Here is a 142160-nt window from a genome sequence, read left to right as displayed (position 1 = left end):
AGTCCAGGGGTAAATTTACTCCCTGTCTCTGGGTGAAATTACCCATGAGTCTCGGGGTAAAGTTACCCTCTGTCTAGGGGTAAAATACCTCTCTGTCTAGGCCAAAATTATTGTCTGTCTAGGGTAAAATTATTGTCTGTCTAGGGGTAAAATTATTCTCTGTCTCGGGGTAAAATTATTCCCTGTCTAGGGGTAAAATTATTCTCTGTCTAGGGGTAAAATTATTCTCTGTCTCGGGGTAAAATTATTCTCTGTCTAGAGGTAAAATTATTCCCTGTCTAGGTGTAAAATTATTCTCTATCTAGGAGTAAAATTATTCTCTGTCTAGGGTAAAATTATTCCCTGTCTCGGTGGAAAATTATTCTCTGTCTCGGGGTAAAATTATTCTCTGTCTAGGGGTAAAATTATTCTCTGTCTAGGGGTAAAATTATTCCCTGTCTGGGGGTAAAATTATTCTCTGTCTGGGGGTAAAATTATTCTCTGTCTCGGGGTAAAATTATTCTCTGGGGATAAAATTATTCCCTGTCTAGGGGTAAAATTATTCTCTGTCTAGAGGTAAAATTATTCTCTGTCTAGGGGTAAAATTATTCTGTCTAGGGGTAAAATTATTCCCTGTCTAGAGGTAAAATTATTCTCTGTCTAGGGGTAAAATTATGATCTGTCTAGGTGTAAAATTATTCACTGTCTAGGGGTGAAATTATTCTCTGTCTAGGGGTAAAATTATTCTCTGTCTAGAGGTAAAATTATTCTCTGTCTAGGGGTAAAATTATTCCCTGTCTGGGTGTAAAATTATTCTCTGTCTAGAGGTAAAATTATTCTCTGTCTAGGGGCAAAATTATTCTCTGTTTAGGGGTAAAATTATGCTCTGTCTAGGGGTAAAATTATTCTCTGTCTATAGGTAAAAGTATTCCCTGTCAAGGGGTAAAATTATTCTCTGTCTAGGGGTAAAATTATTCTCTGTCTCGAGGTAAAATTATTCCCTGTCTCGGGGTAAAATTATTCTCTGTCTAGGGGTAAAATTATTCCCTGTCTGGTAGTAAAATTATTCCCTGTCTCGGGGTTACATTATTCCCTGTCTGGTGGTAAAATTATTCTCTGTCTAGGGGCAAAATTATTCTCTGTCTAGGGGTAAAATTATTCTCTATCTAGGGGTAAAATTATTCTCTGTCTAGGGGTAAAATTATTCCCTGTCTAGGGGTAAAATTATTCACTGTCCAGAGGTAAAATTATTCCCTGTCTAGGGGTAAAATTATTCCCTGTCTAGGGGTAAAATTATTCTCTGTCTCGGGGTAAAATTATTCCCTGTCTCGGGGTAAAATTATTCCCTGTCTAGAGGTAAAATTATACTCTGTCTAGGCGTAAAATTATTCTTTGTCTGGGGGCAAAATTATTCTCTGTCTAGGGGTAAAATTATTCTCTGTCTCGGGGTAAAATTATTCTCTGGTGGTAAAAGTATTTCCTGTCTGGGGGTAAAATTATTCCCTGTCTAGGGGTAAAATTATTCTCTGTCTAGGGGTAAAATTATTCTCTGTCTAGGGGTAAAATTATTCTCTGTCTGGAGGTAAAATTATTCCCTGTCTCGGGGTAAAATTATTCTCTGTCTCGGGGTAAAATTATTCTCTGTCTACGGGTAAAATTATTCCATGTCCAAGGGTAAAATTATTCTCTGTCTTGGGGTAAAATTATTCTCTGTCTAGGGGTAAAATTATTCACTGTCTAGGGGTAAAATTATTCTCTGTCTCGGGGTAAAATTATTTTCTGGGGGTAAATGTATTCCCTGTCTCGAGGAAAAATTATTCTCTGTCTCGGGGTAAAATTATTCCATGTCCAAGGGTAAAATTATTCTCTGGGGATAAAATTATTCCCTGTCTAGGGGTAAAATTATTCTCTGTCTAGAGGTAAAATTATTCTCTGTCTAGAGGTAAAATTATTCCCTGTCGAGTTGTAAAATTATTCTCTATCTAGGGGTAAAATTATTCTCTGTCTAGAGGTAAAATTATTCCCTATCTCGGGGCAAAATTATTCTCTGTCTTGGGGTAAAATTATTCTCTGTCTAGAGGTAAAATTATTCCCTGTCGAGGTGTAAAATTATTCTCTATCTAGGGGTAAAATTATTCTCTGTCTCGAGGTAAAATTATTCCCTGTCTAGGGGTAAAATTATTCTCTGTCTCGGGGTAAAATTATTCTCTGTCTAGGGGTGAAATTATTCTGTCTAGAGGTAAAATTATTCTCTGTCTAGGGGTAAAATTATTCTCTGTCTTGGGGTAAAATTATTCACTGTCTAGGGGTAAAATTATTCTCCGTCTAGAGGTAAAATTATTCTCTGTCTCGGGGTAAAATTATTCTCTGTCTAGGGGTAAAATTATTCTCTGTCTAGGGGTAAAATTATTCTCTGTCTCGGGGTAAAATTATTCCCTGTCTAAGGGTAAAATTATTCCATGTCGAGGGGTAAAATTATTCCCTGTCTAGGGGTAAAATTATGATCTGTCTAGGTGTAAAATTACTCCCTGTCTTGGGTTCAAATTATTCTCTGTCGAGGGTCGAAATTATTCTCTGTCTCGGGGTAAAATTATTCTCTGTCTCGAGGTAAAATTATTCCCTGTCTGAGGGTAAAATTATTCTCTGTTTTGGGGTAAAATTATTCTCTGGGGATAAAATTATTCCCTGTCTAGGGGTAAAATTATTCTCTGTCTAGAGGTAAAATTATTCCCTGTCTAGGGGCAAAATTATTCCCTGTCTAGGGGTAAAATTATTCTCTGTCTAGGGGTAAAATTATTCCCTGTCTGAGGGTAAAATTATTCTCTGTCTCGGGGTAAAATTATTCTCTGTCTAGGGGTAAAATTATTCCCTGTCTAGGGGCAAAATTATTCTCTGTCTATGGGTAAAATTATTCTCTGTCTAGGGGTAAAATTATTCTGTCTAGGGGTAAAATTATTCCCTGTCTAGGGGTGAAATTATTCTGTCTAGAGGTAAAATTATTCCCTGTCTAGAGGTAAAATTATTCTCTGTCTAGGGGTAAAATTATGATCTGTCTAGGTGTAAAATTATTCACTGTCTAGGGTTCAAATTATTCTCCGTCTAGGGGTGAAATTATTCTCTGTCTAGGGGTAAAATTATTCTCTGTCTAGAGGTAAAATTATTCTCTGTCTAGGGGTAAAATTATTCCCTGTCTGGGTGTAAAATTATTCCCTGTCTTGGGGTAAAATTATTCTCTGTCTAGAGGTAAAATTATTCTCTGTCTAGGGGCAAAATTATTCTCTGTTTAGGGGTAAAATTATGCTCTGTCTAGGGGTAAATTTATTCTCTGTCTAGAGGTAAAATTATTCCCTGTCAAGGGGTAAAATTATTCTCTGTCTAGGGGTAAAATTATTCTCTGTCTCGAGGTAAAATTATTCCCTGTCTCGGGGTAAAATTATTCCCTGTCTGGTAGTAAAATTATTCCCTGTCTCGGGGTTAAATTATTCCCTGTCTAGTGGTAAAATTATTCTCTGTCTCGGGGCAAAATTATTCTCTGTCTAGGGGTAAAATTATTCCCTGTCTGGGGGTAAAATTATTCCCTGTCTAGGGGTAAAATTATTCCCTGTCTAGGGGTAAAATTTATTCTCTGTCTAGGGGTAAAATTATTCTCTGTCTAGGGGTAAAATTACTCTGTCGAGGGGTAAAACTACTCTCTGTCAAGGGGTAAAAATACCCTCTGTCCAGGGGTAAAATTTCCCTCTGTGTAGGGGTAAAATTACTCCAAGTCTAGGTGTAAAATTACTCTCTGTCTAGGGTTAAAATTGCTCTCCCTCAAGGGCTAAATGTTCTCTCTGTCTCGAGGTAAAATTACTCTCTGAGTAGGGGTAAAATTACCACTGAGTCTAGGGGTAAAATTACTCTTGGTCAAGGGGTAAAATTGATCTCTGTCTAGGGGTTAAATTACCCCGAGTCTAGGGGTAAAATTACACTCTGTCTAGGGGTAAAGGTACTCTCTGTCTAGGGGTAAAATTACTCTCTCTCTATGGGTAAAATTACTCTATGTCTAGCGATAAAATAACTCTCTGTCTAGGGATAAAATTACTCTCTGGCTAGGAGTAAAATTACTCTCTGTCTAGGGGTAAAATTACTCTCTGCCTAAGAGTAAAATTACTCTCTGTCTAGGGGTAAAATTACTCACTGTCGATGGGTAAAATTGCTCTCCCTCAAGGGCTAAATGTTCTCTCTGTCCAGGTGTAAAATTCCCCTCCGACTAGGGGTAAAATTACTCTCAGTCCAGGGGTAAATTTACTCCCTGTCTCGGGGTGAAATTACCCATGAGTCTCGGGGTAAAGTTACCCTCTGTCTAGGGGTAAAATACCTCTCTGTCTAGGCCAAAATTATTGTCTGTCTAGGGTAAAATTATTGTCTGTCTAGGGGTAAAATTATTCTCTGTCTCGGGGTAAAATTATTCCCTGTCTAGGGGTAAAATTATTCTCTGTCTAGGGGTAAAATTATTCTCTGTCTCGGGGTAAAATTATTCTCTGTCTAGAGGTAAAATTATTCCCTGTCTAGGTGTAAAATTATTCTCTATCTAGGAGTAAAATTATTCTCTGTCTAGGGTAAAATTATTCCCTGTCTCGGTGGAAAATTATTCTCTGTCTCGGGGTAAAATTATTCTCTGTCTAGGGGTAAAATTATTCTCTGTCTAGGGGTAAAATTATTCCCTGTCTGGGGGTAAAATTATTCTCTGTCTGGGGGTAAAATTATTCTCTGTCTCGGGGTAAAATTATTCTCTGGGGATAAAATTATTCCCTGTCTAGGGGTAAAATTATTCTCTGTCTAGAGGTAAAATTATTCTCTGTCTAGGGGTAAAATTATTCTGTCTAGGGGTAAAATTATTCCCTGTCTAGAGGTAAAATTATTCTCTGTCTAGGGGTAAAATTATGATCTGTCTAGGTGTAAAATTATTCACTGTCTAGGGGTGAAATTATTCTCTGTCTAGGGGTAAAATTATTCTCTGTCTAGAGGTAAAATTATTCTCTGTCTAGGGGTAAAATTATTCCCTGTCTGGGTGTAAAATTATTCTCTGTCTAGAGGTAAAATTATTCTCTGTCTAGGGGCAAAATTATTCTCTGTTTAGGGGTAAAATTATGCTCTGTCTAGGGGTAAAATTATTCTCTGTCTATAGGTAAAAGTATTCCCTGTCAAGGGGTAAAATTATTCTCTGTCTAGGGGTAAAATTATTCTCTGTCTCGAGGTAAAATTATTCCCTGTCTCGGGGTAAAATTATTCTCTGTCTAGGGGTAAAATTATTCCCTGTCTGGTAGTAAAATTATACCCTGTCTCGGGGTTACATTATTCCCTGTCTGGTGGTAAAATTATTCTCTGTCTAGGGGCAAAATTATTCTCTGTCTAGGGGTAAAATTATTCTCTATCTAGGGGTAAAATTATTCTCTGTCTAGGGGTAAAATTATTCCCTGTCTAGGGGTAAAATTATTCTCTGTCCAGAGGTAAAATTATTCCCTGTCTAGGGGTAAAATTATTCCCTGTCTAGGGGTAAAATTATTCTCTGTCTCGGGGTAAAATTATTCCCTGTCTCGGGGTAAAATTATTCCCTGTCTAGAGGTAAAATTATACTCTGTCTAGGCGTAAAATTATTCTTTGTCTGGGGGCAAAATTATTCTCTGTCTAGGGGTAAAATTATTCTCTGGTGGTAAAAGTATTTCCTGTCTGGGGGTAAAATTATTCCCTGTCTAGGGGTAAAATTATTCTCTGTCTAGGGGTAAAATTATTCTCTGTCTAGGGGTAAAATTATTCTCTGTCTGGAGGTAAAATTATTCCCTGTCTCGGGGTAAAATTATTCTCTGTCTCGGGGTAAAATTATTCTCTGTCTACGGGTAAAATTATTCCATGTCCAAGGGTAAAATTATTCTCTGTCTTGGGGTAAAATTATTCTCTGTCTAGGGGTAAAATTATTCACTGTCTAGGGGTAAAATTATTCTCTGTCTCGGGGTAAAATTATTTTCTGGGGGTAAATGTATTCCCTGTCTCGAGGAAAAATTATTCTCTGTCTCGGGGTAAAATTATTCCATGTCCAAGAGTAAAATTATTCTCTGGGGATAAAATTATTCCCTGTCTAGGGGTAAAATTATTCTCTGTCTAGAGGTAAAATTATTCTCTGTCTAGAGGTAAAATTATTCCCTGTCGAGGTGTAAAATTATTCTCTATCTAGGGGTAAAATTATTCTCTGTCTAGAGGTAAAATTATTCCCTATCTCGAGGTAAAATTATTCCCTGTCTAGGGGTAAAATTATTCTCTGTCTCGGGGTAAAATTATTCTCTGTCTAGGGGTGAAATTATTCTGTCTAGAGGTAAAATTATTCTCTGTCTAGGGGTAAAATTATTCTCTGTCTTGGGGTAAAATTATTCACTGTCTAGGGGTAAAATTATTCTCCGTCTAGAGGTAAAATTATTCTCTGTCTCGGGGTAAAATTATTCTCTGTCTAGGGGTAAAATTATTCTCTGTCTAGGGGTAAAATTATTCTCTGTCTCGGGGTAAAATTATTCCCTGTCTAAGGGTAAAATTATTCCATGTCGAGGGGTAAAATTATTCCCTGTCTAGGGGTAAAATTATGATCTGTCTAGGTGTAAAATTACTCCCTGTCTTGGGTTCAAATTATTCTCTGTCGAGGGTCGAAATTATTCTCTGTCTCGGGGTAAAATTATTCTCTGTCTCGAGGTAAAATTATTCCCTGTCTGAGGGTAAAATTATTCTCTGTTTTGGGGTAAAATTATTCTCTGGGGATAAAATTATTCCCTGTCTAGGGGTAAAATTATTCTCTGTCTAGAGGTAAAATTATTCCCTGTCTAGGGGCAAAATTATTCCCTGTCTAGGGGTAAAATTATTCTCTGTCTAGGGGTAAAATTATTCCCTGTCTGAGGGTAAAATTATTCTCTGTCTCGGGGTAAAATTATTCTCTGTCTAGGGGTAAAATTATTCCCTGTCTAGGGGCAAAATTATTCTCTGTCTATGGGTAAAATTATTCTCTGTCTAGGGGTAAAATTATTCTGTCTAGGGGTAAAATTATTCCCTGTCTAGGGGTAAAATTATTCCCTGTCTAGGGGTAAAATTATTCCCTGTCTAGAGGTAAAATTATTCTCTGTCTAGGGGTAAAATTATGATCTGTCTAGGTGTAAAATTATTCACTGTCTAGGGTTCAAATTATTCTCCGTCTAGGGGTGAAATTATTCTCTGTCTAGGGGTAAAATTATTCTCTGTCTAGAGGTAAAATTATTCTCTGTCTAGGGGTAAAATTATTCCCTGTCTGGCTGTAAAATTATTCCCTGTCTTGGGGTAAAATTATTCTCTGTCTAGAGGTAAAATTATTCTCTGTCTAGGGGCAAAATTATTCTCTGTTTAGGGGTAAAATTATGCTCTGTCTAGGGGTAAATTTATTCTCTGTCTAGAGGTAAAATTATTCCCTGTCTAGAGGTAAAATTATTCTCTGTCTAGGGGTAAAATTATGATCTGTCTAGGTGTAAAATTATTCACTGTCTAGGGTTCAAATTATTCTCCGTCTAGGGGTGAAATTATTCTCTGTCTAGGGGTAAAATTATTCTCTGTCTAGAGGTAAAATTATTCTCTGTCTAGGGGTAAAATTATTCCCTGTCTGGCTGTAAAATTATTCCCTGTCTTGGGGTAAAATTATTCTCTGTCTAGAGGTAAAATTATTCTCTGTCTAGGGGCAAAATTATTCTCTGTTTAGGGGTAAAATTATGCTCTGTCTAGGGGTAAATTTATTCTCTGTCTAGAGGTAAAATTATTCCCTGTCAAGGGGTAAAATTATTCTCTGTCTAGGGGTAAAATTATTCTCTGTCTCGAGGTAAAATTATTCCCTGTCTCGGGGTAAAATTATTCCCTGTCTGGTAGTAAAATTATTCCCTGTCTCGGGGTTAAATTATTCCCTGTCTAGTGGTAAAATTATTCTCTGTCTCGGGGCAAAATTATTCTCTGTCTAGGGGTAAAATTATTCCCTGTCTGGGGGTAAAATTATTCCCTGTCTGGGGGTAAAATTATTCCCTGTCTAGGGGTAAAATTTATTCTCTGTCTAGGGGTAAAATTATTCTCTGTCTAGGGGTAAAATTATTCCCTGTCTAGGGGTAAAATTTATTCTCTGTCTAGGGGTAAAATTATTCCCTGTCTAGGGGTAAAATTATTCCCTGTCTAGGGGTAAAATTATTCACTGTCTCGGGGTAAAATGATTCTCTGTCTAGGCGTAAAATTATTCTCTGTCTTGAGGTAAAATGATTCCCTGTCTAGAGGTAAAATTATACTCTGTCTAGGCGTAAAATTATTCTCTGTCTTGAGGTAAAATGATTCCCTGTCTAGGGGTAAAATTATTCACTGTCTTGAGGTAAAATTATTCTCTGTCTAGGGGTAAAATTATTCTCTGTCTACGGGTAAAATTATTCCATGTCCAAGGGTAAAATTATTCTCTGTCTAGGGGTAAAATTATTCTCTGTCTAGGGGTAAAATTATTCTCTGTCTAGGGGTAAAATTATTCACTGTCTCGAGGTCCGGGGCTAGCGTCGGCGGCAGTCGGGAGCAGCGTCGAGGAGGTGCGTGGAGAGGCCTATAAAAGGCACAGCAGGGAGTCCGGGGCTTGTGTCGGCGGCAGTCGGGAGCAGCGTCGAGGAGGTCCATTGGAGAGGCCTATAAAAGGCACAGCAGGGAATCCTGGCTAGCGTCGGCGGCAGTCGGGAGCAGCGTCGAGGAGGTCCATTGGAGAGGCCTATAAAAGTCACAGCAGGGAGTCGGGAGCAGCGTCGAGGAGGTGCGTGGAGAGGCCTATAAAAGGCACAGCAGGGAGTCGGGAGCAGCGTCGAGGAGGAGCGTGGTGAGGCCGATAAAAGGCGTACTTGTGCAGCTACAGGGAGAAGGCAAAAAAGAAGTAGAAAGAAATCAAAAGGTGACTTCACAGCCAAGAGGGTAAGTGATTGGCTGGTGATTGGTGAGTAGTTTTTCTTTTTTCTCTTCTATGTCAGTGAGTAACTTTTAGCATTGTTGCCAATTTAAGTGTATCTAAGGGTTAAGTCATGGCAGGAGAGCTCGGTTGGGTGTTATGCTCCTCCTGTACCATGTGGGAACTCGGGGACGACACCAGTGTCCCTGACGACTACATCTGCGGGAAGTGTATCCACCTCAAGCTCCTGACGGTCCGCGTTGCGGAGTTGGAGCTGAGGGTGGATTCACTCTGGAGCATCCACGATGCTGAGAATGACGTGAGTATCACGTGTCGCGAGTTGGTCGTACCGCAGGGAAAGGGTCCACAGCCAGATAGGGAATGGAAGACCAACAGGAAGAGCAGTGCAAGGAAGGTAGTGCAGGAGTCCCCTGTGGTCATCCCCCTGCAAAACAGATACACTGCTTTGGGTACTGTTGAGGGGGATGACTCATCAGGGGAGGGCAGCAGCAGCCAAGTTCATGGTACCATGGCTGGCTCTGCTGCACAGGAGGGCAGGAAAAAGAGTGGGAGAGCAATAGTGATTGGGGATTCAATGGTGAGGGGAATAGATAGGCGTTTCTGCGGCCGCAACCGAGACTCCCTGGTGCAAGGGTCAAGGATGTCTCGGAGCGGGTGCAGGACATTCTAAAAAGGGAGGGAGAACAGCCAGTTGTCGTGGTGCACATTGGTACCAACGACAAAGGTAAAAAAAGGGATGAGGTCCTACGAAACGAATTTAAGGAGCTAGGAGCTAAATTAAATAGAAGGACCTCAAAAGTAGTAATCTCGGGATTGCTACCAGTGCCATGTGATAGTCAGAGTAGGAATCGCAGGATAGCGCAGATGAATACGTGGCTTGAGCAGTGGTGCAACAGGGAGGGATTCAAATTCCTGGGGCATTGGAACCGGTTCTGGGTGAGGTGGGACCAGTACAAACCGGATGGTCTGCACCTGGGCAGGACCGGAACCAATGTCCTAGGGGGAGTGTTTGCTAGTGCTGTTGGGGAGGATTTAAACTGATACGGCAGGGGGATGGGAACCAATGCAGGGAGACAGAGGGAAACAAAAAGGAGGCAAAAGCAAAAGACAGAAAGGAGATGAGGAAAAGTGGAGGGCAGAGAAACCCAAGGCAAAGAACAAAAAGGGCCACTGTACAGCAAAATTCTAAAAGGACAAAGGGTGTTAAAAGAACAAGCCTGAAGGCTTTGTGTCTTAATACAAGGAGTATCCGCAATAAAGTGGATGAATTAACTGTGCAAATAGATGTTAACAAATATGTTGTGATTGGGATTACGGAGACGTGGCTCCAGGATGATCAGGGCTGGAAATTCAACATTCAGGAAAGATGGAATAAAAGGAAAAGGAGGTGGGGTAGCATTGCTGGTTAAGGAGCAAATTAAGGCAATAGTTCGGAAGGACATGAGCTTGGATGATGTGGAATCTATATGGGTAGAGCTGCAGAATACCAAAGGACAAAAAACGTTAGTGGGAGTTGTGTACAGACCTCCAAACAGTAGTAGTGATGTTGGGGAGGGCATCAAACATGAAATTAGGGGTGCGTGCAATAAAGGTGCAGCAGTTATAATGGGTGACTTTAATATGCACATAGATTGGGTTAACCAAACTGGAAGCAATACGGTAGAGGAGGATTTCCTGGAGTGCATAAGGGATGGTTTTTTAGACCAATATGTCGAGGAACCAACTAGGGGGGAGGCCATCTTAGACTGGGTGTTGTGTAATGAGAGAGGATTAATTAGCAATCTCGTTGTGCGAGGCCCCTTGGGTAAGAGTGACCATAATATGGTGGAATTCTGCATTAGGATGGAGAATGAAATAGTTAATTCAGAGACCATGGTCCAGAACTTAAAGAAGGGTAACTTTGAAGGTATGAGGCGTGAATTGGCTAGGATAGATTGGCGAATGATACTGAAGGGGTTGACTGTGGATGGGCAATGGCAGACATTTAGAGACCGCATGGATGAACTACAACAATTGTACATTCCTGTCTGTCGTAAAAATAAAAAAGGGAAGGTGGCTCAACCGTGGCTATCAAGGGAAATCAGGGATAGCATTAAAGCCAAGGAAGTGGCATACAAATTGGCCAGAAATAGCAGCGAACCCGGGGACTGGGAGAAATTTAGAACTCAGCAGAGGAGGACAAAGGGTTTGATTAGGGCAGGGAAAATGGAGTACGAGAAGAAGCTTGCAGGGAACATTAAAACGGATTGCAAAAGTTTCTATAGATATGTAAAGAGAAAAAGGTTAGTAAAGACAAACGTAGGTCCCCTGCAGTCAGAATCAGGGGAAGTCATAACGGGGAACAAAGAAATGGCGGACCAATTGAACAAGTACTTTGGTTCGGTATTCACTGAGGAGGACACAAACAACCTTCCGGATATAAAAGGGGTCGGAGGGTCTAGTAAGGAGGAGGAACTGAGGGAAATCCTTATTAGTCGGGAAATTGTGTTGGGGAAATTGATGGGATTGAAGGCCGATAAATCCCCAGGGCCTGATGGACTGCATCCCAGAGTACTTAAGGAGGTGGCCTTGGAAATAGCAGATGCATTGACAGTCATTTTCCAACATTCCATTGACTCTGGATCAGTTCCTATGGAGTGGAGGGTAGCCAATGTAACCCCACTTTTTAAAAAAGGAGGGAGAGAGAAAACAGGGAATTACAGACCGGTCAGCCTGACATCGGTAGTGGGTAAAATGATGGAATCAATTATTAAGGATGTCATAGCAGTGCATTTGGAAAGAGGTAATATGATAGGTCCAAGTCAGCATGGATTTGTGAAAGGGAAATCATGCTTGACAAATCTTCTGGAATTTTTTGAGGATGTTTCCAGTAGAGTGGACAAGGGAGAACCAGTTGATGTGGTATATTTGGACTTTCAGAAGGCTTTCGACAAGGTCCCACACAAGAGATTAATGTGCAAAGTTAAAGCACGTGGGATTGGGGGTAGTGTGCTGACATGGATTGAGAACTGGTTGTCAGACAGGAAGCAAAGAGTAGGAGTAAATGGGGACTTTTCAGAATGGCAGGCAGTGACTAGTGGGGCACCGCAAGGTTCTGTGCTGGGGCCCCAGCTGTTTACACTGTACATTAATGATTTAGACAAGGGGATTAAATGTAGTATCTCCAAATTTGCGGATGACACTAAGTTGGGTGGCAGTGTGAGCTGCAAGGAGGATTCTATGAGGCTGCAGAGCAACTTGGATAGGTTAGGTGAGTGGGCAAATGCATGGCAGATGAAGTATAATGTGGATAAATGTGAGGTTATCCACTTTGGTGGTAAAAACAGAGAGACAGACTATTATCTGAATGGTGACAGATTAGGAAAAGGGCAGGTGCAAAGAGACCTGGGTGTCATGGTACATCAGTCATTGAAGGTTGGCATGCAGGTACAGCAGGCGGTTAAGAAAGCAAATGGCATGTTGGCCTTCATAGCGAGGGGATTTGAGTACAAGGGCAGGGAGGTGTTGCTACAATTGTACAGGGCCTTGGTGAGGCCACACCTGGAGTATTGTGTACAGTTTTGGTCTCCTAACCTGAGGAAGGACATTCTTGCTATTGAGGGAGTGCAGCGAAGGTTCACCAGACTGATTCCCGGGATGGCGGGACTGACCTATCAAGAAAGACTGGATCAACTGGGCTTGTATTCACTGGAGTTCAGAAGAATGAGAGGGGACCTCATAGAAACGTTTAAAATTCTGACGGGGTTAGACAGGTTAGATGCAGGAAGAATGTTCCCAATGTTGGGGAAGTCCAGAACCAGGGGACACAGTCTAAGGATAAGGGGGAAGCCATTTAGGACCGAGATGAGTAGGAATTTCTTTACCCAGAGAGTGGCGAACCTGTGGAATTCTCTACCACAGAAAGTTGTTGAGGCCAATTCACTAAATATATTCAAAAAGGAGTTAGATGAAGTCCTTACTACTAGGGGAATCAAGGGGTATGGTGAGAAAGCAGGAATGGGGTGCTGAAGTTGCATGTTCAGCCATGAACTCATTGAATGGCGGTGCAGGCTAGAAGGGCCGAATGGCCTACTCCTGCACCTATTTTCTATGTTTCTAAAATTATTCTCTGTCTAGGGGTAAAATTATTCTCTGTCTAGGGGTAAAATTATTCTCTGTCTCGGGGTAAAATTATTCTCTGGGGGTAAAAGTATTCCCTGTCTGGGGATAAAATTATTCCCGATCGAGGGTAAAATTATTCCCTGTCTAGAGGTAAAAGTATTCCCGATCTAGGGTAAAATTATTCTCTGTCTCGGGGTAAAATTATTCTCTGTCTGGGGGTAAAAATATTCCCTGTCTCGGGGTAAAATTATTCTCTGTCTCGGGGTAAAATTATTCCCTGTGTAGGGGTAAAATTATTCCCTGTGTAGGGGTAAAATTATTCCCTGTGTAGGGGTAAAATTATTCTCTGTCTCGGGGTAAAATTATTCTCTGTCTAGGGGTAAAATTATTCTCTGTCTAGGGGTAAAATTATTCACTGTCGAGGGTTAAAATTATTCTCTGGGGGTAAAAGTATTCCCTGTCTGGGGGTAAAATTATTCCCGATCGAGGGTAAAATTATTCTCTGTCTAGGGGTAAAATTATTCCCTGTCTAGAGGTAAAATTATTCCCTGTCTAGGGGCAAAATTATTCTTCGTCTAGAGGTAAAATTATTCTCTGTCTAGGGGTAAAATTATTCCCTGTCTAGGGGTAAAATTATTCTCTGTCCAAGGGTAAAATTATTCTCTGTCCAGGGGTAAAATTATTCTCTGTCTAGGGGTAAAATTATTCTCTGGGGGTAAAAGTATTCCCTGTCTGGGGGTAAATTATTCCCGATCGAGGGTAAAATTATTCTCTGTCTAGGGGTAAAATTATTCACTGTCTAGGGGTAAAATTATTCTCTGGGGGTAAAAGTATTCCCGGTCTAGGGTAAAATTATTCTCTGTCTAGGGGTAAAATTATTCTCTGTCTAGAGGTAAAATTATTCTCCGTCTAGGGGTAAATTTATTCTCCGTCTAGGGGTAAAATTATTCCCTGTCTCGGGGTAAAATTATTCCCTGTCTAGGGGTAAAATTATTCCCTGTCTAGGGGTAAAATTATTCCCTGTCTAGGGGCAAAATTATTCCCTGTCTCGGGGTAAAATTATTCCCTGTCTAGGGGTAAAATTATTCCCTGTCTAGGGGTAAAATTATTCCCTGTCTAGGGGTAAAATTATTCTCTGTCTAGGGGCAAAATTATTCTCTGTCTCGGGGTAAAATTATTCACTGTCCAGAGGTAAAATTATTCTCTGTCTCGGGGTAAAATTATTCTCTGTCTAGGGGTAAAATTATTCTCTGTCTAGGGGTAAAATTATTCTCTGTCTAGGGGTAAAATTATTCACTGTCGAGGGTTAAAATTATTCTCTGGGGGTAAAAGTATTCCCTGTCTGGGGGTAAAATTATTCCCGATCGAGGGTAAAATTATTCTCTGTCTAGGGGTAAAATTATTCCCTGTCTAGAGGTAAAATTATTCCCTGTCTAGGGGCAAAATTATTCTTCGTCTAGAGGTAAAATTATTCTCTGTCTAGGGGTAAAATTATTCCCTGTCTAGGGGTAAAATTATTCTCTGTCCAAGGGTAAAATTATTCTCTGTCCAGGGGTAAAATTATTCTCTGTCTCGGGGTAAAATTATTCTCTGGGGGTAAAAGTATTCCCTGTCTGGGGGTAAATTATTCCCGATCGAGGGTAAAATTATTCTCTGTCTAGGGGTAAAATTATTCACTGTCTAGGGGTAAAATTATTCTCTGGGGGTAAAAGTATTCCCGGTCTAGGGTAAAATTATTCTCTGTCTAGGGGTAAAATTATTCTCTGTCTAGAGGTAAAATTATTCTCCGTCTAGGGGTAAATGTATTCTCCGTCTAGGGGTAAAATTATTCCCTGTCTAGGGGCAAAATTATTCCCTGTCTCGGGGTAAAATTATTCCCTGTCTAGGGGTAAAATTATTCCCTGTCTAGGGGTAAAATTATTCCCTGTCTAGGGGTAAAATTATTCCCTGTCTAGGGGCAAAATTATTCTCTGTCTCGGGGTAAAATTATTCACTGTCCAGAGGTAAAATTATTCTCTGTCGAGGGGTAAAATTATTCCATGTCCAAGGGTAAAATTATTCCCTGTCCAGGGGTGAAATTATTCCCTGTCCAGGGGTAAAATTATTCACTGTCTAGGGGTAAAATTATTCTCTGGGGGTAAAAGTATTCTCTGTCTCGGGGTAAAATTATTCTCTGTCTCGGGTAAAATTATTCCTTGTCTAGGGGTAAAATTATTCACTGTCTAGGAGTAAAATTATTCTCTGTCGAGGGGTAAAATTATTCGCTGGGGGTAAAAGTATTCTGTGTCTGGGGGTAAAATTATTCCCGGACTAGGGTAAAATTATTCCCTGTCTAGGGGTAAAATTATTCTCTGTCTGGGGGTAAAATTATTCCCTGTGTAGGGGTAAAATTATTCCCTGTGTAGGGGTAAAATTATTCCCTGTGTAGGGGTAAAATTATTCCCTGTGTAGGGGTAAAATTATTCCCTGTGTAGGGGTAAAATTATTCTCTGTCTCGGGGTAAAATTATTCTCTGTCTCGGGGTAAAATTATTCTCTGGGGGTAAAAGTATTCCCTGTCTGGAGGTAAAATTATTCCCTGTCTGGGGGTAAAATTATTCTCTGTCTCGGGGTAAAATTATTCTCTGTCTCGGTGTAAAATTATTCCCTGTCTAGGGGCAAAATTATTCTCTGTCTCGGGGTAAAATCATTCCCTGTCTAGGGGTAAAATTATTCTTCGTCTAGAGGTAAAATTATTCTCTGTCTCGGGGTAAAATTATTCTCTGTCTAGGGGTAAAATTATTCCATGTCCAAGGGTAAAATTATTCTCTGTCTAGGGGTGAAATTATTCCCTGTCTACGGCTAAAATTATTCCCTGTCTAGGGCTAAAATTATTCCCTGATTAGGGGTAAAATTATTCTCTGTCCAGAGGTAAAATTATTCTCTGTCTAGGGGTAAAATTATTCTCTGTCTAGGGGTAAAATTATTCTCTGTCTAGGGTATTCACTGTCTAGGGGTAAAATTATTCACTGTCTAGGGGTAAAATTATTCCCTGATTAGGGGTAAAATTATTCTCTGTCTAGAGGTAAAATTATTCTCTGTCTAGGGGTAAAATTATTCTCTGTCTAGGGGTAAAATTATTCTCTGTCTAGGGTATTCACTGTTTCGGGGTAAAATTATTCTCTGTCAAGGGGTAAAATTATTCATTGTCTCGGGGTAAAATTATTCTCTGTCTAGGGGTAAAATTATTCTCTGTCTAGGGGTAAAATTATTCTCTGGGGGTAAAAGTATTCCCTGTCTGGGGGTAAAATTATTCCCGATCTAGGGTAAAATTATTCTCTGTCTCGGGGTAAAATTATTCTCTGTCTAGGGGTAAAATTATTCTCTGTCCAGGGGTAAAATTATTCCCTGTCTCGGGGTAAAATTATTCCCTGTCTAGGGGTAAAATTATTCCCTGATTAGGGGTAAAATTATTCTCTGTCTCGGGGTAAAATTATTCCCTGTCGAGAGGAAAAATTATTCTCTGTCTAGGGGTAAAATTATTCCCTATCTGGGGGTAAAATTATTCTCTGTCTAGGGGTAAAATTATTCTCTGTCTCGGGGTAAAATTATTCCCTGTCTAGGGGTAAAATTATTCTCCGTCTAGAGGTAAAATTATTCTCTGTCTAGTGGTAAAATTATTCCCTGTTTAGGGGTAAAATTATTCACTGTCTAGGGGTAAAATTATTCACTGTCGAGGGGTAAAATTATTCTCTGTCTAGGGGTAAAATTATTCTCTGGGGGTAAAAGTATTCCCTGTCTGGGGGTAAAATTATTCCCGATCTAGGGTAAAATTATTCTCTGTCTAGGGGTAAAATTATTCCCTGTCTGGGGGTAAAATTATTCCCTGTCTCGGGGTTAAATTATTCCCTTTCTAGGGGTTAAATTATTCCCTGTCTCGGGTAAAATTATTCTCTGTCTCGGGGTAAAATTATTCTCTGTCTAGGGGTAAAATTATTCTCTGTCTCGGGGTGAAATTATTCCCTGATTAGGGGTAAAATTATTCTCTGTCTCGGGGTAAAATTATTCCCTGTCTATGGGGTAAAATTATTCTCCATCTGGAGGTAAAATTATTCTCTGTCTAGGGGTAAAATTATTCTCTGTCTAGGGGTAAAATTATTCCATGTCCAGGGGTAAAATTATTCCCTGTCTCGGGGTGAAATTATTCCCTGTCTAGTGGTAAAATTATTCCCTGATTAGGGGTAAAATTATTCCCTGTCTAGAGGAAAAATTATTCCCTGTCTGGGGGTAAAATTATTCCCTGTCTGGGGGTAAAATTATTCCCTGTCTCGGGGTAAAATTATTCCCTGTCTCGGGGTAAAATTATTCTCTGTCTCGGGGTAAAATTATTCTCTGTCTCGGTGTAAAATTATTCCCTGTCTAGGGGCAAAATTATTCTCTGTCTCGGGGTAAAATCATTCCCTGTCTAGGGGTAAAATTATTCTTCGTCTAGAGGTAAAATTATTCTCTGTCTCGGGGTAAAATTATTCTCTGTCTAGGGGTAAAATTATTCCATGTCCAAGGGTAAAATTGTTCTCTGTCTAGGGGTGAAATTATTCCCTGTCTAGGGGTAAAATTATTCCCTGTCTAGGGCTAAAATTATTCCCTGATTGGGGGTAAAATTATTCTCTGTCCAGAGGTAAAATTATTCTCTGTCTAGGGGTAAAATTATTCTCTGTCTAGGGGTAAAATTATTCTCTGTCTAGGATATTCACTGTCTAGGGGTAAAATTATTCACTGTCTAGGGGTAAAATTATTCCCTGTCTTGGGGTAAAATTATTCCCTGTCTTGGGGTAAAATTATTCCCTGATTAGGGGTAAAATTATTCTCTGTCTAGAGGTAAAATTATTCTCTGTCTAGGGGTAAAATTATTCTCTGTCTAGGGGTAAAATTATTCTCTGTCTAGGGTATTCACTGTTTCGGGGTAAAATTATTCTCTGTCAAGGGGTAAAATTATTCATTGTCTCGGGGTAAAATTATTCTCTGTCTAGGGGTAAAATTATTCTCTGTCTAGGGGTAAAATTATTCTCTGGGGGTAAAAGTATTCCCTGTCTGGGGGTAAAAGTATTCCCGATCTAGGGTAAAATTATTCTCTGTCTGGGGGTAAAATTATTCTCTGTCCAGGGGTAAAATTATTCCCTGTCACGGGGTAAAATTATTCACTGTCTAGGGGTAAAATTATTCCCTGATTAGGGGTAAAATTATTCTCTGTCTAGGGGTAAAATTATTCTCTGGGGGTAAAAGTATTCCCTGTCTGGGGGTAAAATTATTCCCGATCTAGGGTAAAATTACTCTCTGTCTAGGGGTAAAATTACTCTCTGTCTGGGGGTAAAATTATTCCCTGTCGAGGGGTAAAATTGTTCCCTGTCTAGGGGTAAAATTGTTCCCTGTCTTGGGGTAAAATTATTCTCTGTCGGGGGGTAAAATTATTCCCTGTCTGTGGGTAAAATTATTCCCTGTCTCGGGGTTAAATTATTCCCATTCTAGGGGTTAAATTATTCCCTGTCTCGGGTAAAATTATTCCCTGTCTCGGGGTAAAATTATTCCCTGTCTCGGGGTAAAATTATTCCCTGTCTCGGGGTAAAATTATTCACTGTCTAGGGGTAAAATTATTCTCTGTCTTGGGGTAAAATTATTCTCGGGGGGGGTAAAAGTATTCCCTGTCTGGGGGTAAAATTATTCCCGATCTAGGGTAAAATTACTCTCTGTCTAGGGGTAAAATTACTCTCTGTCTGGGGGTAAAATTATTCCCTGTCGAGGGGTAAAATTGTTCCCTGTCTAGGGGTAAAATTGTTCCCTGTCTCTGGGTAAAATTATTCCCTGTCTCGGGGTAAAATTATTCTCTGTCTCGGGTTAAAATTATTCTCTGTCTCGGGTAAAATTATTCTCTGTCGAGGGGTAAAATTATTCTCTGTCCAGAGGTAAAATTATTCTCTGTCCAGGGGTAAAATTATTCTCTGTCTAGGGGTAAAATTATTCACTGTCTGGGGGTAAAATTATTCTCTGTCTGGGGGTAAAATTATTCTCTGTCTCGGGGTAAAATTATTCTCTGTCTCGGGGTAAAATTATTCTCTGTCTCGGGGTAAAATTATTCTCTGGGGGTAAAAGTATTCCCTGTCTGGGGGTAAAATTATTCCCTGAGTCGGGGTTAAATTATTCTCTGTCTAGGCGTAAAATTATTCTCTGTCGAGGGGTAAAATTATTCCCTGTCTAGGGGTCAAATTATTCTCCGTCTAGAGGTAAAATTATTCTCTGTCTAGCGGTAAAATTATTCTCTGTCTTGGTGTAAAATTATTCTCTGTCTTGGTGTAAAATTATTCTCTGTCTTGATGTAAAATTATTCTCTGTCTTGGGGTAAAATTATTGTCTGTCTAGGGGTAAAATTATTCTCTGTCTCGGGGTAAAATTATTCCCTGTCTGGGGGTACAAGTATTCCCGATCTAGGGTAAAATTATTCCCTGTCTAGAGGTAAAATTATTCTCTGTTTAGGGGTAAAATTATTCTCTGTCTAGGGGTAAAATTATTCTCTGGGGGTAAAAGTATTCCCTGTCTGGGGGTAAAATTATTCCCGATCCAGGGTAAAATTATTCTCTGTCTAGGGGTAAAATTATTCTCTGTCTGGGGGTAAAATTATTCCCTGTCTCGGGGTTAAATTATTCCCTGTCTTGGGGTTAAATTATTCTGTCTCGGGTAAAATTATTCCCTGTCTCAGGGTAAAATTATTCCCTGTCGAGGGGTAAAATTATTCTCTGTCTCGGGGTATTCTCTGTCTAGGGGTAAAATTAGTCCCTGTCTAGGGGTAAAATTAGTCCCTGTCTAGGGGTAAAATTAGTCCCTGTCTAGGGGTAAAATTATTCTCTGTCCAGAGGTAAAATTATTCTCTGTCTGGGGGTAAAATTATTCTCTGGGGGTAAAATTATTCTCTGTCTCGGGATAAAATTATTCCCTTTCTGGGGGTAAAATTATTCTCTGTCTGGGGGTAAAATTATTCTCTGTCTGGGGGTAAAATTATTCTCTGTCTGGGGGTAAAATTATTCTCTGTCTCGGGGTAAAATTATTCTCTGTCTCGGGGTAAAATTATTCTCTGTCTAGGGGTTAAATTATTCCCTGTCTCGGGGTTAAATTATTCCCTGTCGAGGGGTAAAATTATTCCCTGTCTCGGGTAAAATTATTCCCTGTCTCGGGGTAAAATTATTCTCTGTCTCGGGGTAAAATTATTCTCTGTCTAGGGGTAAAATTATTCTCTGTCTCGGGGTAAAATTATTCTCTGTCGAGGGGTAAAATTATTCTCTGTCTAGAGGGAAAATTATTCTCTGTCTCGGGGTAAAATTATTCTCTGTCTCGGGGTAAAATTATTCTCTGTCTCGGGTTAAAATTATTCTCTGGAGGTAAAAGTATTCCCTGTCTGGTGGTAAAATTATTCCCGATCGAGGGTAAAATTATTCTCTGTCTACGGGTGAAATTATTCCCTGATTAGGGGTAAAAGTATTCCCTGTCTGGGGGTAAAATTATTCTATGGGGGTGAAAGTATTCCCTGTCTGGGGGTAAAAGTATTCCCTGTCTAGGGGTAAAATTATTCTCTGTCTAGGGGTAAAAATATTCCCTGTCTCGGGGTAAAATTATTCTCTGTCTGGGGCTAAAATTATTCCCTGTCTAGGGGTTAAATTATTCCCTGTCTTGGGGTAAAATTATTCTCTGTCTCGGGTAAAATTATTCACTGTCTCGGGGTAAAATTATTCTCTGTCTAGGGGTAAAATTATTCCCTGTCTTGGGGTAAAATTATTCTTCGTCTAGAGGTAAAATTATTCTCTGTCTGGGGGTAAAATTATTCTCTGTCTAGGGGTAAAATTATTCCATGTCCAAGGGTAAAATTATTCCCTGTCTAGGGGTAAAATTATTCCCTGTCTAGGGGTAAAATTATTCTCTGTCTAGAGGTAAAATTATTCCCTGTCTAGGATTAAAATTATTCCCTGTCTTGGGGTAAAATTATTCCCTGTCTTGGGGTAAAATTATTCCCTGTCTGGGGGTAAAATTATTCCCTGTCTAGGGGTAAAATTATTTTCTGGGGGATAAAGTATTCCCTGTCTGGGGGTAAAATTATTCCCGGTCTAGGGTAAAATTATTCTCTGTCTTGGGGTAAAATTATTCCATGTCCAAGGGTAAAATTATTCTCTGTCTAGGGGTGAAATCATTCTCTGTCCAGGGGTAAAATTATTCCCTGTCTCGGGGTAAAATTATTCCCTGATTAGGTGTAAAATTATTCCCTGTCTAGAGGTAAAATTATTCTCTGTCTTGGGGTAAAATTATTCTCTGTGTAGAGGTAAAATTATTCTCCCCGTCTAGGGGTAAAATTATTCCCTGTCTAGGGGTAAAATTATTCCCTGTCTTGGGGTAAAATTACTCCCTGTCTCGGGGTAAAATTACTCCCTGTCTCGGGGTAAAATTATTCTCTGTCTAGGGGTAAAATTATTCTCTGTCTTGGGGTAAAATTATTCTCTGTGTAGGGGTAAAATTATTCCCTGTCCAGGGGTAAAATTATTCCCTGTCCAGGGGTAAAATTATTCCCTGTCTAGGGGTAAAATTATTCTCTGTCTAGGGGTAAAATTATTCTCTGTCTTGGGGTAAAATTATTCCCTGTCCGGGGGTAAAATTATTCCCTGTCCAGGGGTAAAATTATTCTCTGTCTCGGGGTAAAATTATTCCCTGTCTTGGGGTAAAATTATTCACTGTCTAGGCGTAAAATTATTCTCTGGGGGTAAAAGTATTCCCTGTCTGGGGGTAAAAGTATTCCCTGTCTGGGGGTAAAATTATTCCCTGTCTAGGGGTAAAATTATTCTCTGTCTCGGGGTAAAATTATTCTCTGTCTTGGGGTAAAAATATTCCCTGTCTAGGGGTAAAATTATTGTCTGTCTAGAGGTAAAATTATTCTCTGTCTCGGGGTAAAATTATTCTCTGTCTTGGGGTAAAATTATTCACTGTCGAGGGTTAAATTATTCTCTGTCTCGGGATAAAATTATTCTGTGGGGGTAAAAGTATTCCCTGTCTGGGGGTAAAATTATTCCTGATCTAGGGTAAAATTATTCCCTGTCTGGGGGTAAAATTATTCCCTGAGTCGGGGTTAAATTATTCTCTGTCTAGGCGTAAAATTATTCTCTGTCGAGGGGTAAAATTATTCCCTGTCTAGGGGTCAAATTATTCTCCGTCTAGAGGTAAAATTATTCTCTGTCTAGCGGTAAAATTATTCTCTGTCTTGGTGTAAAATTATTCTCTGTCTTGGTGTAAAATTATTCTCTGTCTTGATGTAAAATTATTCTCTGTCTTGGGGTAAAATTATTGTCTGTCTAGGGGTAAAATTATTCTCTGTCTTGGGGTAAAATTATTCACTGTCTAGGCGTAAAATTATTCTCTGGGGGTAAAAGTATTCCCTGTCTGGGGGTAAAAGTATTCCCTGTCTGGGGGTAAAATTATTCCCTGTCTAGGGGTAAAATTATTCTCTGTCTCGGGGTAAAATTATTCTCTGTCTTGGGGTAAAAATATTCCCTGTCTAGGGGTAAAATTATTGTCTGTCTAGAGGTAAAATTATTCTCTGTCTCGGGGTAAAATTATTCTCTGTCTTGGTGTAAAATTATTCTCTGTCTTGATGTAAAATTATTCTCTGTCTTGGGGTAAAATTATTGTCTGTCTAGAGGTAAAATTATTCTCTGTTTAGGGGTAAAATTATTCTCTGTCTAGGGGTAAAATTATTCTCTGGGGGTAAAAGTATTCCCTGTCTGGGGGTAAAATTATTCCCGATCCAGGGTAAAATTATTCTCTGTCTAGGGGTAAAATTATTCTCTGTCTGGGGGTAAAATTATTCCCTGTCTCGGGGTTAAATTATTCCCTGTCTTGGGGTTAAATTATTCTGTCTCGGGTAAAATTATTCCCTGTCTCGGGGTAAAATTATTCCCTGTCGAGGGGTAAAATTATTCTCTGTCTCGGGGTATTCTCTGTCTAGGGGTAAAATTAGTCCCTGTCTAGGGGTAAAATTAGTCCCTGTCTAGGGGTAAAATTAGTCCCTGTCTAGGGGTAAAATTATTCTCTGTCCAGAGGTAAAATTATTCTCTGTCTGGGGGTAAAATTATTCTCTGGGGGTAAAATTATTCTCTGTCTCGGGATAAAATTATTCCCTTTCTGGGGGTAAAATTATTCTCTGTCTGGGGGTAAAATTATTCTCTGTCTGGGGGTAAAATTATTCTCTGTCTCGGGGTAAAATTATTCTCTGTCTCGGGGTAAAATTATTCTCTGTCTAGGGGTTAAATTATTCCCTGTCTCGGGGTTAAATTATTCCCTGTCGAGGGGTAAAATTATTCCCTGTCTCGGGTAAAATTATTCCCTGTCTCGGGGTAAAATTATTCTCTGTCTCGGGGTAAAATTATTCTCTGTCTAGGGGTAAAATTATTCTCTGTCTCGGGGTAAAATTATTCTCTGTCGAGGGGTAAAATTATTCTCTGTCTAGAGGGAAAATTATTCTCTGTCTCGGGGTAAAATTATTCTCTGTCTAGGGGTAAAATTATTCTCTGTCTCGGGTTAAAATTATTCTCTGGAGGTAAAAGTATTCCCTGTCTGGTGGTAAAATTATTCCCGATCGAGGGTAAAATTATTCTCTGTCTACGGGTGAAATTATTCCCTGATTAGGGGTAAAAGTATTCCCTGTCTGGGGGTAAAAGTATTCCCTGTCTGGGGGTAAAAGTATTCCCTGTCTGGGGGTAAAAGTATTCCCTGTCTGGGGGTAAAATTATTCCCGTTCTAGGGTAAAATTATTCTCTGTCTAGGGGTAAAATTACTCTCTGTCTCGGGTAAAATTATTCCCTGTCTCGGGGTAAAATTATTCTCTGTCTAGAGGTAAAATTATTCTCTGTCTAGGGGTAAAATTATTCTCTGTCTGGAGGTAAAATTATTCCCTGTCTAGGGGTAAAATTATTCTCTGTCTAGGGGTAAAATTATTCTCTGTCTAGGGGTAAAATTATTCTCTGTCCAGAGGTAAAATTATTCTCTGTCCAGGGGTAAAATTATTCTCTGTCTAGGGGTAAAATTATTCACTGTCTGGGGGTAAAATTATTCTCTGTCTGGGGGTAAAATTATTCTCTGTCTGGGGGTAAAATTATTCTCTGTCTCGGGGTAAAATTATTCTCTGTCTAGAGGTAAAATTATTCTCTGTCTCGGGGTAAAATTATTCTCTGTCTTGGGGTAAAATTATTCTCTGTCTCGGGGTAAAATTATTCTCTGGGGGTAAAAGTATTCCCTGTCTGGGGGTAAAATTATTCCCTGAGTCGGGGTTAAATTATTCTCTGTCTAGGCGTAAAATTATTCTCTGTCGAGGGGTAAAATTATTCCCTGTCTAGGGGTCAAATTATTCTCCGTCTAGAGGTAAAATTATTCTCTGTCTAGCGGTAAAATTATTCTCTGTCTTGGTGTAAAATTATTCTCTGTCTTGGTGTAAAATTATTCTCTGTCTTGATGTAAAATTATTGTCTGTCTTGGGGTAAAATTATTGTCTGTCTAGGGGTAAAATTATTCTCTGTCTCGGGGTATTCTCTGTCTAGGGGTAAAATTAGTCCCTGTCTAGGGGTAAAATTAGTCCCTGTCTAGGGGTAAAATTAGTCCCTGTCTAGGGGTAAAATTATTCTCTGTCTCGGGATAAAATTATTCCCTTTCTGGGGGTAAAATTATTCTCTGTCTGGGGGTAAAATTATTCTCTGTCTGGGGGTAAAATTATTCTCTGTCTCGGGGTAAAATTATTCTCTGTCTCGGGGTAAAATTATTCTCTGTCTAGGGGTTAAATTATTCCCTGTCTCGGGGTTAAATTATTCTCTGTCTCGGGTAAAATCATTCCCTGTCTTGGGGTAAAATTATTCTCTGTCTCGGGGTAAAATTATTCTCTGGGGGTAAAAGTATTCCCTGTCTGGGGGTAAAAGTATTCCCTGTCTGGGGGTAAAAGTATTCCCTGTCTAGGGGTAAAATTATTCCCTGTCTAGGGGTAAAATTATTCTCTGTCTAGGGTTAAAATTATTCTCGGGGGGTAAAAGTATTCCCTGTCTGGGGGTAAAATTATTCCCGGTCTAGGGTAAAATTATTCTCTGTCTCGGGGTAAAATTATTCTCTGTCTTGGGGTAAAATTATTCTCCGTCTAGAGGTAAAATTATTCTCTGTCTTGGGGTAAAATTATTCTCCGTCTAAAGGTAAAATTATTCTCCGTCTAGGTTTAAAATTATTCTCCGTCTAGGGGTAAAATTATTCTCTGTCTAGGGGTAAAATTATTCTCTGTATCGGGGTAAAATTATTCTCTGTCTAGAGGTAAAATTATTCTCTGTCTAGGTTTAAAATTATTCCCTGTCTAGGGGTAAAATTATTCTCCGTCTAGAGGTAAAATTATTCTCTGTCTTGGGGTAAAATTATTCTCCGTCTAAAGGTAAAATTATTCTCCGTCTAGGTTTAAAATTATTCTCCGTCTAGGGGTAAAATTATTCTCTGTCTAGGGGTAAAATTATTCTCTGTATCGGGGTAAAATTATTCTCTGTCTAGAGGTAAAATTATTCTCTGTCTAGGTTTAAAATTATTCCCTGTCTAGGGGTAAAATTATTCTATGGGGGTGAAAGTATTCCCTGTCTGGGGGTAAAAGTATTCCCTGTCTAGGGGTAAAATTATTCTCTGTCTAGGGGTAAAAATATTCCCTGTCTCGGGGTAAAATTATTCTCTGTCTGGAGGTAAAATTATTCTCTGTCTCGGGGTAAAATTATTCCCTGTCTAGGGGTAAAATTATTCCCTGTCTAGGGGTAAAATTATTCTCTGTCTAAGGGTAAAATTATTCCCTGTCTAGGGGTAAAATTATTCTCTGGGGGCAAAAGTATTCCCTGTCTTGGGGTAAAATTATTCCCTATCTAGGGGAAAAATTATTCTCTGTCTAGGGGTAAAATTATTCCTGGTCTAGAGGTAAAATTATTCTCTGCCTAGGGGTAAAATTATTCCCTGTCTAGGGGTAAAATTATTCCCTGTCTAGGGGTAAAATTATTCTCTGTCTAGGGGTAAAATTATTCTCTGTCTAGGGATAAAATTATTCTCTGTCTCGGGGTAAAATTATTCACTGTCGAGGGGTAAAATTATTCTCTGTCTAGAGGTAAAATTATTCTCTGGTGGTAAAAGTATTCCCTGTCTGGGGGTAAATTTATTCCTGGTCTAGGGTAAAATTATTCTCTGTCTGGGGGTAAAATTATTCCCTGTCTGGGGGTTAAATTATTCCCTGTCTAGGGGTAAAGTTATTCTCTGTCTCGGGTAAAATTATTGTCTGTCTCGGGATAAAATTATTCTCTGTCTAGGGGTAAAATTATTCACTGTCTAGGGGTAAAATTATTCACTGTCTAGGGGTAAAATTATTCCCTGTCTAGGGGTAAAATTATTCCCTGTCTAGGGGTAAAATTATTCTCTGTCCAGAGGTAAAATTATTCACTGTCTAGGGGTAAAATTATTCACTGTCTTGGGGTAAAATTATTCTCTGTCTCGGGGTAAAATTATTCTCTGTCTCGGGGTAAAATTATTCTCTGTCTGGGGGTAAAATTATTCACTGTCTAGGGGTAAAATTATTCACTGTCTTGGGGTAAAATTATTCTCTGTCTCGGGGTAAAATTATTCTCTGTCTCGGGGTAAAATTATTCTCTGTCTGGGGGTAAAATTATTCTCTGTCTAGGGGTAAAATTATTCACTGTCTAGGGGTAAAATTATTCTCTGTCTCGGGTAACATTATTCCCTGTCTGGGGGTAAAAGTATTCCCTGTCTGGGGGTAAAAGTATTCCCTGTCTGGGGGTAAAATTATTCCCTGTCTAGGGGTAAAATTATTCCCTGTCTAGGGGTAAAATTATTCCCTGTCTAGGGGTAAAATTATTCTCTGGGGGTAAAAGTATTCCCTGTCTGGGGGTAAAATTATTCCCGGTCTAGGGTAAAATTATTCTCTGTCTCGGGGTAAAATTATTCTCTGTCTAGAGGTAAAATTATTCCCTGTCTTGGGGTAAAATTATTCTCCGTCTCGAGGTAAAAGTATTCTCTGTCTAGATTTAAAATTATTCTCTGTCTCGGGGTAAAATTATTCTCTGTCTAGGGGTAAAATTATTCTCTGTCTCGGGGTAATATTATTCTCTGTCTAGAGGTAAAATTATTCTCTGTCTAGGTTTAAAATTATTCCCTGTCTAGGGGTAAAATTATTCTCTGTCTAGGGGTAAAATTATTCTCTGGGGGTAAAAGTATTCCCTGTCTGGGGGTAAAATTATTCCCGGTCTAGGGTAAAATTATTCTCTGTCTCGGGGTAAAATTATTCTCTGTCTAGAGGTAAAATTATTCCCTGTCTTGGGGTAAAATTATTCTCCGTCTTGGGGTAAAATTATTCTATGGGGGTGAAAGTATTCCCTGTCTGGGGGTAAAAGTATTCCCTGTCTGGGGGTAAAATTATTCCCGATTTAGGGTAAAATTATTCTCTGTCTCGGGGTAAAATTATTCTCTGTCTAGGGGTAAAATTATTCTCTGTCCAGGGGTAAAATTATTCCCTGTCTCGGGGTAAAATTATTCCCTGTCTAGGGGTAAAATTATTCCCTGATTAGGGGTAAAATTATTCTCTGTCTCGGGGTAAAATTATTCCCTGTCGAGAGGAAAAATTATTCTCTGTCTAGGGGTAAAATTATTCCCTATCTGGGGGTAAAATTATTCTCTGTCTAGGGGTAAAATTATTCTCTGTCTCGGGGTAAAATTATTCCCTGTCTAGGGGTAAAATTATTCTCCGTCTAGAGGTAAAATTATTCTCTGTCTAGTGGTAAAATTATTCCCTGTTTAGGGGTAAAATTATTCACTGTCTAGGGGTAAAATTATTCACTGTCGAGGGGTAAAATTATTCTCTGTCTAGGGGTAAAATTATTCTCTGGGGGTAAAAGTATTCCCTGTCTGGGGGTAAAATTATTCCCGATCTAGGGTAAAATTATTCTCTGTCTAGGGGTAAAATTATTCCCTGTCTGGGGGTAAAATTATTCCCTGTCTCGGGGTTAAATTATTCCCTTTCTAGGGGTTAAATTATTCCCTGTCTCGGGTAAAATTATTCTCTGTCTCGGGGTAAAATTATTCTCTGTCTAGGGGTAAAATTATTCTCTGTCTCGGGGTGAAATTATTCCCTGATTAGGGGTAAAATTATTCTCTGTCTCGGGGTAAAATTATTCCCTGTCTATGGGGTAAAATTATTCTCCATCTGGAGGTAAAATTATTCTCTGTCTAGGGGTAAAATTATTCTCTGTCTAGGGGTAAAATTATTCCATGTCCAGGGGTAAAATTATTCCCTGTCTCGGGGTGAAATTATTCCCTGTCTAGTGGTAAAATTATTCCCTGATTAGGGGTAAAATTATTCCCTGTCTAGAGGAAAAATTATTCCCTGTCTGGGGGTAAAATTATTCCCTGTCTGGGGGTAAAATTATTCCCTGTCTCGGGGTAAAATTATTCCCTGTCTCGGGGTAAAATTATTCTCTGTCTCGGGGTAAAATTATTCTCTGTCTCGGTGTAAAATTATTCCCTGTCTAGGGGCAAAATTATTCTCTGTCTCGGGGTAAAATCATTCCCTGTCTAGGGGTAAAATTATTCTTCGTCTAGAGGTAAAATTATTCTCTGTCTCGGGGTAAAATTATTCTCTGTCTAGGGGTAAAATTATTCCATGTCCAAGGGTAAAATTGTTCTCTGTCTAGGGGTGAAATTATTCCCTGTCTAGGGGTAAAATTATTCCCTGTCTAGGGCTAAAATTATTCCCTGATTGGGGGTAAAATTATTCTCTGTCCAGAGGTAAAATTATTCTCTGTCTAGGGGTAAAATTATTCTCTGTCTAGGGGTAAAATTATTCTCTGTCTAGGATATTCACTGTCTAGGGGTAAAATTATTCACTGTCTAGGGGTAAAATTATTCCCTGTCTTGGGGTAAAATTATTCCCTGTCTTGGGGTAAAATTATTCCCTGATTAGGGGTAAAATTATTCTCTGTCTAGAGGTAAAATTATTCTCTGTCTAGGGGTAAAATTATTCTCTGTCTAGGGGTAAAATTATTCTCTGTCTAGGGTATTCACTGTTTCGGGGTAAAATTATTCTCTGTCAAGGGGTAAAATTATTCATTGTCTCGGGGTAAAATTATTCTCTGTCTAGGGGTAAAATTATTCTCTGTCTAGGGGTAAAATTATTCTCTGGGGGTAAAAGTATTCCCTGTCTGGGGGTAAAAGTATTCCCGATCTAGGGTAAAATTATTCTCTGTCTGGGGGTAAAATTATTCTCTGTCCAGGGGTAAAATTATTCCCTGTCACGGGGTAAAATTATTCACTGTCTAGGGGTAAAATTATTCCCTGATTAGGGGTAAAATTATTCTCTGTCTAGGGGTAAAATTATTCTCTGGGGGTAAAAGTATTCCCTGTCTGGGGGTAAAATTATTCCCGATCTAGGGTAAAATTACTCTCTGTCTAGGGGTAAAATTACTCTCTGTCTGGGGGTAAAATTATTCCCTGTCGAGGGGTAAAATTGTTCCCTGTCTAGGGGTAAAATTGTTCCCTGTCTTGGGGTAAAATTATTCTCTGTCGGGGGGTAAAATTATTCCCTGTCTGTGGGTAAAATTATTCCCTGTCTCGGGGTTAAATTATTCCCATTCTAGGGGTTAAATTATTCCCTGTCTCGGGTAAAATTATTCCCTGTCTCGGGGTAAAATTATTCCCTGTCTCGGGGTAAAATTATTCCCTGTCTCGGGGTAAAATTATTCACTGTCTAGGGGTAAAATTATTCTCTGTCTTGGGGTAAAATTATTCTCGGGGGGGGTAAAAGTATTCCCTGTCTGGGGGTAAAATTATTCCCGATCTAGGGTAAAATTACTCTCTGTCTAGGGGTAAAATTACTCTCTGTCTGGGGGTAAAATTATTCCCTGTCGAGGGGTAAAATTGTTCCCTGTCTAGGGGTAAAATTGTTCCCTGTCTCTGGGTAAAATTATTCCCTGTCTCGGGGTAAAATTATTCTCTGTCTCGGGTTAAAATTATTCTCTGTCTCGGGTAAAATTATTCTCTGTCTAGGGGTAAAATTATTCTCTGTCGAGGGACAAAATTATTCTCTGTCTAGGGTTAAATTATTTTCTGTCCAGAGGTAAAATTATTCTCTGTCTAGGGGTAAAATTATTCACTGTCTCGGGATAAAATTATTCCCTGTCTGGGGGTAAAATTATTCCCTGTCTGGGGGTAAAATTATTCTCTGTCTAGGGGTAAAATTATTCTCTGTCTCGGGGTAAAATTATTCTCTGTCTTGGGGTAAAAATATTCCCTGTCTAGGGGTAAAATTATTGTCTGTCTAGAGGTAAAATTATTCTCTGTCTCGGGGTAAAATTATTCTCTGTCTTGGGGTAAAATTATTCACTGTCGAGGGTTAAATTATTCTCTGTCTCGGGATAAAATTATTCTGTGGGGGTAAAAGTATTCCCTGTCTGGGGGTAAAATTATTCCTGATCTAGGGTAAAATTATTCCCTGTCTGGGGGTAAAATTATTCCCTGAGTCGGGGTTAAATTATTCTCTGTCTAGGCGTAAAATTATTCTCTGTCGAGGGGTAAAATTATTCCCTGTCTAGGGGTCAAATTATTCTCCGTCTAGAGGTAAAATTATTCTCTGTCTAGCGGTAAAATTATTCTCTGTCTTGGTGTAAAATTATTCTCTGTCTTGGTGTAAAATTATTCTCTGTCTTGATGTAAAATTATTCTCTGTCTTGGGGTAAAATTATTGTCTGTCTAGGGGTAAAATTATTCTCTGTCTCGGGGTAAAATTATTCCCTGTCTGGGGGTACAAGTATTCCCGATCTAGGGTAAAATTATTCCCTGTCTAGAGGTAAAATTATTCTCTGTTTAGGGGTAAAATTATTCTCTGTCTAGGGGTAAAATTATTCTCTGGGGGTAAAAGTATTCCCTGTCTGGGGGTAAAATTATTCCCGATCCAGGGTAAAATTATTCTCTGTCTAGGGGTAAAATTATTCTCTGTCTGGGGGTAAAATTAGTCCCTGTCTCGGGGTTAAATTATTCCCTGTCTTGGGGTTAAATTATTCTGTCTCGGGTAAAATTATTCCCTGTCTCGGGGTAAAATTATTCCCTGTCGAGGGGTAAAATTATTCTCTGTCTCGGGGTATTCTCTGTCTAGGGGTAAAATTAGTCCCTGTCTAGGGGTAAAATTAGTCCCTGTCTAGGGGTAAAATTAGTCCCTGTCTAGGGGTAAAATTATTCTCTGTCCAGAGGTAAAATTATTCTCTGTCTGGGGGTAAAATTATTCTCTGGGGGTAAAATTTTTCTCTGTCTCGGGATAAAATTATTCCCTTTCTGGGGGTAAAATTATTCTCTGTCTGGGGGTAAAATTATTCTCTGTCTGGGGGTAAAATTATTCTCTGTCTCGGGGTAAAATTATTCTCTGTCTCGGGGTAAAATTATTCTCTGTCTCGGGGTTAAATTATTCCCTGTCTCGGGGTTAAATTATTCCCTGTCGAGGGGTAAAATTATTCCCTGTCTCGGGTAAAATTATTCCCTGTCTCGGGGTAAAATTATTCTCTGTCTCGGGGTAAAATTATTCTCTGTCTAGGGGTAAAATTATTCTCTGTCTCGGGGTAAAATTATTCTCTGTCGAGGGGTAAAATTATTCTCTGTCTAGAGGGAAAATTATTCTCTGTCTCGGGGTAAAATTATTCTCTGTCTAGGGGTAAAATTATTCTCTGTCTCGGGTTAAAATTATTCTCTGGTGGTAAAAGTATTCCCTGTCTGGTGGTAAAATTATTCCCGATCGAGGGTAAAATTATTCTCTGTCTACGGGTGAAATTATTCCCTGATTAGGGGTAAAAGTATTCCCTGTCTGGGGGTAAAAGTATTCCCTGTCTGGGGGTAAAAGTATTCCCTGTCTGGGGGTAAAATTATTCTCTGTCTAGGGGTAAAATTACACTCTGTCTCGGGTAAAATTATTCCCTGTCTCGGGGTAAAATTATTCTCTGTCTAGAGGTAAAATTATTCTCTGTCTAGGGGTAAAATTATTCTCTGTCTGGAGGTAAAATTATTCCCTGTCTAGGGGTAAAATTATTCTCTGTCTAGGGGTAAAATTATTCTCTGTCTAGGGGTAAAATTATTCTCTGTCCAGAGGTAAAATTATTCTCTGTCCAGGGGTAAAATTATTCTCTGTCTAGGGGTAAAATTATTCACTGTCTGGGGGTAAAATTATTCTCTGTCTGGGGGTAAAATTATTCTCTGTCTCGGGGTAAAATTATTCTCTGTCTCGGGGTAAAATTATTCTCTGTCTCGGGGTAAAATTATTCTCTGGGGGTAAAAGTATTCCCTGTCTGGGGGTAAAATTATTCCCTGAGTCGGGGTTAAATTATTCTCTGTCTAGGCGTAAAATTATTCTCTGTCGAGGGGTAAAATTATTCCCTGTCTAGGGGTCAAATTATTCTCCGTCTAGAGGTAAAATTATTCTCTGTCTAGCGGTAAAATTATTCTCTGTCTTGGTGTAAAATTATTCTCTGTCTTGGTGTAAAATTATTCTCTGTCTTGATGTAAAATTATTCTCTGTCTTGGGGTAAAATTATTGTCTGTCTAGGGGTAAAATTATTCTCTGTCTCGGGGTAAAATTATTCCCTGTCTGGGGGTACAAGTATTCCCGATCTAGGGTAAAATTATTCCCTGTCTAGAGGTAAAATTATTCTCTGTTTAGGGGTAAAATTATTCTCTGTCTAGGGGTAAAATTATTCTCTGGGGGTAAAAGTATTCCCTGTCTGGGGGTAAAATTATTCCCGATCCAGGGTAAAATTATTCTCTGTCTAGGGGTAAAATTATTCTCTGTCTGGGGGTAAAATTATTCCCTGTCTCGGGGTTAAATTATTCCCTGTCTTGGGGTTAAATTATTCTGTCTCGGGTAAAATTATTCCCTGTCTCAGGGTAAAATTATTCCCTGTCGAGGGGTAAAATTATTCTCTGTCTCGGGGTATTCTCTGTCTAGGGGTAAAATTAGTCCCTGTCTAGGGGTAAAATTAGTCCCTGTCTAGGGGTAAAATTAGTCCCTGTCTAGGGGTAAAATTATTCTCTGTCCAGAGGTAAAATTATTCTCTGTCTGGGGGTAAAATTATTCTCTGGGGGTAAAATTATTCTCTGTCTCGGGATAAAATTATTCCCTTTCTGGGGGTAAAATTATTCTCTGTCTGGGGGTAAAATTATTCTCTGTCTGGGGGTAAAATTATTCTCTGTCTGGGGGTAAAATTATTCTCTGTCTCGGGGTAAAATTATTCTCTGTCTCGGGGTAAAATTATTCTCTGTCTAGGGGTTAAATTATTCCCTGTCTCGGGGTTAAATTATTCCCTGTCGAGGGGTAAAATTATTCCCTGTCTCGGGTAAAATTATTCCCTGTCTCGGGGTAAAATTATTCTCTGTCTCGGGGTAAAATTATTCTCTGTCTAGGGGTAAAATTATTCTCTGTCTCGGGGTAAAATTATTCTCTGTCGAGGGGTAAAATTATTCTCTGTCTAGAGGGAAAATTATTCTCTGTCTCGGGGTAAAATTATTCTCTGTCTCGGGGTAAAATTATTCTCTGTCTCGGGTTAAAATTATTCTCTGGAGGTAAAAGTATTCCCTGTCTGGTGGTAAAATTATTCCCGATCGAGGGTAAAATTATTCTCTGTCTACGGGTGAAATTATTCCCTGATTAGGGGTAAAAGTATTCCCTGTCTGGGGGTAAAATTATTCTATGGGGGTGAAAGTATTCCCTGTCTGGGGGTAAAAGTATTCCCTGTCTAGGGGTAAAATTATTCTCTGTCTAGGGGTAAAAATATTCCCTGTCTCGGGGTAAAATTATTCTCTGTCTGGGGCTAAAATTATTCCCTGTCTAGGGGTTAAATTATTCCCTGTCTTGGGGTAAAATTATTCTCTGTCTCGGGTAAAATTATTCACTGTCTCGGGGTAAAATTATTCTCTGTCTAGGGGTAAAATTATTCCCTGTCTTGGGGTAAAATTATTCTTCGTCTAGAGGTAAAATTATTCTCTGTCTGGGGGTAAAATTATTCTCTGTCTAGGGGTAAAATTATTCCATGTCCAAGGGTAAAATTATTCCCTGTCTAGGGGTAAAATTATTCCCTGTCTAGGGGTAAAATTATTCTCTGTCTAGAGGTAAAATTATTCCCTGTCTAGGATTAAAATTATTCCCTGTCTTGGGGTAAAATTATTCCCTGTCTTGGGGTAAAATTATTCCCTGTCTGGGGGTAAAATTATTCCCTGTCTAGGGGTAAAATTATTTTCTGGGGGATAAAGTATTCCCTGTCTGGGGGTAAAATTATTCCCGGTCTAGGGTAAAATTATTCTCTGTCTTGGGGTAAAATTATTCCATGTCCAAGGGTAAAATTATTCTCTGTCTAGGGGTGAAATCATTCTCTGTCCAGGGGTAAAATTATTCCCTGTCTCGGGGTAAAATTATTCCCTGATTAGGTGTAAAATTATTCCCTGTCTAGAGGTAAAATTATTCTCTGTCTTGGGGTAAAATTATTCTCTGTGTAGAGGTAAAATTATTCTCCCCGTCTAGGGGTAAAATTATTCCCTGTCTAGGGGTAAAATTATTCCCTGTCTTGGGGTAAAATTACTCCCTGTCTCGGGGTAAAATTACTCCCTGTCTCGGGGTAAAATTATTCTCTGTCTAGGGGTAAAATTATTCTCTGTCTTGGGGTAAAATTATTCTCTGTGTAGGGGTAAAATTATTCCCTGTCCAGGGGTAAAATTATTCCCTGTCCAGGGGTAAAATTATTCCCTGTCTAGGGGTAAAATTATTCTCTGTCTAGGGGTAAAATTATTCTCTGTCTTGGGGTAAAATTATTCCCTGTCCGGGGGTAAAATTATTCCCTGTCCAGGGGTAAAATTATTCTCTGTCTCGGGGTAAAATTATTCCCTGTCTTGGGGTAAAATTATTCACTGTCTAGGCGTAAAATTATTCTCTGGGGGTAAAAGTATTCCCTGTCTGGGGGTAAAAGTATTCCCTGTCTGGGGGTAAAATTATTCCCTGTCTAGGGGTAAAATTATTCTCTGTCTCGGGGTAAAATTATTCTCTGTCTTGGGGTAAAAATATTCCCTGTCTAGGGGTAAAATTATTGTCTGTCTAGAGGTAAAATTATTCTCTGTCTCGGGGTAAAATTATTCTCTGTCTTGGGGTAAAATTATTCACTGTCGAGGGTTAAATTATTCTCTGTCTCGGGATAAAATTATTCTGTGGGGGTAAAAGTATTCCCTGTCTGGGGGTAAAATTATTCCTGATCTAGGGTAAAATTATTCCCTGTCTGGGGGTAAAATTATTCCCTGAGTCGGGGTTAAATTATTCTCTGTCTAGGCGTAAAATTATTCTCTGTCGAGGGGTAAAATTATTCCCTGTCTAGGGGTCAAATTATTCTCCGTCTAGAGGTAAAATTATTCTCTGTCTAGCGGTAAAATTATTCTCTGTCTTGGTGTAAAATTATTCTCTGTCTTGGTGTAAAATTATTCTCTGTCTTGATGTAAAATTATTCTCTGTCTTGGGGTAAAATTATTGTCTGTCTAGGGGTAAAATTATTCTCTGTCTTGGGGTAAAATTATTCACTGTCTAGGCGTAAAATTATTCTCTGGGGGTAAAAGTATTCCCTGTCTGGGGGTAAAAGTATTCCCTGTCTGGGGGTAAAATTATTCCCTGTCTAGGGGTAAAATTATTCTCTGTCTCGGGGTAAAATTATTCTCTGTCTTGGGGTAAAAATATTCCCTGTCTAGGGGTAAAATTATTGTCTGTCTAGAGGTAAAATTATTCTCTGTCTCGGGGTAAAATTATTCTCTGTCTTGGTGTAAAATTATTCTCTGTCTTGATGTAAAATTATTCTCTGTCTTGGGGTAAAATTATTGTCTGTCTAGAGGTAAAATTATTCTCTGTTTAGGGGTAAAATTATTCTCTGTCTAGGGGTAAAATTATTCTCTGGGGGTAAAAGTATTCCCTGTCTGGGGGTAAAATTATTCCCGATCCAGGGTAAAATTATTCTCTGTCTAGGGGTAAAATTATTCTCTGTCTGGGGGTAAAATTATTCCCTGTCTCGGGGTTAAATTATTCCCTGTCTTGGGGTTAAATTATTCTGTCTCGGGTAAAATTATTCCCTGTCTCGGGGTAAAATTATTCCCTGTCGAGGGGTAAAATTATTCTCTGTCTCGGGGTATTCTCTGTCTAGGGGTAAAATTAGTCCCTGTCTAGGGGTAAAATTAGTCCCTGTCTAGGGGTAAAATTAGTCCCTGTCTAGGGGTAAAATTATTCTCTGTCCAGAGGTAAAATTATTCTCTGTCTGGGGGTAAAATTATTCTCTGGGGGTAAAATTATTCTCTGTCTCGGGATAAAATTATTCCCTTTCTGGGGGTAAAATTATTCTCTGTCTGGGGGTAAAATTATTCTCTGTCTGGGGGTAAAATTATTCTCTGTCTCGGGGTAAAATTATTCTCTGTCTCGGGGTAAAATTATTCTCTGTCTAGGGGTTAAATTATTCCCTGTCTCGGGGTTAAATTATTCCCTGTCGAGGGGTAAAATTATTCCCTGTCTCGGGTAAAATTATTCCCTGTCTCGGGGTAAAATTATTCTCTGTCTCGGGGTAAAATTATTCTCTGTCTAGGGGTAAAATTATTCTCTGTCTCGGGGTAAAATTATTCTCTGTCGAGGGGTAAAATTATTCTCTGTCTAGAGGGAAAATTATTCTCTGTCTCGGGGTAAAATTATTCTCTGTCTAGGGGTAAAATTATTCTCTGTCTCGGGTTAAAATTATTCTCTGGAGGTAAAAGTATTCCCTGTCTGGTGGTAAAATTATTCCCGATCGAGGGTAAAATTATTCTCTGTCTACGGGTGAAATTATTCCCTGATTAGGGGTAAAAGTATTCCCTGTCTGGGGGTAAAAGTATTCCCTGTCTGGGGGTAAAAGTATTCCCTGTCTGGGGGTAAAAGTATTCCCTGTCTGGGGGTAAAATTATTCCCGTTCTAGGGTAAAATTATTCTCTGTCTAGGGGTAAAATTACTCTCTGTCTCGGGTAAAATTATTCCCTGTCTCGGGGTAAAATTATTCTCTGTCTAGAGGTAAAATTATTCTCTGTCTAGGGGTAAAATTATTCTCTGTCTGGAGGTAAAATTATTCCCTGTCTAGGGGTAAAATTATTCTCTGTCTAGGGGTAAAATTATTCTCTGTCTAGGGGTAAAATTATTCTCTGTCCAGAGGTAAAATTATTCTCTGTCCAGGGGTAAAATTATTCTCTGTCTAGGGGTAAAATTATTCACTGTCTGGGGGTAAAATTATTCTCTGTCTGGGGGTAAAATTATTCTCTGTCTGGGGGTAAAATTATTCTCTGTCTCGGGGTAAAATTATTCTCTGTCTAGAGGTAAAATTATTCTCTGTCTCGGGGTAAAATTATTCTCTGTCTTGGGGTAAAATTATTCTCTGTCTCGGGGTAAAATTATTCTCTGGGGGTAAAAGTATTCCCTGTCTGGGGGTAAAATTATTCCCTGAGTCGGGGTTAAATTATTCTCTGTCTAGGCGTAAAATTATTCTCTGTCGAGGGGTAAAATTATTCCCTGTCTAGGGGTCAAATTATTCTCCGTCTAGAGGTAAAATTATTCTCTGTCTAGCGGTAAAATTATTCTCTGTCTTGGTGTAAAATTATTCTCTGTCTTGGTGTAAAATTATTCTCTGTCTTGATGTAAAATTATTGTCTGTCTTGGGGTAAAATTATTGTCTGTCTAGGGGTAAAATTATTCTCTGTCTCGGGGTATTCTCTGTCTAGGGGTAAAATTAGTCCCTGTCTAGGGGTAAAATTAGTCCCTGTCTAGGGGTAAAATTAGTCCCTGTCTAGGGGTAAAATTATTCTCTGTCTCGGGATAAAATTATTCCCTTTCTGGGGGTAAAATTATTCTCTGTCTGGGGGTAAAATTATTCTCTGTCTGGGGGTAAAATTATTCTCTGTCTCGGGGTAAAATTATTCTCTGTCTCGGGGTAAAATTATTCTCTGTCTAGGGGTTAAATTATTCCCTGTCTCGGGGTTAAATTATTCCCTGTCGAGGGGTAAAATTATTCCCTGTCTCGGGGTAAAATTATTCCCTGTCTCGGGGTAAAATTATTCTCTGTCTCGGGGTAAAATTATTCTCTGTCTAGGGGTAAAATTATTCTCTGTCTCGGGGTAAAATTATTCTCTGTCGAGGGGTAAAATTATTCTCTGTCTAGAGGGAAAATTATTCTCTGTCTCGGGGTAAAATTATTCTCTGTCTCGGGGTAAAATTATTCTCTGTCTCGGGTTAAAATTATTCTCTGGAGGTAAAAGTATTCCCTGTCTGGTGGTAAAATTATTCCCGATCGAGGGTAAAATTATTCTCTGTCTACGGGTGAAATTATTCCCTGATTAGGGGTAAAAGTATTCCCTGTCTGGGGGTAAAATTATTCTATGGGGGTGAAAGTATTCCCTGTCTGGGGGTAAAAGTATTCCCTGTCTAGGGGTAAAATTATTCTCTGTCTAGGGGTAAAAATATTCCCTGTCTCGGGGTAAAATTATTCTCTGTCTGGGGCTAAAATTATTCCCTGTCTAGGGGTTAAATTATTCCCTGTCTTGGGGTAAAATTATTCTCTGTCTCGGGTAAAATTATTCACTGTCTCGGGGTAAAATTATTCTCTGTCTAGGGGTAAAATTATTCCCTGTCTTGGGGTAAAATTATTCTTCGTCTAGAGGTAAAATTATTCTCTGTCTGGGGGTAAAATTATTCTCTGTCTAGGGGTAAAATTATTCCATGTCCAAGGGTAAAATTATTCCCTGTCTAGGGGTAAAATTATTCCCTGTCTAGGGGTAAAATTATTCCCTGTCTAGAGGTAAAATTATTCCCTGTCTAGGATTAAAATTATTCCCTGTCTAGGATTAAAATTATTCCCTGTCTTGGGGTAAAATTATTCCCTGTCTTGGGGTAAAATTATTCCCTGTCTGGGGGTAAAATTATTCCCTGTCTAGGGGTAAAATTATTTTCTGGGGGATAAAGTATTCCCTGTCTGGGGGTAAAATTATTCCCGGTCTAGGGTAAAATTATTCTCTGTCTTGGGGTAAAATTATTCCATGTCCAAGGGTAAAATTATTCTCTGTCTAGGGGTGAAATCATTCTCTGTCCAGGGGTAAAATTATTCCCTGTCTCGGGGTAAAATTATTCCCTGATTAGGTGTAAAAGTATTCCCTGTCTAGAGGTAAAATTATTCTCTGTCTTGGGGTAAAATTATTCTCTGTGTAGAGGTAAAATTATTCTCCCCGTCTAGGGGTAAAATTATTCCCTGTCTAGGGGTAAAATTATTCCCTGTCTTGGGGTAAAATTACTCGCTGTCTCGGGGTAAAATTACTCCCTGTCTCGGGGTAAAATTATTCTCTGTCTAGGGGTAAAATTATTCTCTGTCTTGGGGTAAAATTATTCTCTGTGTAGGGGTAAAATTATTCCCTGTCCAGGGGTAAAATTATTCCCTGTCCAGGGGTAAAATTATTCCCTGTCTAGGGGTAAAATTATTCTCTGTCTAGGGGTAAAATTATTCTCTGTCTTGGGGTAAAATTATTCTCTGTGTAGGGGTAAAATTATTCCCTGTCCGGGGGTAAAATTATTCCCTGTCCAGGGGTAAAATTATTCTCTGTCTCGGGGTAAAATTATTCCCTGTCTTGGGGTAAAATTATTCACTGTCTAGGCGTAAATTTATTCTCTGGGGGTAAAAGTATTCCCTGTCTGGGGGTAAAAGTATTCCCTGTCTGGGGGTAAAAGTATTCCCTGTCGAGGGGTAAAATTATTCTCTGTCTCGAGGTAAAATTATTCTCTGTCTCGGGGTAAAATTATTCCCTGTCTAGGGGTAAAATTATTCCCTGTCTAGAGGTGAAATTATTCTCTGTATAGGGGTAAAATTATTCTCTGTCTAGGGGTAAAATTATTCTCTGTCTAGAGGTAAAATTATTCTCTGTCTAGGGGTAAAATTATTCCCTGTGTAGAGGTAAAATTATTCTCTGTCTAGGGGTAAAATTATTCTCTGTCTCGGGGTAAAATTATTCACTGTCGAGGGGTAAAATTATTCTCTGTCTAGGGGTAAAATTATTCTCTGGGGGTAAAAGTATTCCCTGTCTGGGGGTAAAATTATTCCTGGTCTAGGGTAAAATTATTCTCTGTCTAGGGGTAAAATTATTCTCTGACTGGGGGTAAAATTATTCCCTGTCTAGGGGTTAAATTATTCCCTGTCTAGAGGTAAAATTATTCTCTGTCTCGGGTAAAATTATTCTCTGTCTAGGGGTAAAATTATTCACTGTCTAGGGGTAAAATTATTCTCTGTCTCGGGTAAAATTATTCCCTGTCTAGGGGTAAAATTATTCCCTGTCTAGGGGTAAAATTATTCTCTGTCTCGGGGTAAAATTATTCTCTGGGGGTGAAAGTATTCCCTGTCTGGGAGTAAAATTATTCCCTATCTCGGGGTAAAATTATTCTCTGTCTAGGGGTAAAATTATTCACTGTCTAGGGGTAAAATTATTCTCTGTCTCGGGTAAAATTATTCCCTATCTCGGGGTAAAATTATTCTCTGTCTAGGGGTAAAATTATTCTCTGTCTCGGGGTAAAATTATTCTCTGTCTCGGGGTAAAATTATTCCCTGTCTAGGGGTAAAATTATTCCCTGTCGAGAGGTAAAATTATTCTCTGTCTCGGGGTAAAATTATTCTCTGTCTCGGGGTAAAATTATTCTCTGTCTAGAGGTAAAATTATTCCCTCTCTAGGATTAAAATTATTCCCTGTCTAGGGGTAAAATTATTCTCTGGGGGATAAAGTATTCCCTGTCTGGGGGTAAAATTATTCCCGGTCTATGGTAAAATTATTCTCTGTCTCGGGGTAAAATTATTCTCTGTCTAGAGGTAAAATTATTCCCTGTCCAGGGGTAAAATTATTCTCCGTCTAGAGGTAAAATTATTCTCTGTCTTGTGGTAAAATTATTCGTGTCTAGAGGTAAAATTATTCTCTGTCTCGGTTTAAAATTATTCTCTGTCTAGGGGTAAAATTATTCTCTGTCTAGGGGTAAAATTATTCTCTGTCTCGGGGTAAAATTATTCTCTGGGGGTAAAAGTATTCCCTGTCTGGGGGTAAAATTATTCCCTATCTCGGGGTAAAATTATTCTCTGTCTAGGGGTAAAATTATTCACTGTCTAGGGGTAAAATTATTCTCTGTCTCGGGTAAAATTATTCCCTATCTCGGGGTAAAATTATTCTCTGTCTAGCGGTAAAAATATTCCCTGTCTCGGGGTAAAATTATTCTCTGTCTGGAGGTAAAATTATTCCCTGTCTAGGGGTAAAATTATTCTCTGTCTCGGGTAAAATTATTCTCTGTCTCGGGGTAAAATTATTCTCTGGGGGTAAAAGTATTCCCTGTCTGGGTGTAAAAGTATTCCTGGTCTGGGGGTAAAATTATTCTCTGTCTCGGGGTAAAATTATTCCCTGTCTAGGGGTAAAATTATTCCCTGTCCAGGGTTAAAATTATTCTCTGGGGGTAAAAGTATTCCCTGTCTGGGGGTAAAATTATTCCCGGTCTAGGGTAAAATTATTCTCTGTCTCGGGGTAAAATTATTCTCTGTCTAGGGGTAAAATTATTCTCCGTCTAGAGGTAAAATTATTCACTGTCTAGGGGTAAAATTATTCTCTGTCTCGGGTAAAATCATTCCCTGTCTTGGGGTAAAATTATTCTCTGTCTCGGGGTAAAATTATTCTCTGGGGGTAAAAGTATTCCCTGTCTGGGGGTAAAAGTATTCCCTGTCTGGGGGTAAAAGTATTCCCTGTCTAGGGGTAAAATTATTCCCTGTCTAGGGGTAAAATTATTCTCTGTCTAGGGTTAAAATTATTCTCGGGGGGTAAAAGTATTCCCTGTCTGGGGGTAAAATTATTCCCGGTCTAGGGTAAAATTATTCTCTGTCTCGGGGTAAAATTATTCTCTGTCTTGGGGTAAAATTATTCTCCGTCTAGAGGTAAAATTATTCTCTGTCTTGGGGTAAAATTATTCTCCGTCTAAAGGTAAAATTATTCTCCGTCTAGGTTTAAAATTATTCTCCGTCTAGGGGTAAAATTATTCTCTGTCTAGGGGTAAAATTATTCTCTGTATCGGGGTAAAATTATTCTCTGTCTAGAGGTAAAATTATTCTCTGTCTAGGTTTAAAATTATTCCCTGTCTAGGGGTAAAATTATTCTCCGTCTAGAGGTAAAATTATTCTCTGTCTTGGGGTAAAATTATTCTCCGTCTAAAGGTAAAATTATTCTCCGTCTAGGTTTAAAATTATTCTCCGTCTAGGGGTAAAATTATTCTCTGTCTAGGGGTAAAATTATTCTCTGTATCGGGGTAAAATTATTCTCTGTCTAGAGGTAAAATTATTCTCTGTCTAGGTTTAAAATTATTCCCTGTCTAGGGGTAAAATTATTCTATGGGGGTGAAAGTATTCCCTGTCTGGGGGTAAAAGTATTCCCTGTCTAGGGGTAAAATTATTCTCTGTCTAGGGGTAAAAATATTCCCTGTCTCGGGGTAAAATTATTCTCTGTCTGGAGGTAAAATTATTCTCTGTCTCGGGGTAAAATTATTCCCTGTCTAGGGGTAAAATTATTCCCTGTCTAGGGGTAAAATTATTCTCTGTCTAAGGGTAAAATTATTCCCTGTCTAGGGGTAAAATTATTCTCTGGGGGCAAAAGTATTCCCTGTCTTGGGGTAAAATTATTCCCTATCTAGGGGAAAAATTATTCTCTGTCTAGGGGTAAAATTATTCCTGGTCTAGAGGTAAAATTATTCTCTGCCTAGGGGTAAAATTATTCCCTGTCTAGGGGTAAAATTATTCCCTGTCTAGGGGTAAAATTATTCTCTGTCTAGGGGTAAAATTATTCTCTGTCTAGGGATAAAATTATTCTCTGTCTCGGGGTAAAATTATTCACTGTCGAGGGGTAAAATTATTCTCTGTCTAGAGGTAAAATTATTCTCTGGTGGTAAAAGTATTCCCTGTCTGGGGGTAAATTTATTCCTGGTCTAGGGTAAAATTATTCTCTGTCTGGGGGTAAAATTATTCCCTGTCTGGGGGTTAAATTATTCCCTGTCTAGGGGTAAAGTTATTCTCTGTCTCGGGTAAAATTATTGTCTGTCTCGGGATAAAATTATTCTCTGTCTAGGGGTAAAATTATTCACTGTCTAGGGGTAAAATTATTCACTGTCTAGGGGTAAAATTATTCCCTGTCTAGGGGTAAAATTATTCCCTGTCTAGGGGTAAAATTATTCTCTGTCCAGAGGTAAAATTATTCACTGTCTAGGGGTAAAATTATTCACTGTCTTGGGGTAAAATTATTCTCTGTCTCGGGGTAAAATTATTCTCTGTCTCGGGGTAAAATTATTCTCTGTCTGGGGGTAAAATTATTCACTGTCTAGGGGTAAAATTATTCACTGTCTTGGGGTAAAATTATTCTCTGTCTCGGGGTAAAATTATTCTCTGTCTCGGGGTAAAATTATTCTCTGTCTGGGGGTAAAATTATTCTCTGTCTAGGGGTAAAATTATTCACTGTCTAGGGGTAAAATTATTCTCTGTCTCGGGTAACATTATTCCCTGTCTGGGGGTAAAAGTATTCCCTGTCTGGGGGTAAAAGTATTCCCTGTCTGGGGGTAAAATTATTCCCTGTCTAGGGGTAAAATTATTCCCTGTCTAGGGGTAAAATTATTCCCTGTCTAGGGGTAAAATTATTCTCTGGGGGTAAAAGTATTCCCTGTCTGGGGGTAAAATTATTCCCGGTCTAGGGTAAAATTATTCTCTGTCTCGGGGTAAAATTATTCTCTGTCTAGAGGTAAAATTATTCCCTGTCTTGGGGTAAAATTATTCTCCGTCTCGAGGTAAAAGTATTCTCTGTCTAGATTTAAAATTATTCTCTGTCTCGGGGTAAAATTATTCTCTGTCTAGGGGTAAAATTATTCTCTGTCTCGGGGTAATATTATTCTCTGTCTAGAGGTAAAATTATTCTCTGTCTAGGTTTAAAATTATTCCCTGTCTAGGGGTAAAATTATTCTCTGTCTAGGGGTAAAATTATTCTCTGGGGGTAAAAGTATTCCCTGTCTGGGGGTAAAATTATTCCCGGTCTAGGGTAAAATTATTCTCTGTCTCGGGGTAAAATTATTCTCTGTCTAGAGGTAAAATTATTCCCTGTCTTGGGGTAAAATTATTCTCCGTCTTGGGGTAAAATTATTCTATGGGGGTGAAAGTATTCCCTGTCTGGGGGTAAAAGTATTCCCTGTCTAGGGGTAAAATTATTCTCTGTCTAGGGGTAAAAATATTCCCTGTCTCGGGGTAAAATTATTCTCTGTCTGGAGGTAAAATTATTCTCTGTCTAGGGGTAAAATTATTCCCTGTCTTGGGGTAAAATTATTTCCTGTCTAGGGGTAAAATTATTCCCTGTCTAAGGGTAAAATTATTCCCTGTCTAGGGGTAAAATTATTCTCTGTCTAGGGGTAAAATTATTCTCTGGGGGCAAAAGTATTCCCTGTCTTGGGGTAAAATTATTCCCTGTGTAGAGGTAAAATTATTCTCTGTCTAGGGGTAAAATTATTCGCTGTCTAGGGGTAAAATTATTCGCTGTCTAGGGGTAAAACTATTCTCTGTCCAGAGGTAAAATTATTCACTGTCGAGGGGTAAAATTATTCACTGTCTTGGGGTAAAATTATTCTCTGTCTCGGGGTAAAATTATTCTCTGTCTCGGGGTAAAATTATTCTCTGGGGGTAAAAGTATTCCCTGTCTGGGGGTAAAATTATTCCCTATCTAGGGGTAAAATTATTCTCTGTCTAGGGGTAAAATTATTCACTGTCTAGGGGTAAAATTATTCTCTGTCTCGGGTAAAATTATTCACTGTCTGGGGGTAAAAGTATTCCCTGTCTGGGGGTAAAATTATTCCCTGTCTAGGGTTAAAATTATTCCCTGTCTAGGGGTAAAATTATTCCCTGTCTAGGGGTAAAATTATTCTCTGTCTAGCGGTAAAATTATTCTCTGTCTAGGGGTAAAATTATTCTATGGGGGTGAAAGTATTCCCTGTCTGGGGGTAAAAGTATTCCCTGTCTAGGGGTAAAATTATTCTCTGTCTAGGGGTAAAAATATTCCCTGTCTCGGGGTAAAATTATTCTCTGTCTGGAGGTAAAATTATTCCCTGTCTCGGGGTAAAATTATTCTCTGTCTAAGGGTAAAATTATTCCCTGTCTAGGGGTAAAATTATTCTCTGTCTTGGGGTAAAATTATTCTCTGGGGGCAAAAGTATTCCCTGTCTTGGGGTAAAATTATTCCCTATCTAGGGGAAAAATTATTCCCGGTCTAGGGGTAAAATTATTCCCGGTCTAGAGGTAAAATTATTCTCTGCCTAGAGGTAAAATTATTCTCTGTCCAGGAGTAAAATTATTCGCTGTCTAGGCGTAAAATTATTCTATGGGGGTGAAAGTATTCCCTGTCTGGGGGTAAAAGTATTCTCTGTCTAGGGGTAAAATTATTCTCTGTCTAGGGGTAAAAATATTCCCTGTCTCGGGGTAAAATTATTCTCTGTCTGGGGCTAAAATTATTCCCTGTCTAGGGGTTAAATTATTCCCTGTCTTGGGGTAAAATTATTCTCTGTCTCGGGTAAAATTATTCACTGTCTCGGGGTAAAATTATTCTCTGTCTAGGGGTAAAATTATTCCCTGTCTTGGGGTAAAATTATTCTTCGTCTAGAGGTAAAATTATTCTCTGTCTGGGGGTAAAATTATTCTCTGTCTAGGGGTAAAATTATTCCATGTCCAAGGGTAAAATTATTCTCTGTCTAGGGGTGAAATTATTCCCTGTCTAGGGGTAAAATTATTCCCTGTCTAGGGGTAAAATTATTCTCTGTCTAGAGGTAAAATTATTCCCTGTCTAGGATTAAAATTATTCCCTGTCTCGGGGTAAAATTATTCCCTGTCTTGGGGTAAAATTATTCCCTGTCTAGGGGTAAAATTATTCCCTGTCTAGGGGTAAAATTATTTTCTGGGGGATAAAGTATTCCCTGTCTGGGGGTAAAATTATTCCCGGTCTAGGGTAAAATTATTCTCTGTCTCGGGGTAAAATTATTCTCTGTCTAGAGGTAAAATTATTCCCTGTCTAGGGTTAAAATTATTCTCCGTCTAGAGGTAAAATTATTCTCTGTCTTGTGGTAAAATTATTCGTGTCTAGAGGTAAAATTATTCTCTGTCTAGGTTTAAAATTATTCTCTGTCTAGGGGTAAAATTATTCTCTGTATAGGGGTAAAATTATTCTCTGTCAAGGGGTAAAATTATTCTCTGTCAAGAGGTAAAATTAGTCTCTGTCTAGGTGTAAAATTATTCCCTGTCTAGGGGTAAAATTATTCTCTGTCTAGGGGTAAAATTATTCTATGGTGGTAAAAGTATTCCCTGTCTGGGGGTAAAAGTATTCCCTGTCTGGGGGTAAAATTATTCTCTGTCTAGGGGTAAAAATATTCCCTGTCTCGGGTTAAAATTATTCTCTGTCTGGAGGTAAAATTATTCCCTGTCTAGGTGTAAAATTATTCCCTGTCTAGGGGTAAAATTATTCCCAGCCTAGAGGTAAAATTATTCTCTGTCTAGGGGTAAAATTATTCCCTGTCTCGGGGTAAAATTATTCCCTGTCTCGTGGTAAAATTATTCTCTGGGGGTAAAAGTATTCCCTGTCTTGGGGTAAAATTATTCCCTATCTAGGGGAAAAATTATTCTCTGTCTCGGGGTAAAATTATTCTCTGTGTAGAGGTAAAATTATTCCCTGTCTTGGGGTAAAATTATTCCCTGTCTTGGGGTAAAATTATTCCCTGTCTAGGGGTATAATTATTCCCTGTCTCGGGGTAAAATTATTCCCTGTCTAGGGGTAAAATTATTCCCGTTCTAGGGTAAAATTACTCTCTGTCTAGGGGTAAAATTATTCTCTGTCTCGGGTAAAATTATTCCCTGTCGAGGGGTAAAATTATTCCCTGTCTCGGGGTAAAATTATTCCCTGTGTAGAGGTAAAATTATTCTCTGTCTGGGGGTAAAATTATTCTCTGTCTCGGGGTAAAATTATTCACTGTCGAGGGGTAAAATTATTCTCTGTCCAGGGGTAAAATTATTCTCTGTCTGGGGGTTATATCGTTCTCTGTCTCGGGGTAAAATTATTCTCTGGGGGTAAAAGTATTCCCTGTCTGGGGGTAAAAGTATTCCCTGTCTGGGGGTAAAAGTATTCTCTGTCTAGGGGTAAAATTATTCTCTGTCTCGGGGTAAAATTATTCTCTGTCTGGAGGTAAAATTATTCTCTGTCTCGGGGTAAAATTATTTCCTGTCTAGGGGTAAAATTATTCACTGTGTAGGGGTAAAATTATTCTCTGTCTAGGGGTAAAATTATTCACTGTCTAGGGGTAAAATTATTCTCTGTCTCGGGTAAAATTATTCACTGTCTGGGGGTAAAAGTATTCCCTGTCTGGGGGTAAAATTATTCCCTGTCTAGGGTTAAAATTATTCCCTGTCTAGGGGTAAAATTATTCCCTGTCTAGGGGTAAAATTATTCTCTGTCTAGCGGTAAAATTATTCTCTGTCTAGGGGTAAAATTATTCTATGGGGGTGAAAGTATTCCCTGTCTGGGGGTAAAAGTATTCCCTGTCTAGGGGTAAAATTATTCTCTGTCTAGGGGTAAAAATATTCCCTGTCTCGGGGTAAAATTATTCTCTGTCTGGAGGTAAAATTATTCCCTGTCTCGGGGTAAAATTATTCTCTGTCTAAGGGTAAAATTATTCCCTGTCTAGGGGTAAAATTATTCTCTGTCTTGGGGTAAAATTATTCTCTGGGGGCAAAAGTATTCCCTGTCTTGGGGTAAAATTATTCCCTATCTAGGGGAAAAATTATTCCCGGTCTAGGGGTAAAATTATTCCCGGTCTAGAGGTAAAATTATTCTCTGCCTAGAGGTAAAATTATTCTCTGTCCAGGAGTAAAATTATTCGCTGTCTAGGCGTAAAATTATTCTATGGGGGTGAAAGTATTCCCTGTCTGGGGGTAAAAGTATTCTCTGTCTAGGGGTAAAATTATTCTCTGTCTAGGGGTAAAAATATTCCCTGTCTCGGGGTAAAATTATTCTCTGTCTGGGGCTAAAATTATTCCCTGTCTAGGGGTTAAATTATTCCCTGTCTTGGGGTAAAATTATTCTCTGTCTCGGGTAAAATTATTCACTGTCTCGGGGTAAAATTATTCTCTGTCTAGGGGTAAAATTATTCCCTGTCTTGGGGTAAAATTATTCTTCGTCTAGAGGTAAAATTATTCTCTGTCTGGGGGTAAAATTATTCTCTGTCTAGGGGTAAAATTATTCCATGTCCAAGGGTAAAATTATTCTCTGTCTAGGGGTGAAATTATTCCCTGTCTAGGGGTAAAATTATTCCCTGTCTAGGGGTAAAATTATTCTCTGTCTAGAGGTAAAATTATTCCCTGTCTAGGATTAAAATTATTCCCTGTCTCGGGGTAAAATTATTCCCTGTCTAGGGGTAAAATTATTCCCTGTCTAGGGGTAAAATTATTCCCTGTCTAGGGGTAAAATTATTTTCTGGGGGATAAAGTATTCCCTGTCTGGGGGTAAAATTATTCCCGGTCTAGGGTAAAATTATTCTCTGTCTCGGGGTAAAATTATTCTCTGTCTAGAGGTAAAATTATTCCCTGTCTAGGGTTAAAATTATTCTCCGTCTAGAGGTAAAATTATTCTCTGTCTTGTGGTAAAATTATTCGTGTCTAGAGGTAAAATTATTCTCTGTCTAGGTTTAAAATTATTCTCTGTCTAGGGGTAAAATTATTCTCTGTATAGGGGTAAAATTATTCTCTGTCAAGGGGTAAAATTATTCTCTGTCAAGAGGTAAAATTAGTCTCTGTCTAGGTGTAAAATTATTCCCTGTCTAGGGGTAAAATTATTCTCTGTCTAGGGGTAAAATTATTCTATGGTGGTAAAAGTATTCCCTGTCTGGGGGTAAAAGTATTCCCTGTCTGGGGGTAAAATTATTCTCTGTCTAGGGGTAAAAATATTCCCTGTCTCGGGTTAAAATTATTCTCTGTCTGGAGGTAAAATTATTCCCTGTCTAGGTGTAAAATTATTCCCTGTCTAGGGGTAAAATTATTCCCAGCCTAGAGGTAAAATTATTCTCTGTCTAGGGGTAAAATTATTCCCTGTCTCGGGGTAAAATTATTCCCTGTCTCGTGGTAAAATTATTCTCTGGGGGTAAAAGTATTCCCTGTCTTGGGGTAAAATTATTCCCTATCTAGGGGAAAAATTATTCTCTGTCTCGGGGTAAAATTATTCTCTGTGTAGAGGTAAAATTATTCCCTGTCTTGGGGTAAAATTATTCCCTGTCTTGGGGTAAAATTATTCCCTGTCTAGGGGTATAATTATTCCCTGTCTCGGGGTAAAATTATTCCCTGTCTAGGGGTAAAATTATTCCCGTTCTAGGGTAAAATTACTCTCTGTCTAGGGGTAAAATTATTCTCTGTCTCGGGTAAAATTATTCCCTGTCGAGGGGTAAAATTATTCCCTGTCTCGGGGTAAAATTATTCCCTGTGTAGAGGTAAAATTATTCTCTGTCTGGGGGTAAAATTATTCTCTGTCTCGGGGTAAAATTATTCACTGTCGAGGGGTAAAATTATTCTCTGTCCAGGGGTAAAATTATTCTCTGTCTGGGGGTTATATCGTTCTCTGTCTCGGGGTAAAATTATTCTCTGGGGGTAAAAGTATTCCCTGTCTGGGGGTAAAAGTATTCCCTGTCTGGGGGTAAAAGTATTCTCTGTCTAGGGGTAAAATTATTCTCTGTCTCGGGGTAAAATTATTCTCTGTCTGGAGGTAAAATTATTCTCTGTCTCGGGGTAAAATTATTTCCTGTCTAGGGGTAAAATTATTCACTGTGTAGGGGTAAAATTATTCCCTGATTAGGGGTAAAATTATTCTCTGTCTATGGGTAAAATTATTCCCTGTCTGGAGGAAAAATTATTCCCTGTCTGGGGGTAAAATTATTCCCTGTCTGGGTGTAAAATTATTCCCTGTCTCGGGGTTAAATTATTCCCTGTCGAGGGGTAAAATTATTCTCTGTCGAGGGGTAAAATTATTCCCTGTCTCGGGGTAAAATTATTCTCTGTCTATGGGTAAAATTATTCTCTGTCTCGGGGTAAAATTATTCTCTGTCTAGGGGTAAAATTATTCTCTGTCGAGGGGTAAAATTATTCTCTGTCTGGAGGTAAAATTATTTCCTGTCTAGGGTTAAAATTATTCACTGTGTAGGGGTAAAATTATTCCCTGATTCGGGGTAAAATTATTCTCTGTCTATGGGTAAAATTATTCTCTGGCGGTAAAAGTATTCCCTCTCTGGGGGTAACAGTATTCCCTGTCTGGGGGTAAAATTATTCCCGATCTAGGGTAAAATTATTCTCTGTCTAGGGGTAAAATTATTCCCTGTCGAGGGGTAAAATTATTCCATGTCCAAGGGTAAAATTATTCTCTGTCTAGGGGTGAAATTATTCTCTGTCCAGGGGTAAAATTATTCCCTGTCTCGGGGTAAAATTATTCCCTGATTAGGTGTAAAATTATTCCCTGTCTAGAGGTAAAATTATTCTCTGTCTTCGGGTAAAATTATTCTCTGTGTAGAGGTAAAATTATTCTCCCCGTCTAGGGGTAAAATTATTCCCTGTCTAGGGGTAAAATTATTCCCTGTCTTGGGGTAAAATTATTCTCTGTCTAGGGGTAAAATTATTCTCTGTCTAGGGGTAAAATTATTCTCTGTCTTGGGGTAAAATTATTCTCTGTGTAGGGGTAAAATTATTCACTGTCTCGGGGTAAAATTATTCACTGTCGAGGGGTAAAATTATGCTCTGTCTAGGGGTAAAATTATTCTCTGGGGGTAAAAGTATTCCCTGTCTGGGTGTAAAATTATTCCTGGTCTAGGGTAAAATTATTCTCTGTCTAGGGGTAAAATTATTCTCTGTCTGGGGGTAAAATTATTCCCTGTCTAGGGGTTAAATTATTCCCTGTCTGGAGGTAAAATTATTCTCTGTCTCGGGTAAAATTATTCTCTGTCTAGGGGTAAAATTATTCACTGTCTAGGGGTAAAATTATTCCCTGTCTCGGGTAAAATTATTCCCTGTCTAGGGGTAAAATTATTCTCTGTCCAGAGGTAAAATTATTCTCTGTCTAGGGGTAAAATTATTCACTGTCTAGGGGTAAAATTATTCTCTGTCTCGGGTAAAATTATTCTCTGTCTAGGGGTAAAATTATTCCATGTCCAGGGGTAAAATTATTCGCTGTCTTGGGGTAAAATTATTCCCTGTCTCGGGGTAAAATTATTCCCTGTCTGGGGGTAAAATTATTCTCTCTCTGGGGGTAAAATTATTCTCTGGGGGTAAAATTATTCTCTCTCTGGGGGTAAAATTATTCTCTGTCTAGGGGTAAAATTATTCTCTGTCTCGTTGTAAAATTATTCTCTGTCCAGGGGTAAAATTATTCTCTGTCGAGGGGTAAAATTATTCCCTGTCTGGAGGAAAAATTATTCTCTGTCGAGGGGTAAAATTATTCCCTGTCTGGGGTAAAATTATTCCCTGTCTCGGGGTAAAATTATTCTCTGTCTCGGGGTAAAATTATTCTCTGTCTCGGGGTAAAATTATTCTCTGTCTAGGGGTAAAATTATTCTCTGTCGAGGGGTAAAATTATTCTCTGTCTGGAGGTAAAATTATTTCCTGTCTAGGGGTAAAATTATTCACTGTGTAGGGGTAAAATTATTCCCTGATTCGGGGTAAAATTATTCTCTGTCTATGGGTAAAATTATTCTCTGGGGGTAAAAGTATTCCCTCTCTGGGGGTAAAAGTATTCCCTGTCTGGGGGTAAAATTATTCCCGATCTAGGGTAAAATTATTCTCTGTCTAGGGGTAAAATTATTCCCTGTCGAGGGGTAAAATTATTCCATGTCCAAGGGTAAAATTATTCTCTGTCTAGGGGTGAAATTATTCTCTGTCCAGGGGTAAAATTATTCCCTGTCTCGGGGTAAAATTATTCCCTGATTAGGTGTAACATTATTCCCTGTCTAGAGGTAAAATTATTCTCTGTCTTCGGGTAAAATTATTCTCTGTGTAGAGGTAAAATTATTCTCCCCGTCTAGGGGTAAAATTATTCCCTGTCTAGGGGTAAAATTATTCCCTGTCTTGGGGTAAAATTACTCGCTGTCTCGGGGTAAAATTATTCTCTGTCTAGGGGTAAAATTATTCTCTGTCTAGGGGTAAAATTATTCTCTGTCTTGGGGTAAAATTATTCTCTGTCTAGGGGTAAAATTATTCCCTGTCTAGGGGTAAAATTATTCCCTGTCCAGGGGTAAAATTATTCCCTGTCCAGGGGTAAAATTATTCCCTGTCCAGGGGTAAAATTATTCCCTGTCTCGGGGTAAAATTATTCTCTGTCTAGGGGTAAAATTATTCCCTGTCTAGGGGTAAAATTATTCACTGTCTAGGCGTAAAATTATTCTCTGGGGGTAAAAGTATTCCCTGTCTGGTGGTAAAATTATTCCCGGTCTAGGGTAAAATTATTCTCTGGGGGTAAAAGTATTCCCTGTCTGGGGGTAAAAGTATTCCCTGTCTGGGGGTAAAATTATTCCCTGTCGAGGGGTAAAATTATTCTCTGTCTCGAGGTAAAATTATTCTCTGTCTCGGGGTAAAATTATTCCCTGTCTAGGGGTAAAATTATTCTCTGTCTAGAGGTAAAATTATTCTCTGTCTAGGGGTAAAATTATTCTCTGTCTAGGGGTAAAATTATTCCCTGTGTAGAGGTAAAATTATTCTCTGTCTCGGGGTAAAATTATTCTCTGTCTCGGGGTAAAATTATTCTCTGTCCAGGTGTAAAATTATTCCCTGTCTGGGGGTAAAAGTATTCCCTGTCTGGGGGTAGAAGTATTCCCTATCTCGGGGTAAAATTATTCTCTGTCTAGGGGTAAAATTATTCACTGTCTAGGGGTAAAATTATTCTCTGTCTCGGGTAAAATTATTCCCTGTCTGGGGGTAAAAGTATTCCCTGTCTGGGGGTAAAATTATTCTCTGTCTAGGGGTAAAATTATTCTCTGTCTAGGGGTAAAATTATTCTCTGTCTAGGGTTAAAATTATTCTCTGGGGGTAAAAGTATTCCCTGTCTGGGGGTAAAATTATTCCCGGTCTAGGGTAAAATTATTCTCTGTCTCGGGGTAAAATTATTCTCTGTCTCGGGGTAAAATTATTCTCCGTCTAGAGGTAAAATTATTCTCTGTCCTGGGGTAAAATTATTCTCCGTCTAGAGGTAAAATTATTCTCCGTCTAGGTTTAAAATTATTCTCCGTCTAGGGGTAAAATTATTCTCTGTCTAGGGGTAAAATTATTCTCTGTCTCGGGGTAAAATTATTCTCTGTCTAGAGGTAAAATTATTCTCTGTCAAGGTTTAAAATTATTCCCTGTCTAGGGGTAAAATTTTTCTCTGTCTAGGGGTAAAATTATTCTATGGGGGTGAAAGTATTCCCTGTCTGGGGGTAAAAGTATTCCCTGTCTAGGGGTAAAATTATTCTCTGTCTAGGGGTAAAAATATTCCCTGTCTCGGGGTAAAATTATTCTCTGTCTGGAGGTAAAATTATTCTCTGTCTAGGGGTAAAATTATTCCCTGTCTTGGGGTAAAATTATTCCCTGTCTAGGGGTAAAATTATTCTCTGTCTAAGAGTAAAATTATTCCCTGTCTAGGGGTAAAATTATTCTCTGTCTAGGGGTAAAATTATTCTCTGGGGGCAAAAGTATTCCCTGTCTTGGGGTAAAATTATTCCCCATCTAGGGGAAAAATTATTCTCTGTCTCGGGGTAAAATTATTCCCGGTCTAGAGGTAAAATTATTCCCTGTCTAGGGGTAAAATTATTCCCTGTCTAGGGGTAAAATTATTCCCTGTCTAGGGGTAAAATTATTCCCTGTGTAGAGGTAAAATTATTCTCTGTCGAGGGGTAAAATTATTCTCTGTCTCGGGGTAAAATTATTCACTGTCGAGGGGTAAAATTATTCTCTGTCTAGAGGTAAAATTATTCTCTGGTGGTAAAAGTATTCCCTGTCTGGGGGTAAAATTATTCCTGGTCTAGGGTAAAATTATTCTCTGTCTAGGGGTAAAATTATTCTCTGTCTGGGGGTAAAATTATTCCCTGTCTGGGGGTTAAATTATTCCCTGTCTAGGGGTAAAATTATTGTCTGTCTCGGGTAAAATTATTGTCTGTCTAGGGATAAAATTATTCTCTGTCTAGGGGTAAAATTATTCATTGTCTAGGGGTAAAATTATTCACTGTCTAGGGGTAAAATTATTCTCTGTCTAGGGGTAAAATTATTCCCTGTCTCGGGGTAAAATTATTCACTGTCCAGAGGTAAAATTATTCACTGTCTAGGGGTAAAATTATTCACTGTCTTGGGGTAAAATTATTCTCTGTCTCGGGGTAAAATTATTCTCTGTCTCGGGGTAAAATTATTCTCTGGGGGTAAAAGTATTCCCTGTCTGGGGGTAAAATTATTCTCTGTCTAGGGGTAAAATTATTCTCTGTCTAGGGGTAAAATTATTCACTGTCTAGGGGTAAAATTATTCTCTGTCTCGGGTAAAAGTATTCCCTGTCTGGGGGTAAAATTATTCTCTGTCTAGGGGTAAAATTATTTCCTGTCTAGGGGTAAAATTATTCCCTGTCTAGGGGTAAAATTATTCTCTGGGGGTAAAAGTATTCCCTGTCTGGGGGTAAAATTATTCCCGGTCTAGGGTAAAATTATTCTCTGTCTCGGGGTAAAATTATTCTCTGTCTAGGGGTAAAATTATTCTCTGTCTCGGGGTAAAATTATTCTCTGTCTAGAGGTAAAATTATTCTCTGTCAAGGTTTAAAATTATTCCCTGTCTAGGGATAAAATTTTTCTCTGTCTAGGGGTAAAATTATTCTATGGGGGTGAAAGTATTCCCTGTCTGGGGGTAAAAGTATTCCCTGTCTAGGGGTAAAATTATTCTCTGTCTAGGGGTAAAAATATTCCCTGTCTCGGGGTAAAATTATTCTCTGTCTGGAGGTAAAATTATTCTCTGTCTAGGGGTAAAATTATTCCCTGTCTTGGGGTAAAATTATTCCCTGTCTCGGGATAAAATTATTCTCTGTCTAAGAGTAAAATTATTCCCTGTCTAGGGGTAAAATTATTCTCTGTCTGGAGGTAAAATTATTCTCTGTCTAGGGGTAAAATTATTCCCTGTCTTGGGGTAAAATTATTCCCTGTCTCGGGATAAAATTATTCTCTGTCTAAGCGTAAAATTATTCCCTGTCTCGGGGTAAAATTATTCTCTGTCTGGAGGTAAAATTATTCTCTGTCTAGGGGTAAAATTATTCCCTGTCTTGGGGTAAAATTATTCCCTGTCTCGGGATAAAATTATTCTCTGTCTAAGAGTAAAATTATTCCCTGTCTAGGGGTAAAATTATTCTCTGTCTAGGGGTAAAATTATTCTCTGGGGGCAAAAGTATTCCCTGTCTTGGGGTAAAATTATTCCCTATCTAGGGGAAAAATTATTCTCTGTCTCGGGGTAAAATTATTCCCGGTCTAGAGGTAAAATTATTCTCTGCCTAGGGGTAAAATTATTCTCTGTCTAGGGGTAAAATTATTCCCTGTCTAGGGGTAAAATTATTCCCTGTGTAGAGGTAAAATTATTCTCTGTCGAGGGGTAAAATTATTCTCTGTCTCGGGGTAAAATTATTCACTGTCGAGGGGTAAAATTATTCTCTGTCTGGAGGTAAAATTATTCTCTGGTGGTAAAAGTATTCCCTGTCTGGGGGTAAAATTATTCCTGGTCTAGTGTAAAATTATTCTCTGTCTCGGGGTAAAATTATTCTCTGTCTCGGTGTAAAATTATTCCCTGTCTAGGGGCAAAATTATTCTCTGTCTCGGGGTAAAATCATTCCCTGTCTAGGGGTAAAATTATTCTTCGTCTAGAGGTAAAATTATTCTCTGTCTCGGGGTAAAATTATTCTCTGTCTAGGGGTAAAATTATTCCATGTCCAAGGGTAAAATTATTCTCTGTCTAGGGGTGAAATTATTCCCTGTCTACGGCTAAAATTATTCCCTGTCTAGGGCTAAAATTATTCCCTGATTAGGGGTAAAATTATTCTCTGTCCAGAGGTAAAATTATTCTCTGTCTAGGGGTAAAATTATTCTCTGTCTAGGGGTAAAATTATTCTCTGTCTAGGGTATTCACTGTCTAGGGGTAAAATTATTCACTGTCTAGGGGTAAAATTATTCCCTGATTAGGGGTAAAATTATTCTCTGTCTAGAGGTAAAATTATTCTCTGTCTAGGGGTAAAATTATTCTCTGTCTAGGGGTAAAATTATTCTCTGTCTAGGGTATTCACTGTTTCGGGGTAAAATTATTCTCTGTCAAGGGGTAAAATTATTCATTGTCTCGGGGTAAAATTATTCTCTGTCTAGGGGTAAAATTATTCTCTGTCTAGGGGTAAAATTATTCTCTGGGGGTAAAAGTATTCCCTGTCTGGGGGTAAAATTATTCCCGATCTAGGGTAAAATTATTCTCTGTCTCGGGGTAAAATTATTCTCTGTCTAGGGGTAAAATTATTCTCTGTCCAGGGGTAAAATTATTCCCTGTCTCGGGGTAAAATTATTCCCTGTCTAGGGGTAAAATTATTCCCTGATTAGGGGTAAAATTATTCTCTGTCTCGGGGTAAAATTATTCCCTGTCGAGAGGAAAAATTATTCTCTGTCTAGGGGTAAAATTATTCCCTATCTGGGGGTAAAATTATTCTCTGTCTAGGGGTAAAATTATTCTCTGTCTCGGGGTAAAATTATTCCCTGTCTAGGGGTAAAATTATTCTCCGTCTAGAGGTAAAATTATTCTCTGTCTAGTGGTAAAATTATTCCCTGTTTAGGGGTAAAATTATTCACTGTCTAGGGGTAAAATTATTCACTGTCGAGGGGTAAAATTATTCTCTGTCTAGGGGTAAAATTATTCTCTGGGGGTAAAAGTATTCCCTGTCTGGGGGTAAAATTATTCCCGATCTAGGGTAAAATTATTCTCTGTCTAGGGGTAAAATTATTCCCTGTCTGGGGGTAAAATTATTCCCTGTCTCGGGGTTAAATTATTCCCTTTCTAGGGGTTAAATTATTCTCTGTCTCGGGTAAAATTATTCTCTGTCTCGGGGTAAAATTATTCTCTGTCTAGGGGTAAAATTATTCTCTGTCTCGGGGTGAAATTATTCCCTGATTAGGGGTAAAATTATTCTCTGTCTCGGGGTAAAATTATTCCCTGTCTATGGGGTAAAATTATTCTCCATCTGGAGGTAAAATTATTCTCTGTCTAGGGGTAAAATTATTCTCTGTCTAGGGGTAAAATTATTCCATGTCCAGGGGTAAAATTATTCCCTGTCTCGGGGTGAAATTATTCCCTGTCTAGTGGTAAAATTATTCCCTGATTAGGGGTAAAATTATTCCCTGTCTAGAGGAAAAATTATTCCCTGTCTGGGGGTAAAATTATTCCCTGTCTGGGGGTAAAATTATTCCCTGTCTGGGGGTAAAATTATTCCCTGTCTCGGGGTAAAATTATTCTCTGTCTCGGGGTAAAATTATTCTCTGTCTCGGTGTAAAATTATTCCCTGTCTAGGGGCAAAATTATTCTCTGTCTCGGGGTAAAATCATTCCCTGTCTAGGGGTAAAATTATTCTTCGTCTAGAGGTAAAATTATTCTCTGTCTCGGGGTAAAATTATTCTCTGTCTAGGGGTAAAATTATTCCATGTCCAAGGGTAAAATTGTTCTCTGTCTAGGGGTGAAATTATTCCCTGTCTAGGGGTAAAATTATTCCCTGTCTAGGGCTAAAATTATTCCCTGATTGGGGGTAAAATTATTCTCTGTCCAGAGGTAAAATTATTCTCTGTCTAGGGGTAAAATTATTCTCTGTCTAGGGGTAAAATTATTCTCTGTCTAGGATATTCACTGTCTAGGGGTAAAATTATTCACTGTCTTGGGGTAAAATTATTCCCTGTCTTGGGGTAAAATTATTCCCTGTCTTGGGGTAAAATTATTCCCTGATTAGGGGTAAAATTATTCTCTGTCTAGAGGTAAAATTATTCTCTGTCTAGGGGTAAAATTATTCTCTGTCTAGGGGTAAAATTATTCTCTGTCTAGGGTATTCACTGTTTCGGGGTAAAATTATTCTCTGTCAAGGGGTAAAATTATTCATTGTCTCGGGGTAAAATTATTCTCTGTCTAGGGGTAAAATTATTCTCTGTCTAGGGGTAAAATTATTCTCTGGGGGTAAAAGTATTCCCTGTCTGGGGGTAAAATTATTCCCGATCTAGGGTAAAATTATTCTCTGTCTGGGGGTAAAATTATTCTCTGTCCAGGGGTAAAATTATTCCCTGTCTCGGGGTAAAATTATTCACTGTCTAGGGGTAAAATTATTCCCTGATTAGGGGTAAAATTATTCTCTGTCTAGGGGTAAAATTATTCTCTGGGGGTAAAAGTATTCCCTGTCTGGGGGTAAAATTATTCCCGATCTAGGGTAAAATTACTCTCTGTCTAGGGGTAAAATTACTCTCTGTCTGGGGGTAAAATTATTCCCTGTCGAGGGGTAAAATTGTTCCCTGTCTAGGGGTAAAATTGTTCCCTGTCTTGGGGTAAAATTATTCTCTGTCGGGGGGTAAAATTATTCCCTGTCTGGGGGTAAAATTATTCCCTGTCTCGGGGTTAAATTATTCCCATTCTAGGGGTTAAATTATTCCCTGTCTCGGGTAAAATTATTCCCTGTCTCGGGGTAAAATTATTCCCTGTCTCGGGGTAAAATTATTCCCTGTCTCGGGGTAAAATTATTCCCTGTCTCGGGGTAAAATTATTCACTGTCTAGGGGTAAAATTATTCTCTGTCTTGGGGTAAAATTATTCTCGGGGGGCTAAAAGTATTCCCTGTCTGGGGGTAAAATTATTCCCGATCTAGGGTAAAATTACTCTCTGTCTAGGGGTAAAATTACTCTCTGTCTGGGGGTAAAATTATTCCCTGTCGAGGGGTAAAATTGTTCCCTGTCTAGGGGTAAAATTGTTCCCTGTCTCTGGGTAAAATTATTCTCTGTCTCGGGGTAAAATTATTCTCTGTCTCGGGTTAAAATTATTCTCTGTCTCGGGTAAAATTATTCTCTGTCTAGGGGTAAAATTATTCTCTGTCGAGGGGCAAAATTATTCTCTGTCTAGGGTTAAATTATTTTCTGTCCAGAGGTAAAATTATTCTCTGTCTAGGGGTAAAATTATTCACTGTCTCGGGATAAAATTATTCCCTGTCTGGGGGTAAAATTATTCCCTGTCTGGGGGTAAAATTATTCCCTGTCTAGGGGTAAAATTATTCTCTGTCTCGGGGTAAAATTATTCTCTGTCTTGGGGTAAAAATATTCCCTGTCTAGGGGTAAAATTATTGTCTGTCTAGAGGTAAAATTATTCTCTGTCTCGGGGTAAAATTATTCTCTGTCTTGGGGTAAAATTATTCACTGTCGAGGGTTAAATTATTCTCTGTCTCGGGATAAAATTATTCTGTGGGGGTAAAAGTATTCCCTGTCTGGGGGTAAAATTATTCCTGATCTAGGGTAAAATTATTCCCTGTCTGGGGGTAAAATTATTCCCTGAGTCGGGGTTAAATTATTCTCTGTCTAGGCGTAAAATTATTCTCTGTCGAGGGGTAAAATTATTCCCTGTCTAGGGGTCAAATTATTCTCCGTCTAGAGGTAAAATTATTCTCTGTCTAGCGGTAAAATTATTCTCTGTCTTGGTGTAAAATTATTCTCTGTCTTGGTGTAAAATTATTCTCTGTCTTGATGTAAAATTATTCTCTGTCTTGGGGTAAAATTATTGTCTGTCTAGGGGTAAAATTATTCTCTGTCTCGGGGTAAAATTATTCCCTGTCTGGGGGTACAAGTATTCCCGATCTAGGGTAAAATTATTCCCTGTCTAGAGGTAAAATTATTCTCTGTTTAGGGGTAAAATTATTCTCTGTCTAGGGGTAAAATTATTCTCTGGGGGTAAAAGTATTCCCTGTCTGGGGGTAAAATTATTCCCGATCCAGGGTAAAATTATTCTCTGTCTAGGGGTAAAATTATTCTCTGTCTGGGGGTAAAATTAGTCCCTGTCTCGGGGTTAAATTATTCCCTGTCTTGGGGTTAAATTATTCTGTCTCGGGTAAAATTATTCCCTGTCTCGGGGTAAAATTATTCCCTGTCGAGGGGTAAAATTATTCTCTGTCTCGGGGTATTCTCTGTCTAGGGGTAAAATTAGTCCCTGTCTAGGGGTAAAATTAGTCCCTGTCTAGGGGTAAAATTAGTCCCTGTCTAGGGGTAAAATTATTCTCTGTCCAGAGGTAAAATTATTCTCTGTCTGGGGGTAAAATTATTCTCTGGGGGTAAAATTATTCTCTGTCTCGGGATAAAATTATTCTCTGTCTGGGGGTAAAATTATTCTCTGTCTGGGGGTAAAATTATTCTCTGTCTGGGGGTAAAATTATTCTCTGTCTGGGGGTAAAATTATTCTCTGTCTCGGGGTAAAATTATTCTCTGTCTCGGGGTTAAATTATTCCCTGTCTCGGGGTTAAATTATTCCCTGTCGAGGGGTAAAATTATTCCCTGTCTCGGGTAAAATTATTCTCTGTCTCGGGGTAAAATTATTCTCTGTCTCGGGGTAAAATTATTCTCTGTCTAGGGGTAAAATTATTCTCTGTCTCGGGGTAAAATTATTCTCTGTCGAGGGGTAAAATTATTCTCTGTCTAGAGGGAAAATTATTCTCTGTCTCGGGGTAAAATTATTCTCTGTCTAGGGGTAAAATTATTCTCTGTCTCGGGTTAAAATTATTCTCTGGAGGTAAAAGTATTCCCTGTCTGGTGGTAAAATTATTCCCGATCGAGGGTAAAATTATTCTCTGTCTACGGGTGAAATTATTCCCTGATTAGGGGTAAAAGTATTCCCTGTCTGGGGGTAAAAGTATTCCCTGTCTGGGGGTAAAATTATTCCCGTTCTAGGGTAAAATTATTCTCTGTCTAGGGGTAAAATTACACTCTGTCTCGGGTAAAATTATTCCCTGTCTCGGGGTAAAATTATTCTCTGTCTAGAGGTAAAATTATTCTCTGTCTAGGGGTAAAATTATTCTCTGTCTGGAGGTAAAATTATTCCCTGTCTAGGGGTAAAATTATTCTCTGTCTAGGGGTAAAATTATTCTCTGTCTAGGGGTAAAATTATTCTCTGTCCAGGGGTAAAATTATTCTCTGTCTAGGGGTAAAATTATTCTCTGTCTGGGGGTAAAATTATTCTCTGTCTGGGGGTAAAATTATTCTCTGTCTGGGGGTAAAATTATTCTCTGTCTGGGGGTAAAAGTATTCCCTGTCTGGGGGTAAAATTATTCCCGTTCTAGGGTAAAATTATTCTCTGTCTAGGGGTAAAATTACACTCTGTCTCGGGTAAAATTATTCCCTGTCTCGGGGTAAAATTATTCTCTGTCTAGAGGTAAAATTATTCTCTGTCTAGGGGTAAAATTATTCTCTGTCTGGAGGTAAAATTATTCCCTGTCTAGGGGTAAAATTATTCTCTGTCTAGGGGTAAAATTATTCTCTGTCTAGGGGTAAAATTATTCTCTGTCCAGGGGTAAAATTATTCTCTGTCTAGGGGTAAAATTATTCTCTGTCTGGGGGTAAAATTATTCTCTGTCTGGGGGTAAAATTATTCTCTGTCTGGGGGTAAAATTATTCTCTGTCTGGGGGTAAAATTATTCTCTGTCTGGGGGTAAAATTATTCTCTGTCTCGGGGTAAAATTATTCTCTGTCTAGAGGTAAAATTATTCTCTGTCTCGGGGTAAAATTATTCTCTGTCTTGGGGTAAAATTATTCTCTGTCTCGGGGTAAAATTATTCTCTGGGGGTAAAAGTATTCCCTGTCTGGGGGTAAAATTATTCCCTGAGTCGGGGTTAAATTATTCTCTGTCTAGGCGTAAAATTATTCTCTGTCGAGGGGTAAAATTATTCCCTGTCTAGGGGTCAAATTATTCTCCGTCTAGAGGTAAAATTATTCTCTGTCTAGCGGTAAAATTATTCTCTGTCTTGGTGTAAAATTATTCTCTGTCTTGGTGTAAAATTATTCTCTGTCTTGATGTAAAATTATTCTCTGTCTTGGGGTAAAATTATTGTCTGTCTAGGGGTAAAATTATTCTCTGTCTCGGGGTAAAATTATTCCCTGTCTGGGGGTACAAGTATTCCCGATCTAGGGTAAAATTATTCCCTGTCTAGAGGTAAAATTATTCTCTGTTTAGGGGTAAAATTATTCTCTGTCTAGGGGTAAAATTATTCTCTGGGGGTAAAAGTATTCCCTGTCTGGGGGTAAAATTATTCCCGATCCAGGGTAAAATTATTCTCTGTCTAGGGGTAAAATTATTCTCTGTCTGGGGGTAAAATTATTCCCTGTCTCGGGGTTAAATTATTCCCTGTCTTGGGGTTAAATTATTCTGTCTCGGGTAAAATTATTCCCTGTCTCAGGGTAAAATTATTCCCTGTCGAGGGGTAAAATTATTCTCTGTCTCGGGGTATTCTCTGTCTAGGGGTAAAATTAGTCCCTGTCTAGGGGTAAAATTAGTCCCTGTCTAGGGGTAAAATTAGTCCCTGTCTAGGGGTAAAATTATTCTCTGTCCAGAGGTAAAATTATTCTCTGTCTGGGGGTAAAATTATTCTCTGGGGGTAAAATTATTCTCTGTCTCGGGATAAAATTATTCCCTTTCTGGGGGTAAAATTATTCTCTGTCTGGGGGTAAAATTATTCTCTGTCTGGGGGTAAAATTATTCTCTGTCTCGGGGTAAAATTATTCTCTGTCTCGGGGTAAAATTATTCTCTGTCTAGGGGTTAAATTATTCCCTGTCTCGGGGTTAAATTATTCCCTGTCGAGGGGTAAAATTATTCCCTGTCTCGGGTAAAATTATTCTCTGTCTCGGGGTAAAATTATTCTCTGTCTCGGGGTAAAATTATTCTCTGTCTAGGGGTAAAATTATTCTCTGTCTCGGGGTAAAATTATTCTCTGTCGAGGGGTAAAATTATTCTCTGTCTAGAGGGAAAATTATTCTCTGTCTCGGGGTAAAATTATTCTCTGTCTCGGGGTAAAATTATTCTCTGTCTCGGGTTAAAATTATTCTCTGGAGGTAAAAGTATTCCCTGTCTGGTGGTAAAATTATTCCCGATCGAGGGTAAAATTATTCTCTGTCTACGGGTGAAATTATTCCCTGATTAGGGGTAAAAGTATTCCCTGTCTGGGGGTAAAATTATTCTATGGGGGTGAAAGTATTCCCTGTCTGGGGGTAAAAGTATTCCCTGTCTAGGGGTAAAATTATTCTCTGTCTAGGGGTAAAAATATTCCCTGTCTCGGGGTAAAATTATTCTCTGTCTGGGGCTAAAATTATTCCCTGTCTAGGGGTTAAATTATTCCCTGTCTTGGGGTAAAATTATTCTCTGTCTCGGGTAAAATTATTCACTGTCTCGGGGTAAAATTATTCTCTGTCTAGGGGTAAAATTATTCCCTGTCTTGGGGTAAAATTATTCTTCGTCTAGAGGTAAAATTATTCTCTGTCTGGGGGTAAAATTATTCTCTGTCTAGGGGTAAAATTATTCCATGTCCAAGGGTAAAATTATTCCCTGTCTAGGGGTAAAATTATTCCCTGTCTAGGGGTAAAATTATTCTCTGTCTAGAGGTAAAATTATTCCCTGTCTAGGATTAAAATTATTCCCTGTCTTGGGGTAAAATTATTCCCTGTCTTGGGGTAAAATTATTCCCTGTCTGGGGGTAAAATTATTCCCTGTCTAGGGGTAAAATTATTTTCTGGGGGATAAAGTATTCCCTGTCTGGGGGTAAAATTATTCCCGGTCTAGGGTAAAATTATTCTCTGTCTTGGGGTAAAATTATTCCATGTCCAAGGGTAAAATTATTCTCTGTCTAGGGGTGAAATCATTCTCTGTCCAGGGGTAAAATTATTCCCTGTCTCGGGGTAAAATTATTCCCTGATTAGGTGTAAAATTATTCCCTGTCTAGAGGTAAAATTATTCTCTGTCTTGGGGTAAAATTATTCTCTGTGTAGAGGTAAAATTATTCTCCCCGTCTAGGGGTAAAATTATTCCCTGTCTAGGGGTAAAATTATTCCCTGTCTTGGGGTAAAATTACTCGCTGTCTCGGGGTAAAATTACTCCCTGTCTCGGGGTAAAATTATTCTCTGTCTAGGGGTAAAATTATTCTCTGTCTTGGGGTAAAATTATTCTCTGTGTAGGGGTAAAATTATTCCCTGTCCAGGGGTAAAATTATTCCCTGTCCAGGGGTAAAATTATTCTCTGTCTAGGGGTAAAATTATTCTCTGTCTAGGGGTAAAATTATTCTCTGTCTTGGGGTAAAATTATTCCCTGTCCGGGGGTAAAATTATTCCCTGTCCAGGGGTAAAATTATTCTCTGTCTCGGGGTAAAATTATTCCCTGTCTTGGGGTAAAATTATTCACTGTCTAGGCGTAAAATTATTCTCTGGGGGTAAAAGTATTCCCTGTCTGGGGGTAAAAGTATTCCCTGTCTGGGGGTAAAATTATTCCCTGTCTAGGGGTAAAATTATTCTCTGTCTCGGGGTAAAATTATTCTCTGTCTTGGGGTAAAAATATTCCCTGTCTAGGGGTAAAATTATTGTCTGTCTAGAGGTAAAATTATTCTCTGTCTCGGGGTAAAATTATTCTCTGTCTTGGGGTAAAATTATTCACTGTCGAGGGTTAAATTATTCTCTGTCTCGGGATAAAATTATTCTGTGGGGGTAAAAGTATTCCCTGTCTGGGGGTAAAATTATTCCTGATCTAGGGTAAAATTATTCCCTGTCTGGGGGTAAAATTATTCCCTGAGTCGGGGTTAAATTATTCTCTGTCTAGGCGTAAAATTATTCTCTGTCGAGGGGTAAAATTATTCCCTGTCTAGGGGTCAAATTATTCTCCGTCTAGAGGTAAAATTATTCTCTGTCTAGCGGTAAAATTATTCTCTGTCTTGGTGTAAAATTATTCTCTGTCTTGGTGTAAAATTATTCTCTGTCTTGATGTAAAATTATTCTCTGTCTTGGGGTAAAATTATTGTCTGTCTAGGGGTAAAATTATTCTCTGTCTCGGGGTAAAATTATTCCCTGTCTGGGGGTACAAGTATTCCCGATCTAGGGTAAAATTATTCCCTGTCTAGAGGTAAAATTATTCTCTGTTTAGGGGTAAAATTATTCTCTGTCTAGGGGTAAAATTATTCTCTGGGGGTAAAAGTATTCCCTGTCCGAGGGTAAAATTATTCCCGATCCAGGGTAAAATTATTCTCTGTCTAGGGGTAAAATTATTCTCTGTCTGGGGGTAAAATTATTCCCTGTCTCGGGGTTAAATTATTCCCTGTCTTGGGGTTAAATTATTCTGTCTCGGGTAAAATTATTCCCTGTCTCGGGGTAAAATTATTCCCTGTCGAGGGGTAAAATTATTCTCTGTCTCGGGGTATTCTCTGTCTAGGGGTAAAATTAGTCCCTGTCTAGGGGTAAAATTAGTCCCTGTCTAGGGGTAAAATTAGTCCCTGTCTAGGGGTAAAATTATTCTCTGTCCAGAGGTAAAATTATTCTCTGTCTGGGGGTAAAATTATTCTCTGGGGGTAAAATTATTCTCTGTCTCGGGATAAAATTATTCCCTTTCTGGGGGTAAAATTATTCTCTGTCTGGGGGTAAAATTATTCTCTGTCTGGGGGTAAAATTATTCTCTGTCTCGGGGTAAAATTATTCTCTGTCTCGGGGTAAAATTATTCTCTGTCTAGGGGTTAAATTATTCCCTGTCTCGGGGTTAAATTATTCCCTGTCGAGGGGTAAAATTATTCCCTGTCTCGGGGTAAAATTATTCCCTGTCTCGGGGTAAAATTATTCTCTGTCTCGGGGTAAAATTATTCTCTGTCTAGGGGTAAAATTATTCTCTGTCTCGGGGTAAAATTATTCTCTGTCGAGGGGTAAAATTATTCTCTGTCTAGAGGGAAAATTATTCTCTGTCTCGGGGTAAAATTATTCTCTGTCTAGGGGTAAAATTATTCTCTGTCTCGGGTTAAAATTATTCTCTGGAGGTAAAAGTATTCCCTGTCTGGTGGTAAAATTATTCCCGATCGAGGGTAAAATTATTCTCTGTCTACGGGTGAAATTATTCCCTGATTAGGGGTAAAAGTATTCCCTGTCTGGGGGTAAAAGTATTCCCTGTCTGGGGGTAAAAGTATTCCCTGTCTGGGGGTAAAAGTATTCCCTGTCTGGGGGTAAAATTATTCCCGTTCTAGGGTAAAATTATTCTCTGTCTAGGGGTAAAATTACTCTCTGTCTCGGGTAAAATTATTCCCTGTCTCGGGGTAAAATTATTCTCTGTCTAGAGGTAAAATTATTCTCTGTCTAGGGGTAAAATTATTCTCTGTCTGGAGGTAAAATTATTCTCTGTCTAGGGGTAAAATTATTCACTGTCTGGGGGTAAAATTATTCTCTGTCTAGGGGTAAAATTATTCTCTGTCTGGGGGTAAAATTATTCTCTGTCTCGGGGTAAAATTATTCTCTGTCTAGAGGTAAAATTATTCTCTGTCTCGGGGTAAAATTATTCTCTGTCTTGGGGTAAAATTATTCTCTGTCTCGGGGTAAAATTATTCTCTGGGAGTAAAAGTATTCCCTGTCTGGGGGTAAAATTATTCCCTGAGTCGGGGTTAAATTATTCTCTGTCTAGGCGTAAAATTATTCTCTGTCGAGGGGTAAAATTATTCCCTGTCTAGGGGTCAAATTATTCTCCGTCTAGAGGTAAAATTATTCTCTGTCTAGCGGTAAAATTATTCTCTGTCTTGGTGTAAAATTATTCTCTGTCTTGGTGTAAAATTATTCTCTGTCTTGATGTAAAATTATTGTCTGTCTTGGGGTAAAATTATTGTCTGTCTAGGGGTAAAATTATTCTCTGTCTCGGGGTATTCTCTGTCTAGGGGTAAAATTAGTCCCTGTCTAGGGGTAAAATTAGTCCCTGTCTAGGGGTAAAATTAGTCCCTGTCTAGGGGTAAAATTATTCTCTGTCCAGAGGTAAAATTATTCTCTGTCTGGGGGTAAAATTATTCTCTGGGGGTAAAATTATTCTCTGTCTCGGGATAAAATTATTCCCTTTCTGGGGGTAAAATTATTCTCTGTCTGGGGGTAAAATTATTCTCTGTCTGGGGGTAAAATTATTCTCTGTCTCGGGGTAAAATTATTCTCTGTCTCGGGGTAAAATTATTCTCTGTCTAGGGGTTAAATTATTCCCTGTCGAGGGGTAAAATTATTCCCTGTCTCGGGGTAAAATTATTCCCTGTCTCGGGGTAAAATTATTCTCTGTCTCGGGGTAAAATTATTCTCTGTCTAGGGGTAAAATTATTCTCTGTCTCGGGGTAAAATTATTCTCTGTCGAGGGGTAAAATTATTCTCTGTCTAGAGGGAAAATTATTCTCTGTCTCGGGGTAAAATTATTCTCTGTCTCGGGGTAAAATTATTCTCTGTCTCGGGTTAAAATTATTCTCTGGAGGTAAAAGTATTCCCTGTCTGGTGGTAAAATTATTCCCGATCGAGGGTAAAATTATTCTCTGTCTACGGGTGAAATTATTCCCTGATTAGGGGTAAAAGTATTCCCTGTCTGGGGGTAAAATTATTCTATGGGGGTGAAAGTATTCCCTGTCTGGGGGTAAAAGTATTCCCTGTCTAGGGGTAAAATTATTCCCTGTCTAGGGGTTAAATTATTCCCTGTCTTGGGGTAAAATTATTCTCTGTCTCGGGTAAAATTATTCACTGTCTCGGGGTAAAATTATTCTCTGTCTAGAGGTAAAATTATTCTCTGTCTAGGGGTAAAATTATTCCCTGTGTAGAGGTAAAATTATTCTCTGTCTAGGGGTAAAATTATTCTCTGTCTCGGGGTAAAATTATTCACTGTCGAGGGGTAAAATTATTCTCTGTCTAGGGGTAAAATTATTCTCTGGGGGTAAAAGTATTCCCTGTCTGGGGGTAAAATTATTCCTGGTCTAGGGTAAAATTATTCTCTGTCTAGGGGTAAAATTATTCTCTGACTGGGGGTAAAATTATTCCCTGTCTAGGGGTTAAATTATTCCCTGTCTAGAGGTAAAATTATTCTCTGTCTCGGGTAAAATTATTCTCTGTCTAGGGGTAAAATTATTCACTGTCTAGGGGTAAAATTATTCTCTGTCTCGGGTAAAATTATTCCCTGTCTAGGGGTAAAATTATTCCCTGTCTAGGGGTAAAATTATTCTCTGTCTCGGGGTAAAATTATTCTCTGGGGGTGAAAGTATTCCCTGTCTGGGAGTAAAATTATTCCCTATCTCGGGGTAAAATTATTCTCTGTCTAGGGGTAAAATTATTCACTGTCTAGGGGTAAAATTATTCTCTGTCTCGGGTAAAATTATTCCCTATCTCGGGGTAAAATTATTCTCTGTCTAGGGGTAAAATTATTCTCTGTCTCGGGGTAAAATTATTCTCTGTCTCGGGGTAAAATTATTCCCTGTCTAGGGGTAAAATTATTCCCTGTCGAGAGGTAAAATTATTCTCTGTCTCGGGGTAAAATTATTCTCTGTCTCGGGGTAAAATTATTCTCTGTCTAGAGGTAAAATTATTCCCTGTCTAGGATTAAAATTATTCCCTGTCTAGGGGTAAAATTATTCTCTGGGGGATAAAGTATTCCCTGTCTGGGGGTAAAATTATTCCCGGTCTATGGTAAAATTATTCTCTGTCTCGGGGTAAAATTATTCTCTGTCTAGAGGTAAAATTATTCCCTGTCCAGGGGTAAAATTATTCTCCGTCTAGAGGTAAAATTATTCTCTGTCTTGTGGTAAAATTATTCGTGTCTAGAGGTAAAATTATTCTCTGTCTCGGTTTAAAATTATTCTCTGTCTAGGGGTAAAATTATTCTCTGTCTAGGGGTAAAATTATTCTCTGTCAAGGGGTAAAATTATTCTCTGTCTCGGGGTAAAATTATTCTCTGGGGGTAAAAGTATTCCCTGTCTGGGGGTAAAATTATTCCCTATCTCGGGGTAAAATTATTCTCTGTCTAGGGGTAAAATTATTCACTGTCTAGGGGTAAAATTATTCTCTGTCTCGGGTAAAATTATTCCCTATCTCGGGGTAAAATTATTCTCTGTCTAGTGGTAAAAATATTCCCTGTCTCGGGGTAAAATTATTCTCTGTCTGGAGGTAAAATTATTCCCTGTCTAGGGGTAAAATTATTCTCTGTCTCGGGTAAAATTATTCTCTGTCTCGGGGTAAAATTATTCTCTGGGGGTAAAAGTATTCCCTGTCTGGGTGTAAAAGTATTCCTGGTCTGGGGGTAAAATTATTCTCTGTCTCGGGGTAAAATTATTCCCTGTCTAGGGGTAAAATTATTCCCTGTCCAGGGTTAAAATTATTCTCTGGGGGTAAAAGTATTCCCTGTCTGGGGGTAAAATTATTCCCGGTCTAGGGTAAAATTATTCTCTGTCTCGGGGTAAAATTATTCTCTGTCTAGGGGTAAAATTATTCTCCGTCTAGAGGTAAAATTATTCACTGTCTAGGGGTAAAATTATTCTCTGTCTCGGGTAAAATTATTCCCTGTCTTGGGGTAAAATTATTCTCTGTCTCGGGGTAAAATTATTCTCTGGGGGTAAAAGTATTCCCTGTCTGGGGGTAAAAGTATTCCTGGTCTGTGGGTAAAATTATTCCCTGTCTAGGGGTAAAATTATTCCCTGTCTAGGGGTAAAATTATTCTCTGTCTAGGGTTAAAATTATTCTCGGGGGGTAAAAGTATTCCCTGTCTGGGGGTAAAATTATTCCCGGTCTAGGGTAAAATTATTCTCTGTCTCGGGGTAAAATTATTCTCTGTCTTGGGGTAAAATTATTCTCCGTCTAGAGGTAAAATTATTCTCTGTCTTGGGGTAAAATTATTCTCCGTCTAAAGGTAAAATTATTCTCCGTCTAGGTTTAAAATTATTCTCCGTCTAGGGGTAAAATTATTCTCTGTCTAGGGGTAAAATTATTCTCTGTATCGGGGTAAAATTATTCTCTGTCTAGAGGTAAAATTATTCTCTGTCTAGGTTTAAAATTATTCCCTGTCTAGGGGTAAAATTATTCTCCGTCTAGAGGTAAAATTATTCTCTGTCTTGGGGTAAAATTATTCTCCGTCTAAAGGTAAAATTATTCTCCGTCTAGGTTTAAAATTATTCTCCGTCTAGGGGTAAAATTATTCTCTGTCTAGGGGTAAAATTATTCTCTGTATCGGGGTAAAATTATTCTCTGTCTAGAGGTAAAATTATTCTCTGTCTAGGTTTAAAATTATTCCCTGTCTAGGGGTAAAATTATTCTATGGGGGTGAAAGTATTCCCTGTCTGGGGGTAAAAGTATTCCCTGTCTAGGGGTAAAATTATTCTCTGTCTAGGGGTAAAAATATTCCCTGTCTCGGGGTAAAATTATTCTCTGTCTGGAGGTAAAATTATTCTCTGTCTCGGGGTAAAATTATTCCCTGTCTAGGGGTAAAATTATTCCCTGTCTAGGGGTAAAATTATTCTCTGTCTAAGGGTAAAATTATTCCCTGTCTAGGGGTAAAATTATTCTCTGGGGGCAAAAGTATTCCCTGTCTTGGGGTAAAATTATTCCCTATCTAGGGGAAAAATTATTCTCTGTCTAGGGGTAAAATTATTCCCTGTCTGGGGGTTAAATTATTCCCTGTCTAGGGGTAAAGTTATTCTCTGTCTCGGGTAAAATTATTGTCTGTCTCGGGATAAAATTATTCTCTGTCTAGGGGTAAAATTATTCACTGTCTAGGGGTAAAATTATTCCCTGTCTAGGGGTAAAATTATTCCCTGTCTAGGGGTAAAATTATTCCCTGTCTAGGGGTAAAATTATTCTCTGTCCAGAGGTAAAATTATTCACTGTCTAGGGGTAAAATTATTCACTGTCTTGGGGTAAAATTATTCTCTGTCTCGGGGTAAAATTATTCTCTGTCTCGGGGTAAAATTATTCTCTGTCTGGGGGTAAAATTATTCTCTGTCTGGGGGTAAAATTATTCTCTGTCTAGGGGTAAAATTATTCACTGTCTAGGGGTAAAATTATTCCCTGTCTAGGGGTAAAATTATTCTCTGGGGGTAAAAGTATTCCCTGTCTGGGGGTAAAATTATTCCCGGTCTAGGGTAAAATTATTCTCTGTCTCGGGGTAAAATTATTCTCTGTCTAGGGGTAAAATTATTCTCTGTCTCGGGGTAAAATTATTCTCTGTCTAGAGGTAAAATTATTCTCTGTCAAGGTTTAAAATTATTCCCTGTCTAGGGATAAAATTTTTCTCTGTCTAGGGGTAAAATTATTCTATGGGGGTGAAAGTATTCCCTGTCTGGGGGTAAAAGTATTCCCTGTCTAGGGGTAAAATTATTCTCTGTCTAGGGGTAAAAATATTCCCTGTCTCGGGGTAAAATTATTCTCTGTCTGGAGGTAAAATTATTCTCTGTCTAGGGGTAAAATTATTCCCTGTCTTGGGGTAAAATTATTCCCTGTCTCGGGGTAAAATTATTCTCTGTCTAAGAGTAAAATTATTCCCTGTCTAGGGGTAAAATTATTCTCTGTCTAGGGGTAAAATTATTCTCTGGGGGCAAAAGTATTCCCTGTCTTGGGGTAAAATTATTCCCTATCTAGAGGTAAAATTATTCTCTGTCAAGGTTTAAAATTATTCCCTGTCTAGGGATAAAATTTTTCTCTGTCTAGGGGTAAAATTATTCTATGGGGGTGAAAGTATTCCCTGTCTGGGGGTAAAAGTATTCCCTGTCTAGGGGTAAAATTATTCTCTGTCTAGGGGTAAAAATATTCCCTGTCTCGGGGTAAAATTATTCTCTGTCTGGAGGTAAAATTATTCTCTGTCTAGGGGTAAAATTATTCCCTGTCTTGGGGTAAAATTATTCCCTGTCTCGGGGTAAAATTATTCTCTGTCTAAGAGTAAAATTATTCCCTGTCTAGGGGTAAAATTATTCCCTGTCTAGGGGTAAAATTATTCCCTGTGTAGAGGTAAAATTATTCTCTGTCGAGGGGTAAAATTATTCTCTGTCTCGGGGTAAAATTATTCACTGTCGAGGGGTAAAATTATTCTCTGTCTGGAGGTAAAATTATTCTCTGGTGGTAAAAGTATTCCCTGTCTGGGGGTAAAATTATTCCTGGTCTAGTGTAAAATTATTCTCTGTCTAGGGGTAAAATTATTCCCTGTCTGGGGGTAAAATTATTCCCTGTCTGGGGGTTAAATTATTCCCTGTCTAGGGGTAAAATTATTCTCTGTCTCGGGTAAAATTATTGTCTGTCTAGGGATAAAATTATTCTCTGTCTAGGGGTAAAATTATTCACTGTCTAGGGGTAAAATTATTCACTGTCTAGGGGTAAAATTATTCACTGTCTAGGGGTAAAATTATTGTCTGTCTAGGGATAAAATTATTCCCTGTCTCGGGGTAAAATTATTCTCTGTCTCGGGGTAAAATTATTCTCTGTCTGGGGGTAAAAGTATTCTCTGTCTGGGGGTAAAATTATTCTCTGTCTGGGGGTAAAATTATTCTCTGTCTCGGGGTAAAATTATTCTCTGAGGGTAAAAGTATTCCCTGTCTGGGGGTAAAATTATTCCCGGTCTAGGGTAAAATTATTCTCTGTCTCGGGGTAAAATTATTCTCTGTCTAGAGGTAAAATTATTCCCTGTCTTGGGGTAAAATTATTCTCCGTCTAGAGGTAAAATTATTCTCCGTCTAGGTTTAAAATTATTCTCCGTCTAGGGGTAAAATTATTCTCTGTCTTGGGGTAAAATTATTCTCTGTCTCGGGGTAAAATTATTCTCTGTCTCGGGGTAAAATTATTCTCTGGGGGCAAAAGTATTCCCTTTCTTGGGGTAAAATTATTCCCTATCTAGGGGAAAAATTATTCTCTGTCTAGGGGTAAAATTATTCCCGGTCTAGAGGTAAAATTATTCTCTGCCGAGGGGTAAAATTATTCTCTGTCTTGGGGTAAAATTATTCTCTGTCTCGGGGTAAAATTATTCACTGTCGAGGGGTAAAATTATTCTCTGTCTAGGGGTAAAATTATTCTCTGGTGGTAAAAGTATTCCCTGTCTGGGGGTAAAATTATTCCTGGTCAAGGGTAAAATTATTCTCTGTCGAGGGGTAAAATTATTCTCTGTGTGGGGGTAAAATTATTCCCTGTCTGAGGGTTAAATTATTCCCTGTCTAGGGGTAAAATTATTCTCTGTCACGGGTAAAATTATTCTCTGTCCAGGGGTAAAATTATTCTCTGTCTTGGGGTAAAATTATTCTCTGTCTTGGGGTAAAATTATTCCCTGTCTAGGGGTAAAATTATTCCCTGTCTAGGGGTAAAATTATTCACTGTCCAGAGGTAAAATTATTCACTGTCTAGGGGTAAAATTAATCACTGTCTGGGGATAAAATTATTCCCTATCTAGGGGTAAAATTATTCTCTGTCTAGGGGTAAAATTACTCACTGTCTAGGGGTAAAATTATTCTCTGTCTGGGGGTAAAAGTATTCCCTGTCTGGGGGTAAAAGTATTCCCTGTCTGGGGGTAAAATTACTCTCTGTCTAGGGGTAAAATTACTCTCTGTCTGGGGGTAAAATTATTCCCTGTCTAGGGGTAAAATTATTCTCTGTCTCGGGTTAAAATTATTCTCTGGGGGTAAAAGTATTCCCTGTCTGGGGGTAAAATTATTCCCGGTCTAGGGTAAAATTATTCTCTGTCTCGGGGTAAAATTATTCTCTGTCTAGAGGTAAAATTATTCCCTGTCTTGGGGTAAAATTATTCTCCGTCGAGAGGTAAAATTATTCTCCGTCTAGGTTTAAAATTATTCTCCGTCTAGGGGTAAAATTATTCTCTGTCTCGGGGTAAAATTATTCTCTGTCTCGGGGTAAAATTATTCTCTGTCTAGGGGTAAAATTATTCTATGGGGGTGAAAGTATTCCCTGTCTGGGGGTAAAATTATTCTCTGTCTAGGGGTAAAATTATTCTCTGTCTAGGGGTAAAAATATTCCCTGTCTCGGGGTAAAATTATTCTCTGTCTGGAGGTAAAATTATTCCCTGTCGAGGGGTAAAATTATTCCCTGTCTAGGGGTAAAATTATTCTCTGTCTAAGGGTAAAATTATTCTCTGGTGGTAAAAGTATTCCCTGTCTGGGGGTAAAATTATTCCTGGTCTAGGGTAAAATTATTCTCTGTCTAGGGGTAAAATTATTCTCTGTCTGGGTGTAAAATTATTCCCTGTCTGGGGGTTAAATTATTCCCTGTCTAGGGGTAAAATTATTCTCTGTCTCGGGTAAAATTATTGTCTGTCTAGGGGTAAAATTATTCACTGCCTAGGGGTAAAATTATTCTCTGTCTCGGGTAAAATTATTCCCTGTCTTGGGGTAAAATAATTCCCTGTCTGGGGGTAAAATTATTCCCTATCTAGGGGTAAAATTATTCTCTGTCTAGGTGTAAAATTATTCCCTGTCTAGGTGTAAAATTATTCCCTGTCTAGGGGTAAAATTATTCTCCGTCTAGAGGTAAAATTATTCTCCGTCTAGGTTTAAAATTATTCTCCGTCTAGGGGTAAAATTATTCTCTGTCTAGGGGTAAAATTATTCTCTGTCTCGGGGTAAAATTATTCTCTGTCTCGGGGTAAAATTATTCTCTGTCTAGGTTTAAAATTATTCTCTGTCTAGGGGTCAAATTATTCTCTGTCTAGGGGTAAAATTATTCTATGGGGGTGAAAGTATTCCCTGTCTGGGGGTAAAAGTATTCCCTGTCTAGGGGTAAAATTATTCTCTGTCTAGGGGTAAAAATATTCCCTGTCGCGGGGTAAAATTATTCTCTGTCTGGAGGTAAAATTATTCCCTGTCTAGGGGTAAAATTATTCTCTGTCTAGGGGTAAAATTATTTCCTGTCTAGGGGTAAAATTATTCTCTGTCTAAGGGTAAAATTATTCCCTGTCTAGGGGTAAAATTATTCTCTGTCTCGGGGTAAAATTATTCTCTGGGGGCAAAAGTATTCCCTGTCTTGGGATAAAATTATTCCCTATCTAGGGGAAAAATTATTCCCTGTCTAGGGGTAAAATTATTCCCTGTCTAGGTGTAAAATTATTCCCTGTCTAGGTGTAAAATTATTCCCTGTCTAGGGGTAAAATTATTCTCCGTCTAGAGGTAAAATTATTCTATGGGGGTGAAAGTATTCCCTGTCTGGGGGTAAAAGTATTCCCTGTCTAGGGGTAAAATTATTCTCTGTCTAGGGGTAAAAATATTCCCTGTCGCGGGGTAAAATTATTCTCTGTCTGGAGGTAAAATTATTCTCTGTCTAGGGGTAAAATTATTCTCTGTCTAGGGGTAAAATTATTCTCTGTCACGGGTAAAATTATTCTCTGTCCAGGGGTAAAATTATTCTCTGTCCAGGGGTAAAATTATTCTCTGTCTTGGGGTAAAATTATTCCCTGTCTAGGGGTAAAATTATTCCCTGTCTAGGGGTAAAATTATTCTCTGTCCAGAGGTAAAATTATTCACTGTCTAGGGGTAAAATTAATCACTGTCTGGGGGTAAAATTATTCCCTATCTAGGGGTAAAATTATTCTCTGTCTAGGGGTAAAATTATTCTCTGTCTAGGGGTAAAATTATTCTCTGTCTGGGGGTAAAAGTATTCCCTGTCTGGGGGTAAAATTATTCCCTGTCTGGGGGTAAAATTATTCCCTGTCTAGGGGTAAAATTATTCTCTGTCTAGGGGTAAAATTATTCCCTGTCTAGGGGTAAAATTATTCTCTGTCTCGGGTTAAAATTATTCTCTGGGGGTAAAAGTATTCCCTGTCTGGGGGTAAAATTATTCCCGGTCTAGGGTAAAATTATTATCTGTCTCGGGGTAAAATTATTCTCTGTCTAGAGGTAAAATTATTCCCTGTCTTGGGGTAAAATTATTCCCTGTCTAGGGGTAAAATTATTCTCTGTCTCGGGGTAAAATTATTCTCTGGGGGCAAAAGTATTCCCTGTCTTGGGATAAAATTATTCCCTATCTAGGGGAAAAATTATTCTCTGTCTAGGGGTAAAATTATTCCCGGTCTAGAGGTAAAATTATTCTCTGCCTAGGGGTAAAATTATTCTCTGTCTCGGGGTAAAATTATTCACTGTCGAGGGGTAAAATTATTCTCTGTCTAGGGGTAAAATTATTCTCTGGTGGTAAAAGTATTCCCTGTCTGGGGGTAAAATTATTCCTGGTCTAGGGTAAAATTATTCTCTGTCGAGGGGTAAAATTATTCTCTGTCTGGGGGTAAAATTATTCCCTGTCTGAGGGTTAAATTATTCCCTGTCTAGGGGTAAAATTATTCTCTGTCCAGGGGTAAAATTATTCTCTGTCCAGGGGTAAAATTATTCTCTGTCTTGGGGTAAAATTATTCCCTGTCTAGGGGTAAAATTATTCCCTGTCTAGGGGTAAAATTATTCTCTGTCCAGAGGTAAAATTATTCACTGTCTAGGGGTAAAATTAATCACTGTCTGGGGGTAAAATTATTCCCTATCTAGGGGTAAAATTATTCTCTGTCTAGGGGTAAAATCATTCTCTGTCTAGGGGTAAAATCATTCTCTGTCTCGGGGTAAAATTATTCTCTGTCTAGGGGTAAAATTATTCTCTGTCTAGGGGTAAAATTATTCTATGGGGGTGAAAGTATTCCCTGTCTGGGGGTAAAATTATTCTCTGTCTAGGGGTAAAATTATTCTCTGTCTAGGGGTAAAAATATTCCCTGTCTCGGGGTAAAATTATTCTCTGTCTAAGGGTAAAATTATTCTCTGGTGGTAAAAGTATTCCCTGTCTGGGGGTAAAATTATTCCTGGTCTCGGGTAAAATTATTCTCTGTCTAGGGGTAAAATTATTCTCTGTCTGGGTGTAAAATTATTCCCTGTCTGGGGGTTAAATTATTCCCTGTCTAGGGGTAAAATTATTCTCTGTGTCGGGTAAAATTATTGTCTGTCTAGGGGTAAAATTATTCACTGCCTAGGGGTAAAATTATTCCCTGTCTCGGGTAAAATTATTCCCTGTCTTGGGATAAAAGTATTTCCTGTCTGGGGGTAAAATTATTCCCTATCTAGGGGTAAAATTATTCTCTGTCTGGGGGTAAAAGTATTCCCTGTCTGGGGGTAAAATTATTCCCTGTCTAGGAGTAAAATTATTCTCTGGGGGTAAAAGTATTCCCTGTCTGGGGGTAAAATTATTCCCGATCCAGGGTAAAATTATTCTCTGTCTAGGGGTAAAATTATTCTCTGTCTGGGGGTAAAATTATTCCCTGTCTCGGGGTTAAATTATTCCCTGTCTTGGGGTTAAATTATTCTGTCTCGGGTAAAATTATTCCCTGTCTCAGGGTAAAATTATTCCCTGTCGAGGGGTAAAATTATTCTCTGTCTCGGGGTATTCTCTGTCTAGGGGTAAAATTAGTCCCTGTCTAGGGGTAAAATTAGTCCCTGTCTAGGGGTAAAATTAGTCCCTGTCTAGGGGTAAAATTATTCTCTGTCCAGAGGTAAAATTATTCTCTGTCTGGGGGTAAAATTATTCTCTGGGGGTAAAATTATTCTCTGTCTCGGGATAAAATTATTCCCTTTCTGGGGGTAAAATTATTCTCTGTCTGGGGGTAAAATTATTCTCTGTCTGGGGGTAAAATTATTCTCTGTCTCGGGGTAAAATTATTCTCTGTCTCGGGGTAAAATTATTCTCTGTCTAGGGGTTAAATTATTCCCTGTCTCGGGGTTAAATTATTCCCTGTCGAGGGGTAAAATTATTCCCTGTCTCGGGTAAAATTATTCCCTGTCTCGGGGTAAAATTATTCTCTGTCTCGGGGTAAAATTATTCTCTGTCTAGGGGTAAAATTATTCTCTGTCTCGGGGTAAAATTATTCTCTGTCGAGGGGTAAAATTATTCTCTGTCTAGAGGGAAAATTATTCTCTGTCTCGGGGTAAAATTATTCTCTGTCTCGGGGTAAAATTATTCTCTGTCTCGGGTTAAAATTATTCTCTGGAGGTAAAAGTATTCCCTGTCTGGTGGTAAAATTATTCCCGATCGAGGGTAAAATTATTCTCTGTCTACGGGTGAAATTATTCCCTGATTAGGGGTAAAAGTATTCCCTGTCTGGGGGTAAAATTATTCTATGGGGGTGAAAGTATTCCCTGTCTGGGGGTAAAAGTATTCCCTGTCTAGGGGTAAAATTATTCTCTGTCTAGGGGTAAAAATATTCCCTGTCTCGGGGTAAAATTATTCTCTGTCTGGGGCTAAAATTATTCCCTGTCTAGGGGTTAAATTATTCCCTGTCTTGGGGTAAAATTATTCTCTGTCTCGGGTAAAATTATTCTCTGTCTCGGGGTAAAATTATTCTCTGTCTAGGGGTAAAATTATTCCCTGTCTTGGGGTAAAATTATTCTTCGTCTAGAGGTAAAATTATTCCCTGTCTAGGGGTAAAATTATTCCCTGTCTTGGGGTAAAATTACTCGCTGTCTCGGGGTAAAATTACTCCCTGTCTCGGGGTAAAATTATTCTCTGTCTAGGGGTAAAATTATTCTCTGTCTTGGGGTAAAATTATTCTCTGTGTAGGGGTAAAATTATTCCCTGTCCAGGGGTAAAATTATTCCCTGTCCAGGGGTAAAATTATTCCCTGTCTAGGGGTAAAATTATTCTCTGTCTAGGGGTAAAATTATTCTCTGTCTTGGGGTAAAATTATTCCCTGTCCGGGGGTAAAATTATTCCCTGTCCAGGGGTAAAATTATTCTCTGTCTCGGGGTAAAATTATTCCCTGTCTTGGGGTAAAATTATTCACTGTCTAGGCGTAAAATTATTCTCTGGGGGTAAAAGTATTCCCTGTCTGGGGGTAAAAGTATTCCCTGTCTGGGGGTAAAATTATTCTCTGTCTCGGGGTAAAATTATTCTCTGTCTTGGGGTAAAATTATTCACTGTCGAGGGTTAAATTATTCTCTGTCTCGGGATAAAATTATTCTGTGGGGGTAAAAGTATTCCCTGTCTGGGGGTAAAATTATTCCTGATCTAGGGTAAAATTATTCCCTGTCTGGGGGTAAAATTATTCCCTGAGTCGGGGTTAAATTATTCTCTGTCTAGGCGTAAAATTATTCTCTGTCGAGGGGTAAAATTATTCCCTGTCTAGGGGTCAAATTATTCTCCGTCTAGAGGTAAAATTATTCTCTGTCTAGCGGTAAAATTATTCTCTGTCTTGGTGTAAAATTATTCTCTGTCTTGGTGTAAAATTATTCTCTGTCTTGATGTAAAATTATTCTCTGTCTTGGGGTAAAATTATTGTCTGTCTAGGGGTAAAATTATTCTCTGTCTCGGGGTAAAATTATTCCCTGTCTGGGGGTACAAGTATTCCCGATCTAGGGTAAAATTATTCCCTGTCTAGAGGTAAAATTATTCTCTGTTTAGGGGTAAAATTATTCTCTGTCTAGGGGTAAAATTATTCTCTGGGGGTAAAAGTATTCCCTGTCTGGGGGTAAAATTATTCCCGATCCAGGGTAAAATTATTCTCTGTCTAGGGGTAAAATTATTCTCTGTCTGGGGGTAAAATTATTCCCTGTCTCGGGGTTAAATTATTCCCTGTCTTGGGGTTAAATTATTCTGTCTCGGGTAAAATTATTCCCTGTCTCGGGGTAAAATTATTCCCTGTCGAGGGGTAAAATTATTCTCTGTCTCGGGGTATTCTCTGTCTAGGGGTAAAATTAGTCCCTGTCTAGGGGTAAAATTAGTCCCTGTCTAGGGGTAAAATTAGTCCCTGTCTAGGGGTAAAATTATTCTCTGTCCAGAGGTAAAATTATTCTCTGTCTGGGGGTAAAATTATTCTCTGGGGGTAAAATTATTCTCTGTCTCGGGATAAAATTATTCCCTTTCTGGGGGTAAAATTATTCTCTGTCTGGGGGTAAAATTATTCTCTGTCTGGGGGTAAAATTATTCTCTGTCTGGGGGTAAAATTATTCTCTGTCTCGGGGTAAAATTATTCTCTGTCTCGGGGTAAAATTATTCTCTGTCTAGGGGTTAAATTATTCCCTGTCTCGGGGTTAAATTATTCCCTGTCGAGGGGTAAAATTATTCTCTGTCTAGGGGTAAAATTATTCCCTGTCTCGGGGTAAAATTATTCTCTGTCGAGGGGTAAAATTATTCTCTGTCTAGAGGGAAAATTATTCTCTGTCTCGGGGTAAAATTATTCTCTGTCTAGGGGTAAAATTATTCTCTGTCTCGGGTTAAAATTATTCTCTGGAGGTAAAAGTATTCCCTGTCTGGTGGTAAAATTATTCCCGATCGAGGGTAAAATTATTCTCTGTCTACGGGTGAAATTATTCCCTGATTAGGGGTAAAAGTATTCCCTGTCTGGGGGTAAAAGTATTCCCTGTCTGGGGGTAAAAGTATTCCCTGTCTGGGGGTAAAAGTATTCCCTGTCTGGGGGTAAAATTATTCCCGTTCTAGGGTAAAATTATTCTCTGTCTAGGGGTAAAATTACTCTCTGTCTCGGGTAAAATTATTCCCTGTCTCGGGGTAAAATTATTCTCTGTCTAGAGGTAAAATTATTCTCTGTCTAGGGGTAAAATTATTCTCTGTCTGGAGGTAAAATTATTCTCTGTCTAGGGGTAAAATTATTCTCTGTCTAGGGGTAAAATTATTCTCTGTCTAGGGGTAAAATTATTCTCTGTCCAGAGGTAAAATTATTCTCTGTCCAGGGGTAAAATTATTCTCTGTCTTGGGGTAAAATTATTGTCTGTCTAGGGGTAAAATTATTCTCTGTCTCGGGGTATTCTCTGTCTAGGGGTAAAATTAGTCCCTGTCTAGGGGTAAAATTAGTCCCTGTCTAGGGGTAAAATTAGTCCCTGTCTAGGGGTAAAATTATTCTCTGTCCAGAGGTAAAATTATTCTCTGTCTGGGGGTAAAATTATTCTCTGGGGGTAAAATTATTCTCTGTCTCGGGATAAAATTATTCCCTTTCTGGGGGTAAAATTATTCTCTGTCTGGGGGTAAAATTATTCTCTGTCTGGGGGTAAAATTATTCTCTGTCTCGGGGTAAAATTATTCTCTGTCTCGGGGTAAAATTATTCTCTGTCTAGGGGTTAAATTATTCCCTGTCGAGGGGTTAAATTATTCCCTGTCGAGGGGTAAAATTATTCCCTGTCTCGGGGTAAAATTATTCCCTGTCTCGGGGTAAAATTATTCTCTGTCTCGGGGTAAAATTATTCTCTGTCTAGGGGTAAAATTATTCTCTGTCTCGGGGTAAAATTATTCTCTGTCGAGGGGTAAAATTATTCTCTGTCTAGAGGGAAAATTATTCTCTGTCTCGGGGTAAAATTATTCTCTGTCTCGGGGTAAAATTATTCTCTGTCTCGGGTTAAAATTATTCTCTGGAGGTAAAAGTATTCCCTGTCTGGTGGTAAAATTATTCCCGATCGAGGGTAAAATTATTCTCTGTCTACGGGTGAAATTATTCCCTGATTAGGGGTAAAAGTATTCCCTGTCTGGGGGTAAAATTATTCTATGGGGGTGAAAGTATTCCCTGTCTGGGGGTAAAAGTATTCCCTGTCTAGGGGTAAAATTATTCCCTGTCTAGGGGTTAAATTATTCCCTGTCTTGGGGTAAAATTATTCTCTGTCTCGGGTAAAATTATTCACTGTCTCGGGGTAAAATTATTCTCTGTCTAGAGGTAAAATTATTCTCTGTCTAGGGGTAAAATTATTCCCTGTGTAGAGGTAAAATTATTCTCTGTCTAGGGGTAAAATTATTCTCTGTCTCGGGGTAAAATTATTCACTGTCGAGGGGTAAAATTATTCTCTGTCTAGGGGTAAAATTATTCTCTGGGGGTAAAAGTATTCCCTGTCTGGGGGTAAAATTATTCCTGGTCTAGGGTAAAATTATTCTCTGTCTAGGGGTAAAATTATTCTCTGACTGGGGGTAAAATTATTCCCTGTCTAGGGGTTAAATTATTCCCTGTCTAGAGGTAAAATTATTCTCTGTCTCGGGTAAAATTATTCTCTGTCTAGGGGTAAAATTATTCACTGTCTAGGGGTAAAATTATTCTCTGTCTCGGGTAAAATTATTCCCTGTCTAGGGGTAAAATTATTCCCTGTCTAGGGGTAAAATTATTCTCTGTCTCGGGGTAAAATTATTCTCTGGGGGTGAAAGTATTCCCTGTCTGGGAGTAAAATTATTCCCTATCTCGGGGTAAAATTATTCTCTGTCTAGGGGTAAAATTATTCACTGTCTAGGGGTAAAATTATTCTCTGTCTCGGGTAAAATTATTCCCTATCTCGGGGTAAAATTATTCTCTGTCTAGGGGTAAAATTATTCTCTGTCTCGGGGTAAAATTATTCTCTGTCTCGGGGTAAAATTATTCCCTGTCTAGGGGTAAAATTATTCCCTGTCGAGAGGTAAAATTATTCTCTGTCTCGGGGTAAAATTATTCTCTGTCTCGGGGTAAAATTATTCTCTGTCTAGAGGTAAAATTATTCCCTGTCTAGGATTAAAATTATTCCCTGTCTAGGGGTAAAATTATTCTCTGGGGGATAAAGTATTCCCTGTCTGGGGGTAAAATTATTCCCGGTCTATGGTAAAATTATTCTCTGTCTCGGGGTAAAATTATTCTCTGTCTAGAGGTAAAATTATTCCCTGTCCAGGGGTAAAATTATTCTCCGTCTAGAGGTAAAATTATTCTCTGTCTTGTGGTAAAATTATTCGTGTCTAGAGGTAAAATTATTCTCTGTCTCGGTTTAAAATTATTCTCTGTCTAGGGGTAAAATTATTCTCTGTCTAGGGGTAAAATTATTCTCTGTCAAGGGGTAAAATTATTCTCTGTCTCGGGGTAAAATTATTCTCTGGGGGTAAAAGTATTCCCTGTCTGGGGGTAAAATTATTCCCGATCTCGGGGTAAAATTATTCTCTGTCTAGGGGTAAAATTATTCACTGTCTAGGGGTAAAATTATTCTCTGTCTCTGGTAAAATTATTCCCTATCTCGGGGTAAAATTATTCTCTGTCTAGCGGTAAAAATATTCCCTGTCTCGGGGTAAAATTATTCTCTGTCTGGAGGTAAAATTATTCCCTGTCTAGGGGTAAAATTATTCTCTGTCTCGGGTAAAATTATTCTCTGTCTCGGGGTAAAATTATTCTCTGGGGGTAAAAGTATTCCCTGTCTGGGTGTAAAAGTATTCCTGGTCTGGGGGTAAAATTATTCTCTGTCTCGGGGTAAAATTATTCCCTGTCTAGGGGTAAAATTATTCCCTGTCCAGGGTTAAAATTATTCTCTGGGGGTAAAAGTATTCCCTGTCTGGGGGTAAAATTATTCCCGGTCTAGGGTAAAATTATTCTCTGTCTCGGGGTAAAATTATTCTCTGTCTAGGGGTAAAATTATTCTCCGTCTAGAGGTAAAATTATTCACTGTCTAGGGGTAAAATTATTCTCTGTCTCGGGTAAAATTATTCCCTGTCTTGGGGTAAAATTATTCTCTGTCTCGGGGTAAAATTATTCTCTGGGGGTAAAAGTATTCCCTGTCTGGGGGTAAAAGTATTCCTGGTCTGTGGGTAAAATTATTCCCTGTCTAGGGGTAAAATTATTCCCTGTCTAGGGGTAAAATTATTCCCTGTCTAGGGGTAAAATTATTCTCTGTCTAGGGTTAAAATTATTCTCGGGGGGTAAAAGTATTCCCTGTCTGGGGGTAAAATTATTCCCGGTCTAGGGTAAAATTATTCTCTGTCTCGGGGTAAAATTATTCTCTGTCTTGGGGTAAAATTATTCTCCGTCTAGAGGTAAAATTATTCTCTGTCTTGGGGTAAAATTATTCTCCGTCTAAAGGTAAAATTATTCTCCGTCTAGGTTTAAAATTATTCTCCGTCTAGGGGTAAAATTATTCTCTGTCTAGGGGTAAAATTATTCTCTGTATCGGGGTAAAATTATTCTCTGTCTAGAGGTAAAATTATTCTCTGTCTAGGTTTAAAATTATTCCCTGTCTAGGGGTAAAATTATTCTCCGTCTAGAGGTAAAATTATTCTCTGTCTTGGGGTAAAATTATTCTCCGTCTAAAGGTAAAATTATTCTCCGTCTAGGTTTAAAATTATTCTCCGTCTAGGGGTAAAATTATTCTCTGTCTAGGGGTAAAATTATTCTCTGTATCGGGGTAAAATTATTCTCTGTCTAGAGGTAAAATTATTCTCTGTCTAGGTTTAAAATTATTCCCTGTCTAGGGGTAAAATTATTCTATGGGGGTGAAAGTATTCCCTGTCTGGGGGTAAAAGTATTCCCTGTCTAGGGGTAAAATTATTCTCTGTCTAGGGGTAAAAATATTCCCTGTCTCGGGGTAAAATTATTCTCTGTCTGGAGGTAAAATTATTCTCTGTCTCGGGGTAAAATTATTCCCTGTCTAGGGGTAAAATTATTCCCTGTCTAGGGGTAAAATTATTCTCTGTCCAAGGGTAAAATTATTCCCTGTCTAGGGGTAAAATTATTCTCTGGGGGCAAAAGTATTCCCTGTCTTGGGGTAAAATTATTCCCTATCTAGGGGAAAAATTATTCTCTGTCTAGGGGTAAAATTATTCCCTGTCTGGGGGTTAAATTATTCCCTGTCTAGGGGTAAAGTTATTCTCTGTCTCGGGTAAAATTATTGTCTGTCTCGGGATAAAATTATTCTCTGTCTAGGGGTAAAATTATTCACTGTCTAGGGGTAAAATTATTCACTGTCTAGGGGTAAAATTATTCCCTGTCTAGGGGTAAAATTATTCCCTGTCTAGGGGTAAAATTATTCTCTGTCCAGAGGTAAAATTATTCACTGTCTAGGGGTAAAATTATTCACTGTCTTGGGGTAAAATTATTCTCTGTCTCGGGGTAAAATTATTCTCTGTCTCGGGGTAAAATTATTCTCTGTCTGGGGGTAAAATTATTCTCTGTCTGGGGGTAAAATTATTCTCTGTCTAGGGGTAAAATTATTCACTGTCTAGGGGTAAAATTATTCCCTGTCTAGGGGTAAAATTATTCTCTGGGGGTAAAAGTATTCCCTGTCTGGGGGTAAAATTATTCCCGGTCTAGGGTAAAATTATTCTCTGTCTCGGGGTAAAATTATTCTCTGTCTAGGGGTAAAATTATTCTCTGTCTCGGGGTAAAATTATTCTCTGTCTAGAGGTAAAATTATTCTCTGTCAAGGTTTAAAATTATTCCCTGTCTAGGGATAAAATTTTTCTCTGTCTAGGGGTAAAATTATTCTATGGGGGTGAAAGTATTCCCTGTCTGGGGGTAAAAGTATTCCCTGTCTAGGGGTAAAATTATTCTCTGTCTAGGGGTAAAAATATTCCCTGTCTCGGGGTAAAATTATTCTCTGTCTGGAGGTAAAATTATTCTCTGTCTAGGGGTAAAATTATTCCCTGTCTTGGGGTAAAATTATTCCCTGTCTCGGGGTAAAATTATTCTCTGTCTAAGAGTAAAATTATTCCCTGTCTAGGGGTAAAATTATTCTCTGTCTAGGGGTAAAATTATTCTCTGGGGGCAAAAGTATTCCCTGTCTTGGGGTAAAATTATTCCCTATCTAGGGGAAAAATTATTCTCTGTCTCGGGGTAAAATTATTCCCGGTCTAGGGGTAAAATTATTCCCTGTGTAGAGGTAAAATTATTCTCTGTCTCGGGGTAAAATTATTCTCTGTCTCGGGGTAAAATTATTCACTGTCGAGGGGTAAAATTATTCTCTGTCTGGAGGTAAAATTATTCTCTGGTGGTAAAAGTATTCCCTGTCTGGGGGTAAAATTATTCCTGGTCTAGTGTAAAATTATTCTCTGTCTAGGGGTAAAATTATTCCCTGTCTGGGGGTAAAATTATTCCCTGTCTGGGGGTAAAATTATTCCCTGTCTAGGGGTAAAATTATTCTCTGTCTCGGGTAAAATTATTGTCTGTCTAGGGATAAAATTATTCTCTGTCTAGGGGTAAAATTATTCACTGTCTAGGGGTAAAATTATTCACTGTCTAGGGGTAAAATTATTCACTGTCTAGGGGTAAAATTATTGTCTGTCTAGGGATAAAATTATTCCCTGTCTCGGGGTAAAATTATTCTCTGTCTCGGGGTAAAAGTATTCTCTGTCTGGGGGTAAAAGTATTCTCTGTCTGGGGGTAAAATTATTCTCTGTCTGGGGGTAAAATTATTCTCTGTCTCGGGGTAAAATTATTCTCTGAGGGTAAAAGTATTCCCTGTCTGGGGGTAAAATTATTCCCGGTCTAGGGTAAAATTATTCTCTGTCTCGGGGTAAAATTATTCTCTGTCTAGAGGTAAAATTATTCCCTGTCTTGGGGTAAAATTATTCTCCGTCTAGAGGTAAAATTATTCTCCGTCTAGGTTTAAAATTATTCTCCGTCTAGGGGTAAAATTATTCTCTGTCTAGGGGTAAAATTATTCTCTGTCTCGGGGTAAAATTATTCTCTGTCTCGGGGTAAAATTATTCTCTGGGGGCAAAAGTATTCCCTTTCTTGGGGTAAAATTATTCCCTATCTAGGGGAAAAATTATTCTCTGTCTAGGGGTAAAATTATTCCCGGTCTAGAGGTAAAATTATTCTCTGCCGAGGGGTAAAATTATTCTCTGTCTTGGGGTAAAATTATTCTCTGTCTCGGGGTAAAATTATTCACTGTCGAGGGGTAAAATTATTCTCTGTCTAGGGGTAAAATTATTCTCTGGTGGTAAAAGTATTCCCTGTCTGGGGGTAAAATTATTCCTGGTCAAGGGTAAAATTATTCTCTGTCGAGGGGTAAAATTATTCTCTGTGTGGGGGTAAAATTATTCCCTGTCTGAGGGTTAAATTATTCCCTGTCTAGGGGTAAAATTATTCTCTGTCACGGGTAAAATTATTCTCTGTCCAGGGGTAAAATTATTCTCTGTCCAGGGGTAAAATTATTCTCTGTCTTGGGGTAAAATTATTCCCTGTCTAGGGGTAAAATTATTCCCTGTCTAGGGGTAAAATTATTCACTGTCCAGAGGTAAAATTATTCACTGTCTAGGGGTAAAATTAATCACTGTCTGGGGATAAAATTATTCCCTATCTAGGGGTAAAATTATTCTCTGTCTAGGGGTAAAATTACTCACTGTCTAGGGGTAAAATTATTCTCTGTCTGGGGGTAAAAGTATTCCCTGTCTGGGGGTAAAAGTATTCCCTGTCTGGGGGTAAAATTACTCTCTGTCTAGGGGTAAAATTACTCTCTGTCTGGGGGTAAAATTATTCCCTGTCTAGGGGTAAAATTATTCTCTGTCTCGGGTTAAAATTATTCTCTGGGGGTAAAAGTATTCCCTGTCTGGGGGTAAAATTATTCCCTATCTAGGGGTAAAATTATTCTCTGTCTCGGGGTAAAATTATTCCCTGTCTAGGTGTAAAATTATTCCCTGTCTAGGGGTAAAATTATTCTCCGTCTAGAGGTAAAATTATTCTCCGTCTAGGTTTAAAATTATTCTCCGTCTAGGGGTAAAATTATTCTCTGTCTAGGGGTAAAATTATTCTCTGTCTCGGGGTAAAATTATTCTCTGTCTCGGGGTAAAATTATTCTCTGTCTAGGTTTAAAATTATTCTCTGTCTAGGGGTCAAATTATTCTCTGTCTAGGGGTAAAATTATTCTATGGGGGTGAAAGTATTCCCTGTCTGGGGGTAAAAGTATTCCCTGTCTAGGGGTAAAATTATTCTCTGTCTAGGGGTAAAAATATTCCCTGTCGCGGGGTAAAATTATTCTCTGTCTGGAGGTAAAATTATTCTCTGTCTAGGGGTAAAATTATTCTCTGTCTAGGGGTAAAATTATTTCCTGTCTAGGGGTAAAATTATTCTCTGTCTAAGGGTAAAATTATTCCCTGTCTAGGGGTAAAATTATTCTCTGTCTCGGGGTAAAATTATTCTCTGGGGGCAAAAGTATTCCCTGTCTTGGGATAAAATTATTCCCTATCTAGGGGAAAAATTATTCCCTGTCTAGGGGTAAAATTATTCCCTGTCTAGGTGTAAAATTATTCCCTGTCTAGGTGTAAAATTATTCCCTGTCTAGGGGTAAAATTATTCTCCGTCTAGAGGTAAAATTATTCTATGGGGGTGAAAGTATTCCCTGTCTGGGGGTAAAAGTATTCCCTGTCTAGGGGTAAAATTATTCTCTGTCTAGGGGTAAAAATATTCCCTGTCGCGGGGTAAAATTATTCTCTGTCTGGAGGTAAAATTATTCTCTGTCTAGGGGTAAAATTATTCTCTGTCTAGGGGTAAAATTATTCTCTGTCACGGGTAAAATTATTCTCTGTCCAGGGGTAAAATTATTCTCTGTCCAGGGGTAAAATTATTCTCTGTCTTGGGGTAAAATTATTCCCTGTCTAGGGGTAAAATTATTCCCTGTCTAGGGGTAAAATTATTCTCTGTCCAGAGGTAAAATTATTCACTGTCTAGGGGTAAAATTAATCACTGTCTGGGGGTAAAATTATTCCCTATCTAGGGGTAAAATTATTCTCTGTCTAGGGGTAAAATTATTCTCTGTCTAGGGGTAAAATTATTCTCTGTCTGGGGGTAAAAGTATTCCCTGTCTGGGGGTAAAATTATTCCCTGTCTGGGGGTAAAATTATTCCCTGTCTAGGGGTAAAATTATTCTCTGTCTAGGGGTAAAATTATTCCCTGTCTAGGGGTAAAATTATTCTCTGTCTCGGGTTAAAATTATTCTCTGGGGGTAAAAGTATTCCCTGTCTGGGGGTAAAATTATTCCCGGTCTAGGGTAAAATTATTATCTGTCTCGGGGTAAAATTATTCTCTGTCTAGAGGTAAAATTATTCCCTGTCTTGGGGTAAAATTATTCCCTGTCTAGGGGTAAAATTATTCTCTGTCTCGGGGTAAAATTATTCTCTGGGGGCAAAAGTATTCCCTGTCTTGGGATAAAATTATTCCCTATCTAGGGGAAAAATTATTCTCTGTCTAGGGGTAAAATTATTCCCGGTCTAGAGGTAAAATTATTCTCTGCCTAGGGGTAAAATTATTCTCTGTCTCGGGGTAAAATTATTCACTGTCGAGGGGTAAAATTATTCTCTGTCTAGGGGTAAAATTATTCTCTGGTGGTAAAAGTATTCCCTGTCTGGGGGTAAAATTATTCCTGGTCTAGGGTAAAATTATTCTCTGTCGAGGGGTAAAATTATTCTCTGTCTGGGGGTAAAATTATTCCCTGTCTGAGGGTTAAATTATTCCCTGTCTAGGGGTAAAATTATTCTCTGTCCAGGGGTAAAATTATTCTCTGTCCAGGGGTAAAATTATTCTCTGTCTTGGGGTAAAATTATTCCCTGTCTAGGGGTAAAATTATTCCCTGTCTAGGGGTAAAATTATTCTCTGTCCAGAGGTAAAATTATTCACTGTCTAGGGGTAAAATTAATCACTGTCTGGGGGTAAAATTATTCCCTATCTAGGGGTAAAATTATTCTCTGTCTAGGGGTAAAATCATTCTCTGTCTAGGGGTAAAATCATTCTCTGTCTCGGGGTAAAATTATTCTCTGTCTAGGGGTAAAATTATTCTCTGTCTAGGGGTAAAATTATTCTATGGGGGTGAAAGTATTCCCTGTCTGGGGGTAAAATTATTCTCTGTCTAGGGGTAAAATTATTCTCTGTCTAGGGGTAAAAATATTCCCTGTCTCGGGGTAAAATTATTCTCTGTCTAAGGGTAAAATTATTCTCTGGTGGTAAAAGTATTCCCTGTCTGGGGGTAAAATTATTCCTGGTCTCGGGTAAAATTATTCTCTGTCTAGGGGTAAAATTATTCTCTGTCTGGGTGTAAAATTATTCCCTGTCTGGGGGTTAAATTATTCCCTGTCTAGGGGTAAAATTATTCTCTGTGTCGGGTAAAATTATTGTCTGTCTAGGGGTAAAATTATTCACTGCCTAGGGGTAAAATTATTCCCTGTCTCGGGTAAAATTATTCCCTGTCTTGGGATAAAAGTATTTCCTGTCTGGGGGTAAAATTATTCCCTATCTAGGGGTAAAATTATTCTCTGTCTAGGGGTAAAATTATTCACTGTCTTGGGGTAAAATTATTCTCTGTCTCGGGTAAAATTATTCCCTGTCTTGGGGTAAAATTATTCTCTGTCCAGGTGTAAAATTATTCCCTGTCTAGGGGTAAAATTATTCCCTGTCTAGGTGTAAAATTATTCCCTGTCTAGGTGTAAAATTATTCCCTGTCTAGGGGTAAAATTATTCACTGTCTAGGGGTAAAATTATTCTCTGTCTAGCGGTAAAAGTATTCCCTGTCTGGGGGTAAAAGTATTCCCTGTCTGGGGGTAAAATTATTCCCTGTCTCGGGGTAAAATTATTCTCTGTCTCGAGGTAAAATTATTCCCTGTCTCGGAGTAAAATTATTCCCTGTCTCGGGGTAAAATTATTCCCTGTCTAGGAGTAAAATTATTCTCTGGGGGTAAAAGTATTCCCTGTCTGGGGGTAAAATTATTCCCGATCTAGGGTAAAATTATTCTCTGTCTAGGGGTAAAATTATTCCCTGTCTAGGGGTAAAATTATTCCCTGTCTAGGGGTAAAATTATTCCCTGTCTAGGGGTAAAATTATTCTCTGTCTAGGGGTAAAATTATTCTCTGTCTAGGGGTAAAATTATTCTCTGTCTAGGGGTAAAATTATTCTCTGGGGGCAAAAGTATTCCCTGTCTTGGGGTAAAATTATTCCCTATCTTGGGGTAAAATTATTCACTGTCTAGGGGTAAAGTTATTCTCTGTGTCGAGGTAAAATTATTCTCTGGGGGTAAAATTATTCTCTGTCTTGGGGTAAAATTATTCTCTGTCTAGGGGTAAAATTATTCTCGGTCTCGTTGTAAAATTATTCTCTGTCGAGGGGTAAAATTATTCTCTGTCGAGGGGTAAAATTATTCTCTGTCGAGGGGTAAAATTATTCACTGTCCAGGAATAAAATTATTCTCTGTCTAGGGGTAAAATTATTCTCTGTCTGGGGGTAAAATCATTCTCTGTCTAGGGGTAAAATTATTCTCTGTCTGGAGGTAAAATTATTCTCTGTCTCGGGGTAAAATTATTTCCTGTCTAGGGGTAAAATTATTCACTGTGTAGGGGTAAAATTATTCCCTGATTCGGGGTAAAATTATTCTCTGTCTATGGGTAAAATTATTCCCTGTCTAGAGGAAAAATTATTCTCTGTCGAGGGGTAAAATTATTCCCTGTCTGGGGGTAAAATTATTCCCTGCCTAGGGGCTAAATTATTCCCTGTCTAGGGGTAAAATTATTCTCTGTCTAGCGGTAAAATTATTCCCTGTCTCGGGGTAAAATTATTCTCTGTCTATGGGTAAAATTATTCTCTGTCGAGGGGTAAAATTATTCCCTGATTCGGATTAAATTATTCTCTGTCTATGGGTAAAATTATTCTCTGGGGGTAAAAGTATTCCCTGTCTGGGGGTAAAATTATTCCCGAACTAGGGTAAAATTATTCTCTGTCTAGGGGTAAAATTATTCCCTGTCTAGGGATAAAATTATTTTTCGTCCAGAGGTAAAATTATTCTCTGTCTAGGGGTAAAATTATTCTCTGTCTCGGGGTAAAATTATTCCATGTCCAAGGGTAAAATTATTCTCCGTCCAGGTGTAAAATTATTCCCTGTCTAGGGGTAAAATTATTCACTGTCTAGGGGTAAAAGTATTCCCTGTCTGGGGGTAAAAGTATTCCCTGTCTGGGGGTAAAAGTATTCCCTGTCTGGGGGTAAAAGTATTCCCTGTCTGGGGATAAAATTATTCCCTGTCGAGGGGTAAAATTATTCCCTGTCTAGGAGTAAAATTATTCTCTGGGGGTAAAAGTATTCCCTGTCTGGGGGTAAAATTATTCCCTGCCTAGGGGCTAAATTATTCCCTGTCTAGGGGTAAAATTATTCCCTGTCGAGGGGTAAAATTATTCTCTGTCCAGAGGTAAAATTATTCACTGTCTAGGGGTAAAATTATTCACTGTCTTGGGGTAAAATTATTCTCTGTCTCGGGGTAAAATTATTCTCTGTCTCGGGGTAAAATTATTCTCTGGGGGTAAAAGTATTCCCTGTCTGGGGGTAAAATTATACCCTATCTCGGGGTAAAATTATTCTCTGTCTAGGGGTAAAATTATTCACTGTCTAGGGGTAAAATTACTCTCTGTCGAGGGTAAAATTATTCCCTGTCTTGGGGTAAAATTATTCTCTGTCCAGGTGTAAAATTATTCCCTGTCTAGGGGTAAAATTATTCTCTGTCTAGGGGTAAAAGTATTCTCTGTCTAGGGGTAAAAGTATTCCCTGTCTGGGGGTAAAAGTATTCCCTGTCTGGGGGTAAAATTATTCTCTGTCTCGGGGTAAAATTATTCTCTGGGGGTAAAAGTATTCCCTGTCTGGGGGTAAAAGTATTCCCTATCTAGGGGTAAAATTATTCTCTGTCTAAGGGTAAAATTATTCCCTGTCTAGGGGTAAAATTATTCCCTGTCTAGGGGTAAAATTATTCTCTGTCTAAGGGTAAAATTATTCCCTGTCTAGGGGTAAAATTATTCTCTGTCTGGGGGTAAAATTATTCCCTGCCTAGGGGCTAAATTATTCCCTGTCTAGGGGTAAAATTATTCCCTGTCGAGGGGTAAAATTATTCTCTGTCCAGAGGTAAAATTATTCACTGTCTAGGGGTAAAATTATTCACTGTCTTGGGGTAAAATTATTCTCTGTCTCGGGGTAAAATTATTCTCTGTCTCGGGGTAAAATTATTCTCTGGGGGTAAAAGTATTCCCTGTCTGGGGGTAAAATTATTCCCTATCTCGGGGTAAAATTATTCTCTGTCTAGGGGTAAAATTATTCACTGTCTAGGGGTAAAATTACTCTCTGTCGAGGGTAAAATTATTCCCTGTCTTGGGGTAAAATTATTCACTGTCTAGGGGTAAAATTATTCTCTGTCTAGCGGTAAAAGTATTCCCTGTCTGGGGGTAAAAGTATTCCCTGTCTGGGGGTAAAATTATTCCCTGTCTCGGGGTAAAATTATTCTCTGTCTCGAGGTAAAATTATTCCCTGTCTCGGAGTAAAATTATTCCCTGTCTCGGGGTAAAATTATTCCCTGTCTAGGAGTAAAATTATTCTCTGGGGGTAAAAGTATTCCCTGTCTGGGGGTAAAATTATTCCCGATCTAGGGTAAAATTATTCTCTGTCTAGGGGTAAAATTATTCTCTGTCTAGGGTAAAATTATTCTCTGTCTTGGGGCAAAATTATTCTCTGTCTTGGGGTAAAATTATTCACTGTCTCGGGGTAAAATTATGCTCTGTCTAGGGGTAAAATTATTCTCTGGGGGTAAAAGTATTCCTGGTCTGGGGGTAAAAGTATTCCTGGTCTGGGGGTAAAAGTATTCCTGGTCTGGGGGTAAAATTATTCCCTGTCTAGGGGTAAAATTATTCCCTGTCTTGGGGTAAAATTATTCCCTGTCTAGGGGTAAAATTATTCCCTGTCTAGGGGTAAAATTATTCCCTGTCTAGGGGTAAAATTATTCTCTGTCTAGGGGTAAAATTATTCTCTGTCTAGGGGTAAAATTATTCTCTGTCTAGGGGTAAAATTATTCTCTGGGGGCAAAAGTATTCCCTGTCTTGGGGTAAAATTATTCCCTATCTTGGGGTAAAATTATTCACTGTCTAGGGGTAAAGTTATTCTCTGTGTCGAGGTAAAATTATTCTCTGGGGGTAAAATTATTCTCTGTCTTGGGGTAAAATTATTCTCTGTCTAGGGGTAAAATTATTCTCGGTCTCGTTGTAAAATTATTCTCTGTCGAGGGGTAAAATTATTCTCTGTCGAGGGGTAAAATTATTCTCTGTCGAGGGGTAAAATTATTCACTGTCCAGGAATAAAATTATTCTCTGTCTAGGGGTAAAATTATTCTCTGTCTGGGGGTAAAATCATTCTCTGTCTAGGGGTAAAATTATTCTCTGTCTGGAGGTAAAATTATTCTCTGTCTCGGGGTAAAATTATTTCCTGTCTAGGGGTAAAATTATTCACTGTGTAGGGGTAAAATTATTCCCTGATTGGGGTAAAATTATTCTCTGTCTATGGGTAAAATTATTCCCTGTCTAGAGGAAAAATTATTCTCTGTCGAGGGGTAAAATTATTCCCTGTCTGGGGGTAAAATTATTCCCTGCCTAGGGGCTAAATTATTCCCTGTCTAGGGGTAAAATTATTCTCTGTCTAGCGGTAAAATTATTCCCTGTCTCGGGGTAAAATTATTCTCTGTCTATGGGTAAAATTATTCTCTGTCGAGGGGTAAAATTATTCCCTGATTCGGATTAAATTATTCTCTGTCTATGGGTAAAATTATTCTCTGGGGGTAAAAGTATTCCCTGTCTGGGGGTAAAATTATTCCCGAACTAGGGTAAAATTATTCTCTGTCTAGGGGTAAAATTATTCCCTGTCTAGGGATAAAATTATTTTTCGTCCAGAGGTAAAATTATTCTCTGTCTAGGGGTAAAATTATTCTCTGTCTCGGGGTAAAATTATTCCATGTCCAAGGGTAAAATTATTCTCCGTCCAGGTGTAAAATTATTCCCTGTCTAGGGGTAAAAGTATTCCCTGTCTAGGGGTAAAAGTATTCCCTGTCTGGGGGTAAAAGTATTCCCTGTCTGGGGGTAAAAGTATTCCCTGTCTGGGGGTAAAAGTATTCCCTGTCTGGGGATAAAATTATTCCCTGTCGAGGGGTAAAATTATTCCCTGTCTAGGAGTAAAATTATTCTCTGGGGGTAAAAGTATTCCCTGTCTGGGGGTAAAATTATTCCCTGCCTAGGGGCTAAATTATTCCCTGTCTAGGGGTAAAATTATTCCCTGTCGAGGGGTAAAATTATTCTCTGTCCAGAGGTAAAATTATTCACTGTCTAGGGGTAAAATTATTCACTGTCTTGGGGTAAAATTATTCTCTGTCTCGGGGTAAAATTATTCTCTGTCTCGGGGTAAAATTATTCTCTGGGGGTAAAAGTATTCCCTGTCTGGGGGTAAAATTATACCCTATCTCGGGGTAAAATTATTCTCTGTCTAGGGGTAAAATTATTCACTGTCTAGGGGTAAAATTACTCTCTGTCGAGGGTAAAATTATTCCCTGTCTTGGGGTAAAATTATTCTCTGTCCAGGTGTAAAATTATTCCCTGTCTAGGGGTAAAATTATTCTCTGTCTAGGGGTAAAAGTATTCTCTGTCTAGGGGTAAAAGTATTCCCTGTCTGGGGGTAAAAGTATTCCCTGTCTGGGGGTAAAATTATTCTCTGTCTCGGGGTAAAATTATTCTCTGGGGGTAAAAGTATTCCCTGTCTGGGGGTAAAAGTATTCCCTATCTAGGGGTAAAATTATTCTCTGTCTAAGGGTAAAATTATTCCCTGTCTAGGGGTAAAATTATTCCCTGTCTAGGGGTAAAATTATTCTCTGTCTAAGGGTAAAATTATTCCCTGTCTAGGGGTAAAATTATTCTCTGTCTGGGGGTAAAATTATTCCCTGCCTAGGGGCTAAATTATTCCCTGTCTAGGGGTAAAATTATTCCCTGTCGAGGGGTAAAATTATTCTCTGTCCAGAGGTAAAATTATTCACTGTCTAGGGGTAAAATTATTCACTGTCTTGGGGTAAAATTATTCTCTGTCTCGGGGTAAAATTATTCTCTGTCTCGGGGTAAAATTATTCTCTGGGGGTAAAAGTATTCCCTGTCTGGGGGTAAAATTATTCCCTATCTCGGGGTAAAATTATTCTCTGTCTAGGGGTAAAATTATTCACTGTCTAGGGGTAAAATTACTCTCTGTCGAGGGTAAAATTATTCCCTGTCTTGGGGTAAAATTATTCACTGTCTAGGGGTAAAATTATTCACTGTCTAGGGGTAAAATTATTCACTGTCTAGGGGTAAAAGTATTCTCTGTCTAGGGGTAAAAGTATTCCCTGTCTGGGGGTAAAAGTATTCCCTGTCTGGGGGTAAAAGTATTCCCTGTCTGGGGGTAAAATTATTCTCTGTCTCGGGGTAAAATTATTCTCTGGGGGTAAAAGTATTCCCTGTCTGGGGGTAAAAGTATTCCCTGTCTAGGGGTAAAATTATTCTCTGTCTGGGGGTAAAATTATTCTCTGTCTAGAGGTAAAATTATTCCCTGTCTTGGGCTAAGATTATTCTCCGTCTAGAGGTAAAATTATTCTCCGTCTAGGTTTAAAATTATTCTCCGTCTAGGGGTAAAATTATTCTCTGTCTAGGGGTAAAATTATTCTCTGTCTCGGGGTAAAATTATTCTCTGTCTAGGGGTAAAATTATTCTCTGTCTAGGGGTAAAATTATTCTATGGGGGTGAAAGTATTCCCTGTCTGGGGGTAAAAGTATTCCCTGTCTAGGGGTAAAATTATTCTCTGTCTAGGGGTAAAAATATTCCCTGTCTCGGGGTAAAATTATTCCCTGTCTGGGGGTTAAATTATTCCCTGTCTAGGGGTAAAATTATTCACTGCCTAGGGGTAAAATTATTCTCTGTCTCGGGGTAAAATTATTCTCTGTCTAGGGGTAAAATTATTCACTGTCTTGGGGTAAAATTATTCTCTGTCTCGGGTAAAATTATTCCCTGTCTAGGGGTTAAATTATTCCCTGTCTAGGGGTTAAATTATTCCCTGTCTAGGGGTAAAATTATTCTCTGTCTAGGGGTAAAATTATTCTCTGTCTATGGGTAAAATTATTCTCTGGCTCGGGGTAAAATTATTCTGTCTCGGGGTAAAATTATTCAGTGTCTGGAGGTAAAATTATTTCCTGTCGAGGGGTAAAATTATTCACTGTGTAGGGGTAAAATTATTCCCTGATTCGGGGTAAAATTATTCTCTGTCTATGGGTAAAATTATTCTCTGGGGGTAAAAGTATTCCCTGTCTGGGGGTAAAATTATTCCCGGTCTAGGGTAAAATTATTCTCTGTCTAGGGGTAAAATTACTCTCTGTCTAGGGGTAAAATTACTCTCTGTCTAGGGGTAAAATTATTCTCTGTCTAGAGGTAAAATTATTCCCTGTCTAGGGGCAAAATTATTCTCCGTATAGAGGTAAAATTATTCTCTGTCTAGGGGTAAAATTATTCCCGATCTAGAGTAAAATTATTCTCTGTCTAGGGGTAAAATTATTCTCTGTCTCGGGGTAAAATTATTCACTGTCGAGGGGTAAAATTATTCTCTCTCTTGGGATAAAATTATTCTCTGGGGGTAAAAGTATTCCCTGTCTGGGGGTAAAATTATTCCCGGTCTAGGGTAAAATTATTCTCTGTCGAGGGGTAAAATTATTTTCTGTCTGGGGGTAAAATTATTCCCTGTCTCGGGGTTAAATTATTCCCTGTCTCGGGGTAAAATTATTCTCTGTCTCGGGTAAAATTATTCTCTGTCTCGGGGTAAAATTATTCTCTGTCTCGGGGTAAAATTATTCTCTGTCTCGGGTAAAATTATTCTCTGTCTAGGGGTAAAATTATTCCATGTCCAGGGGTAAAATTATTCCCTGTCAAGGGGTAAAATTATTCCCTGTCTAGGGGTAAAATTATTCCCTGTCCAGAGGTAAAATTATTCTCTGTCCAGGGGTAAAATTATTCTCTGTCTAGGGGTAAAATTATTCACTGTCTCGGGGTAAAATTATTCCCTGTCCAGGGGTAAAATTATTCCATGTCCAGGGGTAAAATTATTCCCTGTCTAGGGGTAAAATTATTCTCTGTCTAGGGGTAAAATTATTCACTGTCTTGGGGTAAAATTATTCTCTGTCTCGGGGTAAAATTATTCTCTGGGGGTAAAATTATTCCCTGTCTAGCGGTAAAATTATTCTCTGTCTAGAGGTAAAATTATTCCCTGTCTAGGGGCAAAATTATTCTCCGTCTAGAGGTAAAATTATTCTCTGTCTCGGGTAAAATTATTCCCTGTGTCGAGGTAAAATTATTCTCTGTCTCGGGGTAAAATTATTCTCTGTCTCGGGTAAAATTATTCTCTGTCTAGGGGTAAAATTATTCCCTGTCCAGGTGTAAAATTATTCCCTGTCTAGGGGTAAAATTATTCACTGTCTAGGGGTAAAATTATTCTCTGTCTAGGGGTAAAAGTATTCCCTGTCTGGGGGTAAAAGTATTCCTGGTCTGGGGGTAAAATTATTCTCTGTCTAGGGGTAAAAGTATTCCCTGTCTGGGGGTAAAATTATTCCCGGTCTAGGGTAAAATTATTCTCTGTCTCGGGGTAAAATTATTCTCTGTCTAGAGGTAAAATTATTCCCTGTCTTGGGGTAAAATTATTCTCCGTCTAGAGGTAAAATTATTCTCCGTCTAGGTTTAAAATTATTCTCCGTCTAGGGGTAAAATTATTCTCTGTCTAGGGGTAAAATTATTCTCTGTGTCGGGGTAAAATTATTCTGTCTAGAAGTAAAATTATTCTCTGTCTAGGTTTAAAATTATTCCCTGACTAGGGGTAAAATTATTCTCTGTCTAGGGGTAAAATTATTCTATGGGGGTGAAAGTATTCCCTGTCTGGGGGTAAAAGTATTCCCTGTCTGGGGGTAAAAGTATTCCCTGTCTAGGGGTAAAATTATTCTCTGTCTAGGGGTAAAAATATTCTCTGTCTGGAGGTAAAATTATTCCCTGTCTAGGGGTAAAATTATTCCCTGTCTAGGGGTAAAATTATTCCCTGTCTAGGGGTAAAATTATTCTCTGTCTAAGGGTAAAATTATTCCCTGTCTAGGGGTAAATTTATTCTCTGTCTAGGGGTAAAATTATTCTCTGCGGGCAAAAGTATTCCCTGTCTTGGGGTAAAATTATTCCCTGTCTAGGGGTAAAATTATTCCCTGTCTAGGAGTAAAATTATTCTCTGGGGGTAAAAGTATTCCCTGTCTGGGGGTAAAATTATTCCCGATCTAGGGTAAAATTATTCTCTGTCTAGGGGTAAAATTATTCTCTGTCTAGGGGTAAAATTATTCTCTGTCTTGGGGCAAAATTATTCTCTGTCTTGGGGTAAAATTATTCACTATCTCGGGGTAAAATTATGCTCTGTCTAGGGGTAAAATTATTCTCTGGGGGTAAAAGTATTCCTGGTCTGGGGGTAAAAGTATTCCTGGTCTGGGGGTAAAATTATTCTCTGTCTCGGGGTAAAATTATTCCCTGTCTAGGGGTAAAATTATTCCCTGTCTTGGGGTAAAATTATTCCCTGTCTAGGGGTAAAATTATTCCCTGTCTAGGGGTAAAATTATTCCCTGTTTAGGGGTAAAATTATTCTCTGTCTTGGGGTAAAATTATTCTCTGTGGGTAAAAGTATTCTCTGTCTTGGGGTAAAATTATTCTCTGTCTTGGGGTAAAATTATTCTCTGTCTAGGGGTAAAATTATTCTCTGGGGGCAAAAGTATTCCCTGTCTTGGGGTAAAATTATTCCCTATCTTGGGGTAAAATTATTCTATGGGGGTGAAAGTATTCCCTGTCTGGGGGTAAAAGTATTCCCTGTCTAGGGGTAAAATTATTCTCTGTCTAGGGGTAAAAATATTCCCTGTCTCGGGGTAAAATTATTCTCTGTCTGGAGGTAAAATTATTCTCTGTCTAGGGGTAAAATTATTCCCTGTCTTGGGGTAAAATTATTCCCTGTCTAGGGGTAAAATTATTCTGTCTAAGAGTAAAATTATTCCCTGTCTAGGGGTAAAATTATTCTCTGTCTAGGGGTAAAATTATTCTCTGGGGGCAAAAGTATTCCCTGTCTTGGGGTAAAATTATTCCCCATCTAGGGGAAAAATTATTCTCTGTCTCGGGGTAAAATTATTCCCGGTCTAGAGGTAAAATTATTCCCTGTCTAGGGGTAAAATTATTCCCTGTCTAGGGGTAAAATTATTCCCTGTCTAGGGGTAAAATTATTCCCTGTGTAGAGGTAAAATTATTCTCTGTCGAGGGGTAAAATTATTCTCTGTCTCGGGGTAAAATTATTCACTGTCGAGGGGTAAAATTATTCTCTGTCTAGAGGTAAAATTATTCTCTGGTGGTAAAAGTATTCCCTGTCTGGGGGTAAAATTATTCCTGGTCTAGGGTAAAATTATTCTCTGTCTAGGGGTAAAATTATTCCCTGTCTGGGGGTAAAATTATTCCCTGTCTGGGGGTTAAATTATTCCCTGTCTAGGGGTAAAATTATTGTCTGTCTCGGGTAAAATTATTGTCTGTCTAGGGATAAAATTATTCTCTGTCTAGGGGTAAAATTATTCACTGTCTAGGGGTAAAATTATTCACTGTCTAGGGGTAAAATTATTCTCTGTCTAGGGGTAAAATTATTCCCTGTCTCGGGGTAAAATTATTCTCTGTCCAGAGGTAAAATTATTCACTGTCTAGGGGTAAAATTATTCACTGTCTTGGGGTAAAATTATTCTCTGTCTCGGGGTAAAATTATTCTCTGTCTCGGGGTAAAATTATTCTCTGGGGGTAAAAGTATTCCCTGTCTGGGGGTAAAATTATTCTCTGTCTAGGGGTAAAATTATTCTCTGTCTAGGGGTAAAATTATTCACTGTCTAGGGGTAAAATTATTCTCTGTCTCGGGTAAAAGTATTCCCTGTCTGGGGGTAAAAGTATTCCCTGTCTGGGGGTAAAAGTATTCTCTGTCTAGGGGTAAAATTATTCCCTGTCTAGGGGTAAAATTATTCCCTGTCTAGGGGTAAAATTATTCCCTGGGGGTAAAAGTATTCCCTGTCTGGGGGTAAAATTATTCCCGGTCTAGGGTAAAATTATTCTCTGTCTCGGGGTAAAATTATTCTCTGTCTAGGGGTAAAATTATTCTCTGTCTCGGGGTAAAATTATTCTCTGTCTAGAGGTAAAATTATTCTCTGTCAAGGTTTAAAATTATTCCCTGTCTAGGGATAAAATTTTTCTCTGTCTAGGGGTAAAATTATTCTATGGGGGTGAAAGTATTCCCTGTCTGGGGGTAAAAGTATTCCCTGTCTAGGGGTAAAATTATTCTCTGTCTAGGGGTAAAAATATTCCCTGTCTCGGGGTAAAATTATTCTCTGTCTGGAGGTAAAATTATTCTCTGTCTAGGGGTAAAATTATTCCCTGTCTTGGGGTAAAATTATTCCCTGTCTCGGGGTAAAATTATTCTCTGTCTAAGAGTAAAATTATTCCCTGTCTAGGGGTAAAATTATTCTCTGTCTAGGGGTAAAATTATTCTCTGGGGGCAAAAGTATTCCCTGTCTTGGGGTAAAATTATTCCCTATCTAGGGGAAAAATTATTCTCTGTCTCGGGGTAAAACTATTCCCGGTCTAGAGGTAAAATTATTCTCTGCCTAGGGGTAAAATTATTCTCTGTCTAGGGGTAAAATTATTCCCTGTCTAGGGGTAAAATTATTCCCTGTGTAGAGGTAAAATTATTCTCTGTCGAGGGGTAAAATTATTCTCTGTCTCGGGGTAAAATTATTCACTGTCGAGGGGTAAAATTATTCTCTGTCTGGAGGTAAAATTATTCTCTGGTGGTAAAAGTATTCCCTGTCTGGGGGTAAAATTATTCCTGGTCTAGTGTAAAATTATTCTCTGTCTAGGGGTAAAATTATTCTCTGTCTGGGGGTAAAATTATTCCCTGTCTGGGGGTTAAATTATTCCCTGTCTAGGGGTAAAATTATTCTCTGTCTCGGGTAAAATTATTCTCTGTCTAGGGATAAAATTATTCTCTGTCTAGGGGTAAAATTATTCACTGTCTAGGGGTAAAATTATTCACTGTCTAGGGGTAAAATTATTCACTGTCTAGGGGTAAAATTATTCTCTGTCTAGGGGTAAAATTATTCCCTGTCTCGGGGTAAAATTATTCTCTGTCCAGAGGTAAAATTATTCTCTGTCCAGAGGTAAAATTATTCACTGTCTAGGGGTAAAATTATTCACTGTCTTGGGGTAAAATTATTCTCTGTCTCGGGGTAAAATTATTCTCTGTCTCGGGGTAAAATTATTCTCTGGGGGTAAAAGTATTCTCTGTCTGGGGGTAAAATTATTCTCTGTCTCGGGGTAAAATTATTCTCTGAGGGTAAAAGTATTCCCTGTCTGGGGGTAAAATTATTCCCGGTCTAGGGTAAAATTATTCTCTGTCTCGGGGTAAAATTATTCTCTGTCTAGAGGTAAAATTATTCCCTGTCTTGGGGTAAAATTATTCTCCGTCTAGAGGTAAAATTATTCTCCGTCTAGGTTTAAAATTATTCTCCGTCTAGGGGTAAAATTATTCTCTGTCTAGGGGTAAAATTATTCTCTGTCTCGGGGTAAAATTATTCTCTGTCTCGGGGTAAAATTATTCTCTGGGGGCAAAAGTATTCCCTGTCTTGGGGTAAAATTATTCCCTATCTAGGGGAAAAATTATTCTCTGTCTAGGGGTAAAATTATTCCCGGTCTAGAGGTAAAATTATTCTCTGCCGAGGGGTAAAATTATTCTCTGTCTTGGGGTAAAATTATTCTCTGTCTCGGGGTAAAATTATTCACTGTCGAGGGGTAAAATTATTCTCTGTCTAGGGGTAAAATTATTCTCTGGTGGTAAAAGTATTCCCTGTCTGGGGGTAAAATTATTCCTGGTCAAGGGTAAAATTATTCTCTGTCGAGGGGTAAAATTATTCTCTGTGTGGGGGTAAAATTATTGTCTGTCCAGGGGTAAAATTATTCTCTGTCCAGGGGTAAAATTATTCTCTGTCTTGGGGTAAAATTATTCCCTGTCTAGGGGTAAAATTATTCCCTGTCTAGGGGTAAAATTATTCTCTGTCCAGAGGTAAAATTATTCACTGTCTAGGGGTAAAATTAATCACTGTCTAGGGGTAAAATTATTCCCTATCTAGGGGTAAAATTATTCTCTGTCTAGGGGTAAAATTACTCACTGTCTAGGGGTAAAATTATTCTCTGTCTGGGGGTAAAAGTATTCCCTGTCTGGGGGTAAAAGTATTCCCTGTCTGGGGGTAAAAGTATTCCCTGTCTAGGGGTAAAATTATTCTCTGTCTAGGGGTAAAATTATTCCCTGTCGAGGGGTAAAATTATTCTCTGTCTCGGGTTAAAATTATTCTCTGGGGGTAAAAGTATTCCCTGTCTGGGGGTAAAATTATTCCCGGTCTAGGGTAAAATTATTCTCTGTCTCGGGGTAAAATTATTCTCTGTCTAGAGGTAAAATTATTCCCTGTCTTGGGGTAAAATTATTCTCCGTCGAGAGGTAAAATTATTCTCCGTCTAGGTTTAAAATTATTCTCTGTCTCGGGGTAAAATTATTCTCTGTCTCGGGGTAAAATTATTCTCTGTCTAGGGGTAAAATTATTCTATAGGGGTGAAAGTATTCCCTGTCTGGGGGTAAAAGTATTCCCTGTCTAGGGGTAAAATTATTCTCTGTGTAGGGGTAAAAATATTCCCTGTCTCGGGGTAAAATTATTCTCTGTCTGGAGGTAAAATTATTCCCTGTCGAGGGGTAAAATTATTCCCTGTCTAGGGGTAAAATTATTCTCTGTCTAAGGGTAAAATTATTCTCTGGTGGTAAAAGTATTCCCTGTCTGGGGGTAAAATTATTCCTGGTCTAGGGTAAAATTATTCTCTGTCTAGGGGTAAAATTATTCTCTGTCTGGGTGTAAAATTATTCCCTGTCTGGGGGTTAAATTATTCCCTGTCTAGGGGTAAAATTATTCTCTGTCTCGGGTAAAATTATTGTCTGTCTAGGGGTAAAATTATTCACTGCCTAGGGGTAAAATTATTCTCTGTCTCGGGTAAAATTATTCCCTGTCTTGGGGTAAAATAATTCCCTGTCTGGGGGTAAAATTATTCCCTATCTAGGGGTAAAATTATTCTCTGTCTAGGTGTAAAATTATTCCCTGTCTAGGTGTAAAATTATTCCCTGTCTAGGGGTAAAATTATTCTCCGTCTAGAGGTAAAATTATTCTCCGTCTAGGTTTAAAATTATTCTCCGTCTAGGGGTAAAATTATTCTCTGTCTAGGGGTAAAATTATTCTCTGTCTCGGGGTAAAATTATTCTCTGTCTCGGGGTAAAATTATTCTCTGTCTAGGTTTAAAATTATTCCCTGTCTAGGGGTCAAATTATTCTCTGTCTAGGGGTAAAATTATTCTATGGGGGTGAAAGTATTCCCTGTCTGGGGGTAAAAGTATTCCCTGTCTAGGGGTAAAATTATTCTCTGTCTCGGGGTAAAAATATTCCCTGTCGCGGGGTAAAATTATTCTCTGTCTGGAGGTAAAATTATTCCCTGTCTAGGGGTAAAATTATTCTCTGTCTAGGGGTAAAATTATTTCCTGTCTAGGGGTAAAATTATTCCCTGTCTAAGGGTAAAATTATTCCCTGTCTAGGGGTAAAATTATTCTCTGTCTCGGGGTAAAATTATTCTCTGGGGGCAAAAGTATTCCCTGTCTTGGGATAAAATTATTCCCTATCTAGGGGAAAAATTATTCTCTGTCTAGGGGTAAAATTATTCCCGGTCTAGAGGTAAAATTATTCTCTGCCTAGGGGTAAAATTATTCTCTGTCTCGGGGTAAAATTATTCACTGTCGAGGGGTAAAATTATTCTCTGTCTAGGGGTAAAATTATTCTCTGGTGGTAAAAGTATTCCCTGTCTGGGGGTAAAATTATTCCTGGTCTAGGGTAAAATTATTCTCTGTCGAGGGGTAAAATTATTCTCTGTCTGGGGGTAAAATTATTCCCTGTCTGAGGGTTAAATTATTCCCTGTCTAGGGGTAAAATTATTCTCTGTCTAGAGGTAAAATTATTCCCTGTCTTGGGGTAAAATTATTCTCCGTCGAGAGGTAAAATTATTCTCCGTCTAGGTTTAAAATTATTCTCCGTCTAGGGGTAAAATTATTCTCTGTCTCGGGGTAAAATTATTCTCTGTCTCGGGGTAAAATTATTCTCTGCCTAGGGGTAAAATTATTCTGTGGGGGTGAAAGTATTCCCTGTCTGGGGGTAAAAGTATTCCCTGTCTAGGGGTAAAATTATTCTCTGTCTAGGGGTAAAAATATTCCCTGTCTCGGGGTAAAATTATTCTCTGTCTGGAGGTAAAATTATTCCCTGTCTAGGGGTAAAATTATTCTCTGTCTAAGGGTAAAATTATTCTCTGTCTAGGGGTAAAATTATTCTCTGTCTGGGTGTAAAATTATTCCCTGTCTGGGGGTTAAATTATTCCCTGTCTAGGGGTAAAATTATTCTCTGTCTCGGGTAAAATTATTGTCTGTCTAGGGGTAAAATTATTCACTGCCTAGGGGTAAAATTATTCTCTGTCTCGGGTAAAATTATTCCCTGTCTTGGGGTAAAAGTATTTCCTGTCTGGGGGTAAAATTATTCCCTATCTAGGGGTAAAATTATTCTCTGTCTCGGGGTAAAATTATTCACTGTCTAGGGGTAAAATTATTCTCTGTCTCGGGTAAAATTATTCCCTGTCTTGGGGTAAAATTATTCTCTGTCCAGGTGTAAAATTATTCCCTGTCTAGGGGTAAAATTATTCCCTGTCTAGGTGTAAAATTATTCCCTGTCTAGGGGTAAAATTATTCTCCGTCTAGAGGTAAAATTATTCTATGGGGGTGAAAGTATTCCCTGTCTAGGGGTAAAATTATTCTCTGTCTAGGGGTAAAAATATTCCCTGTCGCGGGGTAAAATTATTCTCTGTCTGGAGGTAAAATTATTCCCTGTCTAGGGGTAAAATTATTCTCTGTCTAGGGGTAAAATTATTTCCTGTCTAGGGGTAAAATTATTCTCTGTCTAAGGGTAAAATTATTCCCTGTCTAGGGGTAAAATTATTCTCTGTCTCGGGGTAAAATTATTCTCTGGGGGCAAAAGTATTCCCTGTCTTGGGATAAAATTATTCCCTATCTAGGGGAAAAATTATTCTCTGTCTAGGGGTAAAATTATTCCCGGTCTAGAGGTAAAATTATTCTCTGCCTAGGGGTAAAATTATTCTCTGTCTCGGGGTAAAATTATTCACTGTCGAGGGGTAAAATTATTCTCTGTCTAGGGGTAAAATTATTCTCTGGTGGTAAAAGTATTCCCTGTCTGGGGGTAAAATTATTCCTGGTCTAGGGTAAAATTATTCTCTGTCGAGGGGTAAAATTATTCTCTGTCTGGGGGTAAAATTATTCCCTGTCTGAGGGTTAAATTATTCCCTGTCTAGGGGTAAAATTATTCTCTGTCACGGGTAAAATTATTCTCTGTCCAGGGGTAAAATTATTCTCTGTCCAGGGGTAAAATTATTCTCTGTCTTGGGGTAAAATTATTCCCTGTCTAGGGGTAAAATTATTCCCTGTCTAGGGGTAAAATTATTCTCTGTCCAGAGGTAAAATTATTCACTGTCTAGGGGTAAAATTAATCACTGTCTGGGGGTAAAATTATTCCCTATCTAGGGGTAAAATTATTCTCTGTCTAGGGGTAAAATTATTCACTGTCTAGGCGTAAAATTATTCTCTGTCTGGGGGTAAAAGTATTCCCTGTCTGGGGGTAAAAGTATTCCCTGTCTGGGGGTAAAATTATTCCCTGTCTAGGGGTAAAATTATTCCCTGTCTAGGGGTAAAATTATTCCCTGTCTAGGGGTAAAATTATTCTCTGTCTCGGGTTAAAATTATTCTCTGGGGGTAAAAGTATTCCCTGTCTGGGGGTAAAATTATTCCCGGTCTAGGGTAAAATTATTATCTGTCTCGGGGTAAAATTATTCTCTGTCTAGAGGTAAAATTATTCCCTGTCTTGGGGTAAAATTATTCCCTGTCTAGGGGTAAAATTATTCTCTGTCTCGGGGTAAAATTATTCTCTGGGGGCAAAAGTATTCCCTGTCTTGGGATAAAATTATTCCCTATCTAGGGGAAAAATTATTCTCTGTCTAGGGGTAAAATTATTCCCGGTCTAGAGGTAAAATTATTCTCTGCCTAGGGGTAAAATTATTCTCTGTCTCGGGGTAAAATTATTCACTGTCGAGGGGTAAAATTATTCTCTGTCTAGGGGTAAAATTATTCTCTGGTGGTAAAAGTATTCCCTGTCTGGGGGTAAAATTATTCCTGGTCTAGGGTAAAATTATTCTCTGTCGAGGGGTAAAATTATTCTCTGTCTGGGGGTAAAATTATTCCCTGTCTGAGGGTTAAATTATTCCCTGTCTAGGGGTAAAATTATTCTCTGTCTTGGGGTAAAATTATTCTCTGTCTTGGGGTAAAATTATTCCCTGTCTAGGGGTAAAATTATTCCCTGTCTAGGGGTAAAATTATTCTCTGTCCAGAGGTAAAATTATTCACTGTCTAGGGGTAAAATTAATCACTGTCTGGGGGTAAAATTATTCCCTATCTAGGGGTAAAATTATTCTCTGTCTAGGGGTAAAATTATTCACTGTCTCGGGGTAAAAGTATTCCCTGTCTGGGGGTAAAAGTATTCCCTGTCTGGGGGTAAAAGTATTCCCTGTCTGGGGGTAAAATTATTCCCTGTCTAGGGGTAAAATTATTCTCTGTCTGGGGGTAAAATTATTCCCTGTCTAGGGGTAAAATTATTCTCTGTCTCGGGTTAAAATTATTCTCTGGGGGTAAAAGTATTCCCTGTCTGGGGGTAAAATTATTCCCGGTCTAGGGTAAAATTATTCTCTGTCTCGGGGTAAAATTATTCTCCGTCGAGAGGTAAAATTATTCTCCGTCTAGGTTTAAAATTATTCTCTGTCTAGGGGTAAAATTATTCTCTGTCTAGGGGTAAAATCATTCTCTGTCTCGGGGTAAAATTATTCTCTGTCTAGGGGTAAAATTATTCTCTGTCTAGGGGTAAAATTATTCTATGGGGGTGAAAGTATTCCCTGTCTGGGGGTAAAAGTATTCCCTGTCTAGGGGTAAAATTATTCTCTGTCTAGGGGTAAAAATATTCCCTGTCTCGGGGTAAAATTATTCTCTGTCTGGAGGTAAAATTATTCTCTGTCTAGGGGTAAAATTATTCCCTGTCTAGGGGTAAAATTATTCTCTGTCTAGGGGTAAAATTATTCTCTGTCTAAGGGTAAAATTATTCTCTGGTGGTAAAAGTATTCCCTGTCTGGGGGTAAAATTATTCCTGGTCTCGGGTAAAATTATTCTCTGTCTAGGGGTAAAATTATTCTCTGTCTGGGTGTAAAATTATTCCCTGTCTGGGGGTTAAATTATTCCCTGTCTAGGGGTAAAATTATTCTCTGTCTCGGGTAAAATTATTGTCTGTCTCGGGGTAAAATTATTCACTGCCTAGGGGTAAAATTATTCTCTGTCTCGGGTAAAATTATTCCCTGTCTTGGGGTAAAAGTATTTCCTGTCTGGGGGTACAATTATTCCCTATCTAGGGGTAAAATTATTCTCTGTCTAGGGGTAAAATTATTCACTGTCTTGGGGTAAAATTATTCTCTGTCTCGGGTAAAATTATTCCCTGTCTTGGGGTAAAATTATTCTCTGTCCAGGTGTAAAATTATTCCCTGTCTAGGGGTAAAATTATTCCCTGTCTAGGGGTAAAATTATTCACTGTCTAGGGGTAAAATTATTCTCTGTCTAGCGGTAAAAGTATTCCCTGTCTGGGGGTAAAAGTATTCCCTGTCTGGGGGTAAAATTATTCCCTGTCTCAGGGTAAAATTATTCTCTGTCTCGAGGTAAAATTATTCCCTGTCTCGGAGTAAAATTATTCCCTGTCTCGGGGTAAAATTATTCCCTGTCTAGGAGTAAAATTATTCTCTGGGGGTAAAAGTATTCCCTGTCTGGGGGTAAAAGTATTCCTGGTCTGGGGGTAAAATTATTCTCTGTCTCGGGGTAAAATTATTCCCTGTCTAGGGGTAAAATTATTCCCTGTCTAGGGGTAAAATTATTCCCTGTCTAGGGGTAAAATTATTCTCTGTCTAGGGGTAAAATTATTCTCTGTGGGTAAAAGTATTCTCTGTCTTGGGGTAAAATTATTCTCTGTCTTGGGGTAAAATTATTCTCTGTCTAGGGGTAAAATTATTCTCTGGGGGCAAAAGTATTCCCTGTCTTGGGGTAAAATTATTCCCTATCTTGGGGTAAAATTATTCCCTGTCTAGGGGTAAAGTTATTCTCTGTGTCGAGGTAAAATTATTCTCTGGGGGTAAAATTATTCTCTGTCTTGGGGTAAAATTATTCTCTGTCTAGGGGTAAAATTATTCTCGGTCTCGTTGTAAAATTATTCTCTGTCGAGGGGTAAAATTATTCTCTGTCGAGGGGTAAAATTATTCTCTGTCGAGGGGTAAAATTATTCACTGTCCAGGAATAAAATTATTCTCTGTCTAGGGGTAAAATTATTCTCTGTCTGGGGGTAAAATCATTCTCTGTCTAGGGGTAAAATTATTCTCTGTCTGGAGGTAAAATTATTCTCTGTCTCGGGGTAAAATTATTTCCTGTCTAGGGGTAAAATTATTCACTGTGTAGGGGTAAAATTATTCCCTGATTCGGGGTAAAATTATTCTCTGTCTATGGGTAAAATTATTCCCTGTCTAGAGGAAAAATTATTCCCTGTCGAGGGGTAAAATTATTCCCTGTCTGGGGGTAAAATTATTCCCTGCCTAGGGGCTAAATTATTCCCTGTCTAGGGGTAAAATTATTCTCTGTCTAGCGGTAAAATTATTCCCTGTCTCGGGGTAAAATTATTCTCTGTCTATGGGTAAAATTATTCTCTGTCGAGGGGTAAAATTATTCCCTGATTCGGGGTAAAATTATTCTCTGTCTATGGGTAAAATTATTCTCTGGGGGTAAAAGTATTCCCTGTCTGGGGGTAAAATTATTCCCGAACTAGGGTAAAATTATTCTCTGTCTAGGGGTAAAATTATTCCCTGTCTAGGGATAAAATTATTTTTCGTCCAGAGGTAAAATTATTCTCTGTCTAGGGGTAAAATTATTCTCTGTCTCGGGGTAAAATTATTCCATGTCCAAGGGTAAAATTATTCTCCGTCCAGGTGTAAAATTATTCACTGTCTAGGGGTAAAATTATTCACTGTCTAGGGGTAAAAGTATTCCCTGTCTGGGGGTAAAAGTATTCCCTGTCTGGGGGTAAAAGTATTCCCTGTCTGGGGGTAAAAGTATTCCCTGTCTGGGGGTAAAAGTATTCCCTGTCTGGGGGTAAAAGTATTCCCTGTCTGGGGATAAAATTATTCCCTGTCGAGGGGTAAAATTATTCCCTGTCTAGGAGTAAAATTATTCTCTGGGGGTAAAAGTATTCCCTGTCTGGGGGTAAAATTATTCCCGATCTAGGGTAAAATTATTCTCTGTCTAGGGGTAAAATTATTCTCTGTCTCGGGGTAAAATTATTCTCTGTCTTGGGGTAAAATTATTCTCTGTCTCGGGGTAAAATTATTCTCTGTCTAGGGGTAAAATTATTCTCTGTCTTGGGGTAAAATTATTCTCTGTCTCGGGGTAAAATTATTCTCTGTCTAGGGGTAAAATTATTCTCTGTCTAGGGGTAAAATTATTCTATGGGGGTGAAAGTATTCCCTGTCTGGGGGTAAAAGTATTCTCTGTCTAGGGGTAAAATTATTCTCTGTCTAGGGGTAAAAATATTCCCTGTCTCGGGGTAAAATTATTCCCTGTCTGGGGGTAAAATTATTCCTGGTCTAGGGTAAAATTATTCTCTGTCTAGGGGTAAAATTATTCCCTGTCTGGGGGTAAAATTATTCCCTGTCTGGGGGTTAAATTATTCCCTGTCTAGGGGTAAAATTATTCTCTGTCTCGGGTAAAATTATTGTCTGTCTAGGGGTAAAATTATTCACTGCCTAGGGGTAAAATTATTCTCTGTCTCGGGGTAAAATTATTCTCTGTCTAGGGGTAAAATTATTCACTGTCTTGGGGTAAAATTATTCTCTGTCTCGGGTAAAATTATTCCCTGTCTAGGGGTTAAATTATTCCCTGTCTAGGGGTTAAATTATTCCCTGTCTAGGGGTTAAATTATTCCCTGTCTAGGGGTAAAATTATTCTCTGTCTAGGGGTAAAATTATTCTCTGTCTAGGGGTAAAATTATTCTCTGTCTCGGGGTAAAATTATTCTCTGTCTCGGGGTAAAATTATTCAGTGTCTGGAGGTAAAATTATTTCCTGTCGAGGGGTAAAATTATTCACTGTGTAGGGGTAAAATTATTCCCTGATTCGGGGTAAAATTATTCTCTGTCTATGGGTAAAATTATTCTCTGGGGGTAAAAGTATTCCCTGTCTGGGGGTAAAATTATTCCCGGTCTAGGGTAAAATTATTCTCTGTCTAGGGGTAAAATTATTCTCTGTCTAGGGGTAAAATTATTCTCTGTCTAGGGGTAAAATTACTCTCTGTCTAGGGGTAAAATTATTCTCTGTCTAGAGGTAAAATTATTCCCTGTCTAGGGGCAAAATTATTCTCCGTATAGAGGTAAAATTATTCTCTGTCTAGGGGTAAAATTATTTCCGATCTAGGGTAAAATTATTCTCTGTCTAGGGGTAAAATTATTCTCTGTCTCGGGGTAAAATTATTCACTGTCGAGGGGTAAAATTATTCTCTCTCTTGGGGTAAAATTATTCTCTGGGGGTAAAAGTATTCCCTGTCTGGGGGTAAAATTATTCCCGGTCTAGGGTAAAATTATTCTCTGTCGAGGGGTAAAATTATTTTCTGTCTGGGGGTAAAATTATTCTCTGTCTAGAGGTAAAATTATTCTCTGTCTCGGGGTAAAATTATTCTCTGTCTCGGGTAAAATTATTCTCTGTCTAGGGGTAAAATTATTCCATGTCCAGGGGTAAAATTATTCCCTGTCAAGGGGTAAAATTATTCCCTGTCTAGGGGTAAAATTATTCTCTGTCCAGGGGTAAAATTATTCCCTGTCTAGGGGTAAAATTATTCTCTGTCTAGGGGTAAAATTATTCACTGTCTTGGGGTAAAATTATTCTCTGTCTCGGGGTAAAATTATTCTCTGGGGGTAAAATTATTCCCTGTCTAGCGGTAAAATTATTCTCTGTCTAGAGGTAAAATTATTCCCTGTCTAGGGGCAAAATGATTCTCCGTCTAGAGGTAAAATTATTCTCTGTCTCGGGTAAAATTATTCCCTGTGTCGAGGTCAAATTATTCTCTGTCTCGGGGTAAAATTATTCTCTGTCTCGGGTAAAATTATTCTCTGTCTAGGGGTAAAATTATTCACTGTCCAGGTGTAAAATTATTCCCTGTCTAGGGGTAAAATTATTCCCTGTCTAGGGATAAAATTATTCTTCGTCCAGAGGTAAAATTTTTCTCTGTCTAGGGGTAAAATTATTCCATGTCCAAGGGTAAAATTATTCTCTGTCCAGGTGTAAAATTATTCCCTGTCTAGGGGTAAAATTATTCACTGTCTAGGGGTAAAATTATTCTCTGTCTAGGGGTAAAAGTATTCCCTGTCTGGGGGTAAAAGTATTCCTGGTCTGGGGGTAAAATTATTCTCTGTCTAGGGGTAAAAGTATTCCCTGTCTGGGGGTAAAATTATTCCCGGTCTAGGGTAAAATTATTCTCTGTCTCGGGGTAAAATTATTCTCTGTCTAGAGGTAAAATTATTCCCTGTCTTGGGGTAAAATTATTCTCCGTCTAGAGGTAAAATTATTCTCCGTCTAGGTTTAAAATTATTCTCTGTCTAGGTTTAAAATTATTCCCTGACTAGGGGTAAAATTATTCTCTGTCTAGGGGTAAAATTATTCTATGGGGGTGAAAGTATTCCCTGTCTGGGGGTAAAAGTATTCCCTGTCTGGGGGTAGAAGTATTCCCTGTCTAGGGGTAAAATTATTCTCTGTCTAGGGGTAAAAATATTCCCTGTCTCGGGGTAAAATTATTCTCTGTCTGGAGGTAAAATTATTCTCTGTCTAGGGGTAAAATTATTCCCTGTCTAGGGGTAAAATTATTCCCTGTCTAGGGGTAAAATTATTCCCTGTCTAGGGGTAAAATTATTCTCTGTCTAAGGGTAAAATTATTCCCTGTCTAGGGGTAAATTTATTCTCTGTCTAGGGGTAAAATTATTCTCTGCGGGCAAAAGTATTCCCTGTCTTGGGGTAAAATTATTCCCTGTCTAGGGGTAAAATTATTCCCTGTCTAGGAGTAAAATTATTCTCTGGGGGTAAAAGTATTCCCTGTCTGGGGGTAAAATTATTCCCGATCTAGGGTAAAATTATTCTCTGTCTAGGGGTAAAATTATTCTCTGTCTAGGGGTAAAATTATTCTCTGTCTTGGGGCAAAATTATTCTCTGTCTTGGGGTAAAATTATTCACTATCTCGGGGTAAAATTATGCTCTGTCTAGGGGTAAAATTATTCTCTGGGGGTAAAAGTATTCCTGGTCTGGGGGTAAAAGTATTCCTGGTCTGGGGGTAAAATTATTCTCTGTCTCGGGGTAAAATTATTCCCTGTCTAGGGGTAAAATTATTCCCTGTCTAGGGGTAAAATTATTCCCTGTCTAGGGGTAAAATTATTCCCTGTTTAGGGGTAAAATTATTCTCTGTCTTGGGGTAAAATTATTCTCTGTGGGTAAAAGTATTCTCTGTCTTGGGGTAAAATTATTCTCTGTCTTGGGGTAAAATTATTCTCTGTCTCGGGGTAAAATTATTCACTGTCTAGGGGTAAAATTATTCTCTGTCTAGGGGTAAAATTATTCTCTGGGGGCAAAAGTATTCCCTGTCTTGGGGTAAAATTATTCCCTATCTTGGGGTAAAATTATTCACTGTCTAGGGGTAAAGTTATTCTCTGTGTCGAGGTAAAATTATTCTCTGGGGGTAAAATTATTCTCTGTCTTGGGGTAAAATTATTCTCTGTCGAGGGGTAAAATTATTCTCGGTCTCGTTGTAAAATTATTCTCTGTCGAGGGGTAAAATTATTCTCTGTCGAGGGGTAAAATTATTCTCGGTCTCGTTGTAAAATTATTCTCTGTCTAGGGGTAAAATTATTCTCTGTCTGGGGGTAAAATCATTCTCTGTCTAGGGGTAAAATTATTCTCTGTCTGGAGGTAAAATTATTCTCTGTCTCGTGGTAAAATTATTTCCTGTCTAGGGGTAAAATTATTCACTGTGTAGGGGTAAAATTATTCCCTGATTCGGGGTAAAATTATTCTCTGTCTATGGGTAAAATTATTCCCTGTCTAGAGGAAAAATTATTCTCTGTCGAGGGGTAAAATTATTCCCTGTCTGGGGGTAAAATTATTCCCTGCCTAGGGGCTAAATTATTCCCTGTCTAGGAGTAAAATTATTCTCTGTCTAGCGGTAAAATTATTCCCTGTCTCGGGGTAAAATTATTCTCTGTCTATGGGTAAAATTATTCTCTGTCGAGGGGTAAAATTATTCCCTGATTCGGGGTAAAATTATTCTCTGTCTATGGGTAAAATTATTCTCTGGGGGTAAAAGTATTCCCTGTCTGGGGGTAAAATTATTCCCGAACTAGGGTAAAATTATTCTCTGTCTAGGGGTAAAATTATTCCCTGTCTAGGGATAAAATTATTTTTCGTCCAGAGGTAAAATTATTCTCTGTCTAGGGGTAAAATTATTCTCTGTCTCGGGGTAAAATTATTCCATGTCCAAGGGTAAAATTATTCTCCGTCCAGGTGTAAAATTATTCCCTGTCAAGGGGTAAAATTATTCACTGTCTAGGGGTAAAAGTATTCCCTGTCTGGGGGTAAAAGTATTCCCTGTCTGGGGGTAAAAGTATTCCCTGTCTGGGGGTAAAAGTATTCCCTGTCGAGGGGTAAAATTATTCCCTGTCTAGGAGTAAAATTATTCTCTGGGGGTAAAAGTATTCCCTGTCTGGGGGTAAAATTATTCCCGATCTAGGGTAAAATTATTCTCTGTCTAGGGGTAAAATTATTCTCTGTCTCGGGGTAAAATTATTCTCTGTCTTGGGGTAAAATTATTCTCTGTCTCGGGGTAAAATTATTCTCTGTCTAGGGGTAAAATTATTCTCTGTCTCGGGGTAAAATTATTCTCTGTCTTGGGGTAAAATTATTCTCTGTCTCGGGGTAAAATTATTCACTGTCTAGGGGTAAAATTATTCTCTGTCTCGGGGTAAAATTATTCTCTGGGGGTAAAAGTATTCCCTGTCTGGGGGTAAAATTATTCCCTGTCTAGGGGTAAAATTATTCCCTGTCGAGGGGTAAAATTATTCTCTGTCCAGAGGTAAAATTATTCACTGTCTAGGGGTAAAATTATTCACTGTCTTGGGGTAAAATTATTCTCTGTCTCGGGGTAAAATTATTCTCTGTCTCGGGGTAAAATTATTCTCTGGGGGTAAAAGTATTCCCTGTTTGGGGGTAAAATTATTCCCTATCTCGGGGTAAAATTATTCTCTGTCTAGGGGTAAAATTATTCACTGTCTAGGGGTAAAATTACTCTCTGTCGAGGGTAAAATTATTCCCTGTCTTGGGGTAAAATTATTCTCTGTCCAGGTGTAAAATTATTCCCTGTCTAGGGGTAAAATTATTCACTGTCTAGGGGTAAAAGTATTCTCTGTCTAGGGGTAAAAGTATTCCCTGTCTGGGGGTAAAAGTATTCCCTGTCTGGGGGTAAAATTATTCTCTGTCTCGGGGTAAAATTATTCTCTGGGGGTAAAAGTATTCCCTGTCTGGGGGTAAAAGTATTCCCTGTCTAGGGGTAAAATTATTCTCTGTCTAAGGGTAAAATTATTCCCTGTCTAGGGGTAAAATTATTCCCTGTCTAGGGGTAAAATTATTCTCTGTCTAAGGGTAAAATTATTCCCTGTCTAGGGGTAAAATTATTCTCTGTCTGGGGGTAAAATTATTCTCTGTCTAGAGGTAAAATTATTCCCTGTCTTGGGCTAAGATTATTCTCCGTCTAGAGGTAAAATTATTCTCCGTCTAGGTTTAAAATTATTCTCCGTCTAGGGGTAAAATTATTCTCTGTCTAGGGGTAAAATTATTCTCTGTCTCGGGGTAAAATTATTCTCTGTCTAGGGGTAAAATTATTCTCTGTCTAGGGGTAAAATTATTCTATGGGGGTGAAAGTATTCCCTGTCTGGGGGTAAAAGTATTCCCTGTCTAGGGGTAAAATTATTCTCTGTCTAGGGGTAAAAATATTCCCTGTCTCGGGGTAAAATTATTCCCTGTCTGGGGGTAAAATTATTCCTGGTCTAGGGTAAAATTATTCCCTGTCTGGGGGTAAAATTATTCCCTGTCTGGGGGTAAAATTATTCCCTGTCTGGGGGTTAAATTATTCCCTGTCTAGGGGTAAAATTATTCTCTGTCTCGGGTAAAATTATTGTCTGTCTAGGGGTAAAATTATTCACTGCCTAGGGGTAAAATTATTCTCTGTCTCGGGGTAAAATTATTCTCTGTCTAGGGGTAAAATTATTCACTGTCTTGGGGTAAAATTATTCTCTGTCTCGGGTAAAATTATTCCCTGTCTAGGGGTTAAATTATTCCCTGTCTAGGGGTTAAATTATTCCCTGTCTAGGGGTAAAATTATTCTCTGTCTAGGGGTAAAATTATTCTCTGTCTATGGGTAAAATTATTCTCTGTCTCGGGGTAAAATTATTCTCTGTCTCGGGGTAAAATTATTCAGTGTCTGGAGGTAAAATTATTTCCTGTCGAGGGGTAAAATTATTCACTGTGTAGGGGTAAAATTATTCCCTGATTCGGGGTAAAATTATTCTCTGTCTATGGGTAAAATTATTCTCTGGGGGTAAAAGTATTCCCTGTCTGGGGGTAAAATTATTCTCTGTCTAGGGGTAAAATTATTCTCTGTCTAGGGGTAAAATTATTCTCTGTCTTGGGGTAAAATTATTCTCCGTCTAGAGGTAAAATTATTCTCCGTCTAGGTTTAAAATTATTCTCCGTCTAGGGGTAAAATTATTCTCTGTCTAGGGGTAAAATTATTCTCTGTCTCGGGGTAAAATTATTCTGTCTAGAAGTAAAATTATTCTCTGTCTAGGTTTAAAATTATTCCCTGACTAGGGGTAAAATTATTCTCTGTCTAGGGGTAAAATTATTCTATGGGGGTGAAAGTATTCCCTGTCTGGGGGTAAAAGTATTCCCTGTCTGGGGGTAGAAGTATTCCCTGTCTAGGGGTAAAATTATTCTCTGTCTAGGGGTAAAAATATTCCCTGTCTCGGGGTAAAATTATTCTCTGTCTGGAGGTAAAATTATTCTCTGTCTAGGGGTAAAATTATTCCCTGTCTAGGGGTAAAATTATTCCCTGTCTAGGGGTAAAATTATTCCCTGTCTAGGGGTAAAATTATTCTCTGTCTAAGGGTAAAATTATTCCCTGTCTAGGGGTAAATTTATTCTCTGTCTAGGGGTAAAATTATTCTCTGCGGGCAAAAGTATTCCCTGTCTTGGGGTAAAATTATTCCCTGTCTAGGGGTAAAATTATTCCCTGTCTAGGAGTAAAATTATTCTCTGGGGGTAAAAGTATTCCCTGTCTGGGGGTAAAATTATTCCCGATCTAGGGTAAAATTATTCTCTGTCTAGGGGTAAAATTATTCTCTGTCTAGGGGTAAAATTATTCTCTGTCTTGGGGCAAAATTATTCTCTGTCTTGGGGTAAAATTATTCACTATCTCGGGGTAAAATTATGCTCTGTCTAGGGGTAAAATTATTCTCTGGGGGTAAAAGTATTCCTGGTCTGGGGGTAAAAGTATTCCTGGTCTGGGGGTAAAATTATTCTCTGTCTCGGGGTAAAATTATTCCCTGTCTAGGGGTAAAATTATTCCCTGTCTAGGGGTAAAATTATTCCCTGTCTAGGGGTAAAATTATTCCCTGTTTAGGGGTAAAATTATTCTCTGTCTTGGGGTAAAATTATTCTCTGTGGGTAAAAGTATTCTCTGTCTTGGGGTAAAATTATTCTCTGTCTTGGGGTAAAATTATTCTCTGTCTCGGGGTAAAATTATTCACTGTCTAGGGGTAAAATTATTCTCTGTCTAGGGGTAAAATTATTCTCTGGGGGCAAAAGTATTCCCTGTCTTGGGGTAAAATTATTCCCTATCTTGGGGTAAAATTATTCACTGTCTAGGGGTAAAGTTATTCTCTGTGTCGAGGTAAAATTATTCTCTGGGGGTAAAATTATTCTCTGTCTTGGGGTAAAATTATTCTCTGTCGAGGGGTAAAATTATTCTCGGTCTCGTTGTAAAATTATTCTCTGTCGAGGGGTAAAATTATTCTCTGTCGAGGGGTAAAATTATTCTCGGTCTCGTTGTAAAATTATTCTCTGTCTAGGGGTAAAATTATTCTCTGTCTGGGGGTAAAATCATTCTCTGTCTAGGGGTAAAATTATTCTCTGTCTGGAGGTAAAATTATTCTCTGTCTCGTGGTAAAATTATTTCCTGTCTAGGGGTAAAATTATTCACTGTGTAGGGGTAAAATTATTCCCTGATTCGGGGTAAAATTATTCTCTGTCTATGGGTAAAATTATTCCCTGTCTAGAGGAAAAATTATTCTCTGTCGAGGGGTAAAATTATTCCCTGTCTGGGGGTAAAATTATTCCCTGCCTAGGGGCTAAATTATTCCCTGTCTAGGGGTAAAATTATTCTCTGTCTAGCGGTAAAATTATTCCCTGTCTCGGGGTAAAATTATTCTCTGTCTATGGGTAAAATTATTCTCTGTCGAGGGGTAAAATTATTCCCTGATTCGGGGTAAAATTATTCTCTGTCTATGGGTAAAATTATTCTCTGGGGGTAAAAGTATTCCCTGTCTGGGGGTAAAATTATTCCCGAACTAGGGTAAAATTATTCTCTGTCTAGGGGTAAAATTATTCCCTGTCTAGGGATAAAATTATTTTTCGTCCAGAGGTAAAATTATTCTCTGTCTAGGGGTAAAATTATTCTCTGTCTCGGGGTAAAATTATTCCATGTCCAAGGGTAAAATTATTCTCCGTCCAGGTGTAAAATTATTCCCTGTCAAGGGGTAAAATTATTCACTGTCTAGGGGTAAAAGTATTCCCTGTCTGGGGGTAAAAGTATTCCCTGTCTGGGGGTAAAAGTATTCCCTGTCTGGGGGTAAAAGTATTCCCTGTCGAGGGGTAAAATTATTCCCTGTCTAGGAGTAAAATTATTCTCTGGGGGTAAAAGTATTCCCTGTCTGGGGGTAAAATTATTCCCGATCTAGGGTAAAATTATTCTCTGTCTAGGGGTAAAATTATTCTCTGTCTCGGGGTAAAATTATTCTCTGTCTTGGGGTAAAATTATTCTCTGTCTCGGGGTAAAATTATTCTCTGTCTAGGGGTAAAATTATTCTCTGTCTCGGGGTAAAATTATTCTCTGTCTTGGGGTAAAATTATTCTCTGTCTCGGGGTAAAATTATTCACTGTCTAGGGGTAAAATTATTCTCTGTCTCGGGGTAAAATTATTCTCTGGGGGTAAAAGTATTCCCTGTCTGGGGGTAAAATTATTCCCTGTCTAGGGGTAAAATTATTCCCTGTCGAGGGGTAAAATTATTCTCTGTCCAGAGGTAAAATTATTCACTGTCTAGGGGTAAAATTATTCACTGTCTTGGGGTAAAATTATTCTCTGTCTCGGGGTAAAATTATTCTCTGTCTCGGGGTAAAATTATTCTCTGGGGGTAAAAGTATTCCCTGTTTGGGGGTAAAATTATTCCCTATCTCGGGGTAAAATTATTCTCTGTCTAGGGGTAAAATTATTCACTGTCTAGGGGTAAAATTACTCTCTGTCGAGGGTAAAATTATTCCCTGTCTTGGGGTAAAATTATTCTCTGTCCAGGTGTAAAATTATTCACTGTCTAGGGGTAAAATTATTCACTGTCTAGGGGTAAAAGTATTCTCTGTCTAGGGGTAAAAGTATTCCCTGTCTGGGGGTAAAAGTATTCCCTGTCTGGGGGTAAAATTATTCTCTGTCTCGGGGTAAAATTATTCTCTGGGGGTAAAAGTATTCCCTGTCTGGGGGTAAAAGTATTCCCTGTCTAGGGGTAAAATTATTCTCTGTCTAAGGGTAAAATTATTCCCTGTCTAGGGGTAAAATTATTCCCTGTCTAGGGGTAAAATTATTCTCTGTCTAAGGGTAAAATTATTCCCTGTCTAGGGATAAAATTATTCTCTGTCTGGGGGTAAAATTATTCTCTGTCTAGAGGTAAAATTATTCCCTGTCTTGGGCTAAGATTATTCTCCGTCTAGAGGTAAAATTATTCTCCGTCTAGGTTTAAAATTATTCTCCGTCTAGGGGTAAAATTATTCTCTGTCTAGGGGTAAAATTATTCTCTGTCTCGGGGTAAAATTATTCTCTGTCTAGGGGTAAAATTATTCTCTGTCTAGGGGTAAAATTATTCTATGGGGGTGAAAGTATTCCCTGTCTGGGGGTAAAAGTATTCCCTGTCTAGGGGTAAAATTATTCTCTGTCTAGGGGTAAAAATATTCCCTGTCTCGGGGTAAAATTATTCCCTGTCTGGGGGTAAAATTATTCCTGGTCTAGGGTAAAATTATTCCCTGTCTGGGGGTAAAATTATTCCCTGTCTGGGGGTAAAATTATTCCCTGTCTGGGGGTTAAATTATTCCCTGTCTAGGGGTAAAATTATTCTCTGTCTCGGGTAAAATTATTGTCTGTCTAGGGGTAAAATTATTCACTGCCTAGGGGTAAAATTATTCTCTGTCTCGGGGTAAAATTATTCTCTGTCTAGGGGTAAAATTATTCACTGTCTTGGGGTAAAATTATTCTCTGTCTCGGGTAAAATTATTCCCTGTCTAGGGGTTAAATTATTCCCTGTCTAGGGGTTAAATTATTCCCTGTCTAGGGGTAAAATTATTCTCTGTCTAGGGGTAAAATTATTCTCTGTCTATGGGTAAAATTATTCTCTGTCTCGGGGTAAAATTATTCTCTGTCTCGGGGTAAAATTATTCAGTGTCTGGAGGTAAAATTATTTCCTGTCGAGGGGTAAAATTATTCACTGTGTAGGGGTAAAATTATTCCCTGATTCGGGGTAAAATTATTCTCTGTCTATGGGTAAAATTATTCTCTGGGGGTAAAAGTATTCCCTGTCTGGGGGTAAAATTATTCCCGGTCTAGGGTAAAATTATTCTCTGTCTAGGGGTAAAATTACTCTCTGTCTAGGGGTAAAATTACTCTCTGTCTAGGGGTAAAATTATTCTCTGTCTAGAGGTAAAATTATTCCCTGTCTAGGGGCAAAATTATTCTCCGTATAGAGGTAAAATTATTCTCTGTCTAGGGGTAAAACTATTCCCGATCTAGGGTAAAATTATTCACTGTCTTGGGGTAAAATTATTCTCTGTCTCGGGTAAAATTATTCCCTGTCTAGGGGTTAAATTATTCCCTGTCTAGGGGTTAAATTATTCCCTGTCTAGGGGTTAAATTATTCCCTGTCTAGGGGTAAAATTATTCTCTGTCTAGGGGTAAAATTATTCTCTGTCTATGGGTAAAATTATTCTCTGTCTCGGGGTAAAATTATTCTCTGTCTCGGGGTAAAATTATTCAGTGTCTGGAGGTAAAATTATTTCCTGTCGAGGGGTAAAATTATTCACTGTGTAGGGGTAAAATTATTCCCTGATTCGGGGTAAAATTATTCTCTGTCTATGGGTAAAATTATTCTCTGGGGGTAAAAGTATTCCCTGTCTGGGGGTAAAATTATTCCCGGTCTAGGGTAAAATTACTCTCTGTCTAGGGGTAAAATTACTCTCTGTCTAGGGGTAAAATTACTCTCTGTCTAGGGGTAAAATTATTCTCTGTCTAGAGGTAAAATTATTCCCTGTCTAGGGGCAAAATTATTCTCCGTATAGAGGTAAAATTATTCTCTGTCTAGGGGTAAAACTATTCCCGATCTAGGGTAAAATTATTCTCTGTCTAGGGGTAAAATTATTCTCTGTCTCGGGGTAAAATTATTCACTGTCGAGGGGTAAAATTATTCTCTCTCTTGGGGTAAAATTATTCTCTGGGGGTAAAAGTATTCCCTGTCTGGGGGTAAAATTATTCCCGGTCTAGGGTAAAATTATTCTCTGTCGAGGGGTAAAATTATTTTCTGTCTGGGGGTAAAATTATTCCCTGTCTCGGGGTTAAATTATTCTCTGTCTCGGGGTAAAATTATTCTCTGTCTCGGGTAAAATTATTCTCTGTCTAGAGGTAAAATTATTCTCTGTCTCGGGGTAAAATTATTCTCTGTCTCGGGTAAAATTATTCTCTGTCTAGGGGTAAAATTATTCCATGTCCAGGGGTAAAATTATTCCCTGTCTAGGGGTAAAATTATTCCCTGTCTAGGGGTAAAATTATTCTCTGTCCAGAGGTAAAATTATTCTCTGTCCAGGGGTAAAATTATTCTCTGTCTCGGGGTAAAATTATTCACTGTCTCGGGGTAAAATTATTCCCTGTCTAGGGGTAAAATTATTCCATGTCCAGGGGTAAAATTATTCACTGTCTTGGGGTAAAATTATTCTCTGTCTCGGGGTAAAATTATTCTCTGGGGGTAAAATTATTCCCTGTCTAGCGGTAAAATTATTCTCTGTCTAGAGGTAAAATTATTCCCTGTCTAGGGGCAAAATTATTCTCCGTCTAGAGGTAAAATTATTCTCTGTCTCGGGTAAAATTATTCCCTGTGTCGAGGTAAAATTATTCTCTGTCTCGGGGTAAAATTATTCTCTGTCTCGGGTAAAATTATTCTCTGTCTAGGGGTAAAATTATTCACTGTCCAGGTGTAAAATTATTCCCTGTCTAGGGGTAAAATTATTCCCTGTCTAGGGATAAAATTATTCTTCGTCCAGAGGTAAAATTTTTCTCTGTCTAGGGGTAAAATTATTCCATGTCCAAGGGTAAAATTATTCTCTGTCCAGGTGTAAAATTATTCCCTGTCTAGGGGTAAAATTATTCTCTGTCTAGGGGTAAAAGTATTCCCTGTCTGGGGGTAAAAGTATTCCTGGTCTGGGGGTAAAATTATTCTCTGTCTCGGGGTAAAATTATTCTCTGGGGGTAAAAGTATTCCCTGTCTGGGGGTAAAATTATTCCCGGTCTAGGGTAAAATTATTCTCTGTCTCGGGGTAAAATTATTCTCTGTCTAGAGGTAAAATTATTCCCTGTCTTGGGGTAAAATTATTCTCCGTCTAGAGGTAAAATTATTCTCCGTCTAGGTTTAAAATTATTCTCCGTCTAGGGGTAAAATTATTCTCTGTCTAGGGGTAAAATTATTCTCTGTCTCGGGGTAAAATTATTCTGTCTAGAAGTAAAATTATTCTCTGTCTAGGTTTAAAATTATTCCCTGACTAGGGGTAAAATTATTCTCTGTCTAGGGGTAAAATTATTCTATGGGGGTGAAAGTATTCCCTGTCTGGGGGTAAAAGTATTCCCTGTCTAGGGGTAAAATTATTCTCTGTCTAGGGGTAAAAATATTCCCTGTCTCGGGGTAAAATTATTCTCTGTCTGGAGGAAAATTATTCTCTGTCTAGGGGTAAAATTATTCCCTGTCTAGGGGTAAAATTATTCCCTGTCTAGGGGTAAAATTATTCCCTGTCTAGGGGTAAAATTATTCTCTGTCTAAGGGTAAAATTATTCCCTGTCTAGGGGTAAATTTATTCTCTGTCTAGGGGTAAAATTATTCTCTGCGGGCAAAAGTATTCCCTGTCTTGGGGTAAAATTATTCCCTGTCTAGGGGTAAAATTATTCCCTGTCTAGGAGTAAAATTATTCTCTGGGGGTAAAAGTATTCCCTGTCTGGGGGTAAAATTATTCCCGATCTAGGGTAAAATTATTCTCTGTCTAGGGGTAAAATTATTCTCTGTCTAGGGGTAAAATTATTCTCTGTCTTGGGGCAAAATTATTCTCTGTCTTGGGGTAAAATTATTCACTATCTCGGGGTAAAATTATGCTCTGTCTAGGGGTAAAATTATTCTCTGGGGGTAAAAGTATTCCTGGTCTGGGGGTAAAAGTATTCCTGGTCTGGGGGTAAAATTATTCTCTGTCTCGGGGTAAAATTATTCCCTGTCTAGGGGTAAAATTATTCCCTGTCTAGGGGTAAAATTATTCCCTGTCTAGGGGTAAAATTATTCCCTGTTTAGGGGTAAAATTATTCACTGTCCAGGAATAAAATTATTCTCTGTCTAGGGGTAAAATTATTCTCTGTCTGGGGGTAAAATCATTCTCTGTCTAGGGGTAAAATTATTCTCTGGGGGTAAAAGTATTCCCTGTCTGGGGGTAAAAGTATTCTCTGTCTTGGGGTAAAATTATTCTCTGTCTGGAGGTAAAATTATTTCCTGTCTCGGGGTAAAATTATTTCCTGTCTAGGGGTAAAATTATTCACTGTGTAGGGGTAAAATTATTCCCTGATTAGGGGTAAAATTATTCTCTGTCTATGGGTAAAATTATTCCCTGTCTAGAGGAAAAATTATTCTCTGTCGAGGGGTAAAATTATTCCCTGTCTGGGGGTAAAATTATTCCCTGCCTAGGGGTTAAATTATTCCCTGTCTAGGGGTAAAATTATTCTCTGTCTAGCGGTAAAATTATTCCCTGTCTCGGGGTAAAATTATTCTCTGTCTGTGGGTAAAATTATTCTCTGTCGAGGGGTAAAATTATTCCCTGATTCGGGGTAAAATTATTCTCTGTCTGTGGGTAAAATTATTCTCTGGGGGTAAAAGTATTCCCTGTCTGGGGGTAAAATTATTCTCTGTCTGGAGGTAAAATTATTCTCTGTCTCGGGGTAAAATTATTTCCTGTCTAGGGGTAAAATTATTCACTGTGTAGGGGTAAAATTATTCCCTGATTAGGGGTAAAATTATTCTCTGTCTATGGGTAAAATTATTCCCTGTCTAGAGGAAAAATTATTCTCTGTCGAGGGGTAAAATTATTCCCTGTCTGGGGGTAAAATTATTCCCTGCCTAGGGGTTAAATTATTCCCTGTCTAGGGGTAAAATTATTCTCTGTCTAGCGGTAAAATTATTCCCTGTCTCGGGGTAAAATTATTCTCTGTCTGTGGGTAAAATTATTCTCTGTCGAGGGGTAAAATTATTCCCTGATTCGGGGTAAAATTATTCTCTGTCTATGGGTAAAATTATTCTCTGGGGGTAAAAGTATTCCCTGTCTGGGGGTAAAATTATTCCCGAACTAGGGTAAAATTATTCTCTGTCTAGGGGTAAAATTATTCCCTGTCTAGGGATAAAATTATTTTTCGTCCAGAGGTAAAATTATTCTCTGTCTAGGGGTAAAATTATTCTCTGTCTCGGGGTAAAATTATTCCATGTCCAAGGGTAAAATTATTCTCCGTCCAGGTGTAAAATTATTCCCTGTCTAGGGGTAAAATTATTCACTGTCTAGGGGTAAAATTATTCTCTGTCTAGGGGTAAAAGTATTCCCTGTCTGGGGATAAAAGTATTCCCTGTCTGGGGGTAAAAGTATTCCCTGTCTGGGGGTAAAAGTATTCCCTGTCTGGCGGTAAAAGTATTCCCTGTCTGGGGTTAAAAGTATTCCCTGTCTGGGGATAAAATTATTCCCTGTCGAGGGGTAAAATTATTCCCTGTCTAGGAGTAAAATTATTCTCTGGGGGTAAAAGTATTCCCTGTCTGGGGGTAAAATTATTCCCGATCTAGGGTAAAATTATTCTCTGTCTCGGGGTAAAATTATTCTCTGTCTCGGGGTAAAATTATTCTCTGGGGGTAAAATTATTCTCTGTCTTGGGGTAAAATTATTCTCTGTCTCGGGGTAAAATTATTCACTGTCTAGGGGTAAAATTATTCTCTGTCTCGGGGTAAAATTATTCTCTGGGGGTAAAAGTATTCCCTGTCTGGGGGTAAAATTATTCCCTGTCTAGGGGTAAAATTATTCCCTGTCGAGGGGTAAAATTATTCACTGTCTAGGGGTAAAATTATTCACTGTCTAGGGGTAAAATTATTCACTGTCTTGGGGTAAAATTATTCTCTGTCTCGGGGTAAAATTATTCTCTGTCTCGGGGTAAAATTATTCTCTGGGGGTAAAAGTATTCCCTGTCTGGGGGTAAAATTATTCCCTATCTCGGGGTAAAATTATTCTCTGTCTAGGGGTAAAATTATTCACTGTCTAGGGGTAAAATTATTCTCTGTCGAGGGTAAAATTATTCCCTGTCTTGGGGTAAAATTATTCTCTGTCCAGGTGTAAAATTATTCCCTGTCTAGGGGTAAAATTATTCACTGTCCAGGGGTAAAAGTATTCTCTGTCTAGGGGTAAAAGTATTCCCTGTCTGGGGGTAAAAGTATTCCCTGTCTGGGGGTAAAATTATTCTCTGTCTAGGGGTAAAATTATTCCCTGTCTTGGGGTAAAATTATTCCCTGTCTAGGGGTAAAATTATTCCCTGTCTAGGGGTAAAATTATTCCCTGTTTAGGGGTAAAATTATTCTCTGTCTAGGGGTAAAATTATTCTCTGTGGGTAAAAGTATTCTCTGTCTTGGGGTAAAATTATTCTCTGTCTTGGGGTAAAATTATTCTCTGTCTAGGGGTAAAATTATTCTCTGGGGGCAAAAGTATTCCCTGTCTTGGGGTAAAATTATTCCCTATCTTGGGGTAAAATTATTCACTGTCTAGGGGTAAAGTTATTCTCTGTGTCGAGGTAAAATTATTCTCTGGGGGTAAAATTATTCTCTGTCTTGGGGTAAAATTATTCTCTGTCGAGGGGTAAAATTATTCTCGGTCTCGTTGTAAAATTATTCTCTGTCGAGGGGTAAAATTATTCTCTGTCGAGGGGTAAAATTATTCACTGTCCAGGAATAAAATTATTCTCTGTCTAGGGGTAAAATTATTCTCTGTCTGGGGGTAAAATCATTCTCTGTCTAGGGGTAAAATTATTCTCTGGGGGTAAAAGTATTCCCTGTCTGGGGGTAAAAGTATTCTCTGTCTTGGGGTAAAATTATTCTCTGTCTGGAGGTAAAATTATTCTCTGTCTCGGGGTAAAATTATTTCCTGTCTAGGGGTAAAATTATTCACTGTGTAGGGGTAAAATTATTCCCTGATTAGGGGTAAAATTATTCTCTGTCTATGGGTAAAATTATTCCCTGTCTAGAGGAAAAATTATTCTCTGTCGAGGGGTAAAATTATTCCCTGTCTGGGGATAAAATTATTCCCTGCCTAGGGGTTAAATTATTCCCTGTCTAGGGGTAAAATTATTCTCTGTCTAGCGGTAAAATTATTCCCTGTCTCGGGGTAAAATTATTCTCTGTCTGTGGGTAAAATTATTCTCTGTCGAGGGGTAAAATTATTCCCTGATTCGGGGTAAAATTATTCTCTGTCTATGGGTAAAATTATTCTCTGGGGGTAAAAGTATTCCCTGTCTGGGGGTAAAATTATTCCCGAACTAGGGTAAAATTATTCTCTGTCTAGGGGTAAAATTATTCCCTGTCTAGGGATAAAATTATTTTTCGTCCAGAGGTAAAATTATTCTCTGTCTAGGGGTAAAATTATTCTCTGTCTCGGGGTAAAATTATTCCATGTCCAAGGGTAAAATTATTCTCCGTCCAGGTGTAAAATTATTCCCTGTCTAGGGGTAAAATTATTCACTGTCTAGGGGTAAAAGTATTCCCTGTCTGGGGGTAAAAGTATTCCCTGTCTGGGGGTAAAAGTATTCCCTGTCTGGGGGTAAAAGTATTCCCTGTCTGGCGGTAAAAGTATTCCCTGTCTGGGGGTAAAAGTATTCCCTGTCTGGGGATAAAATTATTCCCTGTCGAGGGGTAAAATTATTCCCTGTCTAGGAGTAAAATTATTCTCTGGGGGTAAAAGTATTCCCTGTCTGGGGGTAAAATTATTCCCGATCTAGGGTAAAATTATTCTCTGTCCAGGGGTAAAATTATTCTCTGTCTCGGGGTAAAATTATTCTCTGTCTTGGGGTAAAATTATTCTCTGTCTCGGGGTAAAATTATTCTCTGTCTAGGGGTAAAATTATTCTCTGTCTCGGGGTAAAATTATTCTCTGTCTTGGGGTAAAATTATTCTCTGTCTCGGGGTAAAATTATTCACTGTCTAGGGGTAAAATTATTCTCTGTCTCGGGGTAAAATTATTCTCTGGGGGTAAAAGTATTCCCTGTCTGGGGGTAAAATTATTCCCTGTCTAGGGGTAAAATTATTCCCTGTCGAGGGGTAAAATTATTCTCTGTCCAGAGGTAAAATTATTCACTGTCTAGGGGTAAAATTATTCACTGTCTTGGGGTAAAATTATTCTCTGTCTCGGGGTAAAATTATTCTCTGTCTCGGGGTAAAATTATTCTCTGGGGGTAAAAGTATTCCCTGTCTGGGGGTAAAATTATTCCCTATCTCGGGGTAAAATTATTCTCTGTCTAGGGGTAAAATTATTCACTGTCTAGGGGTAAAATTATTCTCTTTCGAGGGTAAAATTATTCCCTGTCTTGGGGTAAAATTATTCTCTGTCCAGGTGTAAAATTATTCCCTGTCTAGGGGTAAAATTATTCACTGTCCAGGGGTAAAAGTATTCTCTGTCTAGGGGTAAAAGTATTCCCTGTCTGGGGGTAAAAGTATTCCCTGTCTGGGGGTAAAATTATTCTCTGTCTCGGGGTAAAATTATTCTCTGGGGGTAAAAGTATTCCCTGTCTGGGGGTAAAAGTATTCCCTGTCTAGGGGTAAAATTATTCTCTGTCTAAGGGTAAAATTATTCCCTGTCTAGGGGTAAAATTATTCCCTGTCTAAGGGTAAAATTATTCCCTGTCTAGGGGTAAAATTATTCCCTGTCTAGGGGTAAAATTATTCTCTGTCTAAGGGTAAAATTATTCCCTGTCTAGGGGTAAAATTATTCTCTGTCTGGGGGTAAAATTATTCTCTGTCTAGAGGTAAAATTATTCCCTGTCTTGGGCTAAGATTATTCTCCGTCTGGAGGTAAAATTATTCTCCGTCTAGGTTTAAAATTATTCTCCGTCTAGGGGTAAAATTATTCTCTGTCTAGGGGTAAAATTATTCTCTGTCTCGGGGTAAAATTATTCTCTGTCTAGGGGTAAAATTATTCTCTGTCTAGGGGTAAAATTATTCTATGGGGGTGAAAGTATTCCCTGTCTGGGGGTAAAAGTATTCCCTGTCTAGGGGTAAAATTATTCTCTGTCTAGGGGTAAAAATATTCCCTGTCTCGGGGTAAAATTATTCCCTGTCTGGGGGTAAAATTATTCCTGGTCTAGGGTAAAATTATTCTCTGTCTAGGGGTAAAATTATTCCCTGTCTGGGGGTAAAATTATTCCCTGTCTGGGGGTTAAATTATTCCCTGTCTAGGGGTAAAATTATTCTCTGTCTCGGGTAAAATTATTGTCTGTCTAGGGGTAAAATTATTCACTGCCTAGGGGTAAAATTATTCTCTGTCTCGGGGTAAAATTATTCTCTGTCTAGGGGTAAAATTATTCACTGTCTTGGGGTAAAATTATTCCCTGTCTAGGTGTAAAATTATTCCCTGTCTAGGTGTAAAATTATTCACTGTCTAGGGGTAAAATTATTCACTGTCTAGGGGTAAAATTATTCTCTGTCTAGGGGTAAAAGTATTCCCTGTCTGGGGGTAAAAGTATTCCCTGTCTGGGGGTAAAATTATTCCCTGTCTAGGGGTAAAATTATTCTCTGTCTCGAGGTAAAATTATTCCCTGTCTAGGGGTAAAATTATTCCCTGTTTAGGGGTAAAATTATTCCCTGTCTGGGAGTAAAATTATTCTCTGGGGCTAAAAGTATTCCCTGTCTGGGGGTAAAATTATTCCCGATCTAGGGTAAAATTATTCTCTGTCTAGGGGTAAAATTTTTCTCTGTCTAGGGGTAAAATTATTCTCTGTCTTGGGGCAAAATTATTCTCTGTCTAGGGGTAAAATTATTCACTGTCTCGGGGTAAAATTATGCTCTGTCTAGGGGTAAAATTATTCTCTGGGGGTAAAATTATTCCCTGTTTAGGGGTAAAATTATTCCCTGTTTAGGGGTAAAATTATTCTCTGTCTAGGGGTAAAATTATTCTCTGTGGGTAAAAGTATTCCCTGTCTAGGGGTAAAATTATTCTCTGTCTTGTGGTAAAATTATTCTCTGTCTAGGGGTAAAATTATTCTCTGGGGGCAAAAGTATTCCCTGTCTTGGGGTAAAATTATTCCCTATCTTGGGGTAAAATTATTCACTGTCTAGGGGTAAAATTATTCTCTGTGTAGAGGTAAAATTATTCTCTGGGGGTAAAATTATTCTCTGTCTTGGGGTAAAATTATTCTCTGTCTAGGGGTAAAATTATTCTCGGTCTCGTTGTAAAATTATTCTCTGTCGAGGGGTAAAATTATTCTCTGTCGAGGGGTAAAATTATTCTCTGTCGAGGGGTAAAATTATTCACTGTCCAGGAATAAAATTATTCTCTGTCTGGGGGTAAAATTATTCTCTGTCTGGGGGTAAAATCATTCTCTGTCTAGGGGTAAAATTATTCTCTGGGGGTAAAAGTATTCCCTGTCTTGGGGTAAAATTATTCTCTGTCTGGAGGTAAAATTATTCTCTGTCTCGGGGTAAAATTATTTCCTGTCTAGGGGTAAAATTATTCACTGTGTAGGGGTAAAATTATTCCCTGATTAGCGGTAAAATTATTCTCTGTCTATGGGTAAAATTATTCCCTGTCTAGAGGAAAAATTATTCTCTGTCGAGGGGTAAAATTATTCCCTGTCTGGGGGTAAAATTATTCCCTGTCTAGGGGTTAAATTATTCCCTGTCTAGGGGTAAAATTATTCTCTGTCTAGCGGTAAAATTATTCCCTGTCTCGGGGTAAAATTATTCTCTGTCTATGGGTAAAATTATTCCCTGTCTCGGGGTAAAATTATTCTCTGTCTAGGGGTAAAATTATTCTCTGTCGAGGGGTAAAATTATTCCCTGATTCGGGGTAAAATTATTCTCTGTCTATGGGTAAAATTATTCTCTGGGGGTAAAAGTATTCCCTGTCTGGGGGTAAAATTATTCCCGAACTAGGGTAAAATTATTCTCTGTCTAGGGGTAAAATTATTCCCTGTCTAGGGATAAAATTATTCTTCGTCCAGAGGTAAAATTATTCTCTGTCTAGGGGTAAAATTATTCTCTGTCTCGGGGTAAAATTATTCCATGTCCAAGGGTAAAATTATTCTCCGTCCAGGTGTAAAATTATTCCCTGTCTAGGGGTAAAATTATTCACTGTCTAGGGGTAAAATTATTCTCTGTCTAGGGGTAAAAGTATTCCCTGTCTGGGGGTAAAAGTATTCCCTGTCTGGGGGTAAAAGTATTCCCTGTCTGGGGATAAAATTATTCCCGATCTAGGGTAAAATTATTCTCTGTCTAGGGGTAAAATTATTCTCTGTCTCGGGGTAAAATTATTCTCTGTCTTGGGGTAAAATTATTCTCTGTCTCGGGGTAAAATTATTCTCTGTCTAGGGGTAAAATTATTCTCTGTCTCGGGGTAAAATTATTCTCTGTCTTGGGGTAAAATTATTCTCTGTCTCGGGGTAAAATTATTCACTGTCTAGGGGTAAAATTATTCTCTGTCTCGGGGTAAAATTATTCTCTGGGGGTAAAAGTATTCCCTGTCTGGGGGTAAAATTATTCCCTGTCTAGGGGTAAAATTATTCCCTGTCGAGGGGTAAAATTATTCTCTGTCCAGAGGTAAAATTATTCACTGTCTAGGGGTAAAATTATTCACTGTCTTGGGGTAAAATTATTTTCTGTCTCGGGGTAAAATTATTCTCTGTCTCGGGGTAAAATTATTCTCTGGGGGTAAAAGTATTCCCTGTCTGGGGGTAAAATTATTCCCTATCTCGGGGTAAAATTATTCTCTGTCTAGGGGTAAAATTATTCAATGTCTAGGGGTAAAATTATTCTCTGTCTCGGGTAAAATTATTCCCTGTCTTGGGGTAAAATTATTCTCTGTCCAGGTGTAAAATTATTCACTGTCTAGGGGTAAAATTATTCACTGTCTAGGGGTAAAAGTATTCCCTGTCTGGGGGTAAAAGTATTCCCTGTCTGGGGGTAAAAGTATTCCCTGTCTGGGGGTAAAAGTATTCCCTGTCTGGGGGTAAAAGTATTCCCTGTCTGGGGGTAAAAGTATTCCCTGTCTGGGGGTAAAATTATTCTCTGTCTCGGGGTAAAATTATTCTCTGTCTCGGGGTAAAATTATTCTCTGGGGGTAAAAGTATTCCCTGTCTGGGGGTAAAAGTATTCCCTGTCTGGGGGTAAAAGTATTCCCTGTCTAGGGGTAAAATTATTCCCTGTCTAGGGGTAAAATTATTCCCTGTCTAGGGGTAAAATTATTCTCTGTCTAGGGGTAAAATTATTCTCTGTCTAGGGTTAAAATTATTCTCTGGGGGTAAAAGTATTCCCTGTCTAGAGGTAAAATTATTCTCTGTCTTGGGGTAAAATTATTCTCCGTCTCGAGGTAAAATTATTCTCCGTCTAGGTTTAAAATTATTCTCCGTCTAGGGGTAAAATTATTCTATGGGGGTGAAAGTATTCCCTGTCTGGGGGTAAAAGTATTCCCTGTCTAGGGGTAAAATTATTCTCTGTCTAGGGGTAAAAATATTCCCTGTCTCGGGGTAAAATTATTCTCTGTCTGGAGGTAAAATTATTCTCTGTCTAGGGGTAAAATTATTCCCTGTCTAGGGGTAAAATTATTCCCTGTCGAGGGGTAAAATTATTCTCTGGTGGTAAAAGTATTCCCTGTCTGGGGGTAAAATTATTCCTGGTCTAGGGTAAAATTATTCTCTGTCTAAGGGTAAAATTATTCTCTGTCTAGGGGTAAAATTATTCTCTGTCTGGGGGTAAAATTATTCTCTGTCTAGAGGTAAAATTATTCCCTGTCTTGGGGTAAAATTATTCTCCGTCTAGAGGTAAAATTATTCTCCGTTTAGGTTTAAAATTATTCTCCGTCTAGGGGTAAAATTATTCTCTGTCTCGGGGTAAAATTATTCTCTGTCTCGGGGTAAAATTATTCTCTGTCTAGGGGTAAAATTATTCTCTGTCTAGGGGTAAAATTATTCTATGGGGGTGAAATTATTCCCTGTCTGGGGGTAAAAGTATTCCCTGTCTAGGGGTAAAATTATTCTCTGTCTAGGGGTAAAAATATTCCCTGTCTCGGGGTAAAATTATTCCCTGTCTGGGGGTAAAATTATTCCTGGTCTAGGGTAAAATTATTCTCTGTCTCGGGGTAAAATTATTCCCTGTCTGGGGGTAAAATTATTCCCTGTCTGGGGGTTAAATTATTCCCTGTCTAGGGGTAAAATTATTCTCTGTCTCGGGTAAAATTATTGTCTGTCTAGGGGTAAAATTATTCACTGTCTAGGGGTAAAATTATTCTCTGTCTCGGGTAAAATTATTCCCTGTCTTGGGGTAAAAGTATTCCCTGTCTGGGGGTAAAATTATTCCCTATCTAGGGGTAAAATTATTCTCTATCTAGGGGTAAAATTATTCACTGTCTTGGGGTAAAATTATTCTCTGTCTCGGGTAAAATTATTCCCTGTCTAGGGGTTAAATTATTCCCTGTCTAGGGGTAAAATTATTCTCTGTCTAGGGGTAAAATTATTCTCTGTCTATGGGTAAAATTATTCTCTGTCTCGGGGTAAAATTATTCTCTGTCTCGGGGTAAAATTATTCAGTGTCTGGAGGTAAAATTATTTCCTGTCGAGGGGTAAAATTATTCACTGTGTAGGGGTAAAATTATTCCCTGATTCGGGGTAAAATTATTCTCTGTCTATGGGTAAAATTATTCTCTGGGGGTAAAAGTATTCCCTGTCTGGGGGTAAAATTATTCCCGGTCTGGGGTAAAATTATTCTCTGTCTAGGGGTAAAATTATTCTCTGTCTAGGGGTAAAATTACTCTCTGTCTAGGGGTAAAATTATTCTCTGTCTAGAGGTAAAATTATTCCCTGTCTAGGGGCAAAATTATTCTCCGTATAGAGGTAAAATTATTCTCTGTCTAGGGGTAAAATTATTCCCGATCTAGGGTAAAATTACTCTCTGTCTAGGGGTAAAATTATTCTCTGTCTAGGGGTAAAATTATTCTCTGTCTCGGGGTAAAATTATTCACTGTCGAGGGGTAAAATTATTCTCTGTCTGGGGGTAAAATTATTCCCTGTCTCGGGGTTAAATTATTCCCTGTCTCGGGGTAACATTATTCTCTGTCTCGGGTAAAATTATTCTCTGTCTAGAGGTAAAATTATTCTCTGTCTCGGGGTAAAATTATTCTCTGTCTCGGGTAAAATTATTCTCTGTCTAGGGGTAAAATTATTCCATGTCCAGGGGTAAAATTATTCCCTGTCTAGGGGTAAAATTATTCCCTGTCTAGGGGTAAAATTATTCCCTGTCCAGAGGTAAAATTATTCTCTGTCGAGGGGTAAAATTATTCTCTGTCTAGGGGTAAAATTATTCTCTGGGGGTAAAAGTATTCCCTGTCTGGGGGTAAAATTATTCCCGGTCTAGGGTAAAATTATTCTCTGTCTCGGGGTAAAATTATTCTCTGTCTAGAGGTAAAATTATTCCCTGTCTTGGGGTAAAATTATTCTCCGTCTAGAGGTAAAATTATTCTCCGTCTAGGTTTAAAATTATTCTCCGTCTAGGGGTAAAATTATTCTCTGTCTAGGGGTAAAATTATTCTCTGTCTCGGGGTAAAATTATTCTGTCTAGAAGTAAAATTATTCTCTGTCTTGGTTTAAAATTATTCCCTGACTAGGGGTAAAATTATTCTCTGTCTCGGGGTAAAATTATTCTATGGGGGTGAAAGTATTCCCTGTCTGGGGGTAAAAGTATTCCCTGTCTAGGGGTAAAATTATTCTCTGTCTAGGGGTAAAAATATTCCCTGTCTCGGGGTAAAATTATTCTCTGTCTGGAGGTAAAATTATTCTCTGTCTAGGGGTAAAATTATTCTCTGTCTAGGGGTAAAATTATTCTATGGGGGTGAAATTATTCTCTGTCGAGGGGTAAAATTATTCTCTGTCGAGGGGTAAAATTATTCACTGTCCAGGAATAAAATTATTCTCTGTCTAGGGGTAAAATTATTCTCTGTCTGGGGGTAAAATCATTCTCTGTCTAGGGGTAAAATTATTCTCTGGGGGTAAAAATATTCCCTGTCTGGGGGTAAAAGTATTCTCTGTCTCGGGGTAAAATTACTCTCTGTCTGGGGGTAAAATTATTCTCTGTCCAGAGGTAAAATTATTCCCTGTCTCGGGGCAAAATTATTCTCCGTCTCGAGGTAAAATTATTCTCTGTCTAGGGGTAAAATTATTCCCGATCTAGGGTAAAATTACTCTCTGTCTAGGGGTAAAATTATTCTCTGTGTAGAGGTAAAATTATTCCCTGTCTCGGGGCAAAATTATTCTCTGTCTCGGGTAAAATTATTCCCTGTGTTGGGGTAAAATTATTCCCTGTCTAGGTGTAAAATTATTGTCTGGGGGTAAAAGTATTCCCTGTCTGGGGGTAAAATTATTCCCTGTCTAGGGGTAAAATTATTCTCTGTCTCGGGTAAAATTATTCTCTGTCTCGGGGTAAAATTATTCCCGGTCTAGGGTAAAATTATTCTCTGTCTAGAGGTAAATCTATTCCCTGTCTTGGGGTAAAATTATTCTCTGTCTAGGGGTAAAATTATTCCCTGTCTAGAAGAAAAATTATTCTCTGTCTCGGGGTAAAATTATTCCCTGTCTGGGGCTAAAATTATTCCCTGACGAGGGGTTAAATTATTCCCTGTCGAGGGGTAAAATTATTCTCTGTCTCGGCTAAATTATTCACTGTCTCGGGGTAAAATTATTCTCTGTCTAGGGTTAAAATTATTCTCTGGGGGTGAAAGTATTCCCTGTCTGGGGGTAAAATTATTCCCGATATAGGGTAAAATTATTCCCTGTCTAGGGGTAAAATTATTCCCTGTCTAGGGGTAAAATTATTCTTGGTCTAGAGGTAAAATTATTCTCTGTCTCGGGGTAAAATTATTCCCTGTCTAGGGTTAAAATTATTCTCTGTCTAGAGGTAAAATTATTCCCTGTCTAGGGGCAAAATTATTCTCCGTCTCGAGGTAAAATTATTCCATGTCCAAGGGTAAAATTATTCTCTGTCTCGGGGTGAAATTATTCCCTGTCTAGGGGTAAAATTATTCCCTGATTAGGTGTAAAATTATTCCCTGTCTGGAGGTAAAATTATTCTCTGTCTAGGGGTAAAATTATTCTCTGTGTTGAGGTAAAATTATTCTCCATCTAGGGTTAAAATTATTCCCTGTCTAGGGTTAAAATTATTCCCTGTCTGGGGTATAATTATTCCCTGTCTAGGGGTAAAATTATTCCCTGTCGAGGGGTAAAATTACTCCCTGTCTTGGGGTAAAATTATTCCCTGTCTAGGGGTAAAATTATTCCATGTGTAGAGGCAAAATTATTCTCTGTCTCGGGTAAAATTATTCTCTGTCTTGGGGTAAAATTATTCACTGTCTAGGGGTAAAATTATTCTCTGTCTCGGGTAAAATTATTCCATGTCCAGGGGTAAAATTATTCCATGTCCAGGGGTAAAATTATTCCCTGTCTAGGGGTAAAATTATTCCCTGTCTCGGGGTAAAATTATTCCCTGTCTAGTGGTAAAATTATTCCCTGTCTTGGGGTAAAATTATTCTCTGTCCAGAGGTAAAATTATTCTCTGTCTAGGGGTAAAATTATTCTCTGTCAAGGGGTAAAATTATTCACTGTCTAGGTGTAAAATTATTCTCTGTCTCGGGGTAAAATTATTCTCTGGGGGTAAAATTATTCCCTGTCTGGGGGTAAAATTATTCCCTATCTCGGGGTAAAATTATTCTCTGTCTCGTTGTAAAATTATTCTCTGTCTAGGGGTTAAATTATTCCCTGTCTAGGGGTTAAATTATTCCCTGTCTAGGGGTAAAATTATTCTCTGTCTTGGGGTAAAATTATTCTCTGTCTATGGGTAAAATTATTCCCTGTCTCGGGGTAAAATTATTCTCTGTCTCGGGGTAAAATTATTCTCTGTCTGGAGGTAAAATTATTTCCTGTCGAGGGGTAAAATTATTCACAGTGTCGGGGTAAAATTATTCCCTGATTCGGGGTAAAATTATTCCCTGTCTATGGGTAAAATTATTCTCTGGGGGTAAAAGTATTCCCTGTCTGGGGGTAAAATTATTCCCGGTCTTGGGTAAAATTATTCTCTGTCTAGGGGTAAAATTATTCTCTGTCTAGGGGTAAAATTACTCTCTGTCTAGGGGTAAAATTATTCTCTGTCTGGAGGTAAAATTATTCCCTGTCTAGGGGCAAAATTATTCTCCGTATAGAGGTAAAATTATTCTCTGTCTAGGGGTAAAATTATTCCCGATCTAGGGTAAAATTACTCTCTGTCTAGGGGTAAAATTATTCTCTGTCTAGAGGTAAAATTATTCTCTGTCTAGGGGTAAAATTATTCTCTGTCTCGGGGTAAAATTATTCACTGTCGAGGGGTAAAATTATTCCCGGTCTAGGGTAAAATTATTCTCTGTCTAGGGGTAAAATTATTCTCTGTCTGGGGGTAAAATTATTCCCTGTCTCGGGGTTAAATTATTCCCTGTCTCGGGGTAAAATTATTCTCTGTCTCGGGTAAAATTATTCTCTGTCTAGGGGTAAAATTATTCTCTGTCTCGGGTAAAATTATTCTCTGTCTAGGGGTAAAATTATTCCATGTCCAGGGGTAAAATTATTCCCTGTCTGGGGGTAAAGTTATTCCCGATCTAGGGTAAAATTACTCTCTGTCTAGGGGTAAAATTATTCTCTGTCTAGAGGTAAAATGATTCCCTGTCTCGGGGCAAAATTATTCTCCGTCTAGAGGTAAAATTATTCTCTGTCTCGGGTAAAATTATTCCCTGTCTAGGGGTAAAATTATTCCCTGTCTAGGGGTAAAATTATTCCCTGTCTCGGTGTAAAATTATTCTCTGGGGGTAAAAGTATTCCCTGTCTGGGGGTAAAATTATTCCCTGTCTAGGGGTAAAATTATTCTCTGTCTCGGGTAAAATTATTCTCTGTCTCGGGGTAAAATTATTCCCGGTCTAGGGTAAAATTATTCTCTGTCTAGAGGTAAATCTATTCCCTGTCTAGGGGTAAAATTATTCTCTGTCTAGGGGTAAAATTATTCCCTGTCTAGGGGCAAAATTATTCTCCGTCTAGAGGTAAAATTATTCTCTGTCTCGGGTAAAATTATTCCCTGTGTCAAGGTAAAATTATTCTCTGTATAGGGGTTAAATTATTCTCTGTCTCGGGTAAAATTATTCTCTGTCTCGGGGTAAAATTATTCACTGTCCAGGTGTAAAATTATTCCCTGTCTAGGGGTAAAATTATTCCCTGTCTAGGGATAAAATTATTCTTCGTCCAGAGGTAAAATTATTCTCTGTCTAGGGGTAAAATTATTCTCTGTCTAGGGGTAAAATTATTCCATGTTCAAGGGTAAAATTATTCTCTGTCCAGGTGTAAAATTATTCCCTGTCTAGGGGTAAAATTATTCACTGTCTAGGGGTAAAATTATTCCCTGTCTAGGGGTAAAAGTATTCCCTGTCTAGGGGTAAAAGTATTCCCTGTCTAGGGGTAAAAGTATTCCCTGTCTGGGGGTAAAAGTATTCCCTGTCTGGGGGTAAAATTATTCCCTGTCTAGGGGTAAAATTATTCTCTGTCCCGAGGTAAAATTATTCCCTGTCTAGGAGTAAAATTATTCGCTGTCTAGGGGTAAAATTATTCCCTGTCTAGGAGTAAAATTATTCTCTGGGGGTAAAAGTATTCCCTGTCTGGGGGTAAAATTATTCCCGATCTCGGGTAAAATTATTCTCTGTCTTGGGGTAAACTTATTCTCTGTCTCGGGGTAAAATTATTCCCTGTCTCGGGTAAAATTATTCCCTGTCTAGGGGTAAAATTATTCCCTGTCTAGGGGTAAAATTATTCTCTGTCCAGAGGTAAAATTATTCACTGTCTAGGGGTAAAATTATTCACTGTCTTGGGGTAAAATTATTCTCTGTCTGTGGGTAAAATTATTCTCTGGGGGTAAAAGTATTCCCTGTCTGGGGGTAAAATTATTCCCTATCTTGGGGTAAAATTATTCTCTGTCTAGGGTAAAATTATTCCCTGTCTAGGTGTAAAATTATTCCCTGTATGGTGTAAAATTATTCCCTGTCTAGGGGTAAAATTATTCACTGTCTAGGGGTAAAATTATTCTCTGTCTAGGGGTAAAAGTATTCCCTGTCTAGGTGTAAAATTATTCCCTGTCTCGGGGTAAAATTATTCCCTGTCTAGGAGTAAAATTATTCTCTGGGGGTAAAAGTATTCCCTGTCTGGGGGTAAAATTATTCCCGGTCTGGGGTAAAAGTATTCCCTGTCTAGGTGTAAAATTATTCCCTGTCTCGGGGTAAAATTATTCCCTGTCTAGGAGTAAAATTATTCTCTGGGGGTAAAAGTATTCCCTGTCTGGGGGTAAAATTATTCCCGGTCTGGGGTAAAATTATTCTCTGTCTAGGGGTAAAATTATTCTCTGTCTAGGGGTAAAATTATTCTCTGTCTTGGGGTAAAATTATTCTCTGTCTCGGGGTAAAATTATTCACTGTCTCGGGGTAAAATTATGCTCTGTCTAGGGGTAAAATTATTCTCTGGGGGTAAAAGTATTCCCTGTCTGGGGGTAAAAGTATTCCTGGTCTGGCGGTAAAATTATTCTCTGTCTAGAGGTAAAATTATTCCCTGTCTAGGGGTAAAATTATTCCCTGTCTAGGGGTAAAATTATTCCCTGTCTAGGGGTAAAATTATTCCCTCTCGAGGTGTAAAATTATTCCCTGTCTAGGGGTAAAATTATTCCTTGTCTAGGGGTAAAATTATTCTCTGTCTTGGGGTAAAATTATTCTCTGGGGGCAAAAGTATTCCCTGTCTTGGGGTAAAATTATTCCCTATCTTGGGGTAAAATTATTCACTGTCTCGGGGTAAAATTATTCTCTGTGTAGAGGTAAAATTATTCTCTGGGGGCAAAATTATTCTCTGTCTAGGGGTAAAATTATTCTCTGTCTAGGGGTAAAATGATTCTCGGTCTCGTTGTAAAATTATTCTCTGTCGAGGGGTAAAATTATTCTCTGTCTGGGGGTAAAATCATTCTCTGTCTAGGGGTAAAATTATTCTCTGGGGGTAAAAGTATTCCCTGTCTGGGGGTAAAAGTATTCTCTGTCTTGGGGTAAAATTATTCTCTGTCTCGGGGTAAAATTATTTCCTGTCTAGGGGTAAAATTATTCACTGTGTAGGGGTAAAATTATTCCCTGATTAGGGGTAAAATTATTCTCTGTCTATGGGTAAAATTATTCCCTGTCTAGAGGAAAAATTATTCTCTGTCGAGGGGTAAAATTATTCCCTGTCTGGGGGTAAAATTATTCCCTGTCTAGGGGTTAAATTATTCCCTGTCTCGGGGTAAAATTATTCTCTGTCTCGGGGTAAAATTATTCCCTGTCTCGGGGTAAAATTATTCTCTGTCTATGGGTAAAATTATTCTCTGGGGGTAAAAGTATTCCCTGTCTGGGGGTAAAATTATTCCCTGTCTAGGGGTAAAATTATTCCCTGTCTAGGGGTAAAATTATTCCCTGTCTAGGGGTAAAATTATTCTTCGTCCAGAGGTAAAATTATTCCATGTCCAGGGGTAAAATTATTCCCTGTCTAGGGGTAAAATTATTCCCTGTCCAGAGGTAAAATTATTCTCTGTCTAGGGGTAAAATTATTCTCTGTCTAGGGGTAAAATTATTCACTGTCTTGGGGTAAAATTATTCTCTGTCTCGGGGTAAAATTATTCTCTGGGGGTAAAATTATTCCCTGTCTAGCGGTAAAATTATTCTCTGTCTAGAGGTAAAATTATTCCCTGTCTAGGGGCAAAATTATTCTCCGTCTAGAGGTAAAATTATTCTCTGTCTCGGTTAAAATTATTCCCTGTGTCGAGGTAAAATTATTCTCTGTCTAGGGGTAAAATTATTCTCTGTCTCGGGTAAAATTATTCTCTGTCTAGGGGTAAAATTATTCACTGTCCAGGTGTAAAATTATTCCCTGTCTAGGGGTAAAATTATTCCCTGTCTAGGGATAAAATTATTCTTCGTCCAGAGGTAAAATTATTCTCTGTCTAGGGGTAAAATTATTCCATGTCCAAGGGTAAAATTATTCTCTGTCCAGGTGTAAAATTATTCCCTGTCTAGGGGTAAAATTATTCTCTATCTAGGGGTAAAAGTATTCCCTGTCTGGGGGTAAAAGTATTCCTGGTCTGGGGGTAAAATTATTCTCTGTCTCGGGGTAAAATTATTCTCTGTCTCGGGGTAAAATTATTCTCTGGGGGTAAAAGTATTCCCTGTCTGGGGGTAAAATTATTCCCGGTCTAGGGTAAAATTATTCTCTGTCTCGGGGTAAAATTATTCTCTGTCTAGAGGTAAAATTATTCCCTGTCTTGGGGTAAAATTATTCTCCGTCTAGAGGTAAAATTATTCTCCGTCTAGGTTTAAAATTATTCTCCGTCTAGGGGTAAAATTATTCTCTGTCTCGGGGTAAAATTATTCTCTGTCTCGGGGTAAAATTATTCTGTCTAGAAGTAAAATTATTCTCTGTCTTGGTTTAAAATTATTCCCTGACTAGGGGTAAAATTATTCTCTGTCTCGGGGTAAAATTATTCTATGGGGGTGAAAGTATTCCCTGTCTGGGGGTAAAAGTATTCCCTGTCTAGGGGTAAAATTATTCTCTGTCTAGGGGTAAAAATATTCCCTGTCTCGGGGTAAAATTATTCTCTGTCTGGAGGTAAAATTATTCTCTGTCTAGGGGTAAAATTATTCTCTGTCTAGGGGTAAAATTATTCTATGGGGGTGAAATTATTCTCTGTCGAGGGGTAAAATTATTCTCTGTCGAGGGGTAAAATTATTCACTGTCCAGGAATAAAATTATTCTCTGTCTAGGGGTAAAATTATTCTCTGTCCGGGGGTAAAATCATTCTCTGTCTAGGGGTAAAATTATTCTCTGGGGGTAAAAGTATTCCCTGTCTGGGGGTAAAAGTATTCTCTGTCTCGGGGTAAAATTACTCTCTGTCTGGGGGTAAAATTATTCTCTGTCCAGAGGTAAAATTATTCCCTGTCTCGGGGCAAAATTATTCTCCGTCTCGAGGTAAAATTATTCTCTGTCTAGGGGTAAAATTATTCCCGATCTAGGGTAAAATTACTCTCTGTCTAGGGGTAAAATTATTCTCTGTG

This window comes from Pristiophorus japonicus, chromosome 6 (assembly GCF_044704955.1).
Source record: "Pristiophorus japonicus isolate sPriJap1 chromosome 6, sPriJap1.hap1, whole genome shotgun sequence".
Taxonomy (NCBI): Eukaryota; Metazoa; Chordata; class Chondrichthyes; family Pristiophoridae; genus Pristiophorus; species Pristiophorus japonicus.
This window is presented reverse-complemented; position numbering follows the sequence as displayed.